The 144,179-nt window shown below is 46.7% G+C and overlaps 1 protein-coding gene across 1 annotated transcript; it reads right to left on the reverse strand.

The window, feature by feature from the left end:
* Positions 1–19,676: 19,676 nt before the first annotated feature.
* On the reverse strand, positions 19,677–89,210 carry CD2 (CD2 molecule). The gene is made up of 7 exons (XM_088447796.1): positions 89,089–89,210; positions 87,585–87,640; positions 55,326–55,625; positions 49,186–49,431; positions 48,838–48,954; positions 46,300–46,662; positions 19,677–20,642 (listed from the first exon to the last, which is right to left on the reverse strand). The coding sequence occupies exons 1-6, from the start codon at positions 89,208–89,210 to the stop codon at positions 46,310–46,312; spliced, it is 1,194 nt and encodes a 397-aa protein (XP_088303922.1). The 3' UTR covers positions 19,677–20,642; positions 46,300–46,309.
* Between the last annotated feature and the right edge of the window lie 54,969 nt (positions 89,211–144,179).

Below are 144,179 nucleotides of genomic sequence, written 5' to 3' on the forward strand. Positions count from 1 at the left end.
GGAAAGTGACAGCCCCTGCCACTGAAGTGTTTGCTTTGTTTGTTGAAATTTGCAATTGTTTTTTTAATATATAGCATAAGGGTGGGTAGGGGGCCCAAATACATTTCCTTTATGCACCACCTTTCATTATGGGCTTTGCCAAAATTGTGTGTTTTTGAGAGGCAGTGTATATTACTGTACTTACTGAGTTGCGACTTTTACGGCACTGTGCGGCCTTGAGGGCTGGGATTCTGTCCAAATATGATGATGTGGCCTTCAGGGTTGGGATGCGGCCATGAGGGCTGTGGTGCGATCTTGACGGCCGCAGGCAAGCGCTGCAGGTGATGGTAGCATGAGTGCCTATGGTTAGCGAGGGGTGAATGTTGCCACACCAAAGTAAATGCCACGGGTGCGGTGAGGCCGTAGGCTGAGGATGACAGTAGGATGGTATGGATGGCCAAGGATACAAATAAGGCAGTCTTAGGACACCAACTGGCAGGATACCGGCAGACAGAGACTCCGACAGGCTGACAGGAACCAGGATTCACACAGGAGGTGTAAACTATCACCGGCAGCTTGGCGCCGATCCAGACAGACCAAAGAAAGATCTTCCACTAATAAGCTGAGGGTGCACAGATTGATTGATGACTGACAGCTGGGACACTGCACGTCTATCCGACAGAACCAGCAGCAAGAGGACATGGCAAGAAGGTAACGTGCCGCGATACCGGCTTGTAACAATTATATTAAAATAAAGCAAAATTCTGACCGCATGAAGACAAGGTTACAAGTCTCCATACTAATATCACCAGTATGCTCCCGCAACTTATTCATTACCAATTTCTATTGTCCTGAGGCCTGTCACATTTGGGTGCTTGTTTTTTTTATATTTTTGTTCCATGTTTCCAAGTTACTTTTCCTTTAATCAATGCTTCCCCTAATACTTAGTACTCCACCTACAATCACGGAATCGCTATCCCGGCAGAGGAGGAAATCCTGATCGTCAAAGGTAAGTATTGTCTAACCTAATTCTACCCCCTAACCCTAACTCTCCCTTAGGGGTGCCTAACCCTAACTTTCCCCCCCAGTGCCTAACCCTAATCCCCCCTCTAAGTGCCTAAACCTAACCCCCCCTTCCCCACCACCTAAACCTAAGTATCCCGGGGGGGGGTGCCTAACCCTAAGTCCCCCCTGGGGGTGCCTAACTCTAACCCCCCTTCCACTAGCCTAAACCTAACCTCCTGGGGCGGTGCCTAACCCTATGTCCCCCCGGGAACCCTAAACCTAACCCCCCACCCCCCGTGGCTATCCGCACTAGGCGCCCGGCGTCCCTTCGATGCCGGGCGCCGGTCTCCCGGCATCGGTAAAATGACAGGCATTTAGATTTACACGCCTGTCATTTAACCGTCACCGGGATTAAGCAGGCGGGAATCGGCTGTCGGGATTAGGTCCGCTGGCTTCCCGACTGCATACCCCAATCACTTGTATTGGCCTGAGACCTCAGATTTCCAGTTTGGAGAAGTTAGTAATTAACGTAATTATCATCAATTTGTACTTTCCATAATTATCCACAATCAGAGAAGTGTTCTTGTTATACTGTATATTATATTTTTTTCTACTAGGCTTCTACTTTTAGGCTATTACTTCATTAATGAAATCATTGCATTAATCTGCCCTCCTGTCTGCCACTACAGTGCCACTATGTTTCCTAGATGTGCTATATTCCATTACACTGCCCTCCTGTCAGCCACTACAGTGCCACAATGTTTCGTAGATGTGCTATATTCTATTACACTGCCCTCCTGTCTGCCACTGCAGTGCCGCTATGCTTCCTAGATGTGCTATATTCTATTACACTGCCATCCGGTCTGCCACTGCAGTGCCACTATGTTTCCTAGATGTGCTATATTCTATTACACTGCCCTCCTGTCTGCCACTGCAGTGTCGCTATGATTCCTAGATGTGCCCTCCTGTCTGCCACTGCAGTGCCACTATTCTTCCTAGATGTGCTATATTCTATTACACTGCCCTCCTGTCTGCCACTGCAGTGCCACTATGTTTCCTAGATGTGCTACATTCTGTTACACTGCCCTCCTGTCTGCCACTGTAGTGTCACTATGTTTCCTAGAAGTGCTATATTCTATTACACTGCCCTCCTGTCTGCCACTGCAGTGTCGCTATGCTTCCTAGATGTGCTATATTCTGTTACACTGCCCTCCTGTCTGCCACTGCAGTGCCACTATGTTTCCTAGATGTGCTACATTCTGTTACACTGCCCTCCTGTCTGCCACTGCAGTGCCACTATGCTTCCTAGATGTGCTACATTCTGTTACACTGCCCTCCTGTCTGCCACTGCAGTGCTACTATGTTCCTAGATGTGCTACATTCTGTTACACTGCCCTCCTGTCTGCCACTGCAGTGCCAATATGCTTCCTAGATGTGCTACATTCTATTACACTGCCCTCCTGTCTGCCACTGCAGTGTCGCTATGCTTCCTAGATGTGCTATATTCTATTACACTGCCCTCCTGTCTGCCACTGCAGTGCCACTATGCTTCCTAGATGTGCTATATTGTATTACACTGCCCTCCTGTCTGCCACTGCAGTGCCACTATGTTTCCTAGATGTGCTACATTCTGTAACACTGCCCACCTGTCTGCCACTGCAGTGCCACTATGTTTCCTAGATGTGCTACATTCTGTTACACTGCCCACCTGTCTGCCACTGCAGTGCCACTATGCTTCCTAGATGTGCTACATTCTGTTACACTGCCCTCCTGTCTGCCACTGCAGTGCTACTATGTTCCTAGATGTGCTACATTCTGTTACACTGCCCTCCTGTCTGCCACTGCAGTGCCACTATTCTTCCTAGATGTGCTACATTCTATTACACTGCCCTCCTGTCTGCCACTGCAGTGTCGCTATGCTTCCTAGATGTGCTATATTCTATTACACTGCCCTCCTGTCTGCCACTGCAGTGTCACTATGCTTCCTAGATGTGCTATATTCTATTACACTGCCCTCCTGTCTGCCACTGCAGTGCCACTATGCTTCCTAGATGTGCTATATTCTATTACACTGCCCTTCTGTCTGCCACTGCAGTGCCACTATGTTTCCTAGATGTGCTATATTCTGTTGCACTGCCCTCCTGTCTACCACTGCAGTGCTACTATGTTCCTAGATGTGCTATATTCTGTTACACTGCCCTCCTGTCTGCCACTGCAGTGCTACTTTGTTCCTAGATGTGCTATATTCTATTACACTGCCCTCCTGTCTGCCACTGCAGTGCCACTATGCTTCCTAGATGTGCTACATTCTGTTACACTGCCCTCCTGTCTGCCACTGCAGTGCTACTATGTTCCTAGATGTGCTATATTCTGATACACTGCCCTCCTGTCTGCCACTGCAGTGCCACTATGCTTCCTAGATGTGCTACATTCTGTTACACTGCCGTCCTGTCTGCCACTGCAGTGCTACTATGTTCCTAGATGTGCTATATTCTGTTACACTGCCCTCCTGTCTGCCACTGCAGTGCCACTATGCTTCCTAGATGTGCTACATTCTATTACACTGCCATCCTGTCTGCCACTGCAGTGCCACTATGCTTCCTAGATGTGCTATATTCTGTTACACTGCCCTCCTGTCTGCCACTGCAGTGCCACTATGCTTCCTAGATGTGCTATATTCTATTACACTGCCCTCCTGTCTGCCACTGCAGTGCCACTATGTTTCCTAGATGTGCTACATTCTGTTACACTGCCCTCCTGTCTGCCACTGCAGTGTCACTATGTTTCCTAGATATGCTATATTCTATTACACTGCCCTCCTGTCTGCCACTGCAGTGTCGCTATGCTTCCTAGATGTGCTATATTCTATTACACTGCCCTCCTGTCTGCCACTGCAGTGTCGCTATGCTTCCTAGATGTGCTATATTCTATTACACTGCCCTCCTGTCTGCCACTGCAGTGCCACTATGATTCCTAAATGTGCTACATTCTGTTACACTGCCCTCCTGTCTGCCACTGCAGTGCCACTATGCTTCCTAGATGTGCTACATTCTGTTACACTGCCCTCCTGTCTGCCACTGCAGTGCTACTATGTTCCTAGATGTGCTACATTCTGTTACACTGCCCTCCTGTCTGCCACTGCAGTGCCACTATTCTTCCTAGATGTGCTACATTCTATTACACTGCCCTCCTGTCTGCCACTGCAGTGTCGCTATGCTTCCTAGATGTGCTATATTCTATTACACTGCCCTCCTGTCTGCCACTGCAGTGTCGCTATGCTTCCTAGATGTGCTATATTCTATTACACTGCCCTCCTGTCTGCCACTGCAGTGCCACTATGCTTCCTAGATGTGCTATATTCTATTACACTGCCCTCCTGTCTGCCACTGCAGTGCCACTATGTTTCCTAGATGTGCTACATTCTGTTACACTGCCCTCCTGTCTGCCACTGCAGTGCTACTATGTTCCTAGATGTGCTATATTCTATTACACTGCCCTCCTGTCTGCCACTGCAGTGTCACTATGCTTCCTAGATGTGCTATATTCTATTACACTGCCCTCCTGTCTGCCACTGCAGTGCCACTATGCTTCCTAGATGTGCTATATTCTATTACACTGCCCTTCTGTCTGCCACTGCAGTGCCACTATGTTTCCTAGATGTGCTATATTCTGTTGCACTGCCCTCCTGTCTACCACTGCAGTGCTACTATGTTCCTAGATGTGCTATATTCTGTTACACTGCCCTCCTGTCTGCCACTGCAGTGCCACTATGCTTCCTAGATGTGCTACATTCTATTACACTGCCATCCTGTCTGCCACTGCAGTGCCACTATGCTTCCTAGATGTGCTATATTCTGTTACACTGCCCTCCTTTCTGCCACTGCAGTGCCACTATGCTTCCTAGATGTGCTACATTCTGTTACACTGCCCTCCTGTCTGCCACTGCAGTGCCACTATGCTTCCTAGATGTGCTATATTCTATTACAGTGCCCTCCTGTTTACCACTGCAGTGCCACTATGCTTCCTAGATGTGCTACATTCTGTTACACTGCCCTCCTGTCTGCCACTGCAGTGCTACTATGTTCCTAGATGTGCTATATTCTGTTGCACTGCCCTCCTGTGTGCCACTGCAGTGCTACTTTGTTCCTAGATGTGCTATATTCTATTACACTGCCCTCCTGTCTGCCACTGCAGTGCCACTATGCTTCCTAGATGTGCTACATTCTGTTACACTGCCCTCCTGTCTGCCACTGCAGTGCTACTATGTTCCTAGATGTGCTATATTCTGATACACTGCCCTCCTGTCTGCCACTGCAGTGCCACTATGCTTCCTAGATGTGCTACATTCTGTTACACTGCCCTCCTGTCTGCCACTGCAGTGCTACTATGTTCCTAGATGTGCTATATTCTGTTACACTGCCCTCCTGTCTGCCACTGCAGTGCCACTATGCTTCCTAGATGTGCTACATTCTATTACACTGCCATCCTGTCTGCCACTGCAGTGCCACTATGCTTCCTAGATGTGCTATATTCTGTTACACTGCCCTCCTGTCTGCCACTGCAGTGCCACTATGCTTCCTAGATGTGCTATATTCTATTACACTGCCCTCCTGTCTGCCACTGCAGTGCCACTATGTTTCCTAGATGTGCTACATTCTGTTACACTGCCCTCCTGTCTGCCACTGCAGTGTCACTATGTTTCCTAGATATGCTATATTCTATTACACTGCCCTCCTGTCTGCCACTGCAGTGTCGCTATGCTTCCTAGATGTGCTATATTCTATTACACTGCCCTCCTGTCTGCCACTGCAGTGTCGCTATGCTTCCTAGATGTGCTATATTCTATTACACTGCCCTCCTGTCTGCCACTGCAGTACCACTATGTTTCCTAGATGTGCTACATTCTGTTACACTGCCCTCCTGTCTGCCACTGCAGTGCCACTATGCTTCCTAGATGTGCTACATTCTGTTACACTGCCCTCCTGTCTGCCACTGCAGTGTTACTATGTTCCTGGATGTGCTACATTCTGTTACACTGCGCTCCTGTCTGCCACTGCAGTGCCACTATGCTTCCTAGATGTGCTACATTCTATTACACTGCCCTCCTGTCTGCCACTGCAGTGTCGCTATGCTTCCTAGATGTGCTATATTCTATTACACTGCCCTCCTGTCTGCCACTGCAGTGTCGCTATGCTTCCTAGATGTGCTATATTCTATTACACTGCCCTCTTGTCTGCCACTGCAGTGTCGCTATGCTTCCTAGATGTGCTATATTCTATTACACTGCCCTCCTGTCTGCCACTGCAGTGCCACTATGTTTCCTAGATGTGCTATATTCTGTTGCACTGCCCTCCTGTCTGCCACTGCAGTGCTACTATGTTCCTAGATGTGCTATATTCTGTTACACTGCCCTCCTGTCTGCCACTGCAGTGCCACTATGCTTCCTAGATGTGCTACATTCTATTACACTGCCATCCTGTCTGCCACTGCAGTGCCACTATGCTTCCTAGATGTGCTATATTCTGTTACACTGCCCTCCTGTCTGCCACTGCAGTGCCACTATGCTTCCTAGATGTGCTACATTCTGTTACACTGCCCTCCTGTCTGCCACAGCAGTGCCACTATGCTTCCTAGGTGTGCTATATTCTATTACACTGCCCTGCTGTTTGCCACTGCAGTGCCACTATGCTTCCTAGATGTGCTACATTCTGTTACACTGCCCTCCTGTCTGCCACTGCAGTGCCACTATGCTTCCTAGATGTGCTATATTCTGTTGCACTGCCCTCCTGTGTGCCACTGCAGTGCTACTATGTTCCTAGATGTGCTATATTCTATTACACTGCCCTCCTGTCTGCCACTGCAGTGCCACTATGCTTCCTAGATGTGCTATATTCTATTACACTGCCCTCCTGTCTGCCACTGCAGTGCTACTATGTTCCTAGATGTGCTTCATTCTGTTACACTGCCCTCCTGTCTGCCACTGCAGTGCTACTATGTTCCTAGATGTGCTATATTCTGTTACACTGCCCTCCTGTCTGCCACTGCAGTGCCACTATGCTTCCTAGATGTGCTACATTCTATTACACTGCCATCCTGTCTGCCACTGCAGTGCCACTATGCTTCCTAAATGTGCTATATTCTGTTACACTGCCCTCCTGTCTGCCACTGCAGTGCCACTATGCTTCCTAGATGTGCTATAATCTATTACACTGCCCTCCTGTCTGCCACTGCAGTGCCGCTATGTTTCCTAGATGTGCTATATTCTATTACACTGCCCTCCTGTCTGCCACTGCAGTGCCGCTATGCTTCCTAGATCTGCTATATTCTATTACACTGCCCTCCTGTCTGCCACTGCAGTGCCACTGTGTTTCCTAGATGTGCTATATTCTATTACACTGCCCTCCTGTCTGCCACTGCAGTGCTACTATGTTCCTAGATGTGCTACATTCTATTACACTGCCCTCCTGTCTGCCACTGCAGTGCCACTATGCTTCCTAGTTGTGCTATATTCTATTACACTGCCCTCCTGTCTGTCACTGCAGTGCCACTATGTTTCCTAGATGTGCTATATTCTGTTACACTGCCCTCCTGTCTGCCACTGCAGTGCCACTATGCTTCCTAGATGTGCTATAATCTATTACACTGCCCTCCTGTCTGCCACTGCAGTGCCGCTATGTTTCCTAGATGTGCTATATTCTATTACACTGCCCTCATGTCTGCCACTGCAGTGCCGCTATGCTTCCTAGATCTGCTATATTCTATTACACTGCCCTCCTGTCTGCCACTGCAGTGCCACTATGTTTTCTAGATGTTCTATATTCTATTACACTCCCCTCCTGTCTGCCACTGCAGTGCCACTGTGTTTCCTAGATGTGCTATATTCTATTACACTGCCCTCCTGTCTGCCACTGCAGTGCTACTATGTTCCTAGATGTGCTACATTCTATTACACTGCCCTCCTGTCTGCCACTGCAGTGCCACTATGCTTCCTAGTTGTGCTATATTCTATTACACTGCCCTCCTGTCTGTCACTGCAGTGCCACTATGTTTCCTAGATGTGCTATATTCTGTTACACTGCCCTCCTGTCTGCCACTGCAGTGCCACTATGTTTCCTAGATGTGCTATATTCTATTACACTGCCCTCCTGTCTGCCACTGCAGTGCCGCTATGCTTCCTAGATGTGCTATATTCTATTACACTGCCATCCTGTCTGCCACTGCAGTGCCACTATTTTTCCCAGATGCGCTATATTCTATTACACTGCCATCCTGTCTGCCACTGCAGTGCCACTATGTTTTCTAGATGTGCTATATTCTATTACACTGCCCTCCTGTCTGCCACTGCAGTGCTACTATGTTCCTAGATGTGCTACATTCTATTACACTGCCCTCCTGTCTGCCACTGCAGTGCCGCTATGCTTCCTAGATATACTATATTCTGTTACACTGTCGTGTGTCTTTGCCACTGCTCTGTCACTTAGTGTAGCCAGTCAGCTCGCTGTAGCCTTTGGTCAATATGGGTGAAAACAATATTGTGAGCTGTGAGGTGGTCAAAATTGTCTGGAAATTAATGTTATTAATACTGTAGGAACAAATAATGGTCCAAATTACATGATTTTTGCTGTTTTATTAATTTTTAAAGAAATCCAAAACCAAAACATGGGGGTCTGTGCACGGAACATAGTTAATTTTCCGTCACCTGGGATGGCTGCCATCAGAATCCCGACGTCAGCATCCCGACCCGGGACTAAAGATAGACATCGAAATCCTGACGCCTATCTTTAGCCCGACGACGAAATCCCAACTGCCGGCATCCAAACGAAGGTAAGTGAGGCCCTGTAAGCTGTTAGCTGTGGGGGGGGGGGGGGTTAGTTTTAGGGACCCCAGGGGGATATTAGGTTTAGGCACCCCCCTTGAAAAGGGTTAGGCTGCGGGGAAGAAGAGTTAGGCTCAGGCACCCCCTGGTGGAGGTTAGAGTTGGGCACCCACCGGGAAGGGTTGGGTTTAGGGTGAGGGAAGGGGGGTGTTAGGGTTAGGCACCCCCCAAGAGAGGTTAGGGTTAGGCACCACTAAAGGAAGGTTATGGTTAAAGGGTGGAGCGGGGTAGGGTTAGCCTAATTACCACCCCTGTTGGCATCTTCATCCTTCAGGCTTCCGGCATCGGGATATGAACCGGCTGCTGTTCAGCCACTGGGACTTCATACCCATTCCCTGCACATATGTCTACTTTTTTTATAGCATAATTAAAAATTTGAGTATTAGAAGATTATCTAGTCCCCGATGCACTGCCTTTTATGAATCTAGGAGAAGATTCACCTTTGACTTAAGGCAATAGTGCTGAGGATTATATGAAGTGATGGGAACAATGGAGAATATAGTCCTTGTCAGGAGTGAGGCTGGTAGCCCAATTGTAGCCTTGAGGTTGTGGTCCGGTGGCCCAGTTGCAGCCTTGAGGACTGATGTTACTTGGTAAGGTTGTGGTCTAGTGGTCTAGCCTTGACTTTGCTACCTACTTTACATCTAAAATGATTCAATACGTTAGGACATCATATCCAACCAGTCCCCCAGCGCTCCACCTCCTCCTTTCCCAGATCACCCCTCCCCATCAACTTTACCAACTCTAACATCCTTCTCCCCTGTATCTGGAGAGGAAGTCATGGCCCTCATTCGGTACTCCCCCCCCTTCCACCTCCCCCCTTGATCCTATCCCCTCCCGCCTCCTCCGCTTCCTCTCTCTCTTTGCCTGTTCCCATCTTGCTGACCTCATTAACCTCTCCCTCTCATCAGGCACTGTTCCTTCTGCATTCAAGCATGCCCTTGTCTCCCCCATTCTTAAAAAATCTACCCTTGATCCTAACCTTCTTTCTAACTACCGACCCATCTCTCTCCTCCCCTTTGCCTCCAAACTCCTTGAGTGGATTGTCTACAACCACCTTACCACTTTTCTTTCCTCCCACTCCCTCCTTGACCCTTTTCAGTCTGGCTTCCGTTCTCTCCACTCCACTGATAATGCCCTCATGAAAGTCAGCAATGACCTCCTTGCTGCCAAATCACAAGACCACTACTCTCTTCTCATTCTCCTTGATCTCTCTGCTTCTTTTGACACTGTGTACCACCCTCTCCTGCTGCATATCCTTCACTCCCTTGGTCTATGTGAAACTGCCCTCTCCTGGCTGTTGTCTTACCTCTCTGACCGATCTTTATCAGTTTCCTTTCATGACTCCTCTTCCCCCCCACAGCCTCTTACAGTAGGAATTCCCCAAGGTTCTGTTCTTGGACCTCTCCTTTTCTCCCTCTATACTTCCCTCTAGGTGAACTCATCAGCTCTTTTGACCTCCATTATCATCTCTATGCTGATGATACTCAAATCTACCTTTCCTCCCCTGATCTCTTCCCCTCTCTTCTGACTCGTATCTCCAACTGTCTCTCTGCTGTCTCTTCCTGGATGTCCCAGTGATTTCTTAAGCTTAATATGTCTAAGACAGAGCTGATCGTCTTCCCACCCTCCCACATCACCTCACTTCCCACTATTTCTTTATCAATTGATGGAATAACTATCTCATCTAGTCCCAAGGTGCGCTGTCTTGGAGTTATCCTGGACTCATCCCTCTCCTTCAAACCACATATCCAGAACCTCTCACAGTCCAGTCGCTTCCATCTCAAAAATATTTCTAAGATCAGACCCTATCTCACCCAGGATACTACTAAAAATTCCAAAACCAGCACCGAACTCTGTCTAGCGGGGGGATAATGCCACAGCCAGGGAAAACCTTTCACTGGTTTCCCCGGCCAAAGCATTATCTCTGACCGCTAGTCAGTCCAGGCTGGGGATCCCTGGGGAGTTGGGTACCCCCCCAATAAAGGGGTACCCCTCTCCAGGGCACCCCAGGCCTAGACTGATAGCCCGGGGCTATCCCCGGCACCCTAGGGCAGTGGGTGCCGGGTTGATAGTGTTAGTGTAAAGTGTAAAATTAAAGTTTCCATATTGTCTTTAGTTGTAGAACCACAAGTACCAGCAAGCCTCCCCTGCATGCTGGTATTTGGAGAACCACAAATACCAGCATGCGGGGCATTATGGGCCCGCTGGCACTTGTAGTTCCACAACTAAAGAAATACGTAAATAAACAAACATACACCGTGAAAGTAAAATTTTAATTAAACATACATGCACACTCACACTCACACATACTCACCTAGTATCCGAAGTAATCCATAGGGGTACGTGAAAAAAAATCCATACTCACCTCTCCTATGCGTAGATCGCGTCCACTTCTCCAAGTAGGCAATCCATGGGTAAAAATAAAAAAACGCAAAAAAACCCTGATCCATGCGGACACAGCAAAGGTATGTGTGAACACATACCTTTGCTCCGCGTAAATGACCGGGGCACACATGTGCCCCGTCATTGAAGAGGCCGCCAGCTAATCAGGGAGCATCTCCATCGGAGCAGCTTCCTGATTAGCTGAATGCGGCCAGCCTGTGTCTCCCATAGACTTCAATGGTGAGAAATCCCCATTGAAGTCTATGGTGGGAACCGCTACATCGTAACCGCAAGGTTACCTCAGGTTAATCTTGCGGTTACATCACTGATACAATGTCGCGACATTGTATCATTGATGTAACCACAAGCTTAACCTCAATTAAGCTTGCAGTTACGATGTAGCGGCTCCCTGCATAGACTTCTATGGGGAATTCTCACCATTGAAGTCTATGGGAGACACAGGCTGGCCGCATTCAGCTAATCAGGGAGCTGCTCCGATGGAGATGCTCCCTGATTGGCTGGCGGCCTCTTCAATGACGGGGCACATGTGTGCCCCGGTCATTTACGCGGAGCAAAGGTATGTGTACACACATACCTTTGCTCAGTCCGCATGGATCGGGTTTTTTTCGGTTTGTTGTTTTAACCCCTGGAATGCCTACTTGGACAAGAGGATGCGATCTATGCATAGGAGAGGTGAGTATGGATTTTTTTTCAGGTACCCCTATGGATACTAGGTGAGTATCTGTGAGTGTGAGTGTGCATGTATGTTTTATTAAAATGTTACATTCACGGTGTATGATTGTTTAATTACGTATTTCTTTAGTTGTGGAACTACAAGTGCCAGCGGGCCCGTAATGCCCCGCATGCTGGTATTAGTGGTGCTCCAAATACCAGCATGCGGGGGAGGCTTGCTGGTACTTGTGGTTCTACAACAAAAGACAATATTTTACCCTTAATTTAACACACAACACTAACACTATCAACCCGGCACCCACTGCCCTAGGGTGCCGGGGATAGCCCCGGGCTATCAGTCTAGGCCTGGGGTGCCCTGGAGAGGGGGGCCCCACTATTGGGGGGGTACCCAACTCCCCAGGGATCCCTGGCATGGACTGACTAGCAGTCAGGGATAATGCTTTGGCCGGGGAAACCGGTGAAAGGTTTTCTCTGGCTGTGGCATTATCCCCCCGCTAGAAAGAGGTCGGTGCTGGTTCTGGAATTTTCAGGGGACCCCTACTCGTTTTGTCCCCTGATTTTCCAGAACCAGGACCAGCTCAACAAAGCCCTGTGTTGGTTCTTAATATACAGGAGCCCCCTATGCATTTTGGCCCCTGTATTTTTAGAACCAGAACAGGCTTTATAAAGCCTGGGGCTGGTTATGCTTTTGAGGAGGGGGTGCACGTAATTTTTTTTATAATTTAAAACCTTTTACGTTAGTACACACAGAAACATGTACATATCTCATGGATATGTGCATGTTTCTGTGTTAATCTGACCTGCTCAGGATGTACTCGCTAGCCTGAAGCAGGTCTATTATATGGGGACTTTTGGTTCTCTTTTTTTTGCGAGTCTGAAACAGACCCTATTACTATTACATTGGGCGAGTTGATTGTTTTCAATGTGAAAACATCTGGATGCGAGTTTGAGAATGGAGAGTTTTAGTAACTCTGAAAAATGCGAGTTTTAGTGAACAGACCCCGATTACATTGGAGAGTTGTGAAAAATTGCGAGTTTAGCACCAAACTTGCAATTTACCAAAACTGACACCCTATTACATTTGGCCCCATATATTGTTTATACAATGTAAGCTTAGTCATTCTATTTGATTTAAATACTTTAATTTAACATGTTCTGAATAAGAAGCTGGAGCTGGAATAATAAGTGAAGAAGAAGCTAACATCAGCCTCGTGAGTGCAGGGGGAAAGTATTATATGGGCTGAGCACTCACTGACTGCTTATGATAAAGCCCACTGATACTTTAGTCTCTGGGCAGCAGATACAGATAAGTAAAATCCCTGGACACGTTAGTCACTGCACACACTGGGGTAAATTTACTAAGAATCGAGTTTGGTCGCGTTTTTTAGTTTATAAACTCACTTTGCTTCACCAACACTCGGGTGAGTTTTCCCTTTTAAAACTCGCAAATTTATGAAGAAGTGAGTTTTCCGATGGTGAAGCAGAATGAGCTTTTCCCCAAAATTGTGAGTTTAGATGAGATTACTTACCCGAGATTGCAGTGTTTTCTCTCTGCAAAACTCACCCAGGCAAGCAGCCTGCACATAGCAGTGAGACATAGCAGCCTGCACATAGCAGTGAGACATAGCAACCTGCACATAGCAGTGAGACATAGCAGCCTGCACATAGCAGTGAGACAAAGCAGCCTGCACATAGCAGTGAGACATAGCAGTGAGATATAGCAGTGAGACATAGCAGCCTGCACATAGCAGTGAGACATAGCAGCCTGCACATAGCAGTGAGACATAGCAGCCTGCACATAGCAGTGAGACATAGCAGTGAGACACATCAGTGAGATATAGCAGTGAGACATAGCAGCCTGCACATAGCAGTGAGACATAGCAGCCTGCACATAGCAGTGAGACATAGCAGCCTCACCATAGCAGTGAGACATAGCAGTGAGACATAGCAGCCTGCACATAGCAGTGAGACATAGCAACCTGCACATAGCAGTGAGACATAGCAGCCTGCACATAGCAGTGAGACATAGCAGCCTGCACATAGCAGTGAGACATAGCAGTGAGACACATCAGTGAGATATAGCAGTGAGACATAGCAGCCTGCACATAGCAGTGAGACATAGCAGCCTGCACATAGCAGTGAGACATAGCAGTGAGACACATCAGTGAGATATAGCAGTGAGACATAGCAGCCTGCACATAGCAGTGAGACATAGCAGCCTGCACATAGCAGTGAGACATAGCAGCCTGCACATAGCAGTGAGACATAGCAGTGAGACACATCAGTGAGATATAGCAGTGAGACATAGCAGCCTGCACATAGCAGTGAGACATAGCAGCCTGCACATAGCAGTGAGACATAGCAGCCTGCACATAGCAGTGAGACATAGCAGTGAGACACATCAGTGAGATATAGCAGTGAGACATAGCAGCCTGCACATAGCAGTGAGACATAGCAGCCTGCACATAGCAGTGAGACATAGCAGCCTGCACATAGCAGTGAGACATAGCAGCCAGCACATAGCAGTGAGACATAGCAGCCTGCACATAGCAGTGAGACATAGCAGCCTGCACATAGCAGTGAGACATATCAGTGAGACATATCAGTGAGACATATCAGTGAGATACAGCAGTGAGACATAGCAGTGAGACATAGCAGTGAGACACATCAGTGAGACATATCAGTGAGACACATCAGTGAGACATATCAGTGAGACATAGCAGTGAGACATAGCAGTGCAACATATCAGTGAGACATAGCAGTGAGACACATCAGTGAGACATAGCACTGAGACATAGCAGTGAGACATAGCAGCCTGCACATAGCAGTGAGACATAGCAGTGAGACACATCAGTGAGATATAGCAGTGAGACATAGCAGCCAGCACATAGCAGTGAGACATAGCAGCCTGCACATAGCAGTGAGACATAGCAGTGAGACATAGCAGCCAGCACATAGCAGTGAGACATAGCAGCCTGCACATAGCAGTGAGACATAGCAGCCTGCACATATCAGTGAGACATAGCAGTGAGACACATCAGTGAGACATATCAGTGAGACATAGCAGTGAGACACATCAGTGAGACACATCAGTGAGACATAGCAGTGAGACATATCAGTAAGACATAGCAGTGAGACATATCAGTAAGACATATCAGTGAGATATAGCAGTGAGACACATCAGTGAGACACATCAGTGAGACATAGCAGTGAGACATAGCAGTGAGACACATCAGTGAGACATATCAGTGAGACACATAAGTGAGACATAGCAGTGAGATATATCAGTGAGACACAGCAGTGACACACATCAGTGAGATATAGCAGTGAGACATATCAGTGAGACATATCAGTGAGACACATCAGTGAGACATAGCAGTGAGACACATCAGTGAGACATATCAGTGAGATATAGCAGTGAGACCCATCAGTGAGACATAGCAGTGAGACACATCAGTGAGACATATCAGTGAGATATAGCAGTGAGACCCATCAGTGAGACATATTAGTGAGACACAGCAGTGAGACACATCAGTGAGACACAGCAGTGAGACACAGCAGTGAGACATATCAGTGAGACATATCAGTGAGATATATCAGTGAGACACAGCAGTGAGACACATCAGTGAGACATAGCAGTGAGACATAGCAGTGAGACAAATCAGTGAGATATATCAGTGAGACACAGCAGTGAGACATAGCAGTGAGACACATCAGTGAGACATAGCAGTGAGACATCTCAGTGAGACACAGCAGTGAGACACATCAGTGAGACACATCAGTGAGATATAGCAGTGAGACACATCAGTGAGACACAGCAGTGAGACACAGCAGTGAGACATAGCAGTGAGACATAGCAGTGAGACATAGCAGTGAGACATAGCAGTGAGACACAGCAGTGAGACACATCAGTGAGACACATCAGTGAGACACAGCAGTGAGACACATCAGTGAGACACATCAGTGAGATATAGCAGTGAGACATATCACTGAGACATATCAGTGAGACAATTCAGAGAGATATATCACTGAGACATATCAGTGAGACACATCAGTGAGACATAGCAGTGAGACACATCAGTGAGACATATCAGTGAGACACAGCTGTGAGACATATCAGTGAGACACAGCAGTGAGACATAGCAGTGAGACACATCAGTGAGACACATCAGTGAGACACAGCAGTGAGACACATCAGTGAGACATATCAGTGAGACATAGCAGTGAGACACATCAGTGAGACATATCAGTGAGACACAGCAGTGAGACATATCAGTGAGACACATCAGTGAGACACAGCAGTGAGACATATCAGTGAGACACATCAGTGAGATATAGCAGTGAGACATATCAGTGAGACATACCAGTGAGATATATCAGTGAGACATAGCAGTGAGACATAGCAGTGAGACATATCAGTGAGACATATTAGTGATACATATCAGTGAGACATATCAGTGAGACACATCAGTGAGAAATAGCAGTGAGACACATCAGTGAGATATAGCAGTGAGACACATCAGTGAGACATATCAGTGAGACACATCAGTGAGACATAGCAGTGAGACACATCAGTGAGACATATCAGTGAGACACATAAGTGAGACACAGCAGTGAGACATATCAGTGAGACACAGCAGTGAGACATATCAGTGAGACATATCAGTGAGACACAGCTGTGAGACATTTCAGTGAGACACAGCAGTGAGACATAGCAGTGAGACACATCAGTGAGACACATCAGTGAGACATATCAGTGAGACATATCAGTGAGACACAGCAGTGAGACATATCAGTGAGACACATCAGTGAGACACAGCAGTGAGACATATCAGTGAGACACATCAGTGAGATATAGCAGTGAGACATACCAGTGAGATATATCAGTGAGACATAGCAGTGAGACATATCAGTGAGACACATCAGTGAGACACATCAGTGAGACACAGCAGTGAGACATATCAGTGAGACACAGCAGTGAGACATATCAGTGAGACACATAAGTGAGACATATCAGTGAGACATATCAGTGAGACATATCAGTGAGATATATCAGTGAGACACAGCAGTGAGACACATCGGTGAGACACATCAGTGAGACATAGCAGTGAGACATAGCAGTGAGACATATCAGTGAGACATATCAGTGAGATATTGCAGTGAGACACATCAGTGAGACACATCAGTGAGACACATCAGTGAGACATATCAGTGAGACATATCAGTGAGACATATCAGTGAGACTTATCAGTGAGATATAGCAGTGAGATATAGCAGTGAGACACATCAGTGAGACACATCAGCGAGACACATCAGCGAGACACAGCAGCGAGACACAGCAGCGAGACACAGGAGTGAGACATATCAGTGAGATATATCAGTGAGATATATCAGTGAGACATAGCAGTGAGACATAGCAGTGAGACATAGCAGTGAGACATATCAGTGAGATATATCAGTGAGACATAGCAGTGAGACATATCAGTGAGACATAGCAGTGAGACATATCAGTGAGACACATCAGCGAGACACATCAGCGAGACACATCAGTGAGACACATCAGTGAGACATATCAGTGAGACATAGCAGTGAGACATAGCAGTGAGACATATCAGCCAGGACATATCAGTGAGATTTATCAGTAAGATATGTGTAAGCTGCTTGTGTGGTCTACCTGTAAAAAAACTAGTTAAATGCTTTTTAAAAAAATATTGATGTATGGTCCCCCCTCAAAGTCCTAACCAGCCCCGGACTTGCCAGCCAGTCCTGGTTCCTAAAATTATGGGGAACAAAATGTGTAGGGTTCCACCATAATTAATAACCAGCACATGGCAGTCCTGGTTTTAATTATAGGGGGAAAAAAAATTGCATATGGGTCCCCATATAATTAAAACCAGCACCGGATCCAAAACGGCCAGGCTGTAATGCCACAGTCCGGAGACCCTATTACCAGGGCTCCGTGGCCAAAGCATTATCAGCCCAAGCCACTCAGGCCAAGCCGGGGATCTCAGGGGTGGTGGGGACCCCACAAAAAAAGGGGTCTCCCCTCTCCCGAACCCCAGGCATGGCCTGAAGCCCGGGGCTCTTCCCCGCACCCCTGGGCTGTGTGTATGGGGGTAATAAAGTGAAGAATAGATGTAAACTATTGTATTTTACAGTGGGACTACAGGTGCCAGTATGCCTGCCCTTTGGCACTTGTGGAACTACAAGTGCCAGCAGGGGCTGGCACCCGTACCCTCACTCTAAAATAAATAGTTAAAAAAAGACATAACACACACACCGTGACAAGTAATAGTTTATTACATACACCTACCCACTCACACATACTTACCTGCTGCCAGGTGATCACGTCCCCTTCTCCAAGTAGAATCCCGTTTGGAGTACCTGTAATTAAGATCCTATAGTCACCTCCTCCATCGCGCTGGTCTCTGTAGCATCCAGGGGGGTCATTGCAAAACAAACAAACCAGATACTCAAACCATTTACTAAGGTTAGCGCTGCATGTGTGTGTGACCACCTACAGCGCTAACCTGCTCCCGACTGATCAGTGAGTCAGGAGCCGGCGGCCAGAGCGGACGCTGATTGGCTCCAGCTTCTGACAGTTCCCACGTGGGCTGGTCAGCGAGTCAGGAGCCAATCACTTTGTCTTTAGTAAATTTGCGAGATGAAAAACATGCCTAACATGCAAACGCACCCAAACTCGGAGCTTAGTAAATTTACCCCACTGTGTCTGACCGATCAGCCGATGCTTCAGCTTATCTCACAGTGTGGGTGTAATCCATTACCGACCTCTCTGCTGTCTTCACTCCTAAGCTCCCGCTGTAGCTGTGGCTGTAATGCTGCTTCCCCAGCTCTCTGCACTGCTATCACACAGTCACGGATTCCATCACTTACCACACCTGCACCTTCAGAGGTGAGATGGGGGAGGGTGGGGGGGTGATGAAAATTAGCTGAATACAGTAAGGGTGTGTTCATGTAATTTTAATTTTTTCTTACTATATTAACACTTATTAATTATCTTTAAATCCTTGGTCCTTGGCTGGAGTTTTTTGGGGTGCCCTGCGCCTCGGACGTGAACCCCTGAATGTTAGGGACGCGGTATAGAGGAGCCTTGACGGTGGCCCAGCCCTTAATCATATTTGCAAATGTATGTAACTAATATCTCTGAATTTCTATTATCATGTAGGATTCAAGTATTTCTGCTGATATTGCTGCAGTGTGCTGGAGGGACTATCCCTTTTCTTCTGTGGTTCAGTGTAAACCCCGCTCATTACAAGCACCTGTGCTATATCATTAAGCTGATGTGAGTGACCACCATACTTTTTATTTGCAGTTTTGAGAGGCATGAAGGGAGCCAGCATTGGGAGGTTGTGCTGGTCCTTATAGTGCCATTTGGAGGTTTCTGGGGTACCTCCAAGGTGAGTCAGCTCTTGGCTTATATATATATATTATGTATACTGTATATGTGCTGTTATTATGCAGTACATTAATATGTAATTATATGACCCAGAGTGGGTGCTACAATTAGGTAGCATTAATTATTTTGGGGTGAGCGTTTGGGCGTGGGGCCCCCGGGGTTGCTCTGGCTGGGCCTTTTTCAGGGCATCACCACTTAACTCACATAGATATTTTTTCATCACCTTTTTATTTGTTAGTTTATTATTCATGTAATCTTAATTATTTCTTACTATATTAACACTTATTGATTACCTTTACACATCTATACTTTACACTTCACTATCATCTTTTTTCCCTTTGATGCCCTGGGGATGGTCCTTGGCTGGGTTCTTTTGGGGTGCCCTGCGCCTCAGACGTGAACCCCTGAATGTTAGGGACGCTGGCATAGAGGAGCCTTGACGCTGGCCCGGCGCTTATTCATATATTTGCAAATGTATGTAACTAATATCTCTGAATTTCTATTATCATGTAGGGGTCAAATATTTTTGCTGATATTGTTGCAGTGTGCTGGAGGGAATATCCCTTTTCTTCTGTGGCTCAGTGTACACCCCGCCCTTTACAAGCACCTGTGTAATGTCATTAAGCTGATGTGAGCGACCACTTTATATTTTTTATTGTGTTCATGCAATTGCCCGCCTGGCACAGATGCATAGACACCTGATGAAGATGTATATTTCAGGAAAGACAGGGACAGGTGCATATGGAGGATGGTGATGATGTGATTGGGCTGTAATTGGCTGGTTGTGAAGACTCTGCAGATGCTGATTGGTGCGGTCACTATTGCTCAGGTATACTGTATATTATACTTTGTGGATGTGTTGAAGCAAAAATATTTTCTTGTATGAGATAGGGAGACGTTGATGCCTAATAATAAATGTATATTTTACTAATGTAACAGATGTCTATAAACATGGGCATAAGTACATGAGACGTGTGCCTGGCATAAATTGGGCATTTACACTACAGGTGCCACCCTCTACATATCTTGAGATATTTGCACTTTTGCATCCAACTCTTCATAAGCCCCATTGTGACACGTATGTAAAACATTATATATACTAAGTAGATATATTCAAAATAATACACAATATACAGATGTCCATGTGACACACACGGAGGATGATCCCTCTTTTCCTGTGCATCGGGCTGGCTGAGGGTTGTCACATAGGTCTGGGGGAAATAACTGGTCAGTCCGAGTCTGTGAGGTCAGGAATTGATGGAATTCCCCGAATGGACACAAGATTTCCTGTGTGACAAAAAGATACAGTTATATATAATACCATAAAAGACAAACACCTCACAAACCAATATCAGTGTGACACCCGCGTGTCTTCTGCTTCCCCCGAGAGAGGACATTTATGTGATAGATTATATTTATACATTATACTGTATCAGACTCCTCCTGTCATTAAGCAATGAGAGCACCGCAGGACAGCTTAGGCTCTATAAATGTATTCTTAGTAAGTAAAACTATAGACTATGGGTTCTCTGCAATCCTGCTAGTTACACTAGGGGGTAAATTTACTAAGAATCCAGATTGATCGAGATGTCAATCTTGGGTGATTTAAGGGTTGATTTTCATCTCGCAAATTTACTAAAGGTAAAGTCGGGTGAGAGAGAGAGAGATTTCTCTCTTCTCACTCGTAAAACTAGGGGGAGATAGCTAACTCGAATATACTCTCCATCGGGCAAATCGGAAGTACTTTCACCTAAAATATACATCTCCCAGGTGAGATGACAGCAAACTCTCTGCCCAAATCACTTTTCTAACTCTCCATCTCCTGAGCTGCGAGTTAGCCTGAAACATACACAAATCATTGTGATTTGTGTATGATTCTGCATTTAATTAGTTAAAAATGGGTTAAATTAATTTTTTAAAAATAACGTGAGGTCCCCCCCCAAAAGCATAACCAGCCGCAGACTTGTCAGCCTGTCCTGGTACCTGAAATTATTTGGAACAAAACGAGTAGGGTTCCATTTTAATTTAGGCACCAGCACCAGGCTGGTAAATATAGGGGGAAAAAAATGCATATGGGTCCCCCTATATTTAAAACCAGCACCAGAACCAAAATGACCAGGGTGTAATGCCACAGCCCGGAGACCCTATTACCGAGTCTTCATGGCCAAAGCATTATCACCCCAAACAGCTCAGGCCAAGCTGAGGATCTCAGGGGAGCTGGGGACCCCCCAAGAAGGGGCCCCCCCTCTCCCGAAACCCCAGGCTTGGTCTGAAGCCCAGGGCTCTTCCACACAACCATGGGCTGTGGGTACGGGGGTAATAAAGTGTAAAATAGATGTAAACTATTGTATTTTACAGTAGAACTACAGGTGCCAGCATGCCTACCATTTGGCACTTGTGGAACTACAAGTGCCAGCAGACGGCTGGCACCCGTACCCCCATTATAAAATAAGTAGTTAAATAAAGACATGACACACACTCCGTATTTAATAAAAGTTTAATACACACATACCTCAATCACACATACTTACCTTCTGCCAGATGTTTCTGTCCTCTGCTCCAAGTAGAAATCCGTGTGTATGGCCCTGCAACAAAGATCCTATACTCACCTGATCCTCGCACTGGTCTCCATAGGATCCCAGGGGGGTCTTGGCAAAACAATCACATGCTTACCCGAAACCAAACGGGCTGGTATTGGTATGTGTCTAGTCACACATACAGTACCAATACTACGTGAATGCCAGCTGCCTGGACGTCACGGGGATTCCCACGTCCCGCCAGCCAATCAGAGGCCACTTCATGTATTGCGGCCTCTCATTGGTTGGAACCCACGTGTGCACAACTAACCGTACGCATGCGTGGTTTGGAAACATCGGATACGTACGACCAAGCGGCCGCTTACGACCGACTCTGAATGAGGTCCTATGTCCCTGATTCAGAGGCGCTCGCTCTGAATCAGGGTGGGACTTTTTTTTTTTTAACCCCTGCCTCCAGGTTGCTCGCTAAGCTGTGGGTGACCACCCACAGCTTTAGCGGGTGGCCTGGCGATGGTCACAATTATCGCAAACCATTGGGCTTGCGACAAGACCCTTTTGGTAGGGTCTCGTCCACCGCAAGCCCCAGTGAACTTCCTGCTCTGATAGAGCAGGAAGTTCACTACTAATATCACATGTGATGTCAGTAGGGCCACCCACAAATGGCAGGTGTTCCTTCGGGAACTCCTCCGTTTGTGCAGCCACCCCCCCGACCTACCTACAAAACGGGGCGAGCTGTCGATCAACATCGACAGCCGCCCCATCTTGTAGCAAGCCCCGGAGCGAGTGCACACTGCCCGGCCATCTACCCACTTGCTCGCGAGCGGGTCTGAACCAGTCCCTATGTCAGCATGGAAGAATTTGACCTTATGAATAAAGTTTTGCATTAACTAATTTTGTACTCTGTGGAGCAAATAAGTGACTTAAATAAAAAGTCTGCTAAAGAGAAACGTTTACATGAGCAAATTGTTTTTAACGAGGATAATTCACTCTAACTTATCAGCATCATTGATGAGACTGAAAAAAAGAGCATGAAAATAATGTGCTTTTTGCAAAGAAAGAGTTAAGGTGCCTACACACTGGCCCTGATTCAGAGCCGGACGCTCTTTCAGAGCGCTCGCTCTGAATCAAGGCGTTTTTTTTTAATTGGAGCTGGCCTCCTGGCCTTTCAACTAAGCTGTGGGTGACCACCCACAGTTTTTATGAGCGGCCAGGTGATGGTCTCGACCATCGCAACCATCGGGTTTGTGACGAGACCCTTGTGGTAGGGTCTTGTCTGCCGCAAGCCCCAGTGAGCTTCCGGCTCTAATAGAGCCGGAAGCTCACCACTGACATCACTCATGATGTCAGTGGGGCCGCCCCCAAACGGCAGGTATTGCTTCGGGAACATGATGCGATCTCGTGTACAATTTCCCTTGAACTCTCCCCCGGCAGCTTCCCGGCAGTCCTGGACAAGATTTGGTGGTAAAAAGTGTCCAATGTAACAAACGATCTATCGTGCCTCCTATTTCCAGTGCATCGTGTATAATGGGGCCCATCCATCAGCAATGGATTGCCGTGATCCCAACATGTTGGATTTTCCCGATTTGACGATCGCGATTAAAAAATTATCACGATCGTCAAATCGGGGACATTTAACATGTAATATTTCAGCGATTCTGCGATGGATCACTGAACATCGATGTTGGTCGGCCGGCGTTTCCAACCGGCAGATAGCCATTTCCAATCGCGTCGCAGGATCGTGGAAATACCGGTCAGATGTATGGGCACCTTAACATTGTCAGATCTTGCCTGCAGCACGGCAGATCTGAAGATACGATGTACGACCTGCGGGGATGCGTATTGGCATCGTGATCTGATTTGGACATATTGTACACGATTTGTCGTCACGATGCATCGAAATCGGGCAAATCGTGTAAAATATCGCCAAGTGTGTAGGCACCTTAAGACACTGTTAAATTGCACCAAAATTGTGAACTCCTTCAACAGGAAATGGAAGCATTAAAAGAATGTATACAGCGGTATCAAAGTGACACCGTGCGCGCTCAAGAACAAGAGGCAGATTTCTGATATAACTGAACAAAAGTTGGGACTTGTTAAACTATATATGGAGAGCAATCTCCTGCAGACTCAGAACAAGGGCCGTATCAATTAGCCGTGAAAAGTCGGAATCCGCGAAAAAGTACTGCGACTTTTCGCCAGTCGGAAACTTTTTGCCGTATTCAATTGCAAACACTTTTCGCCTACGCGAAAATTGCAATGGATTAGGTGAAAAAGATTCGCCTCTGAATAGGTGGAGAAAAAAAGTGCAGAATCGCTAGTTTGGGGTGCAAAGGTGGGGAAACCAATCAGCACCCTTAGGACAGCCCCCAAAAGGATAACTGCATAAAAAAACCTAAAGTGAGGAACACCCCAAAAAAGCACTTTGAAAATGTTGGCGAAAAAGTGCAAAGTGGAGGTACAAGCTTTTAAAGTAGCGAAATAGACTTTTGGGGGTCTGCAAGTAGGGGTCAGGTGTTTTTTTGATTGCAGGTGCATTTTTTTAAACTACACTTTATCGACTTTAATCCATGCTTGCCCCCATTTTCATGTACCCCAAATGTGACAGGACTGCTTATTTTCACCATAAAAACTGCTTAATGCAATTTTTCACCACTAATTAGAAGAATTTGACACCCCTTAAGTACCCCGAATAGCTTTATTAGGGCTAATCAGGGCGATGTACATTGATCCCCAATGTTAGTCTTTTAGGGGGTGTCAGGCTGATTTCCTCAATTCTGACAGCACTTGTCGCCTAGTTTGCTTTCGCCAGGTTGCATTTTCGAGTGTTTTGGAATTGAATACGGTGAAGAGCGGGGGCGCGCACGAAAAGTTTTTGTGGCTAAAATACGCGATGTCAGCAAAAAATACGGCATATAAATAAGTATCACGGGTGGAAACTGATTGTAATACCGCCCCAAGATGGAAAGCGGGGATACTTTGCCATTGCAGACGCTGCTCAGGGGAACGGAGATGGAAAGCGTGGATACCTTGCCATTGCAGATGCTGCTCAGGGGAAAGGAGATGGAAAGTGGGGATACTTTGCCATTGCAGATGCTGCTCAGGGGAACGGAGATGGAAAGCGGGGAAACTTTGCAATTGCAGATGCTGCTGAGGGGAATGGAGATGGAAAGCGGGGATACTTTGCCATTGCAGACGCTGCTCAGGGGAAAGGAGATGGAAAGCGGGGATACTTTGCCATTGCAGACGCTGCTCAGGGGAAAGGAGATGGAAAGCGGGGATACTTTGCCATTGCAGATGCTGCTCAGGGGAACGGAGATGGAAAGTGGGGATACTTTGCCATTGCAGATGCTGCTGAGGGGAACGGAGATGGAAAGCGGGGATACTTTGCCATTGCAGATGCTGCTCAGGGGAACGGAGATGGAAAGCGGGGATACTTTGCCATTGCAGATGCTACTAAGGGGATCGGAAATGGAAAGCGGGGATACTTTGCCACTGCAGACGCAGCTCAGGGGAACGGAGATGGAAAGCGGGGATACTTTGCCACTGCAGATGCTGCTGAGGGGAATGGAGATGGAAAGCAGGGATACTTTGCCATTGCAGATGCTGCTCAGGGGAACGGAGATGGAAAGCGGGGATACTTTGCCACTGCAGATGCTGCTGAGGGGAATGGAGATGAAAAGCGGGGATACTTTGCCATTGCAGATGCTGCTGAGGGGAACGGAGATGGAAAGCGGGGATACTTTGTCATTGCAGATGTTGCTGAGGGGAATGGAGATGGAAAGCGGGGATACTTTGCCATTGCAGACGCTGCTCAGGGGAACGGAGATGGAAAGCGGGGATATTTTGCCATTGCAGACGCTGCTGAGGGGAACGCAGATGAAAAGCAGGGATACTTTGTCATTGCAGATGCTGCTGAGGGGAATGGAGATGGAAAGCGGGGGTACTTTGCCATTGCAGATGCTACTGAGGGGAACGGAGATGGAAAGCGGTGATACTTTGCCATTGCAGATGCTGCTCAGGGGAACGGAGATGGAAAGCGGGGATACTTTGCCACTGCAGATGCTGATGAGGAGAATGGAGATGGAAAGCGGGGATACTTTGCCATTGCAGACGCTGTTCAGGGGAACGGAGATGGAAAGCGGGGATACTTTGCCACTGCAGATGCTGCTGAGGGGAATGGAGATGGAAAGCGGGGATACTTTGCCATTGCAGATGCTGCTGAGGGGAACAGAGATGGAAAGCGGGGATACTTTGCCATTGCAGATGAAACTAAGGGGAACGGAGATGGAAAGCGGGGATACTTTGTCATTGCAGATGCTGCTGAGGGGAACGGAGATGGAAAGTGGGGATACTTTGGCATTGCAGATGCTGCTCAGGGGAACGGAGATGGAAAGTGGTGATACTTTGTCATTGCAGACGCTGCTGAGGGGAACGGAGATGGAAAGCGGGGATACTTTGCCATTGCAGATGCTGCTCAGGGGAACGGAGATGGAAAGCGGGGATACTTTGCCATTGCAGATGCTGCTCAGGGGAACGGAGATGGAAAGCGGGGATACTTTGCCATTGCTGATGCTACTAAGGGGATCGGAAATGGAAAGCGGGGATACTTTGTCACTGCAGACGCTGCTAAGGGGAACGGAGATGGAAAGCGGTGATACTTTGCCATTGCAGATGCTGCTAAGGGGAACGGAGATGGAAAGTGGGGATACTTTGTCATTGCTGAAGCTGCTAAGGGGAAGGGAGATGGAAAGCGGTGATACTTTGCCATTGCAGATGCTGCTCAGGGGCATGGAGATGGAAAGCGGGGATACTTTGCCATTGCAGATGCTGCTAAGGGAAACGGAGAAGGAAAGCGGGGATACTTTGCCATTGCAGATGCTGCTAAGGGGAACGGAGATGGAAAGTGGGGATACTTTGCCATTGCAGATGCTACTAAGGGGAATGGAGATGGAAAGCGGGGATACTTTGCCATTGCAGATGCTACTAAGGGGAACAGAGATGGAAAGCGGGGATACTTTGCCATTGCAGATGCTGCTAAGGTGAACGGAGATGGAAAGCGGGGATACTTTGTCATTGCAGATGCTGCTGAGGGGAACGGAGATGGAAAGCGGGGATACTTTGTCATTGCAGCTGCTGCTCAGGGGAACAGAGATGGAAAGCGGGGATACTTTGTCATTGCAGATGCTTCTGAGGGGAACGGAGATGGAAAGCGGGGATACTTTGCCACTGCAGATGCTGCTGAGGGGAACTCAGAAGGAAAGCGGCGATACTTTGCCCTTGCAGATGCTGCTGAGGGGAATGGAGATGGAAAGCGGGGATACTTTGCCATTGCAGATGCTGCTCAGGGGAACAGAGATGGAAAGCGGGGATACTTTGCCATTGCAGACGCTGCTGAGGGGAAAGGAGATGGAAAGCGGGGATACTTTGCGATTGCAGATGCTGCTCAGGGGAACGGAGATGGAAATTGGGGATACTTTGCTATTGCAGACGCTACTAAGGGGAACGGAGATGGAAATTGGGGATACTTTGCTATTGCAGACACTACTAAGGGGAACGGAGATGGAAATTGGGGATACTTTGCTATTGCAGACACTACTAAGGGGAACGGAGATGGAAATTGGGGATACCTTGCTATTGCAGATGCTGCTGAGGGGAACGGAGATGGAAAGTGGGGATACTTTGTCATTGCAGATGCTGCTCAGGGGAACGGAGATGGAAAGCGGGGATACTTTGCCATTGCAGATGCTGCTCAGGGGAACGGAGATGGAAAGCGGGGATACTTTGTCATTGCAGATGCTGCTGAGGGGAATGGAGATGGAAAGTGGGGATACTTTGCCATTGCAGACGCTGCTCAGGGGAACGGAGATGGAAAGCGGGGATACTTTGCCAATGCAGACGCTGCTAAGGGGAATGCAGATGGAAAGCGGGGATACTTTGACATTGCAGATGCTGCTGAGGGGAATGGAGATGGAAAGCGGGGGTACTTTGCCATTGCAGATGCTGCTGAGGGGAACGGAGATGGAAAGCGGGGATACTTTGTCATTTCAGATGTTGCTGAGGGGAATGGAGATGGAAAGCGGGGATACTTTGCCATTGCAGACGCTGCTCAGGGGAACGGAGATGGAAAGCGGGGATACTTTGCCATTGCAGACGCTGCTGAGGGGAACGCAGATGGAAAGCGGGGATACTTTGTCATTGCAGATGCTGCTGAGGGGAATGGAGATGGAAAGCGGGGGTACTTTGCCATTGCAGATGCTGCTCAGGGGATTGGAGATGGAAAGCGGGGATACTTTGCCATTGCAGATGCTGCTCAGGGGAACGGAGATGGAAAGCGGGGATACTTTGCCATTGCAGATGCTGCTCAGGGGAACGGAGATGGAAAGCGGGGATACTTTGCCACTGCAGACGCTGCTCAGGGGAACGGAGATGGAAAGCGGGGATACTTTGCCACTGCAGATGCTGCTGAGGGGAAAGGAGATGGAAAGCGGGGATACTTTGCCATTGCAGACGCTGCACAGGGGAACGGAGATGGAAAGCGGGGATACTTTGCCACTGCAGATGCTGCTGAGGGGAATGGAGATGGAAAGCGGGGATACTTTGCCATTGCAGATGCTGCTGAGGGGAACGGAGATGGAAAGTGGGGATACTTTGTCATTGCAGACGCTGCTGAGGGGAATGGAAATGAAAAGCGGGGATACTTTGCCATTGCAGATGCTGCTCAGGGGAACGGAGATGGAAAGCGGTGATACTTTGCCATTGCAGATGCTGCTAAGGGGAACGGAGATGGAAAGTGGGGATACTTTGTCATTGCTGAAGCTGCTAAGGGGAAGGGAGATGGAAAGCGGTGATACTTTGCCATTGCAGATGCTGCTCAGGGGCATGGAGATGGAAAGCGGGGATACTTTGCCATTGCAGATGCTGCTAAGGGAAACGGAGAAGGAAAGCGGGGATACTTTGCCATTGCAGATGCTGCTAAGGGGAACGGAGATGGAAAGTGGGGATACTTTGCCATTGCAGATGCTACTAAGGGGAATGGAGATGGAAAGCGGGGATACTTTGCCATTGCAGATGCTACTAAGGGGAACAGAGATGGAAAGCGGGGATACTTTGCCATTGCAGATGCTGCTAAGGTGAACGGAGATGGAAAGCGGGGATACTTTGTCATTGCAGATGCTGCTGAGGGGAACGGAGATGGAAAGCGGGGATACTTTGTCATTGCAGCTGCTGCTCAGGGGAACAGAGATGGAAAGCGGGGATACTTTGTCATTGCAGATGCTGCTGAGGGGAACGGAGATGGAAAGCGGGGATACTTTGCCACTGCAGATGCTGCTGAGGGGAACTCAGAAGGAAAGCGGCGATACTTTGCCCTTGCAGATGCTGCTGAGGGGAATGGAGATGGAAAGCGGGGATACTTTGCCATTGCAGATGCTGCTCAGGGGAACAGAGATGGAAAGCGGGGATACTTTGCCATTGCAGACGCTGCTGAGGGGAAAGGAGATGGAAAGCGGGGATACTTTGCGATTGCAGATGCTGCTCAGGGGAACGGAGATGGAAATTGGGGATACTTTGCTATTGCAGACGCTACTAAGGGGAACGGAGATGGAAATTGGGGATACTTTGCTATTGCAGACACTACTAAGGGGAACGGAGATGGAAATTGGGGATACTTTGCTATTGCAGACACTACTAAGGGGAACGGAGATGGAAATTGGGGATACCTTGCTATTGCAGATGCTGCTGAGGGGAACGGAGATGGAAAGTGGGGATACTTTGTCATTGCAGATGCTGCTCAGGGGAACGGAGATGGAAAGCGGGGATACTTTGCCATTGCAGATGCTGCTCAGGGGAACGGAGATGGAAAGCGGGGATACTTTGTCATTGCAGATGCTGCTGAGGGGAATGGAGATGGAAAGTGGGGATACTTTGCCATTGCAGACGCTGCTCAGGGGAACGGAGATGGAAAGCGGGGATACTTTGCCAATGCAGACGCTGCTAAGGGGAATGCAGATGGAAAGCGGGGATACTTTGACATTGCAGATGCTGCTGAGGGGAATGGAGATGGAAAGCGGGGGTACTTTGCCATTGCAGATGCTGCTGAGGGGAACGGAGATGGAAAGCGGGGATACTTTGTCATTTCAGATGTTGCTGAGGGGAATGGAGATGGAAAGCGGGGATACTTTGCCATTGCAGACGCTGCTCAGGGGAACGGAGATGGAAAGCGGGGATACTTTGCCATTGCAGACGCTGCTGAGGGGAACGCAGATGGAAAGCGGGGATACTTTGTCATTGCAGATGCTGCTGAGGGGAATGGAGATGGAAAGCGGGGGTACTTTGCCATTGCAGATGCTGCTCAGGGGATTGGAGATGGAAAGCGGGGATACTTTGCCATTGCAGATGCTGCTCAGGGGAACGGAGATGGAAAGCGGGGATACTTTGCCATTGCAGATGCTGCTCAGGGGAACGGAGATGGAAAGCGGGGATACTTTGCCACTGCAGACGCTGCTCAGGGGAACGGAGATGGAAAGCGGGGATACTTTGCCACTGCAGATGCTGCTGAGGGGAAAGGAGATGGAAAGCGGGGATACTTTGCCATTGCAGACGCTGCACAGGGGAACGGAGATGGAAAGCGGGGATACTTTGCCACTGCAGATGCTGCTGAGGGGAATGGAGATGGAAAGCGGGGATACTTTGCCATTGCAGATGCTGCTGAGGGGAACGGAGATGGAAAGTGGGGATACTTTGTCATTGCAGACGCTGCTGAGGGGAATGGAAATGAAAAGCGGGGATACTTTGCCATTGCAGATGCTGCTCAGGGGAACGGAGATGGAAAGCGGGGATACTTTGCCATTGCAGACGCTGCTCAGGGGAACGGAGATGGAAAGCGGGGATACTTTGCCACTGCAGACGCTGCTCAGGGGAATGTAGATGGAAAGCGGGGATACTTTGCCACTGCAGATGCTGCTGAAGGGAATGGAGATGGAAAGCGGGGATACTTTGCCATTGCAGACGCTGCTCAGGGGAACAGAGATGGAAAGCGGCGATACTTTGCCACTGCAGATGCTGCTGAGGGGAATGGAGATGGAAAGCGGGGATACTTTGCCATTGCAGACGCTGCTCAGGGGAATGGAGATGGAAAGCGGGGATACTTTGCCACTGCAGATGCTGCTGAGGGGAATGGAGATGGAAAGCGAGGATTCTTTGCCATTGCAGATGCTGCTGAGGGGAACGGAGATGGAAAGTGGGGATACTTTGTCATTGCAGATGTTGCTGAGGGGAATGGAGATGGAAAGCGGGGATACTTTGCCATTGCAGACGCTGCTCAGGGGAACGGAGATGGAAAGCGGGGATATTTTGCCATTGCAGACGCTGCTGAGGGGAATGCAGATGAAAAGCAGGGATACTTTGTCATTGCAGATGCTGCTGAGGGGAATGGAGATGGAAAGCGGGGGTACTTTGCCATTGCAGATGCTACTGAGGGGAACGGAGATGGAAAGCGGGGATACTTTGCCATTGCAGATGCTGCTCAGGGGAACGGAGATGGAAAGCGGGGATACTTTGCCACTGCAGATGCTGCTGGGGAGAATGGAGATGGAAAGCGGGGATACTTTGCCATTGCAGACGCTGCTCAGGGGAACGGAGATGGAAAGCGGGGATACTTTGCCACTGCAGATGCTGCTGAGGGGAATGGAGATGGAAAGCGGGGATACTTTGCCATTGCAGATGCTGCTGAGGGGAACGGAGATGGAAAGCGGGGATACTTTGTCATTGCAGACGCTGCTGAGGGGAATGGAAATGGAAAGCGGGGATACTTTGCCATTGCAGATGCTGCTGAGGGGAACGGAGATGGAAAGCGGGGATACTTTGCCATTGCAGATGCTGCTGAGGGGAACGGAGATGGAAAGCGGAGATACTTTGCCATTGCAGATGTTGCTGAGGGGAATGGAGATGGAAAGCGGGGATACTTTGTCATTGTAGACGCTGCTGAGGGGAACAGAGATGGAAAGCAGGGATACTTTGCCATTGCAGATGCTACAAAGGGGAACGGAGTTGGAAAGCGGGATTACTTTGTCATTGCAGATGCTGCTCACGGGAACGGAGATGGAAAGCGGGGATACTTTGCCATTGCAGACGCTGCTGAGGGGAACAGAGATGGAAAGCGGGGATACTTTGCCATTGCAGATGCTACTAAGGGGAACGGAGATGGAAAGCGGGGATACTTTGTCATTGCAGATGCTGCTGAGGGGAACGGAGATGGAAAGTGGGGATACTTTGGCATTGCAGATGCTGCTCAGGGGAACGGAGATGGAAAGCGTTGATACTTTGTCATTGCAGACGCTGCTGAGGGGAACGGAGATGGAAAGCGGGGATACTTTGCCATTGCAGATGCTGCTCAGGGGAACGGAGATGGAAAGCGGGGATACTTTGCCATTGCAGATGCTGCTCAGGGGAACGGAGATGGAAAGCGGGGATACTTTGCCATTGCAGATGCTACTAAGGGGATCGGAAATGGAAAGCGGGGATACTTTGTCACTGCAGACGCTGCTAAGGGGAACGGAGATGGAAAGCGGGGATACTTTGCCATTGCAGATTCTGCTAAGGGGAACGGAGATGGAAAGCGGGGATACTTTGTCATTGCAGAAGCTGCTAAGGGGAAGGGAGATGGAAAGCGGGGATACTTTGCCATTGCAGATGCTGCTCAGGGGAATGGAGATGGAAAGCGGGGATACTTTGCCATTGCAGATGCTGCTCAGGGAAACGGAGATGGAAAGCGGGGATACTTTGCCATTGCAGATGCTGCTAAGGGGAACGGAGATGGAAAGTGGGGATACTTTGCCATTGCAGATGCTACTAAGGGGAATGGAGATGGAAAGCGGGGATACTTTGCCATTGCAGATGCTACTAAGGGGAACAGAGATGGAAAGCGGGGATACTTTGCCATTGCAGATGCTGCTAAGGTGAACGGAGATGGAAAGCGGGGATACTTTGTCATTGCAGATGCTGCTGAGGGGAACGGAGATGGAAAGCGGGGATACTTTGTCATTGCAGCTGCTGCTCAGGGGAACAGAGATGGAAAGCGGGGATACTTTGTCATTGCAGATGCTGCTGAGGGGAACGGAGATGGAAAGCGGGGATACTTTGCCACTGCAGATGCTGCTGAGGGGAACGGAGATGGAAAGCGGCGATACTTTGCCATTGCAGATGCTGCTGAGGGGAATGGAGATGGAAAGCGGGGATACTTTGCCATTGCAGATGCTGCTCAGGGGAACAGAGATGGAAAGCGGGGATACTTTGCCATTGCAGACGCTGCTGAGGGGAAAGGAGATGGAAAGCGGGGATACTTTGCGATTGCAGATGCTGCTCAGGGGAACGGAGATGGAAATTGGGGATACTTTGCTATTGCAGACGCTACTAAGGGGAATGGAGATGGAAATTGGGGATACTTTGCTATTGCAGACACTACTAAGGGGAACGGAGATGGAAATTGGGGATACTTTGCTATTGCAGACACTACTAAGGGGAACGGAGATGGAAATTGGGGATACTTTGCTATTGCAGATGCTGCTGAGGGGAACGGAGATGGAAAGCGGGGATACTTTGCCATTGCAGATGCTGCTGAGGGGAATGGAGATGGAAAGTGGGGATACTTTGCCATTGCAGACGCTGCTCAGGGGAACGGAGATGGAAAGCGGGGATACTTTGCCATTGCAGACGCTGCTCAGGGGAATGCAGATGGAAAGCGGGGATACTTTGACATTGCAGATGCTGCTGAGGGGAATGGAGATGGAAAGCGGGGGTACTTTGCCATTGCAGATGCTGCTGAGGGGAACGGAGATGGAAAGCGGGGATACTTTGCCATTGCAGATGCTGCTCAGGGGAACGGAGATGGAAAGCGGGGATACTTTGCCATTGCAGACGCTGCTCAGGGGAACGGATATGGAAAGCGGGGATACTTTGCCATTGCAGACGCTGCTCAGGGGAACGGAGATGGAAAGCGGGGATACTTTGCCACTGCAGACGCTGGTCAGGGGAATGGAGATGGAAAGCGGGGATACTTTGCCACTGCAGATGCTGCTGAAGGGAATGGAGATGGAAAGCGGGGATACTTTGCCATTGCAGACGCTGCTCAGGGGAACAGAGATGGAAAGCGGCGATACTTTGCCACTGCAGATGCTGCTGAGGGGAATGGAGATGGAAAGCGGGGATACTTTGTCATTTCAGATGTTGCTGAGGGGAATGGAGATGGAAAGTGGGGATACTTTGCCATTGCAGACGCTGCTCAGGGGAACGGAGATGGAAAGTGGGGATACTTTGCCATTGCAGACGCTGCTCAGGGGAACGGAGATGGAAAGCGGGGATACTTTGCCATTGCAGATGCTGCTCAGGGGAACGGAGATGGAAAGCGGGGATACTTTGCCATTGCAGACGCTGCTCAGGGGAATGGAGATGGAAAGCGGGGATACTTTGCCACTGCAGACGCTGCTCAGGGGAACGCAGATGGAAAGCGGGGATACTTTGCCATTGCAGACGCTGCTCAGGGGAACGGAGATGGAAAGCGGGGATACTTTGCCATTGCAGACGCTGCTGAGGGGAACAGATGGAAAGCGGGGATACTTTGTCATTGCAGATGCTGCTCAGGGGAACGGAGATGGAAAGCCGGGATACTTTGTCATTGCAGATGCTGCTGAGGGGAGCGGAGATGGAAAGTGGGGATAGTTTGGCATTGCAGATGCTGCTCAGGGAAACGGAGATGGAAAGCGGGGATACTTTGTCATTGCAGATGCTGCTGAGGGGAACAGAGATGGAAAGCGGGGATACTTTGCCATTGCAGATGCTGCTCAGGGGAACGGATATGGAAAGCGGGGATTCTTTGCCATTGCAGATGCTGCTCAGGGGAACGGAGATGGAATGCGGGGATACTTTGCCATTGCAGATGCTACTAAGGGGATCGGAGATGGAAAGAGGGGATACTTTGTCAACTGCAGACGCTGCTAAGGGGAATAGAGATGGAAAGCGGGGATACTTTGCCATTGCAGATGCTGCTAAGGGGAACGGAGATGGAAAGCGGGGATACTTTGTCATTGCTGAAGCTGCTAAGGGGAAGGGAGATGGAAAGCGGGGATACTTTGCCATTGCAGATGCTACTAAGGGGAACGGAGATGGAAAGCGGGGATACTTTGTCATTGCAGATGCTGCTAAGGGGAACAAAGATGGAAAGCGGGGATACTTTGTCATTGCAGATGCTGCTGAGGGGAACGGAGATGGAAAGCAGGGATACTTTGTCATTGCAGATGCTGCTCAGGGGAATGGAGATGGAAAGCGGGGATACTTTGCCATTGCAGATGCTGCTCAGGGGAACAGAGTTGGAAAGCGGGGATACTTTGCCATTGCAGACGCTGCTGAGGGGAATGGAGATGAAAAGCGGGGATACTTTGCCATTGCAGACGCTGCTCAGGGGAACGGAGATGGAAATTGGGGATACTTTGCTATTGCAGACACTACTAATGGGAAAGGAGATGGAAATTGGGGATACTTTGCTATTGCTGACACTACTAAGGGGAACGGAGATGGAAATTGGGGATACTTTGCTATTGCAGATACTACTAAGGGGAACGGAGATGGAAAGTGGGGATACTTTGTCATTGCAGATGCTGCTCAGGGGAAAGGAGATGGAAAGTGGGGATACTTTGCCATTGCAGATGCTGCTCAGGGGAACTGAGATGGAAAGTGGGGATACTTTGCCATTGCAGATGCTACTAACGCTACTAAGGGGAATGGAGATGGAAAGCGGGGATTCTTTGCCATTGCAGATGCTGCTGAGGGGAATGGAGATGGAAAGATGGGATACTTTGCCATTGCAGACGCTGCTCAGGGGAACGGAGATGGAAAGCGGGGATACTTTGCCATTGCAGACGCTGCTGAGGGGAACGCAGATGGAAAGCGGGGATACTTTGTCATTGCAGATGCTGCTGAGGGGAATGGAGATAGAAAGCGGGGGTACTTTGCCATTGCAGATGCTGCTGAGGGGAACGGAGATGGAAAGCAGGGATACTTTGCCATTGCAGATGTTGCTGAGGGGAATGGAGATGGAAAGCGGGGATACTTTGTCATTGCAGACGCTGCTGAGGGGAACAGAGATGGAAAGCGGGGATACTTTGCCATTGCAGATGCTACAAAGGGGAACGGAGATGGAAAGCGGGGATACTTTGTCATTGCAGATGCTGCTCAGGGGAACGGAGATGGAAAGCGGGGATAATTTGACATTGCAGACGCTGCTGAGGGGAACAGAGATGGAAAGCGGGGATACTTTGCAATTGCAGATGCTACTAAGGGGAACGGAGATCGAAAGCGGGGATACTTTGTCATTGCAGATGCTGCTGAGGGGAACGGAGATGGAAAGTGGGGATACTTTGGCATTGCAGATGCTGCTCTGGGGAACGGAGATGGAAAGCGGTGATACTTTGTCATTGCAGACGCTGCTGAGGGGAACGGAGATGGAAAGCGGGGATACTTTGCCATTTCAGATGCTGCTCAGGGGAACGGAGATGGAAAGCGGGGATACTTTGCCATTGCAGATGCTGCTCAGGGGAACGGAGATGGAAAGCGGGGATACTTTGCCATTGCAGATGCTACTAAGGGGATCGGAAATGGAAAGCGGGGATACTTTGTCACTGCAGACGCTGCTAAGGGGAACGGAGATGGAAAGCGGGGATACTTTGCCATTGCAGATGCTGCTAAGGGGAACGGAGATGGAAAGCGGGGATACTTTGTCATGGCAGAAGCTGCTAAGGGGAAGGGAGATGGAAAGCGGGGATACTTTGCCATTGCAGATGCTGCTCAGGGGAATGGAGATGGAAAGCGGGGATACTTTGCCATTGCAGATGCTGCTCAGGGAAACGGAGATGGAAAGCGGGGATACTTTGCCATTGCAGATGCTGCTAAGGGGAACGGAGATGGAAAGTGAGGATACTTTGCCATTGCAGATGCTACTAAGGGGAATGGAGATGGAAAGCGGGGATACTTTGCCATTGCAGATGCTACTAAGGGGAACAGAGATGTAAAGCGGGGATACTTTGCCATTGCAGATGCTGCTAAGGTGAACGGAGATGGAAAGCGGGGATACTTTGTCATTGCAGATGCTGCTGAGGGGAACGGAGATGGAAAGCGGGGATACTTTGTCATTGCAGCTGCTGCTCAGGGGAACAGAGATGGATAGCGGGGATACTTTTTCATTGCAGATGCTGCTGAGGGGAACGGAGATGGAAAGTGGGGATACTTTGCCACTGCAGATGCTGCTGAGGGGGACGGAGATGGAAAGCGGAGATACTTTGCCATTGCAGATGCTGCTGAGGGGATTAGAGATGGAATGCGGGGATACTTTGCCATTGCAGATGCTGCTCAGGGGAACAGAGATGGAAAGCGGGGATACTTTGCCATTGCAGACGCTGCTGAGGGGAAAGGAGATGGAAAGCGGGGATACTTTGCGATTGCAGATGCTGCTCAGGGGAACGGAGATGGAAATTGGGGATACTTTGCTATTGCAGATGCTACTAAGGGGAACGGAGATGGAAATTGGGGATACTTTGCTATTGCAGACACTACTAAGGGGAACGGAGATGGAAATTGGGGATACTTTGCTATTGCAGACACTACTAAGGGGAACGGAGATGGAAATTGGGGATACTTTGCTATTGCAGATGCTGCTGAGGGGAACGGAGATGGAAAGTGGGGATACTTTGTCATTGCAGATGCTGCTCAGGGGAACGGAGATGGAAAGCGGGGATACTTTGCCATTGCAGATGCTGCTTAGGGGAACGGAGATGGAAATCGGGGATACTTTGTCATTGCAGATGCTGCTGAGGGGAATGGAGATGGAAAGTGGGGATACTTAGCCATTGCAGACGCTGCTCAGGGGAACGGAGATGGAAAGCGGGGATACTTTGCCATTGCAGACGCTGCTCAGGGGAATGCAGATGGAAAGCGGGGATACTTTGACATTGCAGATGCTGCTGAGGGGAATGGAGATGGAAAGCGGGGGTACTTTGCCATTGCAGATGCTGCTGAGGGGAACGGAGATGGAATGCGGGGATACTTTGCCATTGCAGATGCTTCTTAGGGGAACGGAGATGGAAAGCGGGGATACTTTGCCATTGCAGATGCTGCTCAGGGGAATGGAGATGGAAAGCGGGGATACTTTGCCATTGCAGACGCTGCTCAGGGGAACGGAGATGGAAAGCGGGGATACTTTGCCAATGCAGACGCTGCTCAGGGGAATGGAGATGGAAAGCAGGGATACTTTGCCACTGCAGATGCTGCTGAAGGGAATGGAGATGGAAAGCAGGGATACTTTGCCATTGCAGACGCTGCTCAGGGGAACAGAGATGGAAAGCGGCAATACTTTGCCACTGCAGATGCTGCTGAGGGGAATGGAGATGGAAATCGGGGATACTTTGCCATTGCAGATGCTGCTGAGGGGAACGGAGATGGAAAGCGGGGATACTTTGTCATTTGAGATGTTGCTGAGGGCAAAGGAGATGGAAAGCGGGGATACTTTGCCATTGCAGACGCTGCTCAGGGGAACGGAGATGGAAAGCGGGGATACTTTGCCATTGCAGACGCTGCTGAGGGGAACGCAGATGGAAAGCGGGGATACTTTGTCATTGCAGATGCTGCTCAGCGGAATGGAGATGGAAAGCGGGGGTACTTTGCAATTGCAGATGCTGCTCAGGGGAACGGAGATGGAAAGCGGGGATACTTTGCCATTGCAGATGCTGCTCAGGGGAACGGAGATGGAAAGTGGGGATACTTTGCCATTGCAGATGCTGCTATGGGGAACGGAGATGGAAAGCGGGGATACTTTGCCATTGCAGACGCTGCTCAGGGGAACGGAGATGGAAAGCGGGGATACTTTGCCATTGCAGATGCTGCTCAGGGGAACGGAGATGGAAAGCGGGGATACTTTGCCATTGCAGACGCTGCTGAGGGGAAAGGAGATGGAAAGCGGGGATACTTTGCGATTGCAGATGCTGCTCAGGGGAACGGAGATGGAAATTGGGGATACTTTGCTATTGCAGATGCTACTAAGGGGAACGGAGATGGAAATTGGGGATACTTTGCTATTGCAGACACTACTAAGGGGAACGGAGATGGAAATTGGGGATACTTTGCTATTGCAGACACTACTAAGGGGAACGGAGATGGAAATTGGGGATACTTTGCTATTGCAGATGCTGCTGAGGGGAACGGAGATGGAAAGTGGGGATACTTTGTCATTGCAGATGCTGCTCAGGGGAACGGAGATGGAAAGCGGGGATACTTTGCCATTGCAGATGCTGCTTAGGGGAACGGAGATGGAAATCGGGGATACTTTGTCATTGCAGATGCTGCTGAGGGGAATGGAGATGGAAAGTGGGGATACTTAGCCATTGCAGATGCTGCTCAGGGGAACGGAGATGGAAAGCGGGGATACTTTGCCATTGCAGACGCTGCTCAGGGGAATGCAGATGGAAAGCGGGGATACTTTGACATTGCAGATGCTGCTGAGGGGAATGGAGATGGAAAGCGGGGGTACTTTGCCATTGCAGATGCTGCTGAGGGGAACGGAGATGGAATGCGGGGATACTTTGCCATTGTAGATGCTGCTTAGGGGAACGGAGATGGAAAGCGGGGATACTTTGCCATTGCAGATGCTGCTCAGGGGAACGGAGATGGAAAGCGGGGATACTTTGCCATTGCAGACGCTGCTCAGGGGAACGGAGATGGAAAGCGGGGATACTTTGCCAATGCAGACGCTGCTCAGGGGAATGGAGATGGAAAGCAGGGATACTTTGCCACTGCAGATGCTGCTGAAGGGAATGGAGATGGAAAGCAGGGATACTTTGCCATTGCAGATGCTGCTCAGGGGAACAGAGATGGAAAGCGGTGATACTTTGCCACTGCAGATGCTGCTGAGGGGAATGGAGAGGGAAATCGGGGATACTTTGCCATTGCAGATGCTGCTGAGGGGAACGGAGATGGAAAGCGGGGATACTTTGTCATTTCAGATGTTGCTGAGGGCAAAGGAGATGGAAAGCGGGGATACTTTGCCATTGCAGACGCTGCTCAGGGGAACGGAGATGGAAAGCGGGGATACTTTGCCATTGCAGACGCTGCTGAGGGGAACGCAGATGGAAAGCGGGGATACTTTATCATTGCAGATGCTGCTCAGCGGAATGGAGATGGAAAGCGGGGGTACTTTGCAATTGCAGATGCTGCTCAGGGGAACGGAGATGGAAAGCGGGGATACTTTGCCATTGCAGATGCTGCTCAGGGGAACGGAGATGGAAAGCGGGGATACTTTGCCATTGCAGATGCTGCTATGGGGAACGGAGATGGAAAGCGGGGATACCTTGCCATTGCAGACGCTGCTCAGGGGAACGGAGATGGAAATCGGGGATACTTTGCCACTGCAGACGCTGCTCAGGGGAACGGAGATGGAAAGCGGGGATACTTTGCCACTGCAGATGCTGCTGAGGGGAAAGGAGATGGAAAGCGGGGATACTTTGCCATTGCAGACGCTGCTCAGGGGAACGGAGATGGAAAGCGGGGATACTTTGTCATTGCAGACGCTGCTGAGGGGAATGGAAATGAAAAGCGGGGATACTTTGCCATTGCAGATGCTGCTGAGGGGAATGGAGATGGAAAGCGGGGATACTTTGCCATTGCAGATGCTGCTAAGGGGAACGGAGATGGAAAGCGGAGATACTTTGCCATTGCAGATGTTGCTGAGGGGAATGGAGATGGAAAGCGGGGATACTTTGCCAGCAGATGCTACTAAGGGGAACGGAGATGGAAAGCGGGGATACTTTGTCATTGCAGATGCTGCTCAGGGGAACGGAGATGGAAAGCGGGGATACTTTGCCATTGCAGACGCTGCTCAGGGGAACGGAGATGGAAAGCGGGGATACTTTGCCATTGCAGATGCTACTGAGGGGAATGGAGATGGAAAGCGGGGATACTTTGTCATTGCAGATGCTGCTCAGGGGAACGGAAATGGAAAGTGGGGATACTTTGCCATTGCAGACGCTGCTGAGGGGAACAGATGGAAAGCGGGGATACTTTGCCATTGCAGATGCTACTAAGGGGAACGGAGATGGAAAGCCGGGATACTTTGTCATTGCAGATGCTGCTGAGGGGAGCGGAGATGGAAAGTTGGGATTCTTTGGCATTGCAGATGCTGCTCAGGGAAACGGAGATGGAAAGCGGGGATACTTTGTCATTGCAGACGCTGCTGAGGGGAACGGAGATGGAAAGCGGGGATACTTTGCCATTGCAGATGCTGCTCAGGGGAACGGAGATGGAAAGCGGGGATACTTTGCCATTGCAGATGCTGCTCAGGGGAACGGAGATGGAAAGCGGGGATACTTTGCCATTGCAGATGCTACTAAGGGGATCGGAGATGGAAAGCGGGGATACTTTGTCAACTGCAGACGCTGCTAAGGGGAATAGAGATGGAAAGCGGGGATACTTTGCCATTGCAGATGCTGCTAAGGGGAACGGAGATGGAAAGCGGGGATACTTTGTCATTGCAGAAGCTGCTAAGGGGAAGGGAGATGGAAAGCGGGGATACTTTGCCATTGCAGATGCTGCTCAGGGGAATGGAGATGGAAAGTGGGGATACTTTGCCTTTGCAGATGCTGCTCAGGGGAACGGAGATGGAAAGCGGGGATACTTTGCCATTGCAGATGCTGCTAAGGGGAACGGAGATGGAAAGCGGGGACACTTTGCCATTGCAGATGCTACTAAGGGGAATGGAGATGGAAAGCGGGGATACTTTGCCATTGCAGATGCTACTAAGGGGATCGGAGATGGAAAGCGGGGATACTTTGTCATTGCAGATGCTGCTAAGGGGAACGGAGATGGAAAGCGGGGATACTTTGTCATTGCAGATGCTGCTGAGGGGAACGGAGATGGAAAGCAGGGATACTTTGTAATTGCAGATGCTGCTCAGGGGAACAGAGATGGAAAGCGGGGATACTTTGTCATTGCAGATGCTGCTGAGGGGAACGGAGATGGAAAGCGGGGATACTTTGCCACTGCAGATGCTGCTGAGGGGAACGGAGATGGAAAGCGGTGATACTTTGCCATTGCAGATGCTGCTGAGGGGAATGGAGATGGAAAGCGGGGATACTTTGCCATTGCAGATGCTGCTAATGGGAACAGAGTTGGAAAGCGGGGATACTTTGCCATTGCAGACGCTGCTGAGGGGAATGGAGATGAAAAGCGGGGATACTTTGCCATTGCAGATGCTGCTCAGGGGAACGGAGATGGAAATTGGGGATACTTTGCTATTGCAGACACTACTAAGGGGAACGGAGATGGAAATTGGGGATACTTTGCTATTGCTGACACTACTAAGGGGAACGGAGATGGAAATTGGGGATACTTTGCTATTGCAGATACTACTAAGGGGAACGGAGATGGAAAGTGGGGATACTTTGTCATTGCAGATGCTGCTCAGGGGAAAGGAGATGGAAAGTGGGGATACTTTGCCATTGCAGATGCTGCTCAGGGGAACTGAGATGGAAAGCGGGGATACTTTGCCATTGCAGACGCTACTAACGCTACTAAGGGGAATGGAGATGGAAAGCGGGGATTCTTTGCCATTGCAGATGCTGCTGAGGGGAATGGAGATGGAAAGATGGGATACTTTGCCATTGCAGACGCTGCTCAGGGGAACGGAGATGGAAAGCGGGGATACTTTGCCATTGCAGACGCTGCTGAGGGGAACGCAGATGGAAAGCGGGGATACTTTGTCATTGCAGATGCTGCTGAGGGGAATGGAGATGGAAAGCGGGGGTACTTTGCCATTGCAGATGCTGCTGAGGGGATCGGAGATGGAAAGCGGGGATACTTTGCCATTGCAGATGCTTCTAACGCTACTAAGGGGAATGGAGATGGAAAGCGGGGATACTTTGCCATTGCAGATGCTGCTCAGGGGAACAGAGATGGAAATTGGGGATACTTTGCTATTGCAGACGCTACTAAGGGGAACGGAGATGGAAAGCGGGGATAATTTGTCATTGCAGATGCTACTAAGGGGAACGGAGATGGAAATTGGGGATACTTTGCTATTGCAGACGCTACTAAGGGGAATGGAGATCATTCACGGAGCTAAGCAATATTAGCTGCCACTATTTGTACTACAGTATATACACTATCAAAGGAAATACAGCTTCTAATCCCTTTCACCTCGGGTAATACTGCCTGATATCTGACAGGTGCTATATATAGTTGGAGTCCGTAGCACCACCTATGCTGTATTGTATTTTTGAACAGTCCATGTAATCCGGTGGTTTGGATAGGAGAGACCCAATGGAGTAAAAGATGACTACCCCTGGGTTATTATAATCCTTCATACAAGATTGTTAGCGTGCTGGACTCTTAATTATCAATGTGATTTCAGGCTTCTATACAGACAGTTTATATGTGATTTTTTATTTTACTTCAATCCATTTAAAACTGGAATACAGGTAACTTTGTGTCCAATCAGAAGGTGATGGAATATTGTTTGATATAATGTTACTTTTCGAGTGGTAATTTCCATCAAACTGCTACGTAGTATTTATGATTTTTCCTGCTGGTTTATATGTGTTTATGTATTTTTCATTTTTTTATACATTTTTAATGTGATCACTTCTGACTGAGACATAACAGTGCAGTATCATTTTCCAGTGGAAGCAAAAACTTTCAGGAAGTTCATATTATAATTTGCCAAAATTCACAAACTAAAGATGAATATCATTACGCAAATTTACTAAAATCCTGCAAATATTATTTGACAAATCGGCCCTTAAATGTGAAGAGTTGTGGAGTATTGTGGAGTATTGTGGAGTATTGTGCTCCTGTACATGAAATAGTGTATATACTGTAGTACAACAAAATTAATTTGTGAGAAAATGGTGATAAATCAGCACTGTGTGAATTCCATTAAAGGAAGGTCCCACAAGCCAACACAGCAGAGAAGCAGCCATCAGTTGTGACTAAATGAAATATCGCAGAGGAACACGAGGCTGAGGAGAGGAAAAGACTTCTGTGAAAGTTAATCATAGAACTTTGGATAGGGCTCTATTTACTACAATCTGAATTTGTAATGCAGATTATAGTGTGATATTACCGACTGAATTTGCATCACTGGGATTTACTAAAAATCCCTTGCAGGGACAGAGCTTTTGCTAAAGCTCTGTCCCTGCGAATGCCCTCCGCGGCCTTATCATTGTATTTTCACAAAAAATACTGTGACACGTGCCCGTGCATGCGCCAACCAGCCACTGCTAAGCTCTGCCCCCCACCAGAATGTCCCGCCCCTGTGACCCCCCCTCACTTAATTGCACTTACCTTACTGAGAGAGGGCCCTGGCCTCATGGGGAAGGGCCAGGGAAGAGATAGGGGAGGCCAGGAGATGCTGGGGATAAATAGGGACATAATATAGTGCACCTGAGAGAGGGCCATGGCCTCATGGGGAAGGGCCAGGGAAGAGATAGGGGAGACCAGGAGATGCTGGGGATAAATAGGGACATAATATAGTGCACCTGAGAGAGGGCCATGGCCTCATGGGGAAGGGCCAGGGAAGAGATAGGGGAGGCCAGGAGATGCTGGGGATAAATAGGGACATAATATAGTGCACCTGAGAGAGGGCCATGGCCTCATGGGGAAGGGCCAGGGAAGAGATAGGGGAGACCAGGAGATGCTGGGGATAAATAGGGACATAATATAGTGCACCTGAGAGAGGGCCATGGCCTCATGGGGAAGGACCAGGGAAGAGATAGGGGAGGCCAGGAGATGCTGGGGATAAATAGGGACATAATATAGTGCACCTGAGAGAGGGCCATGGCCTCATGGGGAAGGACCAGGGAAGAGATAGGGGAGGCCAGGTGATGCTGGGGATAAATAGGGACATAATATAGTGCACCTGAGAGGGCCATGGCCTCATGGGGAAGGGCTAGGGAAGAGATAGGGGAGGCCAGGAGATGCTGGGGATAAATAGGGACATAATATAGTGCACCTGAGAGAGGGCCATGGCCTCATGGGGAAGGGCCAGGGAAGAGATAGGAGAGGCCAGGAGATGCTGGGGATAAATAGGGACATAATATAGTGCACCTGAGAGAGGGCCATGGCCTCATGGGGAAGGACCAGGGAAGAGATAGGGGAGGCCAGGAGATGCTGGGGATAAATAGGGACATAATATAGTGCACCTGAGAGAGGGCCATGGCCTCATGGGGAAGGACCAGGGAAGAGATAGGGGAGGCCAGGTGATGCTGGGGATAAATAGGGACATAATATAGTGCACCTGAGAGGGCCATGGCCTCATGGGGAAGGGCTAGGGAAGAGATAGGGGAGGCCAGGAGATGCTGGGGATAAATAGGGACATAATATAGTGCACCTGAGAGAGGGCCATGGCCTCATGGGGAAGGGCCAGGGAAGAGATAGGAGAGGCCAGGAGATGCTGGGGATAAATAGGGACATAATATAGTGCACCTGAGAGAGGGCCATGGCCTCATGGGGAAGGGCTAGGGAAGAGATAGGGGAGGCCAGGAGATGCTGGGGATGAAATAAGAGGAAGCTACAAGCAAGAATAATACTAAACAGAAATTTGACAGGCCCAAACAGCGCCCCCTGATCTGTGGTGCCCTGTGCACTACCCTAGCTACAGCCCTGGAGTGAGGATACAACACGGCAGCTTTGGTGCACAGTAACGCACAGCGTAGATTGTGAATTATAACCCAGCAAAGATTTCTGGGGAAAGGACAATCTTTATCCTCCAGGAAGAGGCAGTACCAGGGGCACATATCGGAGCAGGCAATGCTGCACATGGGTGCAAAAAATGAAAATAATAATAATAAAAAACATGATGACCCCCAATTCTCAGCCAGCACTAGCAGGTGACCCCAAAATCAGCTGGAAAACTAATGTGGGGTCTCCTCTGATTTTAGTGTAACCAGCAATTTGCCAGCCCAGGTTGATGAAACTATAGAGGGGAGACTTGCATCATGGGAGTCCTCCCACCATGGGTCCACCCGGTCCTAGGTCATGGTACCAGGGTTGGGTTCTCTAAATCTCACTGACAGCTGAATGAATATTACTGGTTGGTAATCGGGAGGCTACGTGGCATTGGCATGTAAGAGAAACATCCCATGTGAGAGCAGCCACAGTTGTGACCAATCCTGAGTCATGCGTATACAAAGCGTACGCCAATCTCAGTAGATGCCATTACTCATGCCTGGAGGGCTATATGTGTACAACTCAGAATACAAGTGGGTAGCCGCATGGGACTAACAATCGCTGTGTGGCATCCGGAATTGCGACCGCGTTATGTGTGACTCAGAATCAGGCCCTTCTTTCTACATCACAATTCATTGAGAAATAAATACCTGTTTTTGGTTAGGGGGTTTTCCGGTGTTGCTGAGGTTCCTTCGACTTGGTGCGTGGTTGGGGTCTCGGGGCTTGATCATTTGGGTGATTTGCTGGTAGGGCAGGTTTGGTGGGTTGAGGAGTCAGCATTTCATGATGCCCAGGCGGCTTCTCCGTCTGCTCCTGTGGTTGTGGGCGTCTTTGGTTGGAGTTCTTCCCTTTCCTGACCGTTGGCTTTGATGGCCCCTGCTGTCTGTGCGGGGTTGGAGGATGCTGGTTGGGTCTATGTTCCGGCACATTTATGGGCTGGCCGGAAGGTTTCGGTAATGGACGCTGCTGCAGGTTCTGCTGAGTTCTGTCACAGCTGAGCATTGGGTCTTGCTCTGCAGGGACAACATAGTATATAGTCACTACAGTATAAAGGAAGACAGCTCATTAATGCAAATTCCAGGAATCATTTATTGTGATAACCAAACTTCTGAAGTGCATCTCAGATGTGTCAATCAGAGTGACTCCTGTGATTAATCAGAATTTCCAAAAATTCCAGCCCTTTTTGTAGTGGCCCCATTGAGATGTCTTTGATAGCTTTGTATTACAGCAACTGTCACTCACAGGATGTCTCCTATAGGATTGGGTATGAAATCACTGGTGCCTAATCCTAACCCTCCCACTAGTGCCTAACCCTAACCCCGTACCCTAACCCACCCCCTAGTGCCTAACCCCGTACCCCAGTGCCTAACCCTCCCCCTAGTGCCTAACCCTAACCCCGTACCCTAACCCTCCCCCTAGTGCCTAGCCCTAACCCCATACCCTAGTTCCTAACCCTAACTCCATACCCTAACCCTCCCCCTAGTGCCTAACCCTAACCCCGAACCCTAACCCTCCCCCTAGTGCCTAGCCCTAACCCTGTACCCTAGTCCCTAACCCTAACTCCGTACCCTATCCCTCCCCCTAGTGCCTAACCTTAACCCCGTACCCTAACCATAACCCTCCCCCTAGTGCCTAACCCCGTACCCTAGCCCTCCCCCTAGTGCCTAACCCTAACACCGTATCCTAACCCTCCCTCTAGTGCCTAACCCAAACTCCGTACCCTAACCCTCCCCCTAGTGCCTAACCCCATACCCTAACCTTCCCCCTAGTGCCTAACCCTAACTGTACCCTAACCCTCCCCCTAGTGCCTAACCCTAACTCCGTACCCTAACCATAACCCTCAACCTAGTGCCTAACCCTAACCCCGTACCCTAACCCTCCCCCTAGTGCCTAACCCTAACTTCGTATCCTAACCCTCCCCCTAGTGCCTAACCCTAACTCCGTACCCTGCCAATCCCCCCTAATACCCCGATACTTACCTACGGGATGCCGGCGGTCGGGATACTGGTGCCGGGATCTTGACCAGTTGGGATTTTGGTGCCGGTATTTATACCGTCAGCATCCCCGCCTATATCCTCTGTATATTTATTTATTACCAGTTATTTACATAGCACCCACATATTCTGCAGTGCTGTACAGAGGTTATATCAGTCATTCACATCAGTCCCTGTCCCAGTGGAGCTTACACTCTATGGGGTCTAGTTACTAAGCAGTGATAGGAGACAGAGTGACAAGTGATAAGGTACCAGCCAATCAGCTCCCAACTGTCATTTATCAAACACAGCCCGTGAGATGGCAGTTGGGAGCTGATTGGCTGGTACCTTATCACTTTCTTATCACTTTTCACTCTGTCTCCTAACACTGCTTAGTAACTAGACCCCTATATTCCCTATCACACACTAGAGTTACTTTTTGTTAGGAGCCAATTAACCTACCAGTATATTTTTGGAGTGTGGGAGGAAAGTAGAACACCTGGAGGAAACCCACCCAAACATGGAAAGAACATACAAATTCCACATACTAAAGGCCGTGATGGGAATCATACCCATGACCTCACTGCTCTGAGGAAGTAATGCTGACCACTACACCATCTGTGCGGCCCATATATGCCTCACACCCTTCTGGTAATAACACATATATTTAAGGCGCCACACATATGTTGTTTGTGAGGCACTGGAAACCTTTGGATATCAATTTGTAGAACTACAAGCCCAAGCATGCCACATGCCAACTTTGCTTTATAAGAAAGGTGACAATGAAAAGTTGCATGGTTTGGATGTTTCTAATATTTGGAATTTCTGTTGGGCAGGGACAGACTGGGGGCAAGAAGTAGCCCCGACAATTTGCAGTGTGGGCGTGTCTGTGCATTGGAAAAATGGGCGTGGCCATGCATCATGACATGGGCCACGGATCACCGGGTGTGCCTTCAGGCAGCTGGGCTGACCCATCAAGGACGGGATTCAGTAATGTCAGAAAATGCGATCAAACCCCCAAAAATGCCATTTTGGGGGTTTCACCACATTTCTCATATGCACCAAGCATGGATGCGGTGGATAAGGCCATCTTTAGATGGCGTTGTGCAATAGAAGCCTATGGGCGTGTACTTTTGATGTCCCCCTGTAGGGGCCCACAGTACGGTAACCTGTATAAAGTCTGGACTGGAGGACCAGGTGTGGAGTTGAGCTTACCAGGTCTTCTGTCATGTCTGCACGGCCTCTGCTTCACTAAGTAAATGACCAGAATGAGGAAGATGAGGAAGGCGACGCAGCCTCCGGTGATGCTCAGGATGAGGTAAATGTCCCACTCTGGAGAATAACGGAGACTGAGAGTCAGAGACGGCATCTGGGGTTTATGGCGCAGTAAAAAGTCTTCTGCTAAATTATTATTCTGTTTCGTGCTGTTTGGAATTATAGATAAATAATGAATATTTGTTTTATAAACACAGCATATAAAATAACGTATGTTGTGGTTTTCAGGTCTGTACAAATGCATTATATTATAATTACATTAATATTACATATGAAGATTATTCTCACCCTTTGGGCAGTTGATCTCCTCAGTCTGTTGTTGTTCGCTGACCGTGTTTCTGGCGACACAGCGCACGGTTCCAGGCTGCTCCTTAATGTTTATAGGAACTGAATGTGATTTTCCTTTAAGTTCACCCTTTGTTTTGTTATTCCATAAAATGATTACGTTTGTTTCTGTACCCGCTGAAATGGAGCATTGAACATCTACGGTCTTCTCTGTGCATTTGTATATGATTGTTGGCCTGTCCACTGGATCTGCAAACGAAGACAATATACACTCAGAAGCCTCGTTATTAGATACACCTGCTTGTTAGTGTATATATCTAATCTGCCAGTAATGTGGCTCAATGCATCAAACATGCAGACATGGTCAAATGGTTCAGTTGTTGTTTATACCAAGCACCAGAACGAAGAAAAGTGATCTGAGGGAATTTGACTGTGGAGCGATTGTTGTTGCAGAGTGGGGGGTGGGGTTCAAGAATATTGAAAAGTGCTGATCTCCTGGAATTTACACCCAGAGCAGATTTTACAGAGAATTATTGGCAGACATTGCAATGGTAAGAGGCAGCAGTGTGCAATGGAGGTTAGTCCACACGGCAGGTCAACTTAACCAGGTGTTGGTTTATTAACTGGATAAAAGCAAAAAGCAGGATAACTCAGGGTTAACAGTAATATACAGCAGGGGACAGGATGCAGCTATTTCCAGTTGCAACAAGGAGCATTTAAGGTTATGCTGGTATCTGTAGTGATAATACCCCTCCCTGCCTCTCTGCTTGCAGAGACTGCCTCATGGAGGTTTTGGCTTCCCATCAGCAGCCAGGAAGAACAAGCAGCGTCTGATAACACTAACTGGCACAGACTCACAAGTGACCATCACTGCCGGTATCCGGTGTATGCACCAGGAGAGCCAAGTCTGGTGGGAGGATCTCACTTCCCCGGAGGTGTACGAATGAGCCACACAATCAGGCTCCAGCAGCCCATGCTCAGCTGCCAATGAGTATCTGCATTTACACTCCGAGTTATACAGCGGCCGAGTCTCAGGCTGGTAATAGATTTTCAACCATACTAACAACAGTAAGTATATAGAGAAACCAGCACTTCAACACAATAGTGAGAAAGCCAATACGCTGAGGTAGTCACACACCTCAAAAGAGTCATATGTATAAAAAGCACTTGGGATCGTACACACCCTCTGGGGTGTGATCACCTGAATCACCCAAATATAAATATTAAAAAATCCTTTTACTCAAAGGATTCACTTCATATAGAGTTCAGTATTTCCCACTTTATTCTCCACCTTCATTAAGGGTATTCACTGCCACCGATTAAACTGGAGGTTTTAAAGTTAAAATCCCATATAAATGATATCAAGAATACTCTGTCCAAATGGAAGGAACTAGCATGGCAAGAAACTTATATATTGGCCTCGGCAGATGTGATGAGACGCTACACAGTGATTGACCATTCAATGGGTGCAGAGGGGCTAAAACACTTCCTTGAGATTAGCAATTTGGAGAATAAGAAAATGTTATTAATATTAGAAGGTATTACATTTATTTTAAACAATAATTTATTCTGGTATAATGGGAGTTTTATCAGCAAAAAACAGGCACGGCTATGGGTACACGTTTCGCCCCCTCATATGCGAATCTGTTCATGGTTCTATGGGAGCAGCTTAATATATGGAATAATAACACATTTAAAGAATATAAAATTATGGCTCCACTTTGATATTGTGTTTGTGTGGGAAGGAAATTAAACAGATGTAATTATCTTCTATGAAACACTAAATAATAATAATATAATAATAATAATAATAATAATTTTAATATTAAGCTAGTTTACAATATTAGTAAGGTGGAGGTCAATTTCTTGGACCTTACTATCTATGTTGAAGAAGGGTAGATGAAAACAAAAACATTCTATAAGCCCACGGACAGTAACTCTTATATATCAACCAAAAGTAATCATCATCCGATAAAAAATGTGCCCAAAGGCCAGAGAAGAAGAATCTGATGGAACTGCACCAATGTGGGAATCTCTGAGACACAAGCCCAGGATCTCAAGCAGAAGTTTGTATTTAAAGGCTATAGAGAGGGAACTATAACTGATCACATTATTAAAGCCAAAAATACAAGTAAAGAAAGCCCTATTGGTTCCAAAAACTAAAAAGGAGGAGGAAGAAATACCATTATCCTTTATAACATCATATAATAGCCAATTTCCAGAAGTGGCAAATGTGGTGACAAAACACTGACTTCTAATATTAAGGGATCCTATATTAAAACCAATTATTTCTCAGAAGCCCAAATTTATATATAGGAAGGCCCCTAATGTGAGGGGGAAATTGGTAAAGGGCGCTATTCCACTAAAGAGATCGAATAGAATAAAAACAGTGGGTTTCAATAGGTGCAGGCTGTGCGTGATGTGTGGTAGCCATGGGACACAACCCAGTAAGGTGGAGGGATTTAATTCCACAGTTTCAAACAAATCATATGAGATTACTGAGTTCATTACATGTAATACAAAGAATTGTATTTAATGGAGTGTGAGTGCGGCCTTCAATATATAGGCTGCACCTCGAGACGACTGAAAGAACGGTGGGCAGAACACCTCTGTAATAATAAGAATTGTCATAACAAAAGTTGTAGATCTTTAAGAAAAGTTATAGGTATTATATTGGTACAGAGCAGCTGGCAGAAGAAAAATATTAACTAGTTTTTAGCACAAACAGAAATGACATATGGATGGATATACTGTATGAAATGGGCTCGTTGGTACCAAGGGATTAAATATTGAGTTTGAATTTAAATAGTTTTTATGTATTTTATAGATGATTGAAACCTTTCTTATCCTTTCTTCTCTTCTTTTATATATTAATTGTTTGAATTGTTTTATACATAATGGATTTTTGAATATTTATTTTTGGGTGATTCAGGTGATCACACCCCGTAGGGTGAGCCACAATCGCAAGTACTATTTATATATACTAACAACAGTGTCAAATAAAATAGCTACTACAAAAAGTTGCTTGTACAGTCTATAGATATCATGTAAGCAGCGTGTGAGCCTGTCAGACAGCGATCAATTATCCAGTTCACAAAGCAGCATGAGCGTAAAATGGTTAATATGGAAATCTTATGATAAATCCTTTGGCTCACCAAGCAAATATTTAACCCTCTAATTGCTTTTACACCTAAGAAACCTGCATAGATTATGCTAATCTGTGCAGTGCTTTTCCCAAACCCGCCTGCCACAGGCAGATCTATTGCATGGAGGAGGTTACCGTCGATTTCCCGTTGGTTTTTGGTCGGTTGTAAAATCGCCCTTTAGTAATTCTGCAGATCCTATTCTTCTCTATGTTAGAAAAATCGATTGTTGGTCCGATGTTCTAAAGCAGGGGTTCCCAACCACGGTCCTCAAGGCACACTAACAGTCCAGGATTTAAGGATAGCCATACTTGAGCACAGGTGACTTAATTAGTACCTCAGTTATTTTGATTTAATCATCTGTGCTTTAGCATGGATAACACAAAAACCAGGACTGTTAGTGTACCTTGAGGACCGAGGTTGGGAACCAATGTTCTAAAGTGTTGATGTCAGGATTTTGGTCATTTTGCCATCTGTTGTGACTTTAGTAAATGGACGGTTTGCAAAACTGACCAAAACCCCCAAAAACATCCTTTAGTAAATAAACAACAAAATGTATATTAGGTACGCTCTTCAATCAGAAAATATATACTAGTTATCAAACTGGCAGCGCTGCCAGCAGGATCTGCTACCTGCTAAAAAAGGGGTAATACAAAAATATAGGTAGAGCGCTTGTCTGAATAACCACACAGATATAAAAAAATGTAAATGATTTAATATCACTGTTGTAAAATGCGGTACAAAATAACAATCAAATATACATACAACAATATAGTGCAATAATCTGTTCAAGCTCTAGATAGGAATAGTTACCTAGACCCTTTCCATATAATAAACTAATGGATCAATTCAACATGGACAGAAATCCATGGAAGGTGTTCACACTTGTACGTAGCCAAAAGGGTTAATAGATGTGTGTAATCCAAGTGGCCGCCACATGTAGACACACATCTATAGATGTATAAATAACGCCAGGTATGACGGTCACTGCCGCCGGCATAGATTTTCATCCTTAAATACTGTATTTCATTTGGCAGCTATAGCGTACATTCAGGCATATAGGAATAATTCTGAGATTTAAAACATACTCACTGGCAGATGTCACATAGGGAATTGCTTACAACCGCTCGTCAGCGGGAGTAAGCTGGTTACAGCTCTGCCACTCAATACGGTATAGCAGCCAGACTTGGTAGAGCTAACGGTCAGGATCCATCAGTGGGAGTAAGCTGGTTACAGCTCCGCCACTCAATACGGTATAGCAGCCAGACTTGGTAGAGCTAACGGTAAGGATCCGTCAGCGGGAGTAAGCTGGTTACAGCTCCGCCACTCAATACGGTATAGCAGCCAGACATGGTAGAGCTAACGGTCAGGATCCGTCAGCGGGAGTAAGCTGGTTACAGCTCCACCACTCAATACGGTATAGCAGCCAGACTTGGTAGAGCTAACGGTCAGGATCGGTCAGCGGGAGTAAGCTGGTTACAGCTCCGCCACTCAATACGGTATAGCAGCCAGACTTGGTAGAGCTAACGGTCAGGATCCATCAGTGGGCGTAAGCTGGTTACAGCTCCGCCACTCAATAAGGTATAGCAGCCAGACTTGGTAGAGCTAACGGTCAGGATCCGTCAGCGGGAGTAAGCTGGTAACAGCTCCGCCACTCAATACGGTATAGCAGCCAGACTTGGTAGAGCTAACGGTCAGGATCCATCAGCGGGAGTAAGCTGGTTACAGCTCTGCCACTCAATACGGTATAGCAGCCAGACTTGGTAGAGCTAACGGTCAGGATCCGTCAGCGGGAGTAAGCTGGTAACAGCTCCGCCACTCAATACGGTATAGCAGCCAGACTTGGTAGAGCTAACGGTCAGGATCCGTCAGCGGGAGCAAGCTGGTAACAGCTCCGCCACTCAATACGGTATAGCAGCCAGACTTGGTAGAGCTAACGGTCAGGATCCGTCAGTGGGAGTAAGCTGGTAACAGCTCCGCCACTCAATACGGTATAGCAGCCAGACTTGGTAGAGCTAACGGTCAGGATCCATCAGTGGGAGTAAGCTGGTTAAAGCTCCACCACTCAATACGGTATAGCAGCCAGACTTGGTAGAGCTAATGGTCAGGATCCGTCAGCGGGAGTAAGCTGGTTACAGCTCCGCCACTCAATACGGTATAGCAGCCAGACTTGGTAGAGCTAACGGTCAGGATCCGTCAGCGGGAGCAAGCTGGTAACAGCTCCGCCACTCAATACGGTATAGCAGCCAGACTTGGTAGAGCTAACGGTCAGGATCCGTCAGCGGGAGTAAGCTGGTTACAGCTCCGCCACTCAATACGGTATAGCAGCCAGACTTGGTAGAGCTAACGGTCAGGATCCGTCAGCGGGAGTAAGCTGGTAACAGCTCCACCGTCTGATGTGGTGCAACAGGCGATCTGTGCAGTGAGCAGCACACTCCCAGGTAGTACACCGGCGTCTCCAATTCAGAGGCGCACGCTGTTGGTGCATCCTACTAGGACCCCCCATCAACAGCGGCGCTAATCCGATGCTGTGTGTATTAAGACGCAGCATCATTTGCACTGGTGAACATTGCACCATTCCTAGAGGCACAGAATCTGTCTGAATATGGCAGCTGGGGTCAGTGCAACTGCGGCAAACAATGCAGTCACTAACCGTAACACTCCTGCCTGGCTAGCCATCCCCCATTACCAAACAGAAATGCCCACCGAAATTGCTCTGTGTCTCCTGGTGCTGACCAATAGGGCGCATGCGCAACGTGACTCGGACATACGTGCAAACTTGAAACATTGTCCATTTGCGTCCGACACTTCATCCACCTCTGAATCAGACCGATAACATGACAACATCATCCTTATTACAGCACATTTCTGGAACCCAGCCCCTCCTGTACACTTAGCACCGTGCAATAAGTTGGTGCTATGTACATAGTAGATAACATATAACTGTATCACACATAAGTATAATTATAATATAACAATATACACTTATGTATTACTCACCTTCCACCTCCACTCGTATATTTCCCGTGCACTTCTTTGTCCCAGTAATGGTGTCATGAGCTGACACATTATAGATGCCTGTCTTTGCCTTCTGCATCAGCAGAGAGCCATCGTCCTGGAACTCACACCCACACTGGTCGATAATATCAAATACCAACTTTTTCCTTTTTGCAAGAGGAATATTAGAATTGTTTGTCCACTTCACTTCGTCTGTGCGTGATAGGCGACAGCCGGAGATGTTAAGGAGCACCGGCGTGTCCACAGCTGCATGGATGACTGATTCCTTCAGTGTAACCAAACCTACAAAGAACAGAAGACTATTGTCAAAATTCAGTACATGTAGTAGTGTGTATATATATATATATATATAATTAGGGATGTGCGCTAACCCTCATGTTTTGGTTTTCATGTTTTGGTTTTGGATCTGGATTTTTTCTTAAAAAAAAAAAAAACAGCTAAAATCACAGAAAATGGGCATTTTTTGTTCCTACAGTATTAATAACCTCAATGACATTTATTTCCACTCATTTCCAGTCAATTTTGACCACCTCACAGCTCACAATACTGATTTTTTCATCTAGCTAAAGGGCCAAAAGGTTGCATGCAGCTTGCTGGCTCAAAACTAATTGATAGAATTATTAATAGAGTTGAGGACTGTGCAAAGATAATGGTTTGGATACTCTTGAGGATTGAAGAATTGATAGTTTATAGTTGGTGCAGCCCCTGGCTGTAAAATTGATAATAAATGAATTAAAAAACAATTCATTGGTGCAGCCACTGACTGTAAAATTGATAATAAATACATTTTAAAAACAATTCATTGGTGCAGCCCCTGGCTATAAAATTGATAATATATTAATTTAAAAACAAATCATTGGTTCCTAAACCAACCATAACATTAATTTAAAATGTCAGGCAGCAATGCCCCAACCAGCACATAATGGAAAGCAAAAAGGTGCAAGATGGAATAGTCCTTGGGCCCTCCCACCCACTTTTATGTTGTATACGAAACAGGACATTCACAGTTTAACAAACCAATCGTTTCAGCGACAAGGACCGCCAATTGTGGCTGAAATGATTGGTTTGTTTGGATCCCCATAAAACAAGCTGCCAATGTGCATTGGACATGGAAATGAAAATGATCCCATTCACAAACTGGCTTTACATTACAGGACGACACACTAGAACCAGAGCAGATCCCATTCATCCTCCAGGGCATAGAATACATACTCACACACAATTACTTTTGGTTTGACAGGGACTTCCTCCTGCAGAGGACCAGGACCGCTATGGGGGCCAAGTTCGTGCCCAGTTATGCCAACCTGTTCATGAGCAGATGGGAGGACTCCCACATATGGACGGGTCATGGCTGGGATGTGAACTTGGTCCTATGGACCAGATACATAGACGATGTCCTCTGCATCTCGAAGGGTTCCCTACACACACTCCTCGACTTTATCCAACACATCAACAACAACAACAGGAACCTCAAGTTCATGACCAACTACAGCCAATCCTCCATTAACTTTCTTGACCTAGAAATATACATCGACAATCACCAGATACACAGCAACACCTTCCAAATACCCGTAGATGTCAACTGTTACATTAGTCTCCAGCAGTGGTCATCACCCCTCCTGGCTCTACAACATCCCCACAGGACGGTTCAAGCGCATCAGACTCTACTGCACAAAACTCACGGACTATCAAGAACAAGCAATGGCACTGAAACAACAATTCATGGACAAAGCATACAAACCACACACCTTAGAAGCCACACTCACCCAAATAGGACAAGAAGATAGGAAACCTCTTTTAGAATACAAACAACAACCACAAAACATCACGTCCCCTTCATCACACAATTCAACACTCAGGCAACTCAAATAAAAAGAATAATCAACAAACACTGCGACTTACTAAAGGAAAATGCACAACTCACAGATATCCTACCCAACAAACCCAGAGTGATCTATCGCAAGGCCCCCAACATCCACAACAAGCTCGTTTTCAATCACATCCCCTCCAATCCAGACACAAAATACTCTAGACAACTCCAAACTCACAGCGGGTTTCTTCCATTGTGGCACATGCACCAACTGTGTCACACTGAAATACAGAAACACCACACCCACCACAGCATTCTCATCCACACAGACAGGCAACACATACAAAATCAAGAAACACATTTCATGTAATACCAACAACGTAATATACCTCATACAATGCCCATGCAATCAACAATACATAGGTAGGACGATCAGACCACTGAAAACCAGAATTGCTGAACACCTGAGAAACATCACCAAACAAACAGAGAACCACAGCATGCCCATACACTACAAAGAATACCACAACAGCAATACACAAGGCACCAGCTTCATAGGGATCAAACATATGCAAAAAAACTTGAGAGGTGGAGACCACACCAGAATCCTCAACAAAGAGGAACTTAGATGGATATTCACGCTCAAAACCCTGACACCCAGAGGACTCAACATTGACAATGAAGTCAAATCCATCATCACGAAATAACCTTTTCAAACCCCCACATACATATACACCCCCTTTCCCCCCCAGCTTCCACCCCACAAGTGCACATCCTGCACACACCCCACCATCTACACAACCCATTTCAACCCACCACTCTACCACATCACCCATCCATATCCAACCAACCCCCTCCCCCCACTCCCTTCAATAACACTAGGCACACACACATCCCACCACACCTTCACCCCTCGCAACACCCCCCATCATGCAGACTCCCCATCCCAGCCCCCACATCCACACACCCACCAGCATACGTACATCCACCCACCTCTCCTATCACACCCATACCCACTAGCATGACCCACCCTGTAACCCCAGGCCCTCATACCCACACTACATGACAACCAGAGACACCGCATGCATCAACAGTAACCTGGTCCAATTCTAAACACACACCCACAGACATCTGATCAGTACCTGATTCCCAATGCCACAGACCACAGCTTTCATTAGCCACGTCCTCAGTCCCCCCATCCTCACTACTAACCATAGCTACACCACAACACACTCTCCCTCATGACCATTGCACCACACCCATACAACCTCCCCTTCTCCCCGTACACACATCCAACAGCCCGTTCCACACACATCCATGACAGGTACTCCCATTCTCAGGGCCGGCCCTAGCCAATTTGGTGCCCTATAAGATAATCCTACCATGAATTTTAAAGTGGGTACACACCTGACAGATATATCTGCAGATTATGGTTGTTCATACACACTGAACAACCATCATCTGGGGCCCGATGGGCTGCCGTCACAGAGCGACCCCATCCCCGCCGGTCACTGCAGCAAGTGTAAGGGTGATCGGCTGAACGCCCGTACACATGGCACGATGAACAGATATATCTGCCAGCGGCTGTGCTGCACAGCTGACGCGACATGTCTGTGAACAACGTTGTTCACAGACACATGTGTACGGGACATGTTCGGCATCTCAGCGGAGGAGATACGAAGATTATATTATATATATATATATATATAAAACAGCAAGTGGTAGGGCACTCAAGAAATACGGTTCTTCTGCCGGGTGCCTTCCTAAATGCAGATATTCACATAGCAGTTCTTCCCCATAATAGAAGCAGGCGGCACTCCATCGGACATAATTAATAAAGTAGTGCATCTTTTAGTCAGCCAATGTCTCAACGGCTTCGTCATCAGGGTGTTCTACCTTAGCAACGGGTCCCGGTTGCTAAGGTAAAACTTCTACTCAGACGGGATCCGACTGCGTCCCTAGTTACCGCCCCATAATGCCCCTGTCTACCTCATGTTGCTGTGTGACGTCACTGACCTGCAGCACCTGGCACCCGGAGGAGTAAAAATGGAGAAGAACTGCTATGTATATGTGTATATATATATATATATATTTCCTGCGTGACCCTGTGGGCCAGTCCAACCCTGGACATGCTTATTAGGATGTTATCTCTGAAATAGTCCTCCACCATTCTGTGAATGGAGACCGTATCACACATAGTCACGGTAGAAGACATGTCACTAGTACGCAGTTCTCTCAGGCCCGACCAGATGTAATTTTTTGGTGAAAGATCTGCATGACCAGCAGGCATTCTGTAAGGAAAATTGAGTTTTTTCCTGGCAGCTGTTGAAACTGAAGGAGGAGATGATGGCGTTTCACATGCAGCTGCAGCTGACAATTTTTTTTACCAACAGCTCTTTGCATAGTTTTAGATTTCGGTCTGTTGGAAAAAAACTCACAATGTAGGACTTAAACCTAGGATCCAGAATGGTCACCAAAATATATTTTTCAGATTTCAATAGATTGATGACTCTTGGATCCTGGTGAAGTGAATCAAGGACTTGATCCACTAGTTCGACATACCTTGCGCAATCGCTCCATTTCAGTTCCTCCTTCAGTTTCTCCAGCTGTTATTGCAAAAGTCTGATGAGGGGAATGACCTGACTCAAGCTGGCAGTGTCTGAACTAACTTCACATGTGGCAAGTACAAAGGGTTTGAGAACCTTGCACAACACAGAAATTATTCTCCACTGCTCTTGAGTAAGGTGCATAATATGCTTTTGCCCTGACAAAGGGATGGGAGAGTCCCGAAACGTTGGTGGTATGTGGATACAATGTAACTTAAACTAAAAGACTTTTTTCACTAAATCTCCGAGTGCTGCAGCTTGTTTGTGTTGGACACATATATATATATATATATATATATATATATATATACAGAGAAAATAATCGGCACTCACCAAATATATGAAAAAAGACTCATTTATAAATGCAAAAGCAGGTTTTTGAAATACCCATTGCAGCAAGATACAAAAGGTTCAGTCCAGTCGACGTTTCGATCCCTATCCAGGATCTTTATCAAGACCACAGTGACCATGCAACAACAATTTCTGATGAACAACCAAGTGCAGGATATATCATAAAAATATCATACAAACTTGGCACTCACATGCTTTTCAAACTGCAACTCCTTTGAACATAGGGAATGTTGGTTCCAAAATATTGCAATAATTTGTTAAGCTGACCACCGCTTCATGGTCATTCCCATCTGGCCAGTCCCTACACTGATTCTCAGATAAATGAACTGGATCTGCCACCTTTGGCTCAAGCTTGCATACATTTTAAACATGATACTGGGTCCTGCCTTAAAGAGACAGGACCGCACCCAGTTAATAAGCACCTGGAAAAAGAAAAAAGTTTGTCTTACATTTGAAAAACAGGGTGCCCTAGCAAGTGTGACCACAAAATTTAAATAAACGACAGGCTTAATCCACGGCACTCAACCATCTGGGGGTGCCCTTGGCATGTGACCACACCATCTACATAAGATATATCATACAAACTCGGCACTCACATGGTTTTCATACTGCAACATGTTCAAAGGAGTTGCAGTTTAAAAAGCATATGAGTGCCGAGTTTGTATGATATATCTTATGTAGATGGTGTGGTCACATGCCAAGGGCACCCCAGATGGTCGAGTGCCGTGGATTAAGCCTGTGTATATATATATATATATACATACATACATACATACATACATACAAGATAACGGCAGCACTCCAAAGGGATTTTCCACACAGCGATCAGCAGCACAAAAGGTTTATTTTGTGCTGCTGATCGCTGTGTGGAAAATCCCTTTGGAGTGCTGCCGTTATCTTGTATGTATATATATATATATATATATATATATTTCAGATCTCAGAATGAGGCCAAACTTTATATTTGTTCGTAAAATAGATCTGAACTTGGCAAAAAGATCCTAAGTAAAATCAAACCACTCAACTCTATACAGTATATATTAGAGATGTTAGATGACCCCATTGTTTTGGTTATGCATTTTTTTTTATATAATAACAGCTAAAATCATTTATTCATTAATTTGGGCCTGTTTTATTCCCACAGTTTGATTAACCTCAATAACATTAATTTCCAGTAAATTTTGACCACAAGGCAACTTACAATATTGTTTCTATTAATACTGGCTTATGGCTGCAGCGAGCTGTCTGGCTAAACTAAGCGACAGAGCAGCAGCACAAACATATTACATCCTATGATGCTGCGTTGTCTGTCATTGATATCAGTAAATTAGCAGCTAATCCACAGTAAAAGGTAACTAAAATTAGGCTAATTTGCTGTAATTGATAATTTAGTGTTTGTGGATACTAAATCGGGATTATTCCAACTGTTTCATCTAAAATGAGTGACATAAAAATTATAGTTGCTAATGTAATGCAAAGCCCATAATGAAAAGTGGTCCACAATGAAACTATCCATGGGCCCTCTCACCTGCACTTATGTTGTATATTATAAAAGGCCATGCACAGTTTAACAAACCAAGCACTTCAGCAACAGGGAGTGCCACTATTGTGTCTGAAATGCTTGGTCTGTTTGGGTTCATACAAAACAAGCTAACAATGTGCTTAAGATGGCAAACAGTGTTACTAATCATCTCTACAGTTCGAAGATGTCATTATCTCTATACTTTGTTATAATTGGTGGCAAAGGTTTTCCTTATAAAATTTGTAGTTAATTTTGATCAACATCAGTTTTTTCACATTTTGTGGGAGTAGCCTCCTATGCTGTTTGTTCACAAGGTTGCCAGCTGTCTAAACACTCTCTCTGAGTACAAACTGGAGAGTGGGCAGCTTAAGTAAAGCAAAGCTAGTTTGTACAAGGGGCTCCAAATTGTCAGTTTTTCCTCTCAGTATTCAAAGATCCTCCTCCATTCTATTGATGCTTGGTGTATCAGATTGAGTCACTGTAGAGGTGCCAATAACTTTGGACAAGAATTCTAAGCTTGACCAGATGTCATAATGTTGTTTCACTCTGGTGTGCTGAGTTGACTCATCCTCATCTCCAGTGGGTCTCTTGGAGCAGGTCATTTTTTTTTTGTGGCAGCAGAATTTGCAGCAGCAACTGAAACAGGAAATGTTCTGTCATGTGCCACTTGACCTGACAACTTGCTCGCAAGGAGCTCTTTGCATCCTATGTAAAGAAAGCCATTACATAGAACTTAAACCTGGGATCAAGCAAGGTTGCCACAATGTAGTGATCTAATTGCAAGATGTTGCAAACCCTTTGGTCCTGTTGAAGGAAATATAGAACTTGATCTACAAGTCCAAAATACTTAGTTTCATCTCCTCCTTCAGTTTCTCTAGCTTCTTTTCTAGTAGTTTAACTGACTTAGGCTGTCAGCATCTGAACTCACTTCATTGGTTATTATATCAAATTGTTTCAGTATCTTGCATAAAATGGAGATTATTCCCCACTGTGCTGGAGTAAAGCCTTTTGTTTCAGTTGGTTTTTATATGCGATCGCTTAATGCCAAAAATGGCCTGACAATTTTTTGGCTGCAGTCAGCATCTCCTCCTCATTTTGAAAAAAAAAAAATTCAGAACCAGCAAGTTTATTATGTGCACAAAACATGGTACGTGTTCAAATTCACCCAGTTGTAATGCTCGTATAATGTTACTTGCATTATCGGAAATTACAAATCCTGTGGAGAGTCTTAGCAGGGTAAGCCATTTTGCTATCACATCCCTGAATTTTCAAACAGGTTGACACCAGTATGCCTCTTAGTGAAGAAGGTGATACAGAGAGTATCCTACCTGTGAATGAGCATGCATTTTATGTTAGATGCTGCTGCTGAAGGCGATACACCCACCCAGTGGGCTGTCACAGTCATATAATCTTTACTTTGCCTAGATCCACTTGTCCACATTTGAGGTTAAGTAGGCAGTGGGTACAATGGCATTTTCTAGGCCAATAACTACTTTTTTTTAATTTCCCGGTACAGGTGAGGAAATGCTATTCTAGTGGAATTGAATCGAGATGGAATTTGGCATTGGGTACTAGAATCTCAATTAACTGTCTAAAATCATGCATGTATGGTGGATTTTAGATGAAGATCTAAAGCTAGCATAGCCATCATGGCTTGAGTGATCTGCTGTGCAACTGAATGACAGTTTCATACATGCTTCCTTTAGGAAAGGATTGTTTTACAGTCAATTGTTGTTTGTAACTACTTCTTGGTCCTCTTCTGGGATGAAGATTCACCCTGAGCAGCAGCCTTACCATGCATGGATTCTTCTGGGAAATCCTGGATAGGAAAGGAGTCAGTTAGCCTTTGCACATTGGATGCAGGAAGAATATCTGCAATCATTAATGAGGAGATTGATGATGAAGGTGGTGGCAATGGAGATTGCATGTGCTGGGATCTATTAATGCCTCTGCTAGCTGATGCTGGACTGCTTGTTATTAGTTTAGAGAATTGTTGAGATTTTCCCAAATAATTTGTAAAAATGAAGAGGTTCTTAGATGGTTAATGTCCCTACCTTTACTTACTTTAGCTACACAAATAATACAGATTTCTTGATTTGTTGTCAGGATTTGGGTAGAAATAATTCCACACAAAAGAGACGGCTTTTTGGTCTTATTGCCAGGCATGACAATGGCCTTATAATCATGGGAAAGAACTTCTGCCACTGGTGGCTGACTTACTTTGACCCAAATAACATTCTCCTCTTGAATTTTATCAACTTATTTTTGCCCAACATATTCATCATCCACATCCCCATTAGCATAATATACACAAATATTCCCCTCATCCTGTTGCACTTCCACAGTAGCATCCTCAATTTATATGTCACCATCATTACTTTTACTGCTACTCATCTTCACATTTAAAGAGGGTGCAGAAATGGTGGAAGGTGGCTTCTCTAAGATTACAGTGTCAGAAATGTCAGACTCACACATAGCACTCGTGGACACACTTAGATTCTCCTCAATGATTTATAAAGTTTATGAACATACAGTTTGTTCTTTAGCCTTAGTGATTTCTTTGTGCCTGACTCAGTAAGGATCGTAACTGCAAAGCTGCACTCAGGCAGCTTTGCAATTGCGATTCTTGCAGATATGGCAATGCACAGGAGGCATCACGCCCCCTGCGCATAACTTAACCAAGCTGCATTGTTCAACACAGCATCGGTTAATCTGTGTTCCATTGGACGGCTGCGGTGACCCATAGGGTCTTGCAGCCAGCCGCCACAGTTTAGACGAAGAGGCCTGGAAATCTCCATCAGAGGACAGAGATCCTGGCCTCTTCCCTCCCCCCAACAGTGGCAACATGCCTGCATTTCGCGTAACAGAGGCTGTCACCGCCCCCTCCCTGCCCACAAATGGCAGCAGACTGTCAATCACTGACAGTCTGTTGCCATTCTGTGAGCGAGGTCACAGGACCCATTCTGCACACTCGCAGAATGAGTCCTGTGCATGCGCATGCGCAGATTCCTGAACTTCGGGATTCTGCGTTCAGCAGTGCACTAGCGTGCATTGCTGAATAAGGCCCTCAGAGTGAGAATGTGTTGCATGTGAGGTTACAGAAGATGCCTGACTGTGTTTGTCCTTGACTTCTGCAATAGGCCTTCCAGGGCATGAAACAGCAGTAGCAGGACCACCACTCACAAATAAAGGCTATGGTCTGAGCCTTTTCTTGCCACTACATGTGGTGTATGGAGTTTTTCTGCAGTAAATTTTCCTGTTATTGGTAGAGGTGATTTTTTTTAACATTCTAAACATATAACATTATAAACATAAACCTCATGTCCATGTTCTACCTTTAGTATGTTGAAGTACTATCATGATTGCCAGCAGCCGCAGCACAAGTACTGGGTTGCTGCTCCTGCTCTTTTATTGAATGATCCATGATTATTTTTGACACCAGCCAAGAAATTATTTATATATACTTGAGAATTGTTTTAGGGTGCAGATTAAGGGTGGGATACCACCACAAACAGAACAGTAATACATGCTGCATCACTCATCTGAACTGAACACAAGAAACTGAGGTATGTGACATTGGGAAGAGGAGAAATAAAGGAAAAAACCAAACACTTGACACTCAGCATGTGCAGTGTGCAAAAATGACTAGATGTATATAAATATAATTTTTAGGGACAAATCTACTTTTAGGAACTGTTTATGAACTATGGAGAGAAAAAATGTTTTCACCTGAAGTCCAAAATGACTGTGTATATATATATATATATTAAGCAGAGAAGTAGTCGTATATGGCGCTAGTCCTTGATAATGTCACTTAGAGTCTTATAAGAAAACAAGTGATGCAGCACTCCCCAGATCTTCAGGGTGGCAGCTCCGTCTCCCAAAAGCTGTCGTTCAAACAGTTAAAACCTATAAAATAAAAAGTGGAGAAGGAGCACCTCCTAGGGCAATAACATTTGACCTTTTTTGGACCCTTCACCAATTTCAATCACCTATGTGGTGGAGGTGTACCTTTGACAGTGGAATAATCCACAATTATATCAGCATAAGAGAATCACTGTTCATTCAGCGTTCTTCCTTCCTCATCCACATAAGGAGACCCAGTCTTATACAATCCAGTCTCAGCAATGTATGCAATTAGGATAAAGAGAAAAGGACCATAGTGTAGTATTTTACACAAACAGTTTAATCACACATAAACAGAAATAAAGTAAAATGCCCATACAATATGAAAGGTAAAACAAGCTTATCTGCAGATGATCACATCACAGGTGCCCCGGGCAGTAATTCGCAACTGAAACCTCAACGCATTTCGTCCATCAATAAATCATAGGACTTCATCAGGAGGATAAACAAGATCATAACAAACACCCTTATATACCCTAAGTAATCATTTAATACATGGGCGTGTGTACCGCCAATTCCGCAATTAGGATTGCGTTCCAAAGACCGGAAGTGAACCGGAAGTGCGTTCCACTTAACCTGAAATAGATACTCCATAATCCACTCATAGGTCCCAAAAGTACTTTTAATGGCCCTTCTTAGAAGCGGATGTCCCTCTCAGAGCTTACCGGCATGCCAGATAAGCAGATAGGGTCACAGTGCCCCCCGCACCAGCAGCCGCGTGTAGCTCCAGCGGGCTCCACTTATATCACAACGGCGGCCATTTTCTAGTAGCGCATCCTCTAGTAACCCTTCTAGTGGAGGCTGGCGCCATTTTGCCTTAGTCTCTATACACTTATAGGTCAGTGATTAGTCATGGTAGTCGCAAACATCGCCTATCAAATGGATAAATAATTAGCATATAAATATAACAATAAGACCAATATCGGATCATCATAAATCTATATAAAAAATATATAATGGAATGGATACTAAAGAGCCTCTAAAAAATATAAAATCAATTCTAAAAACATAGACTAAAAAGATAAATAGAATAAATGCATTAAAAATATAGTGATGATAATACCTAATAGCTCAGTCTAAAGATGGGGCAATTTCATAATTATCGTTCAAACCATTGGGAGCCATAGTATTAAGACAATAAATCCAGAACATCTCACGTCTAGATAATTTATTATCCAAATTGCCACCTCGTTCTCCCATCTTGATGTGATCTATGGCTTTAAATCTAAAGCCATTCAATTCAGAATTGTGAAACTGCTTAAAGTGCCTCGGTACACTATGATTTTCCAATTTATTTTTGATACTATGTACATGTTCCTGTATACGCATTTTTAAGGGACGTTTCGTTTTGCCAATATATTTCAGTCCACAAGGACACTCTAGCATATAGATTACCCACGTTGTTATACAGTTCATATACTCGTAGATTGGAAAACTTTTTGAATTATCAAAATTCATAAAACATTTGTTCTGCGGATGAATGTATTTACACATAATACAGTGGCCACATTTAAAAAAGCCTTTTCTTTGGATCTCCCAATTATTCTCATTTCTTTGAGTTTTCACCTTTAGTTGACTAGGAGCCAATATGCTTTTCAAATTCTTGGATTTTTTAAAAATAATTCTTGGTCTATCAGGTAGAACTGTATTAAGTACAGTATCCATTTTCAAGATATCCCAATGTTTGGTCAGGGTTTTCCGTATCCTTTTCTCCTCTTTGTTAAATGTAGTAATAAAGAGGACTTCGTTCTCATTACTTATTTTCTTTTCTTTATATTTTAATAACTCAGATCTATTTTTATTTTTTACTCTTATTTTAGAATCATTCAACAGGTTGTCAGGATACCCCCTATCCTTGAACCTATCCGAGTACAGTTTAAGTTGTTCCTCACAGATATTTTGTTCACTGCAATTATGTTTAATCCTGCAGAATTGTGAGAATGGTATATTTGTTTTCCATTTATCCACATGACCACTTTTAAAATGTATATAGGAGTTAGTGTCCACAGTTTTGATGTAGTTTTTTGTTTGGATGATATTATTATTACTCATTAAATCTAAATCTAAATATTCGACCTGATGGTCATCAAATTTAAATGTAAAAGATACATTTTAAGTATTAACACTAATAAAATCCATAAAATCATCAAATTCAGATCTAGAACCTTTCCAAACAATTAAAATATCGTCTATATAACGTTGATATAAGACAATGTTATTACTAAATGCATTGCTCTCATAAATAAATGCGTTCTCCCAGCTCCCCATGTGCAAATTGGCAAAACTAGGTGCAAAAACAGTCCCCATCGCTGTTCCACATATCTGTAGGTAAAAATCACTTAAAAATGTAAAATAATTGTGTTTCAATATAAAATCCATTAAAATACAAATAAAATTCTTATGTGATTCGCTTAGCATGGGATCTATAAGTAAAAATTCTTTACATGATTCTATTCCCTTAGCATGATCTATAGACGTATACAATGATTGGACATCAATAGTTACCCAGTGATAATCCTCCTTCCAAATTAATTTCTCTAAAATTTGTAAAATAGCTGTAGTATCTTTAGTATATGACCTCAATGCGCAAACATATTTCTTCAGAAATATTTCTACATACTCTGAAATATGTGCTGTTAGGGAGTTTATGCCTGCTACAATTGGTCTCCCAGGAGGGTTTTCCAGGCGCTTATGGATTTTAGGGAGGAAATAAAAAATTGGTATCACTGGGTTATTCTCAATCAAATATTGGAATTCATCCTTCCTAATGATGTCCTGTCTCAATGCATCTACCAAAATGATCCTAAGTTTTTCCACAAATCCTTCAGTGGGATCTGTCTCCAACTTTTTATAGGAAACAGCATCATTTAACAGTCTAAGACCTTCAATTTCATAATCTTTCCTATTCATGATGACCAGTCCTCCCCCCTTATCAGCTTGTTTGAGGAATAGCTCATCATTGTTTTTTAACTTTAAAAAGTATTAAAATAGCGTTTTTTTCAAAGTTAGTTAGATTATCTTTAATACCTATTTTCTGGGTGGTAACATTAGTATCACATAATTCTTTTTTCACCATTTCGTAAAACATCTCAATCTGGCTACTTTTAGATTCTAACGGGTAGTATTTTGAAGGTGGTTTTAATCCTGACTTGGAGTGATTTGTCACACTGGTCGTTTCTGTGGGCTCTTTTTTTAGGAAATGTCTTCATAAAGTTAATTTCCTAATAAATTTATTTAGGTCAATAAATAATTGGAAATTGTTAGACTGAGCTGTGGGGGCAAACGTCAAACCTTTGTGTAAAATGAAATCTCAGCCTCAGATAGTTGATAGGATGAAAGGTTAAAAATACCTTTTTCCTTAAGGTCTGTTGCTCCATTTAATTGAGTAGATTTCTTCTTTTTTTGTACTCGCTTAAGGCCCCCCCCTTCCTCCTCATCGTCTACCAACCTTATTTTTAATGGTGATGATCTTCTCACCTGTTCTTGACATCCCATAATTCCCAATGGTCTCCCTCTCATATCTGAGGCCATTGGGGATAAAAAATCAGACTCACTATTAGATCCCAGTCTATTAAGTGTGGAATAACAATTATGATTCACAAAACTCACTCTTTTAGGGGTTGGGAATCTTTTAGGGGTAGGTCTAGATTTGTAATGTAGCCAGATCGAGATGTTTTACGAAATGGTGAAAAAAGAATTATGTGATACTAATGTTACCACCCAGAAAATAGGTATGAAAGATAATCTAACTAACTTTGAAAAAAATGCTATTAAAAAGTTAAAAAACAATGATGAGCTAGTCCTCAAACAAGCTGATAAGGGGGGAGGACTGATCATCATTAATAGGAAAGATTATGAAATTGAAGGTCTTAGACTGTTAAATGATGCTGTTTCCTATAAAAAGTTGGAGACAGATCTCACTGAAGGATTTGTGGAAAAACTTAGGATCATTTTGGTAGATGCATTGAGACAGGACATCTTTAGGAAGGATGAATTCCAATATTTGATTGAGAATAACCCAGTGATACCAATTTTTTATTTCCTCCCTAAATCCATAAGCACCTGGAAAACCCTCCTGGGAGACCAATTGTAGCAGGCATAAACTCCCTACCAGCACATATTTCAGAGTATGTAGAAATATTTCTGAAGAAATATGTTTGCGCATTGAGGTCATATACTAAAGATACTACAGCTATTTTACAAATTTTAGAGAAATTAATTTGGAAGGAGGATTATCACTGGGTAACTATTGATATCCAATCATTGTATACGTCTATAGATCATGCTAAGGGAATAGAATCATGTAAAGAATTTTTACTTATAGATCCCATGCTAAGCGAATCACATAAGAATTTTATTTGTATTTTAATGGATATTATATTGAAACACAATTATTTTAAATTTTTAAGTGATTTTTACCTACAGATATGTGGAACAGCGATGGGGACTGTTTTTGCACCTAGTTTTGCCAATTTGCACATGGGGAGCTGGGAGAACGCATTTATTTATGAGAGCAATGCATTTAGTAATAACATTGTCTTATATCAACGTTATATAGATGATATTTTAATTTTTTGGAAAGGTTCTAGATCTGAATTTGATGATTTTATGGATTTTATTAGTGTTAATACTTATAATTTATCTTTTACATTTAAATTTGATGACCATCAGGTCGAATATTTAGATTTAGTTTTAATGAGTAATAATAATATCATCCAAACAAAAAACTACATCAAAACTGTGGACACTAACTCCTATGTACATTTTAAAAGTGGTCATGTGGATAAATGGAAAACAAATATACCATTCTCAAAATTTTGCAGGATTAAACATAATTGCAGTGAACAAAATATCTGTGAGGAACAACTTAAACTGTACTCGGATAGGTTCAAGGATAGGGGGTATCCTGACAACCTGTTGAATGATTCTAAAATAAGAGTAAAAAATAAAAATAGATCTGAATTATTAAATTATAAAGAAAAGAAAATAAGTAATGAGAACGAATTCCTCTTTATTACTACATTTAACAAAGAGGAGAAAAGGATACGGAAAACCCTGACCAAACATTGGGATATCTTGAAAATGGATACTGTACTTAATACAGTTCTACCTGATAGACCAAGAATTATTTTTAAAAAATCCAAGAATTTGAAAAGCATATTGGCTCCTAGTCAACTAAAGGTGAAAACTCAAAGAAATGAGAATAATTGGGAGATCCAAAGAAAAGGCTTTTTTAAATGTGGCCACTGTATTATGTGTAAATACATTCATCCGCAGAACAAATGTTTTATGAATTTTGATAATTCAAAAAGTTTTCCAATCTACGAGTATATGAACTGTATAACAATGTGGGTAATCTATATGCTAGAGTGTCCTTGTGGACTGAAATATATTGGCAAAACGAAACGTCCCTTAAAAATGCGTATACAGGAACATGTACGTAGTATCAAAAATAAATTGGAAAATCATAGTGTACCGAGGCACTTTAAGCATTTTCACAATTCTGAATTGAATGGCTTTAGATTTAAAGCCATAGAACATGTAAAGATGGGAGAACGAGGTGGCAATTTGGATAATAAATTATCTAGACGTGAGATGTTCTGGATTTATTGTCTTAATACTATGGCTCCCAATGGTTTGAACGATAATTATGAAATTGCCCCATTTTTAGACTGAGCTATTAGGTATTATCATCACTATATTTTTAATGCATTTATTCTATTTATCTTTTTAGTCTATGTTTTTAGAATTGATTTTATATTTTTTAGAGGCTCTTTAGTATCCATTCCATTATATATTTTCTATATAGATTTATGATGATCCGATATTGGTCTTATTGTTATATTTATATGCTAATTATTTATCCATTTGATAGGCGATGTTTGCGACTACCATGACTAATCACTGACCTATAAGTGTATAGAGACTAAGGCAAAATGGCGCCAGCCTCCACTAGAAGGGTTACTAGAGGATGCGCTACTAGAAAATGGCCGCCATTGTGATATAAGTGGAGCCCGCTGGAGCTACACGCGGCTGCTGGTGCGGGGGCACTGTGACCCTATCTGCTTATTTGGCATGCCGGTAAGCTCTGAGAGGGACATCCGCTTCTAAGAAGGGCCCTTTAAAGTACTTTTGGGACCTATGAGTGGATTATGGAGTATCTATTTCTGGTTAAGTGGAACGCACTTCCGGTTCACTTCCGGTCTTTGGAACGCAATCCTAATTGCGGAATTGGCGGTACACACGCCCATGTATTAAATGATTACTTAGGGTATATAAGGGTGTTTGTTATGATCTTGTTTATCCTCCTGATGAAGTCCTATGAATTATTGATGGACGAAACGCGTTGATGTTTCAGTTGCGAATTACTGCCCGGGGCACCTGTGATGTGATCATCTGCAGATAAGCTTGTTTTACCTTTCATATTGTACAGGCATTTTACTTTATTTCTGTTTATGTGTGATTAAACTGTTTGTGTAAAATACTACACTATGGTCCTTTTCTCTTTATCCTAATTGCATACATTGCTGAGACTGGATTGTATAAGACTGGGTCTCCTTATGTGGATGAGGAAGGAAGAACGCTGAATGAACAGTGATTCTCTTATGCTGATATAATTGTGGATTATTCCACTGTCAAAGGTACACCTCCACCACATAGGTGATTGAAATTGGTGAAGGGTCCAAAAAAGGTCAAATGTTATTGCACTAGGAGGCGCTCCTTCTCCACTTTTTGTTTTATATATATATATATATGTATATATAAACATATATATATATATAATGCACACCCAGAATGCAAAGTTATATATGTATGTATATATCAATGTGTATATATATATATATATATATAACTGTAACAAATGGATGGCACTCTCATGGAATTGAACTGTGTGTCCGGGTGCCCTCTGTGAAGGGTATAATTCCTTCCAATACAGCCAGAAGTATTCAGCGGCACTCCAAATAAATCACCGGTAAATGTGCAGGTATAATCAACGTTTCGATGCTTTAATGCATCGTTTTCAAGATCAACAAACAAATACAAAAAACAGTCACTTACATAGACCCAGCACCACACCATGTGTACAGCCACAGCATCCGGGTTCCGTCTCCAGGCGCCACAACGTGACGTCACATGCGCGACCCGTTGCCAAGGCAACAATTAATGTGTTTAAAAACAATAAGCAGAACATCGGAGGAACATTATACATTATATCGTCATTGCGTGTGTAGTATACCTGATACACATATTGAGCTGACATCCAGATCATAAACAAATTGAATAATCATAATGTAATGCAGATCCTATATCCCAGCAATCGATCAATCGATCTCATAATCATAAATCAATGTCTCGTCCGCACAAAATCTACTTAAGTGAAAAGGGGCAGATGTCATACATAAGTAGTTTACAAACACTAATGGTAAGGGAATCCGGACAGACATCCAAAATCACCCTAAACAGGGAGCCCATATTCGCTGACAGTGCTCATAAAAAACTGTGTAGTCCTAAACTTTCATTCAAACCACCAGGACAAATTGTCCCCAGTATATATATCCACTGTGACTCACACTGTAGTAATTTTTGCGATCTATTACCCCCATGGCTTGAGGACGGGATATGATCAATTATGATGTATCTGAGTGTGGCTAGATTGTGGCCGGCCTCAGCAAAAGGCCAGCCACAAAGTGGCTAGATGTATATAAATATAATTTTTTGGGATAAAGAAAAACTGGCACAGCCAACGCTCATAGGAGGGGCAGGGGTGTAACACCACTAGCAGCTCTTAAGAGGAAGTATCCCTACTTCCTTAATTTGTGAAATAAACTGTAAAAAAGGCGCTCCGTGGTGTTTAAGGGAGATATAGTGGCCTAACACCTTAAATTAAATGTTCAAAAAACCTGTAATTATATATAAGAACAGTCACATTGGGAGTAATGAGAAGCTGGTATGCAAAAACTGGAGGCCGGGTGTTCAGGACTCAAGTCCCTGGAGGCACGGAGAGTGTTTGATATTTAGGAGTCAGTATATATAACGATATAAAGGTCAATATCCAGGTGGGCAAGAACTGTCGGCCGGGTATTGATCTTATAAATAAATGATTAAATCAGTTGGGCAAAAACTGTTGGCCGAATCTTGCAAAATAACAGACGTGCTTTGTCCAGGCTGACTGAACTGAATGGTCTGACAGCGGGTGGCAGGCTCAGTCAGCATATAAGGCCACCCACTGATACTTGCATACAGCATCTGCAGACGCATATACGTGCAGGACCAGCAGACATCATGATCAGGTAAGCAATCATTCCTTACCCATAACACTGCATTCTAGTGTACCTGTCACTCTGATACTGCGTTCCTTTTCTGAGGTATTGCGAGCAGTGGAGAAGGAGGCCATTTCTATCCAAATCCTGGACAAAGCACGTCTGTTATTTTGCAAGATTCGGCCAACAGTTTTTGCCCAACTGATTTAATCATTTATTTATAAGATCAATACCCGGCCGACAGTTCTTGCCCACCTGGATATTGACCTTTATATCGTTATATATACTGACTCCTAAGTACCAAACACTCTCCTTGCCTCCAGGGACTTGAGTCCTGAACACCCGGCCTCAAGTTTTTGCATACCAGCTTCTCATTACTCCCAATGTGACTGTTCTTATATATAATTACAGGTTTTTTGAACATTTAATTTAAGGTGTTAGGCCACTATATAATTTTTTGGGGACAAATATACTTTTAGGGCCTGTTTATAGACTATGGAAACAAAAAAAAAGTTTTTTTTCAGAATTTGCACAGGCTCAACTCCAAATGACTATATGTATATAAATATATATGTACAATACTGTATATACATGTATTGCACACTTCAAACACAGTTATATATGTATGCATATATAAATACACAGATATATATATCTCAAGATCTATTTTGCAGGAAAATTCATCTATATGTTAAGCACTAATCAGGCAGCTTTTATTCACTCATGAAGTTGTAGTATACATGTTAATCCAGTAGATGGCGCACCAATACAAATGCTACATATCATAGAGTCGCTGCTCATGTCACTTGAAACCTTTCAGTGTTTCTGTAGGTTAAGTAGCGTTTACTTGGCTTGCTCACAAGTAAGTAGCCCCAAGTATCTTTTTGTGTTAATCCCTGAAAGAAAAACTGCAAATATTGTTTATAAAGACATTTTCTGGTCAATATCTACAATATAAAATATACATCACAATACTACTGTCTTTGTAAAATTAGTTATGCTGAACAATAACAAACCCACGCGAGCGAAGCTGCGGGAAACGCTAGCTCCTTATAATACCAATATACTGTATACTACAAGAACCCCTGTATGACATTTTATATACCTTCTAAACCCCCAGGTGTTATTGTGTCATGACCTCTGGCTCTATTTATTGTTTTATATTAATATGCTTGTTAGGGTCAAATGTGGGGATTTCCGCAAGACCGACATGCTGAGATCATTATTAATCTCAGGGATTTTCTTGTACCATATAAATTTACCTAAAGAGATCTACCTATGAAACATATCTATCTATAGACTCTGCATTATATGCATTATGTCCAGGCATTGAAAATAAAGAACTTCTCAGCGGGGATGGTCATGCAGCAACCACCAGAGTAAGTCCCTGTCTGTCAAAACATACTGTTCCTTAATTGATTCATAATGGATGAGCCCATGGCAGACTCTTTAGCCTGGCACAATATAGACAGGGTATAACAAGGAACTTCCCGTAACCTAGCAACCACCTGAGGAAGTTCCTGATTGGTAAAATGCACATTGCCTCTGACTTCATGTCTGACTTCTCAGCTGGACACATTATCATAGAAAGTATCTGTGACCGGACGCCTTTTGACTAGGCCGGCCCTGGTCAAGGGTTAGCGCTTTCGGAATCCCAATCACCGTCAGCGACCGCCTGTCACTGACTCCGCCCACTGCACCGTGGGCATGTAACGATGCTGTCACCACCAAACTCTACCATCGGCGTTTGGAACTGCTTTTTACGTTACCCTCAGGCTCCTACCTCGGCACCTGGAACCGCTTCTGCTGCGTATGCGTTTGACTAGCTGCGGCCACACCCCCTGATTGGTGTCGACTGATTCCTCCTGATCCCTCGCAAAGGACCAGATCTGCACAGTGGCTTGGCAGAGGGCTTGAACTTGGAGACACTTAGCTCTTACCTAGAACAGCCAGAGAACGGAATAGCGTTTGGCGTAATTCTGATGGTCGCAGGATTGAGATACAACTGAAGTCAGGCAAGATGTTTATTACTCAGAGTCTTGAAGAAGATTCGTCCTTCCGGATGAAGGGGTACATTACATACAAGAAATCTTATCAAGCAGTTATTCCCCTCAAAGAAGTTACAGGGTTGTACAACATACAGGGCTCACAGGGCCCCTTTTTATATAATTTTTACACACAATATCACAGGGGGGTAAATCCGCCCTGGGTTCGACTCAACCAATCAGGCTGTCTCACATAATATAATTTAACAACATATAACTTTTCACAGGAAATAGTAAATGACATTCATCCTTCCCAATGGAAGTATCTATCAGTTTGGCATTTCCAACCTTAAAACATTCAGTGACCTCCAAAAGGTTATGAAAAACAAACAAATTGTCTTTTCAAAGGAAGTTCTGTAACTGAAGTGTTTGGCTATATGACACCATTCACACCATCACACAGAGAACTTCCAGCCAGAGTTCACTGACCACAACAGGTCTTCCTATTCATCAGTCCTCCTGCTAGGAAATCACAATCAGCATCTAGTTATTGCAGTCACAAGCTTGTCATGTGTTATACAGGCATATTCAAGAAGTGCATTTTCTATTAAATATACTCTGTTTCATGCACTAGTGCATTGCAGATCAGCTGCAGTGCATTACAGTAATACATATATACTTTAATAGAGATTATTATAAACGTGTGCAGTGCGCTTTTACACTGTCCTGTGTCCTGGGACTTTAACTGTTTCAGCGCTGGTCGCAGTGGGAGCTGGCTCTCTCTGTCTCCCAGTGTGCAGCCACACACTCTACCTGCACTCCCCCAGTGCAGCCACACTCTACCTACACTCCCCCAGTTCAGCCACACTCTACCTACACTCCCCCAGTGCAGCCACACTCTACCCACACTTCCCCAGTGCAGCCACACTCTACCCACACTCCCCCAGTTCAGCCACACTCTACCCACACTCCCCCAGTGCAGCCACACTCTACCTACACTCCCCCAGTGCAGCCACACTCTACCTACACTCCCCCAGTGCAGACACACTATACCCACACTCCCCCAGTGCAGACACACTCTACCCACACTCCCCCAGTGCAGCCACACTCTACCTACACTCCCCCAGTGCAGCCACACTCTACCTACACTCCCCCAGTGCAGCCACACTCTACCTACACTCCCCCAGTGCAGCCACACTCTACCCACACTCCCCCAGTGCAGCCACACTCTACCTACACTCCCCCAGTGCAGCCACACTCTACCCACACTCCCCCAGTGCAGCCACACTCTACCCACACTCCCCCAGTGCAGCCACACTCTACCTACACTCCCCCAGTGCAGCCACACTCTACCCACACTCCCCCAGTGCAGCCACACTCTACCTACACTCCCCCAGTGCAGCCACACTCTACCTACACTCCCCCAGTGCAGCCACGCTTTACCTACACTCCCCCAGTGCAGCCACACTCTACCCACACTCCCCCAGTGCAGCCACACTCTACCTACACTCCCCCAGTGCAGCCACACTCTACCTACACTCCCCCAGTGCAGCCACACTCTACCTACACTCCCCCAGTGCAGCCACACTCTACCTACACTCCCCCAGTGCAGCCACACTCTACCTACACTCCCCCAGTGCAGCCACACTCTACCCACACTCCCCCAGTGCAGCCACACTCTACCCACACTCCCCCAGTGCAGCCACACTCTACCTACACTCCCCCAGTGCAGCCACACTCTACCTACACTCCCCCAGTGCAGCCACACTCTACCTACACTCCCCCAGTGCAGCCACACTCTACCCACACTCCCCCAGTGCAGCCACACTCTACCTACACTCCCCCAGTGCAGCCACACTCTACCCACACTCCCCCAGTGCAGCCACACTCTACCCACACTCCCCCAGTGCAGCCACACTCTACCTACACTCCCCCAGTGCAGCCACACTCTACCCACACTCCCCCAGTGCAGCCACACTCTACCTACACTCCCCCAGTGCAGCCACACTCTACCTACACTCCCCCAGTGCAGCCACGCTTTACCTACACTCCCCCAGTGCAGCCACACTCTACCCACACTCCCCCAGTGCAGCCACACTCTACCTACACTCCCCCAGTGCAGCCACACTCTACCTACACTCCCCCAGTGCAGCCACACTCTACCTACACTCCCCCAGTGCAGCCACACTCTACCTACACTCCCCCAGTGCAGCCACACTCTACCTACACTCCCCCAGTGCAGCCACACTCTACCTACACTCCCCCAGTGCAGCCACACTCTACCCACACTCCCCCAGTGCAGCCACACTCTACCCACACTCCCCCAGTGCAGCCACACTCTACCCACACTCCCCCAGTGCAGCCACACTCTACCCACACTCCCCCAGTGCAGCCACACTCTACCTACACTCCCCCAGTGCAGTGGATCCTGGCCGTGACATATAAAACATTAAAAGCACACTTATTAACACTCAGCACATAGCGCAGAGTATACATTTACAATGGGCGCCTGGCGCCTTTTTGTCCTTTTAAAAATGGTGCTGCAGCACGGGGGTTAACCCCTTGAGTGCCGCGGCCGCCATTATACATGTGGGGCTGGCCTCCGGCCACAGTATCCAAGGGAGGAATTATAACCATGGAAGGTGGCTAGGGGCAGGCTTCATGCTGATTGGCCTGCAGGCCCAGTCACCTGCCAACCACTAAACAAGAATAATGATTGGTTCAAAAACATGCCTGTCATTTTACCACTCTTACAGACTTATCGGATATAAGGAGGACACAATACATCACTATGGGCGAGGTGAGCAAGCCACAATTTGGCAAAACGCATGTATGGCGGTGTTGTTCTGGTCTGTGCATGGACCAGACCACTACACTTCTCCTGATATTTATGTATTTGTATTTTTTTTAACTGATCATGCACCTGTATTGACTGGGCACTGGTGCTTTCTATATGTTCTTATACCTGGTGCTTAATTGTTTGAAGTTTGTATTCATATAAAATATTGGGACTAATTTATAATCCTGCTTTCTGTTATTTACCTTTACTGTTTTCACTCATTTACAACTACTGTAATTGGACTTTTATTGTGGGACTCAGGGGGTCATTCAGACCCGGTCGTTAGCGCCGATGCGCTCGGACCGGGTCAAAGGCCCCCCACAGAGCATGCGCACGACAGCACCGGCGCCGTCGTGCGCATGCGTGAGACCAGCTACGACCAACAGCGCCGGTCGTAGCGGGTCTCGATCCAAAGGGGGCGAGCTGTCAATGTTGATTGACAGCTCGCCCCGTTTGGAAGGCGGGCCGGGGGGGTGGCAGCCCAAACGGAGGCATTCCCATGGGAACGCCTGGCGTTTGGGGGAGGCCCCACTGACATCACTAGTGATGTCAGTGGAGAGCTTCCGGCTCAGACAGAGCCGAAAGCTCTCCGGGGCTTACGACAAGGGAGACCCCACCCTAGGGTCTCATCGTAAGCCCCGATGCAAATTGTGTCTTCAGTTGAGCATCTCTGCACCAAGGACTATAATTGCCATCTCACGGTTAGTCCTCATTTTACTGTATGCAAAGGAATTACATTAAACCATCTAAATTCCAACTCTCTCCTGGTCCTGGTGTCTCTGCATCTCAACCCAGTTCGGGTCCACCCCTTCCAATACCTCGAGCCATGACAGTATCTTTCTGAATACAACTTCAAAGTAGACACCAGCTGTGTAGTATACCCAAATATCTTCCATCCAAGTGTAATATACCTTACTCACTTAGCACCAGGAGATTCACATGCATATCAAGATATCTTTACAGCAGAAAAATCTCCAAAACAAGGGGCTGCGTACCCTACTCACAAAGCAGACGTATATAGATCTCTAATAATAATATTCAGGAATCCACCATATAGTTATCACATTGTAAATATGTAGTAAACACAATCTATTCCATTAAATCCATAAAAACAATTCTTATAAAATCCAGAATAACAAGCGCTGATCTCTAAGCAGTAGAGGTTTAAAGTGCATACAGATGGTATAATATAGTTGTCCGGATTAACTATACGGTCACTAAAATACCTTCAAAAGTTCAGTGATTCAGCAGGTCTAGTCCTTTAAAAAACACTTTCCCCCACAGCCAATGCGTTTCAAACAGGCCCTTTTTCAAGGCATCAGTGGGTAAAGTGCTAATCAGTCTCCTTTATACCACTGGCCACCAGTCAAAACTCAAGGCGGAACCGGAAGTGCTTTACATATACAATAAAACATACGTTACTTTTACAACATACCCTTCTACCAAGTAAAAGTCTTCTCTAGGGGGACACCACCTCCGGGATTGGTAGCCTGGCACAAACCCTAAAAATAAGTATCCAGGAGGTCCCGCGATCTCCCTGCATCGTAGCTACACTGCTGGAACTTCATGCATCCCACCAGTGGAACGCAAATCGGAGCATGGTAGGTAGCCGGAAGATTAGCAGGAGGCTTGTGCGGTCCACTTAGTGGAATGCAATGGCAAACAGGTACAGAGATTCCAGGTGCATAAAAAAGGGGAAAACGTCCCCAATCTATATGTTCAAATAAGCGCTTACATAAGAAATAAAATATATAATAATACAAACATCTTAAAATCTCCGCTAATAAATATCATAAAGAAAAAAACTTCAAAGGAACCATTTTAACTCAAAATTGGCGTTCAAGCCTCCCGGTGTTATTGTTTTTAATTTGAATATCCACTGCGTCTCCGCCCCAAGATTTCCCTCAATGTCCCTATCTCTCCAATTGGACCTTATATTTTGTATCCCTATGAATCTAATTAAATAATCACTGCAGAGCAATTATGAGATATTCTAACATGTTCAGACAAAGTATAAGTATTTACCCCTTGTTTGCAATTGCTGAGATGCTCTGCAAGTTGAGTTTTTAGGGACCTAGATGTGCGTACTATGTATATTAGACCACACTTGCAATAAATATATGACGTTGGTCGTATGACAGGTAATAAATCCATTTATCTTATATTCTTCTCCTTTTGCCTTGAAGCTGGTGGTTTTAGTATATGATGCTGGGATTGTTCTGCAGGCACTACAGTCACCGCACCTATAAAACCCTTTTGTTTGTATAAGGTTAGGGGTCTCATATGGTAGTGCGCTGTATTGGGAGAGCAAAATGGCTACTGACAGCCATTTTCATTCATGGTTCTTATGTGTGTATCAGACATGAGGTGGTGTATCAGGCATGAAATGGTACAAGAATGTGGAAAGTAGACAAGCCATAAATCCTTTAGGTGTTGTCTTTTGCGATGTACGGCTGCATTAAGTTTTTAGAAAGTCCTTATCAGTAGTTAACCAATAGAGTAGTTTGAAGTAGGTTTATACCCATATTAGTAAGAGTTAGCTGGGTATAACAAGTAGGATGCTATATAAACATAGACAAAGGAGATTCCAGCAGTCTGCCCTATGCCTGGATCAGTATGTAGCTGGTGGCCAGGAAATTATTCGTTCCAGCTCTATTCTGAGAGACCGAGGCTCCTGGATCGTGTAACCATTTTATATTCCGAAGCTAAGTAACTATTATTCTTTTGTATCTTGTTATTTGTTGTAATAAAGTGCATCTTTTTTCAAGATACTGGTTTATGTGGTTAATTAACCTTCTGTATCCAAGAACCTTATTTTGTTCCACCGGGAACATGCGCTTTTGACCAAATTATCTTTTAGACGTGCTGCCCTACAATATATGAGGACCGGTTTACTTGGAATAACGTCTTTCAAAATAGGATCTTTTAAAAGTATGTTCCAATTTTTCCTTTTAACTTTTGTACTTATTTTTCCTATTTTAGCACCTTTTAAAATATCTTTCCTATTCATAGAAATTACTTCCTTTCCTACCTTTTCTATATATTCTGGGTTATATCCCTTGGATGTGAAATGTTTTCCCCATTTCCAATATTTGCATTCTAGAGTTACATTCTTTACTACAATTCCTTTTTAACCTAAAAAAATGGCTTTTGGGTATTCCATTTAACCAGTTCAGGTGATGATTGCTGCCTTTTGAAATATAGCTATTGGAATCTGTGGGCTTGCTGTACCCTTTTGCATGAAGCACCTTGTTTTCAATATATAAGGTTAGATCTAGAAAATTTACTGTAATCTGACTTAACTCATAGGTAAGGATAAAGGGCCTGATTCAGAGCCGTTCGCTATTTGCGGTCGTTCGTTCAAAAACAAGGGGTGGCTATTCAAATGATCCGTTCGCAAATTGCAGTCTGTTCACACCTCTAAGTCTGAACGAGCGAGCAAAACATACGCTCGTTTATTTGTTAAAAACGCCCCCTGGCCGCTCGCACCATACGTCATGTCCGCTATTTATTAGATTAATCGAGTACATCGACCAGCGTATGAACTGCTCGCTATTCTTGTGGTTGGTTTTTGCTACCACAATTTTGCGAACAGTTCTGGCTTAAAAAAACCCCAGTGACGTGGTCAATGACGCTGCTGTTTTAAATATACACACCCATAAAACGCCCGTTTTGACCTTTAAGCACGCCTGCGTTCTGATTTCCACTCCCCGTTTTCAAGCACCTTCCCCTGTTACCACCCACATACGCCTCATCCTGTCACTCAAATTAGCAGGCACTCGCTATTTTGCGAGCACATGAATTTCGGCCGCACTGACTGGTTCGCGCATGCGTATAACGATCCGTACGCATGCGCAGATGTGCGAACATCGCTCGGAACGAGCGTACTGCTGCTAGCGAGCGGCTCTGAATGAGGGCCAATATTCATATTATTACTATTCAACCTTTCACAAAAGAGTTTTAGTCATTTTTCTGATCCCCTCCAAATGAAAATAATATCATAAATAATTATTGTTTAAAATGTAATTAACTCCATCAAGGATACATTTCTCATTCCTTATGACATATCTGTTTGCATTAAAAACCATTTCAATGCCTCTAGTCCATCTTTATGCTCTATTACTGTGTACAAAGATGTAACATCAGCGGTTTTTAAATATGTGTCTTCAGTTACCTACATATACTCCAATTTGTTAATAATATCTAAAGTATCTTTTATATACCACTTGGTATTCTTTACTGTGTCAATTAATTACCAGATTTAAGGCCTGATTCAGAAGTGTATACAGTGATGATGTTGCACAGCATGCGTCCAAAAGGTTTGCGCTTGGAGGCGCAGGGAGATTGAAATTCAGTGGACATTCCTGGGAGGTAACAGGGGGGGGGTGACCAGACAGAGATGGCGTGTTGTGGGCATGTTGCTGACAGCAGCTGCATCTAAAGACACAGTGGCCATGACACAGGATGCCAAGTTTTGATGTAGCACTCGATGGTGCAGCAATGGTTCCTCTAATGATGCACTGAGATGGATTAGCACTGCTGTCTCTGACACGGGCCCCCTCCTCTCTGCCCGGAGGCCGGCAGTGCACTGAGCTGTGCGCAGCCAGCACCGGAATTATAGACTCTGGGCACTAGATGCCCAGAGTCTATAGAGTATTTGCGCAGGTCACTGGGAAAATGGCCGTGGCGGCCAATTTCCAGTTGTCTTTACAGCGCTGGACCCCCGCGCCGACGTGGGACTCCAGAGAGGTAAGTAATACTATGGGTGCAGGGTGTGTGGTGTGGGGCCCCCTGCTCCCATTATAGATATGCCCCTGCACCCAGGGAAAGCTTATAATATTGCAGCCGTGACTCCTGCAACAGACCCAAGAACAGATGCAGCAGCGTCCACTTCTTAATCAGACCATTAATGTTTAATTGGCAGTAAACCCAAAACTCACTGGTTGTCAGATAGAACCATATCTGGGCATCTGGGAACAGTTACACCCTTCTCTGCAACGCCAACTGACCACCCGTAGGGATACTCACATGTTTCTAGCATTTCAGAGATGCAGAAGACTCACCTGGCGAGAATTGTAGATTATACATGAAGATTAGAGGAGATTCCAAGGTGGAGATATGACGCTCCATCCTGAAAGATTAACAGCACCAACGTGAGGGAAATGGTTTAATGGGAAGCTGATGGGAATGATGGGTTCCATGGGATAACAACTATCAGGATCTGAAATACATCCCTTTCTATTACTGACCACTGCTAAGCATTGGCCCGATCCTGGTACAATACATCTATGTAAGTGCACTGCACAGTTAGAGTTAAAAAAGTTGGGCAAATGAAGACGTCCCTGAGCTTTACATCTGAATAATATATCCGTAGCGGCTCTCGCTCTCCAACCGACCCAGGCAAAGTCACCGATTATTCTATGGAGTTCCATAATAAATATGGCAGAGAAAAAAATTGGAAGGGTTTGTAAGACATATAGAATTATTATCAGGGTGCTCATTTTGATTACGCTCATCCTGCCATCTCAGCATTAAAGGTGCCCAGATTTCATTTTTGTAGTGTCTGGGTCAAAATAAGGTTTGTATAGCTGCTCGGTGTGTTTGGTCAGCACCAAAGGACGCTCTGGGTGCTCTGAGTGCAGCAGCGATTCTGGCTGCAGGATGCATTATAGACACCCTACTAGCCAGATGCAGGGGCCATTGGGCAGCGACAGTGCCGCTCACAGGGCTCTGCGCTCCGGGCTATGTCACTGCTCGCACACCCCCAGTTACGACCCTGATCAGAATATCATCGGAGAGTGAAATTCCAGAAAGCAGGCTTTCCATGACATGCCAGAAATTTCTGGAGTGAGTCAAATTCCAAACTAGAATTTATACGTTACACAAAACACAACCCTGGAGTGTTATATAGGTTTATGCATCACCAGTGACTTTATTACACAAACTGTAGCCAATATTCATGGTCAAGGTCACCTTCTTTCCTGGCTGTAAGTAGTTGTAGACCAGTGTGACCGGATGACTTCGCTCCACCAGGCCATCACAGAATTGTGTCAACTGAATTACAATATAGGGTGGCAACTCAGCCCTGAGCGGCCTTACTTCACTGCTCACCGCCTGTTACTGACTCCACCTGCCAACACCAGACTCCTACAGTACATCGGCACCTAGAACCGCTTACTTCTGGGTGTGTATGTGCGCTGCTATAACACCTCCTGGTTAGTGTCAGCTAATTCCCACTCATCCCTCACAATGGACTTGTCTGCACTGAGTAGCTGGCAGAGGGTTTCAGCCAGACATGCTGAAATCGGGGTGTGTGGCCGGCTGTTGTGGGTGGAGTGGGGGCGTGGCCATGTGCTCGTGCAATTTTGGCCCCGACCCTGCTACACAGTACCGATAATCGTGGCATTGTGAAGCAGGGGGCGGGGCCAAAATGACACGATTCCGCATGAATCACATCACAGGCCCCCCCGCTTCTGGGGATTCTCACTCATCGCGGGGGGTCAGCAGCTTGCCTTCCCGGGAGGCCGGGAGTGGCATCTGATTTTCGGGAGGCTCCCGACCAAATCGGGAGGGTAGGCAAGTATGGTTTCAGCTTGAAAACACTGGGCTCAATCCAGAACAGCCGGATAACTGAGTAGCACTTTGCACTATTCTGGTGGTCACAGGTAGTTTACATGAAAATGGCAAGAGTTTAATGCCCTCAGTGCCGTTATCGCCATCTTGACCACATGGGCTGGCCACAACCAGGTATATTTACCAAATATTGTTATTTCTCCATCCTTCCAAAGCACAGAAACAATTGTTATAAGCCACCGTCTTTCCATATGTAGCTCGAGAACATCTTGGGCAATGAAGCATTCTCAGTCTTTGGTCATAGAGCACATGGACCTCTTCTTGCTCTCACATTTGTGAGCCCAATTGTAGTGATTCTGGGCATCCATTGTGAACTATCAAGGTGCGCAGGGCTGGCCTAGAGTAAAGTGTCTGATTCAGATCTGGACACAGCTGCTGTGTGTAAATATTTAAATGCCGCAGGAGGGGGCTGAAGGATATAGACTAGAGATGTGCGCCAACCCTCGTGTTTTGGGTTTGGTTTTGGATCTGGATCTTCCCTGGTTTTGGATCTGAATCTGGTTTTGGATTTTTTTACTTGGTGTTTTGGTTTTGGTTTTGGATCTGAATTTTTTCTTAAAATATCATAAAAACAGCTAAAATCACATAAAATGGGCCTGTTTTTGTTCCTACAGTATTAACCTCAATAACATTTATTTCCAGTAATTTTGACCACCTCACAATATAATTTTTTTCATCTAGTTAAAGCCAAAAGGTTGCATCCAGCTAGCTGGCTGACTAAGCTTAGTGACACAGTGGGCGGCACTAACATGTGACAGTTCAGCTTCCAAGTTCCAAAACGGATACTGGGCCTGATTTAGAGCCGGACGCTCTGACCAGAGTGCTCGCTCTGAATCAGGGCCCTCCTACCTAAACTTGGAGCGGCCTCCTGGCCGCTCGCATAGGTGGGTGACCACCCACAGCATATGCGAGCAGCCATAAAGATGGTCACGATGGTCTTGACCATCGGGCTTGCGACGAGACCCTGCGCTAGGGTCAACATCGACAGCATGCCCCCTTTGGTGCAAGACCCGGAGCGACGGCTTTCCCGTCGCTAGCCGTGTCTCGCGCATGCGCACGATGGAGCAGCCTCCATCATGCGCATGCGCACTAGGGCACCATCGACCCGCTTGCGAGCGCTCAGCGCTCGCGAGAGGGTCTGAATCAGGCCCACAGTGTGTTATACAGTGTGGGTTGGATACACCAATAGTGCACTTACTGTGACAGCAGTGTCGGCAGAGCGGGGTTGCTGACAGTATCCTCAGTATATGGAATGGCAGTGCTGTGGTGCTGGCAGTGTCCTCATTGAAGGGTACCACTGATGTCAGCAGTGTCTTCAGTGCAGGTTTGCTGGCTGTGTCGGCAGTGAGAAGGTTGCTGATGGTGTCCTCAGTACATGGAATGGCAGTGTGGGAGTGCTGGCAGTGTCCTCAGTGAATGGTACCAACGATCTCAGCAGTGCGGGGGTGTCAGCAGTGTCTTCAGTGCAGGTTTGCTGACTGTGTCAGCAGTGCGGGGGTTGCTGTCGGTGTCCTCAGTACATGGAATGGCAGTGTGGGAGTGCTGGCAGTGTCCTCAGTGCAGGATACCAGCGGTGTTGGCAGAGCGGGGGTGCCAGCGGTGTCCTCAGTATATGGAATGGCAGTGTGGGAGTGCTGGCAGTGTCCTCAGTGCAGGGTACTGGCGGTGTCGGCAGAGCGGGGGTGCCAGCAGTGTCCTCAGTGCAGGTTTGCTGACTGTGTTGGCAGTGCAGGGGTGTTCTCAATGCAGGGTGCCAGTGGTGTCGGCAGCATGGGGGAGCTAGTAGTGTCAGCAGCAGGGCTGCCTGCGGAGTCAGCAGTGGGGGTGCTGACAGATGGTGCGTCGGCAGCAGGGGTGCCAGCAGCGGGGGTGCCAGCAGCAGGTGTGTCGGCAGTGGGGGTGCTGGCCACGGGAACCAGCGCCATCTGCTTTTTAGCCTGCATTCAATGGGCTTAATGCTGATTGGCTGAGAGCTGTGACAGACGGCTCTGTCAGCCAATCAGCGCTTTGTCCATTGAAGGCAAAGGGATTTTGAAAAATGGCCGCTAGAGGCAAAACCTTGAGATCCAACAGAGAATTGCAAAATTTTGCCTTGAGTAGGGATCCGGGGCAGAAGGAGAGATCTGAGGGGCACCTCGGATCTCCCCGGATCCCTGAAGTTCGGATGGGTCCGGTTCTCAGGGAACCGGACCCGCTCATCTCTAATATAGACACTTCCTGACAGAAACGCAAATACGAGTGCTGCACAACATCTGATCGGCCGCGATGGTTGTAGGCAACTTCAGGTCATTTCAGAAAGCCAAAGGCTACTCAGAATTGCCGACTTACCTGCGTTATTGAGGCCAGGAAACTTGCATCTTCCAAAGCAGATACTGGCATCGGCACTCACAGAAAACAAGGTCAGCACGCCCCCATTCCCAGGAACTTCAGCCGGCACCACCTCCTCCCCGCCCCAAACGGCCACAGCAGGTCAATCAGGCTGCGGCTAAGATAGGACTGCGAGCGTCACCACAGGCCTCATTCAGCACATGCGCAGTGCACCAACCATCAGATTACTATGGAAGCCAAAGGGTTAATGTACTAACTTCAATCCGGTCTTAAGCACAAAGAAAATACACTCACAAGGCTGGGAAGGGGGTTACAGAACTGCGGGGTTAGCACAGGGTTAATAGAGTTGTTGTGCGGTGATGAGACCACGGTTGGCTGGCTGATTGCAGTTAGGAGGAAGAGTTAGCCAGGAAGGGGTACTTAGGTTGGGGGTGGGGTTAGCGCTGGTCTCTTCCTCCACCCCCCCTCCCCCCTCCCAATCCCACATTCAGCAGGTTCCGTGTGTTTTGGTGTCTGTGTGTCTGTGCTGTGTGGTGTCTTATTCTGTCACAGGGGTATAGTTACTAAAGTGCAGGTTATTAGAAGCATACTTGCCTACTTTTGAAAACTAGTTTCAGGGAGATTAAAGTCAATGCTGTCGAGGGGGTGTACTATGCTCCGCCCAAAGGGCGTGTCTAGCTTCACCCATGGGTGCGTCCTGCAGTGGCAGTCCACTGGCACTAGCCCTATGCGCGCGGTTCTGCGTCTGAGTCCGAAACTACCCCTGCAAGACTCCCACTACACTCCAATAACATGTGAACCAAGCGTTCACCTATGGTAACTAAATATTGGTGGTGGCTGGAGAATGTATGTTGAGGTACAGAAATTAAGATGATAAACGGTACCATATACATAACTATAGGACATGAGTATGAGACAGCACATATATGAGTATAGGAAAGCACATACATGACTATATAGGACATGACTATGAAACAGCACATATGACTATAGGACAGCATATACATGACTATGGAAAAGTACTAACATGACTACAGGACAATACATACACGAGTATAGGATAGTCCATTCATGACTATAGACCACTACATACATGACTGAGGACATGACTATACCACAGTACATGCATGCCTATAGGACAGTACAGACATGACTAGAGCACAGCATATAAATGACTAAAGGACAGTACATATTTAGTCCTCTATATTATAGAACACACACATAGTACATATTTAGTCCTCTATATTATAGAACACACACATAGTACATATTTAGTCCTCTATATTATAGAACACACACATAGGACATTTCCCCACACCACTTCCCACTGACCACACCCTCGCCAACTTGTGCAGTCCATTCCTGGCTAGCAGCCGAAGCCCAGACTTCCCGACCATAGACTGAATGACCGCCGAGGCAGCCAATGAGAGAAGGACCAGCTGTCACACCACGCACCCTGCTCTCATGGACCCCGGGAACTGCGGAGCGCTAGGAGCTGGCTCACCCACCTGCTGGAAGTGCGGCCACCTTAACATGAGCCATGTCCGCCTCCGCCGCGGGTGGGGGAAGAGGCCGGTGTGACCGGAGCTGCAGACCTGGCAGGGAGTCCCCGACTGCCTGCCCCATTCCCCGGCTACTGCTCCCTTGTGACTGGAGGAGGAGCTGCATGGGCAGAACTGCTGCCTGCAGTGCATGCGCAGTCCGGATTCCGATAGAGAAATGAGAAATCCGGGGGATTTATTTCATTTTCCGGGGTAGCGGGAGACTCTACAATGAACCGGGAGTCTCCCGCAGGAAGCGGGAGGGTAGGCAACTATGATTAGAAGTGGAGATGTTGCCCATAGCAACCAACCAGAGTCTACTTACCATTTATCTAGCACCTTCTAGAAGATAATAGCTAGAATCTGATTGGTTGCTATCGGCAACATCTCCACTTCTACCGTGTTTCCCCGATAATAAGACACTGTCTTATTTTTTTTTTTGTTAAAAAAAAACCATAGGGCTTATTTTCGGGGTAGGTCTTATATTAGTTAATATTGACAGCAGTGCCCCTTATGCAGGCCCCCCCTTATGCAGGCCCCCCTTGTAGAAGTGCCCCTTATGCAGGCCCCCCCAGTAGCAGTGTCCCTTATTGCAGTGCACTTACCTGACTCGCCGCCATCCGGGATGTCGTTCTCACCTGCGCGCTGACTGGATCTAACATGATCCAGCAGGCGCAGCCGCACAGGATCCTCAGCGCGCGGGTGACATCATGACGTCACCCGCGCACTGCATGACTGGGAACGCTGGTCTCTGCAGCGTTCCCAGCTCAAAATGAGTTCAGGTAGGTCTTATTATCGGGGTAGGTCTTATTATCGGGGAAACACGGTAACAACCTGCACTTTAGTAAATACAGTATACCCCTTGGAGTCTCCACTTTATCCACTTTGGGGCTCTATTCAGCAATGAAATATTGACTTGAATAACGCGGAAACGATCGTTTCCACATTTTTTAAGTATTTTCACTATTCAGCAAAGGGTTAATAGCTCTTGCAGAGTATTGCACTGTCGGGAGCAGGCCATTGCTCCCTGTAGTGCTTTTAAGTTTTTGCTCTTCAGCAAGCAAATAAAAATGATAATGCTGCATAATCCTTACTGTATATAACGGCAGCTCAGACAGGCGTTATATGAGGAAAACCTCAATTATCAGAAAAACTGCAGTTACAGCTTTCACCGCTGCCCAGCTATGCAGAGCAATGGTTTAACAGTGATCTCCCCAACTTCCCCCCACCAGCGGGACACTGCAGCCTGCGGCTGGGACAGCAGAACAGTGCCGCTGGAATTGGGAAAGTTGTGAAGTACTGTATGAAAATATGCTAATGAATGTAATCACATGGCAACCGCAGCACTGTACCATACCGACCATCATACCGCCCATCACTGTATAAAGCCGCCCATCACTGTATAAAGCCGCCCATCACTGTATAAAGCCACCGTCACTGTCTAAAGCTGCCCATCACTGTATAAAGCCGCCCATCACTGTATAAAGCCCCCCATCACTGTATAAAGCCCCCCATCACTGTATAAAGCCACCGTCACTGTATAAAGCTGCCCATCACTGTATAAAGCCCCCCATCACTGTATAAAGCCGCCCGTCACTGTATAAAGCCACCCATCACTGTATAAAGCAGCCCGTCACTGTATAAAGCCGCCCGTCACTGTATAAAGCCGCCCGTCACTGTATTAAGCCGCCCGTCACTGTATAAAGCCGCCCGTCACTGTATAAAGCAGCCCGTCACTGTATAAAGCAGCCCGTCACTGTATAAAGCCTCCCATCACTGTATAAAGCCTCCCATCACTGTATAAAGCCGCCCATCACTGTATAAAGCCACCCATCACTGTATAAAGCCGCCCATCACTGTATAAAGCCACCCATCACTGTATAAATCCACCCATCACTGTATAAAGCCACCCATCACTGTATAAAGCCGCCCATCACTGTATAAAGCAGCCCATCACTGTATAAAGCCGCCCATCACTGTATAAAGCCGCCCGTCACTGTATAAAGCAGCCCGTCACTGTATAAATCTGCCCATCACTGTATAAAGCCTCCCATCACTGTATAAAGCCTCCCATCACTGTATAAAGCCGCTCATCACTGTATAAATCCGCCCATCACTGTATAAAGCCACCCATCACTGTATAAAGCCTCCCATCACTGTATAAAGCCACCCATCACTGTATAAAGCAGCCCATCACTGTATAAAGCCGCCCATCACTGTATAAAGCCGCCCGTCACTGTATAAAGCAGCCCGTCACTGTATAAATCTGCCCATCACTGTATAAAGCCACCCATCACTGTATAAAGCCTCCCATCACTGTATAAAGCCGCTCATCACTGTATAAATCCGCCCATCACTGTATAAAGCCACCCATCACTGTATAAAGCCTCCCATCACTGTATAAAGCCTCCCATCACTGTATAAAGCCGCCGATCACTGTATAAAGCCGCCCATCACTGTATAAAGCCTCCCATCACTGTATAAAGCCGCCCATCACTGTATAAAGCCTCCCATCATTGTATAAAGCCGCCCATCACTGTACAAAGCCTCCCATCACTGTATAAAGCAGCTCATCACTGTATAAAGCCGCCCATCACTGTATAAAGCCTCCCATCACTGTATAAAGCCTCCCATCACTGTATAAAGCAGCCCATCACTGTATAAAGCCTCCCATCATTGTATAAAGCCACCCATCACTGTATAAAGCCTCCCATCATTGTATAAAGCCGCCCATCACTGTATAAAGCCTCCCATCACTGAATAAAGCAGCCCATCACTGTATAAAGCTGCCCATCACTGTATAAATCCACCCATCACTGTATAAAGCCTCCCATCACTGTATAAAGCCTCCCATCATTGTATAAAGCCGCCCATCACTGTATAAAGCCGCCCATCACTGTATAAACCTCCCATCACTGTATAAAGCAGCCCATCACTGTATAAAGCCGCCCATCACTGTATAAAGCCTCCCATCACTGTATAAAGCAGCCCATCACTGTATAAAGCAGCCCATCACTGTATAAAGCCTCCCATCACTGTATAAAGCCGCCCATCACTGTTAGAGCAGGAAGCTATCTGGGGCTTGCGGGAGATGAGAACCGACCCCAAGGGTCTCGATGCAAGCCCCAAAGGTCGCGATGGTCTCGACCATCGTGACCATCACCTGGTCACTCGCTAAAGCTGTGGGTTGTCACCCACAGCTTAGCAAGCGGCCAGGAGGCCGGATTTTAAAGAAGAAGTGGCCACCCTCATTCAGAGCGAGCGCTCGCATTTTGCAGGCGGCTCTGAATGAGGTCCCGGGTGTGCCGCTGCACCCGGTGCCAGTGACCTCCAGCCCGGCGCTGCAGGTAGGCTCTAAGCCGGATGCCCGCTGAGATGTTATTACCAGCGGGTGCCCGGCTCCTTCCCTGCAACACCGCCTTAGCGCCGCGTGAACTCCAGCTTCCGGCTCTCCCCATGCGCACTATGGGAGAGACGTCATGACGTCTCTCCCAAGGTTCCAAGGAGCAGCCGGGCGGACAGGACGGCGGCTGATGCAGGAGCAGTGATTAAGGTAAGTGTTTTTTTTTTTTTCTTGTACAAGCAGCACTACAGGGGCATAACTATGGGGGCATTGCTACAGGGGCATAACTATGGGGGCACTGCTACAAGGGCATAACTATGGGGGCACTGCTACAGGGGCATAACTATGGGGGCACTGCTACAGGAGCATTATATGGGGGAACTGCTACTGGGGCATTATATGGGGGCACTGCTACAGGGGCATAACTATGGGGGTGCTGCTACAGGGGCATAACTATGGGGGCACTGCTACAGGGGCATAACTATGGGGGCACTGCTACAGGGGCATAACTGTGGGAGCACTGCTACAGGGGCATAACTATGGGGGCACTGCTACAGGGGCATAACAATGGGGGCACTACTACAGGGGCATAACTATGGGGGCACTACTACAGGGGCATAACTATGGGGGCACTGCTACAGGGGCATAACTATGGGGGCACTGCTACAGGGGCATAACTATGGGAGCACTGCTACAGGGACATAACTATGGGGGCACTGCTACAGGGACATAACTATGGGGGCACTGCTACAGGGGCATAACTATGGGAGCACTGCTACAGGGACATAACTATGGGGGCACTGCTACAGTGGCATAACTATGAGGGCACTGCTACAGGGGCATAACTATGGGGTCACTGCTACAGGGGCATAACTATGGGGTCACTGCTACAGGGGCATAACTATGGGAGCACTGTTACAGGGGCATAACTATGGGGTCACAGCTACAGGGGTATAACTATGGGGGCACTGCTACAGGGGCATAATTATGGGGGCACAGCTACAGGGGCATAACTATGGGGGCACTGCTAGAGGGGCATAACTTTGTGGCACTGCTACAGGGGCATAACTATGGGGCACTGCTACAGGGGCATAATTATGGGGGTACAGCTACAGGGGCATAACTATGGGGGCACTGCTACAGGGGCATAACTATGTGGCACTGCTACAGGGGCATAACTATGTGGCACTGCTACAGGGGCATAATTATGGGGGCACAGCTACAGGGGCATAACTATGGGGGCACTGCTACAGGGGCATAACTATGGGAGCACTGCTACAGGGGCATAAGTATGTGGCACTGCTACAGGGACATAACTATGGGGGCACTGCTATAGGGGCATAACTATGGGAGCACTGCTACAGGGGCTTAAGTATGTGGCACTGCTACAGGGACATAACTATGGGGGCACTGCTACAGGGACATAACTATGGGGGCACTGCTACTGGAGCATAACTATGGGGGCACTACTACAGGGGCATAACTATGGGGGCACTGCTACAGGGCATAACAATGGGGGCACAGCTACAGGGGCATAACTATGGGGTAACTGCTACAGGGGCATAACTATGGGGGCACTGCTACAGGCCATAACTATGGGGGCACTACAGGGGTATAACTATGGGGCCACTGCTACAGGGGCATAATTATGGGGGCTCTGCTACAGGGGCATAACTATGGGGGCACTGCTACAGGGGCATAACTATGGGGGCACTGCTACAGGGGCATAACTATGTGGCACTGCTACATGGACATAACTATGTGGCACTGCTACAGGGGCATAACTATGGGGGCACTGCTACAGGGGCATAACTATGGGGGCGCTGCTACAGGGGCATAACTATGAGGGCACTGCTACAGGGACATAACTATGGGGGCGCTGCTACAGGGACATAACTATGGGGGCACTACTACAGGGGCATAACTATGGGGGCACTGCTACAGGGGCATAACTATGGGGGCACTGCTACAGGGGCATAACTATGGGGGCACTGCTACAGGGGCATAACTATGGGGGCGCTGCTACAGGGGCATAACTATGAGGGCACTGCTACAGGGACATAACTATGGGGGCGCTGCTACAGGGACATAACTATGGGGGCACTACTACAGGGGCATAACTATGGGGGCACTGCTACAGGGGCATAACTATGGGGGCACTGCTACAGGGGCATAACTATGGGGGCGCTGCTACAGGGACATAACTATGGGGGCGCTGCTACAGGGACATAACTATGGGGGCGCTGCTACAGGGGCATAACTATGGGGGCACTGCTACAGGGGCATAACTATGGGAGCACTGCTACAGGGGCATAACTATGGGGGCACTGCTACAGGGGCATAACTATGGGGGCACTACTACAGGGCATAACTATGGGGGCACTACAGGGGCATAACTATGGGGGCACTGCTACAGGGGCATAACTATGGGGGCACTGCTACAGGGGCTTAACTATGGGGGCACTGCTACAGGGGCATAACTATGGGGGCACTGCTACAGGGGCATAACTATGGGGGCACTGCTACAGGGGCATAACTATGGGGGCACTGCTACAGGGACATAACTATGGGGGCACTGCTACAGGGGCTTAACTATGGGGGCACTGCTACAGGGGCATAACTATGGGGGCACTGCTACAGGGGCATAACTATGGGGGCACTGCTACAGGGGCATAACTATGGGGGCACTGCTACAGGGGCATTTAATGGGGGCACTACTACAGGGGCATTATGTGGGGGCACTACTACAGGGGTATTATATGGGGGTACTACTACAGGCGCATTATATGTGGGCACTGCTACAGGGGCATTTAATGGGGGCACTACTTCAGGGGCATTATATGGGGGCACTACTACAGGGGAATTATATGGGGGCACTACTACAGGGGCATTAAATGGGGGCCCTGCTACAGGGGCCCTATATGGGGCACTTCTACTGGGACATTATATGGGGGCACCACTACAGGGGCAATATATGGGGGCACTACTACAGGGGCATTATATGGGGGCACTACTACAGGGGCATAACTATGGGGACACTACTACAGGGGCATTATATGGGGCACTACTACAGGGGCACTATATGGGGGCACTACTACAGGGGCATTATATGGGGGCACTACTACAGGGGCACTATATGTGGGCACTACTACAGGGACATTATATGGGGGCACTACTACAGGGGCACTATATGGGGGCACTACCACAGGGGCATTATATGGGGGCACTACTACAGGGGCACTATATGGGGGCACTACCACAGGGGCATTATATGGGGGCACTACTACAGAGGCATTATATGGGGGTTCTACTATAGGATTTCTTTCCTTTCAAATCAAGGGGGTAACGTCGGCGTAGCTAATTATATTTTGGGGTAAAAGGTAAAAAAGTTCCCTGACCCCTGACCTATTCCCTCCCCAGATTCATAGCAGCTTGTGCACCCTGGGTAATAAGTGCTGAGATGCTTATTTTATTATTTCACTGATCTCTTCTTGTTTCTGGAACTAGTTAAACTCATAAGGATTCAAATTTGCACCAAATAAAAAGGTGCGGATCACGTGCGGCTGAGTAACCTCAGAGAATAAGCGCGTATACGCTTGTGATGGGATCTGTAGGAGATTTAATAGTAACATCCTACGCAAACTGCTTACTATAATTCATAACTCTTCCTGTTACTTTTGAAACTAATTTGTGATGTCGGGGAACATGGGCAGAGCGGTGATGGCTGCATGACCTTAAATGTCCGTCACCGAGGCGCGTTCAGAGTCAGAGGCTGGCCTGCAGGAAACATAGCGTACAGGGACCTACAGCTCATCAGCAGCACAGGAAGGCTGAGGTGGATGGATTGATGACTGTTTCCAACCTCAGCATCTGCGACTTGTCGCCCACATCGCCCCACACTGCGCTGACACACCAATCCGCAGCTGTGCTCTCTGAGCGGGCTCCAGTGACCTACTTCACACATTGCACGTCTGACTGATGACACAGCTTAGCTCAGGCAGCTCACTGGCTGTAATACAGGGACCTCTCTGCTTACTATAGCAGTGTGTATTTTTTATTTATTTATTACCAGTTTAGACCAGAACCGCGACTCAGATCTGTACGGATCTCATCAAAAGATCAGAACCGAGACTTAGATCTGTATGGATATCCTCAGGAGATCAAATCTGCAACTCAGATCTGTCCGGATCTCCTCAAGAGACCAGAACCGCTATTTGGATCTGTCCGGATCTACTCAGGAGACCAAATCTGCTACTTGGATCTGTCTGGATCTACTCAGGAGACCAGAACCGCTACTCAGATCTGTCCAGATCTCCTCAGGAGATCAGAACTGCGACTTGGATCTGTCTGGGTCTCCAGAACCACGACTCTGATCTGTCCAGATTCACAAAATTTGGGTATATTCAGATTTCAGTAACCGCACATCTCTAATGTTGATAATATATTATATTTTCTAATCGCTTTTAATTTTAGGCTCATACAATATACAGAATACCACTCCACCAACGCTTGTTAGATCACAGTAGTTATAGGAATTCCTTCGGTTCCATATTTAGTATTCTTCACCTCACCGATAGGGTGTATAACATAATCGGAAAAAAGAAAAGAAATTATAGTGTAAAGCTGTATGGCACAATACACATTACAATAAAAAGCAAAAAACATCACAATAAAAAAGGCAGACATCTATGCCTGTATCCATGGATGGTTAAGATAATGGCCAATTACCGGCTGTAGGAGAGAACTGTAGGTTCTAATGGCCTCAATTCTCCTCCGCATGTACCAGATTCATCCACATTAATCGCCATTCAAGATATCACAGTCCCGTGAGCACCCACATGTTCTGACCCTCTCTGGATCTCTCTCAAGGTCAGCTCCTAGTATGAATGTCCCAACTCCAAATACCAGCCATATATCCCCCAGGCCTATAGTATCCGGGATTGTCTCAGTGACAGCCAATCTGTCGGAGTTTATAGACTATTACCCCCTTTGGTTCTTTATAATAAATCTCATTTAAAGGACACCAAGGGTGTTCTGAAACTCCTAGAAGGAATTAAATGGCGGGAAGATATGTAGTGGCCGACGTGCGGTCGCTATACATGATCATAAACCATCAGGAGGGGGTCAAAGTAGTAAACAGCTTCCTACAAGAAAGTACTTTAGACAAAAATCAGCAAAATTTTATTTCAGAAGCAGTACTGTTTATTTAACAGAATAATTATTGCTCCTTTAAGGAAGATTGCTACATGCAGATGATCGGGAACACAATGGGCACCAGGTTTGGTCCGAGCTATGCCAATATATTCATGGGTAGTTGGGAGAAGGAATATATTTGGAGTGAACATCACTTTGGAGCGAGCCTGGCCTCCTGGTCTTGGTATATAGACGACGTGCTTTTCTTCTGGCAGGGAGGAGAGGATTCCCTGAGGGAATTCTGTATGTATCTAAATGGTAACACTTTAAACATTGATTTCTCTTTTACTAGTAGTAGGGAATCCATAAATTTTTGGGTTATTTATGTGGAAGATCAAAAAATCCATACGAAAAACTTCACAAAATCTACTGATTCTCTAAGCTACATTACTGCGGACAGCTGCTATCATCCAAACTGGCTGCAGTCTATAAAAAAAATTAAAATAAATTGCACAAAGGATGATGTGTATCAGAGTCTGGCTAAAGAAATTCATTCGAAGTTTATACCCTGCAGATACAAAAAGGATCTAGTTGATGAAGCAGCTGAAAGAGTAAAAAAACTGCAAAGAGGAAGTTTATTAGAATCAGAGGCGATAGGGAAGCAAAACAAAAGATTCAAAGGGTTTTGTATGGACTTTTGTGACTACCTTTAATAATATAAAGTTATCGAAAGATCAATTGAGAAACATTGGGGAATCCTAGAAAAGGACCCAGTATTAAGTGAATACTTACCTGTCAAACCCAAATGTATTTACAGGAGGGCCCCAAATGTAAGTAATAGTTTGGTATGGAGCACACTTCCTCCAGGAGAGAAGTCTGCAGGTTTCAAATCAAAAGGGTTCTACTAATGTATGTCATGTACAGCTTGTACAGAAACGAAAATGAAAGATCAGACCAAAACCAGTGAAGTTAAGATAAATGGGAATGTATTTGTAATTAAAGAGTTTATCACATGTGCAACAAAAAATTGAGTCTACGCAATGGAATATAAATGCAATCTGTTTTATGTAGGGAGAACTTCCAGACCACTTAAGATGCGACTTGGAGAGCACCATAGGAACATAAAAAAAGGCCTGGAATCCCATGCTCTCATTGGTCATTGGCTTCATAAAGATCTAGTGCGCCAACTGGCCAAAGCAGAGATGAGAACAATATATGATTTAGGAACCTTGCAACCTGGAGGCCTTAACATAGATTTTGAGGTTAAATGGTTTTTTATAAAAATATATGGTTTTAAATTATGTTTTTTACTTGTTTTAGAGATTTATTAATATGAGACCCCCAATTTATTGATAAACCCCAGCAAAGGTATGATATACCTCCCGAAAGTAAGAATCACAACATGAAGTAAACCAATGCTGTAATGTACGATCGTGGTACCAATGAGACATGAGAACAATCAGCGCCTGCCGGCTTCATAACAACCGGCGCTGCTGCTGTGAGAATACTCTGTGTCCAGTGTCAGGTAATCGGAATCTACCCAGAAGTGAGAGGACGGCCGTTTCTGAACTCACTATAGTAACCACCAGCATAAACAAGCGGCCCACATGATCAGGAGATGGAGTAAGAGAATTGGGGTTTCTATGGCAACAGGGGTGTATTGGTGGAAGCCTGGCAGACAGGATCACTGACTTTTAGGAGTGATGATGTATATGGATCAGATGGGCCGGGACCAATCAAGGTTTAGCCAGGAGGATATATGCCTGGTATTTGGAGTTGGGACATTCACACTATGAGCTGACCTCGAGAAAGACCCAGGGAGGGTCGGAACGTGTGGGTGCTCACGGGACTGTGCTATCGTGGACGGCGATTGATGTGGATGAATCCGGTATATGTGGAGGGGAATTGAGGCCAGGAGAACCCTTGCTGTAGCCGGGGATTGACCCTTGAGAATACAGGCTTATAAGAACTGACCATTACCCGTTCTCTCCTACAGCCGGTAATTACCCATTATCTTAACCGTCCATGGATACAGACTAAGATATGGATATCTGCCTTTTTTATTGTGACAGTCTTAGCTTTTTATTGTAATATATGTGTATTGTGCCATACAGCTTTACACTATGTATCAAATTTCTTTCCTTTTTTCCGGTAATATCTAACATCATTGAGGTGTGTTATACACCCTGTCAGGTGAAGAATACTATTGTCACAGCTAACTCAGGGAGATCTCCTACTGGGGAGCTGAAAGCTGAAGTCCCGGGTTGTGGAAGGAATCGGAGGTGAGGGGCCTGGATGTATGTCCTCCTCATCCACAAGTATCGGATGTTGATGAGACCTGACCAAAGTGACCCCTCCGAGCGGGATATGGGTTTAAGCTGCACCCAGCAAGCAGGTTACGGCTCTTTGGTCAGGTATCCGATACAGGTGGGAAATGGAGGTAGATAACACCGATGAGGCCCAGGAGAATGTACCTCTGAAAGAGGCACTAGCAAGGATTTTGTACGCGGGCAAGGTATCAGACACACTGCTGGCACAGGAGAGTGACACTGTGGTTGTACTCGGAGGATGTACTGAGTACACGGGCAAGGTATCCAGGCACACCACTGGCACAGGAGAGTGACACTGTGGTTGTAGTTGGAGGATGTACAGAGCAGGCGGGCAAGATATCCAGGCACACCGCTGGCACAGGAGAGTGACACTGTAGTTGCACTCGGAGGATGTACAGAGTATGTGGGCAAGGTATCCAGTCGCGCCACTGGCACAGGAGAGTGACACTGTGGTTGTACTTGGAGGATGTACTGAGTACGTGGGCAAGGTGTCCAGGCACACCTCTGGCACAGGAGAGTGACACTGTGGTTGCACTCGGAGGATGTACAGAGTATGTGGGCAAGGTATCCAGTCGCTCCACTGGCACAGGAGAGTGACACTGTGGTTGTACTTGGAGGATGTACTGAGTACACGGGTAAGGTATCCAGGCACACCACTGGCACAGGAGAGTGACACTGTGGTTGTAGTTGGAGGATGTACAGAGCAGGCGGGAAAGGTATTGGACACACCACTGGCACAGGAGAGTGACACTGTGGTTGCACTCGGAGGATGTACTGAGTACGCAGGCAAGGTATCCAGTCACACCGCTGGCACAGGAGAGTGACACTGTGGTTGTACTCGGAGGATGTACAGAGTATGTGGGCAAGGCATCCAGGTGCACAGCTGGTACAGGAGAGTGACACTGTGGTTATATTAGGAGGATGTACTGAGTACACGGGCAAGGTATCCAGTCACACCGCTGGCACAGGGGAGTGACACTGTGGTTATATTAGGAGGATGTACTTAGTACACGGGCAAGGTATCCAGTCGCACCACTGGCGCAGGAGAGTGACTAAAGATGACTTGTGAGTAATCAGCAAGGGATCCTGGAACGAAGAGACGGCAAGCAAACACTAGTAGTGATACCATTGTACAGGCAACTTCCTGCTGTCTGGAGCCTAGTTATATACCCTAAGGTAGCAGTTCATTGGAGGACAGCGTCAGCTGACAACCACCACGCTACCATTGGGTAAAGGGTAATCAGGTGTTGAAGACTGTCATGGCTGCGTCCATGATGGCAACCGCAGCAACCAAGACACGGAGCAGCTCATGGATGTCTACATGGTCCCTAGGCATAATCCTTAGCGCATCACTCGCTGCTGCACCTGATGTCTGACCGCTCGAGAGGTCAGGGGAAGCCAGCACTGGGATGAGTAGCGGATGATCCTAGGCCACAACCTGACAACTATATATGGAACCAAAGGAATTACAGCAACTACTGTGATCTAATAAGCGCTGGTGGAGTGGTATTCTGTATATTGTATGTGCATTGCTTGTGGTGGAGGTGGGAATAGCCTCGGTAAGAATTTCTGCACTACTGGCTGCTGTGCGCACTGTGTGGTATTTCTATTTTGTGGTGTATTTTAATTTTAGGCTATTTGTTCTTTATTAATGAAAACATTCTATAGGGTCATGTTAAATTTAGACATTATGAACATATCATCATTTTAACCATGTCAACATATTGGTTGTCACCCTAAAGTCCATGTCGACATTCTGACCGTATCCCATCACAGGGGAGGATCAGGGTTTCTCTGCCCCCGAAAGTAGGGGATCGCGGAGTCAGATGATTTTCGGATCAGCTGTCTCCACACAGGAGCAATGTTGAAATGCTCCACTGAAATTGTATCCACCGTGCGAGTTGGACACCTAATTACCGGCCCCTGATAATTAACATGATGGATGGACCCCACATGTGTAAATGTATAATTTGTTTGAACCATTTATTGTGTATTGTTTGTGTATATAATTGTACTTTACCTTGTACAGCATTACTGATACTTGGTGGCGCCACATAAATAAACGATAATAATCCTAATAATGGATGAAATTGCCTATTACAGAGTATAAATAATTTGTGCCATAATATATCACCGTCCAGCAATGTATTACACAGGAAGCAGCGAGAACAGGAGGGCTTCACAAATATTACACAGCGCTGTACATGGAGGGGTTCATGACACAAATACGTAATATAGAACAACATGAAGCAGAAGGGAAAGATCGCCGTGACCACAGGAGCTTGCAATCTAATATGTGTGGTATGTAAGAAAAGGGATAACAAGCTGGTGGTGAGGAGAGAGTGTTTGTAGTAACGTTCGGCAGAAACATTATCATTCACCAATGAGAATGCTGCTGGCTGGTGTTTCTGTGCTGCCGGTGGTGGTAGGGGGCGCAAAGACTATGGACAAAGATTCAGACAACTTGACCGACCATCACCATTTCCATTTACCGAGGCTCTTCTGGTTCTGGAGAAGGCAGCCCCACTAATGCCGCACACGCACTGACGTATAATTGTGGTGACAGCTTTATTTGTGTCACCATGTGACCTGTTCTGTGATTACAGACTCTGGTACAGTGACTGCATTTCTTATAATACCTGCCGCACATCACCTGACTCTTCCCTGCCACACATCACCTGACTCTTCCCTGCCGCACATCAGCTGACTCTTCCCTGCCGCACATCACCTGGCTCTTCCCTGCCTCACCTTACCTGGCTCTTCCCTGCCGCACCTCACCTGGCTCTTCCCTGCCGCACCTCACCTGGCTCTTCCCTGCCGCACCTCACCTGGCTCTTCCCTGCCGCACATCACCTGACTCTTCCCTGCCGCACCTCACCTGGCTCTTCTCTGCCGCACATCACCTGGCTCTTCCCTGCCGCACCTCACCTGGCTCTTTCCTGCGCTGACACACACCTATGCAATATTGTGATGTGGAATAAATGTGATTGTCATTAACAGCGTCTGAAGTGAGGAATTTGAAGAGACCGGCCAGGGGCTGCATAGGCCCCCTGAGGCTTTAGGGAAATGGATAATGTCAAAGTAATTTTGCTTTTTATAACACTCCTGTTACCAGCTGGGAAGCAAATGTTAGGCCACATACACAGAAAAAAAATCTGCTTTTATTATTTTGTCACCCTCTTCAACAAGGGACAGAGAAATCAGCCAGAGGATCTCGCCTGTCACAGAGAAGACCGGAGTTATCCTGGTCTCTGGAATACCTCTGCCCGCTGTGTTTGAGCCATGATGGGAAATAACTGTGATGACAGTGTCACATGTGTGAGATGTACTCCAGCGGGTGGAGGGGTGAATATGGGGTGAATATGCCCTCACTGTGATAAAAATTATCTTTCTAATCGCCCCCTTATAGATCCACCACTAGACAGCTCTCTCACCAGATAGAGTGCATCCTGCAGGATCCAGACATTTTTTGGGGTGCCCTGTCCCCATGTTTAAGTAAAAAACACGTTATAGCGCATAAGTGCAAACACTGAAACTGGATTTGTGCCATATAGCAAAATAATATAGATCAGAAAAACAGCAGAGCAGCTGGCAGTACAAGGGCCACCTAACCACTTACAGTAACACTCTACAGGCTGCACAGTATAACAATACATACATATAACATTATACTATTTAAACAGCTTTTAGCAGTGTGGTGTCATTCTTCAGGGGCCACAGGGGCCACAGGGGCTGACTGACTACTTTTATCCTGGAGGCAAACAAAAGCACGTGACCTTATATATGCTGGCACGGTGCAGCAGACGATTGGGTGTGACAGAAAGTGTGAGTCTGGTTTACAGAGCCAATGAAATACATGAAAAGTATTATGTAAAAGATCTATACTCGAATAAAACACCTACCAGCCCCATATAACAACTAGACACTTTACTAGTGACCTCTATACAATACACAGAGCATTCTTATGACCATTATACAATATATGGAGCATTACGGTGACCTCTATACAATACAGAAAACATTATAGTGACCGCCATACAATACAGACAGCATTCTAGTGACTAATTTAAGTTGTGTCCTCTTACTGTGCTCCTAATTTACAATGCACAGAGGACAGCATTCTATTGTGATACATTAATCCTCATATGAACCAGTAGAGAGACATTTGCATTAAAAAATCAAAGAAAATGTTAAGAAAAATTATAAAAAGTTTTCTGCAGTGTGTAATATGATCATATAATCATTCTTAACAATCTTTGGCATCAGAACAGAGACATCTTTCAAAGTCAAGGAAATATATAAAGGCAGAGGTGGGGAATTAACATATTTTTGTAAACTGTCTGGAGCCGCACACAAAATATTTTGAATTTACAATCTCTATCAATAAAATTTGAATCATATTTACTGTACGAACCGTTTGGTATATTTTCCACCCAAATTTACTACCGTGCTGTAAAACAAATGAAGTTATTATGTGTACACTTATAGCAGCTGTAATTTCAGTGAATATCTCTGACTGTCTTCTGGCGATGCTGTATACTGATTGGAACCTGTATACAGAGATATTTTTACTGATGATGATGCTTCTGTATAAAATAACCAGCCTCAATGTCCATCCAGCAGTTGAGCACTAGAGTTGAGGAGATGCCCCATCCCCTCAGAGCTCTCAGTGAGTGCTAGGGACAGATGACTCACATGCATTGAAGCAAGGAGCAGCCACAACAGGCCACAGGATTACCCAAATCACAGCCTGTTCCCAGTACAGGACCATGTCTATTGCTGTGGGTAAAACCCACCCCCATTGGGACCCCATCGGCAGTGTAGGAACCACCATGTCCCAGTCTTCTATAATCCCACATCACAGCTGCCAATATTCTTCTCGCAGTGGTGGCTGTTACGAGCCCAAGCACATAAGCACTGTGTTAGGATCTGGGTTTGTTGTGGACCCGGGGTGGTAATAGGAGCAGACACCTGAACAGATTTAAATTGAAAAGTGGTTTTTTTAATGGGTGAACTTGCAGACATGTACACTGATAAAAAATAAAGTCCAGAATATTAAGAGGATGGTGATGATTAGAAATTGTAGTGAAGTAAGAATAAATAATGTCCGGGTAGTGGCAAAAGTAATAAAAAGTCTTTGTAACCCTAAAGGTCACTGCGAGGCTGCAGACAGGATAACAGTTACTGATTGATACTGGTGAGATGAAATCCAGAGAGGTTATAGAGTAATTGGATTAGTAGCAGCTGATGAATTGAATGGAGAGTTGTACTGAGATGGCTCAGTGGAGAATCAGAGAGCTAGGTAAATGGAGGCAGTGTAGGTACAGGGTTAACTGCACACTCAGGTCCTTTGGCAGGGAAAGGGTAGATAGAAGGTGTAAGATGGTTACAGCAGGAGACTGGGAGCAGGCAGGACAATGTAGGCTGCTGGGAAGCTGGGATTTAGCAAAAGCACAGGTGAGCACTCAGACAGACAGATTTTCAGGAGCACAGGAACCCTCTCACAGAATGCGCTGTGAAACAATGGCAACTATGGGGAGCTCTGAACTCCCTTAAGTACTCAGTGCAGAATCGTGATAGGTCAGAGATAGCATGTGACATGCCAGGACTGGAGCAGCTAAGTCACATGACCAGAGGCAAGATGGCGGCGCCCATACCAGAGCAGAATGGAAACATCACCAGGCCTACCCCGGCTAGAATGACACAGTGCCCACAGAACACTTTGCACAGCCAATGCCCGCCGCCAGACACCAGCCGCTCTGCCGGAAGGACCACGCCACAGTGCCCTCACAGGAAATACCCGTCATCCCCTATGCCAAGAATTCCTGGTCATGATGCACTGTCTAACATTGAAGACAGGAAAATCCCGGGAGCTGACACATCAGTATAGGCTGCTACTGCCATTTTATTACCTGTGGTTCATGGATGCAGAGGCCAATGCATTCTTGATTAGTCACGATTCCAGCACTAGGCTTGGAAGCATTCTGGAAATGGGCTGGGGGAGGTACAGAGTGACAGGTTGAGACATCGGAAGAGAAGACAGAAAAAGGGGTAGAGACTGTCCTCCTACCTCTCTGACCAATCCTTCTCTGTCTTCTCTCATGACTCCCCCCACATCCTCTGCTTCCTCTGACAGTAGGTGTCCCCTAAGGTTCTGTTCTTGAACCTCACTTATTCTCTCTATATGTCCTCTTTGACTCCTCCTTCTCCTTCGAACCATACATCCAGAACATCTCATAGTCCTGCCATTTCCAACTCAAAAATATCTCAGGATTAGTTCCTTTCTCATCCTGAATGCAACTAAGACCGTCAAACATATACTGATCATCTCCAGACTGGACTACTAGAACCTCCCCTTATCTGGCCTCCCCGATTCCCACCTATTGCCGCTACAATCTGTCCTCAATGCTGCTGCCAAGCTCATTTTCCTCTCTAAATGCACTACATCTACCTCCCCTCTCCTACAAGCCCTACACTGGCTCTACTTCCCCTTCTGAAATCTATTTAAACTTCTCACACTCACTTGCAAAACCCTCCCCCAATCCTCTCCTATTTACTTTGCTGGCCTCATCTTCCTTCACACTCCAGCCTGCCCACAACGCTCCACCAGTAACGCCACCTCTCCTCCCAGCTGATCACTTTCTCCTACTCCCATCTCCAAGATTTTCCCTGTGCTGCTCCTCACCTCTGGGACCCTTTCCCTCTTCCTATCAGTCTCTCCACCTCTCTACAAAATTTCAAATGGGCTCTCAAGACCCACTTCTTCATCAAGGCCTTCCAGCTCTCATCCTTATCTGCTGCTCCATGCTCCTTCCTTCCTGTCTACCCCATGTCTGTCACCCCTGTCTGTCTGCCCCTCCCCTTCAGACTATAAGAACTCATGAGCAGGGCCCTCTACTCTCATGTACTTTTCCTTCCCTCACTTCTACCACCATTTCCTCCCCACTGCCTACAATGGCAAGAACAAACCATGGGTTCTGCCGCCCTGCTGCTTATTTGAGAATTATGGGCCTGATTCAGTAAGGATCGTAATTGCAATCTCCACTCAGGCAGCTTTGCAATTGCTATTCTTGCAGATATGGCAATGCACAGGAGGCATCATGCATTACTTAACCGAGCTGCATTGTTCAACACAGCATTGGTTCATCTGCGTGCCATTGGCCAGCTGCAGTGACCCATAGGGTCTTGCAGCCAGCCGCCGCAGTTTAGACGAAGAGGCCAGGAAATCTCCATCAGCCGACAGAGATCCTGGCTTCTTCCACCACCCCAACGGTGGTGACACACCTTCATTTCAGGGTACAGAGGCTGTCGCCACCCCCTCCCTGCCCCCAAGTGGCAGCAGACTGTCAATCATTGGTGCAAACGGGATCTCAGACCTGTTCTGCACATGTGCAGAATGGGTCTGGCGCCTGCGCAGATTCCCAAACACCGGGAATCTGCGTTCAGCAGTGCACTAGCGTGTAACGCTGAATTAGGCCCTATGACCACTGATGCAGCCATGGTTATAAATGATGTCCATGTCCTGCAATGTTGTGTACTGGGAGTCACTTGTGTTCCTGTTTTTGTTCACACTGTTTTTGTACTTTGTAGGTGCTGCGTACCCCTTGTAGGACCATATAAATAAAGGATAATAATGAATTTACCTACGAACGGGATTCCGGCTGTTGATTTCCCGACATCAGTTGAGATGCCGACACCAGAATCCCAACAGGCGGCATCCCGATCGTAAGTATAGCAGGCTGGGATAGCTGTTAGCTAACCTGGGGGGGGAGGGTTAGGTTTAGGCACCACAGGGTATTAGGGTCAGGCTGTGAGGACTGGGAGGTTAGGGTTAGGCATCCCCGGGGGGTGGGTTAGGTATAGGCACCACCGGGGGGGTTAGGCACTCAAAGGGGAGGGTTAGGTTTAGGAACTAACCAGTGTGCGGGATAGGGTGGGTTAGGACGCAGGAGGGGAGGGTTAGGAAGTGAAGGGGGGAGGGTGAGGATACTTAAATAGCCCCTGTCGGGATTCTTATCATTTTAACAGCCGGCATCCCGACCTCCGGTCTCCCATACCCAACCTTAATAATAGTAATAATAACTGCTTAGTATTCGGTAGCTCGGCAATGGAAGTAGGAGTCTGACTAACTGGATGGTGAACTGATTACTGAGTCTCCTACAGCTCCTCACACCTGCAGTGCTGCTGCTGCATCCTCTTCCTGACTTAGGGATTGCCTTCGACCATTGATGCTTAACCATCGATAGTTAACCACCAATAGCAGATGGTTTTGCTATTGATGGTGATGATCCAATGGTTCTTCGCCATCGATGACACAGAACACTGCAATGTTCTTTTTTTCTAAGAGAGCAGGGATGACCACTGGTGGGTAAAACCATTGATTACTCCTCATACCATTGAGTTTAACCACCAATGGTAGCATCAATGGGTAACCTACAGATGGCCATCCCTATGCTGACTGCTGAGGGGAGGCAGAGCTTGTATTTTGATTGGTCGCCTCTGCTGCAGTGCTTGTGAATGAGTGAGTAATGATCCCAAATACACTGTGTGTAGTAGAAAATGTCACTCAAGAGTTGAGCAATCAGAGAAAAGGGCAGTTCTACCTTACAGATATGGAAGCAGGCAGTGAATACAACTAGCCTGAGCAACAATATGCAGCATTTTCTTTTTGCCTGCACCCTGCAGTGCTAGACATGTTTTCCATGAAGTCAACTAACTGTCCTGAGATCGGGATTGGTGCAGCTCTGCTTAGTGCCCGACCTTACTGACTGCTCACACAGTCCTGACTGGCTGCATAACTAATCAACCAGGTGGCCCATAGCATTCATGATATGTAAAAGAAAAATGGGAAAGGGAGCGCAATAAGAATTCATATATATTTATTAAAATAGTATTCTTTGTCTGAATTAGGGGTTAGCAACCCCTTAGGTGAGCTGCATATAGGTTCATTTTTCATATACCACAGCGCCCGGTAAAACCTTTTCCTTTGTATACATTCATGATTTGTCCCTTGTTAGTGGGTGGTCCTGTGCACACCAGGGCCTCCCTGTAGTTTTGTGTATGCCCCATCATAGTGCAGAATGGGACTATTACAACTATCGTAGTGAAGAATATGGCTATTACAACCTTCATAGTGCAAACTGGAACCATTTCAGCTATAATGGTGCAGAAAGAGACAATTACACACATCATAGTGCTGAATAGGCACATTACACCCATCATAGTACAGCAGGGAATCATACACCCATCATAGTACAGCAGGGAACCATTACACCCATCATAGTGCAGCAGGGAACCATTACACCCATCATAGTGCAGCAGGGAACCATTACACCCATTATAGTGCAGCAGGGAACCATTACACCAATCATAGTACAGCACAGAACCATTACACCCATCATAGTGCAGCAGGGACCATTACACCCATCATAGTGCAGCATAGAACCATTACACCCATCATAGTGCAGCAGGGAACCATTACACCCATCATAGTGCAGCAGGGAACCATTACACCCATCATAGTACAGCAGGGAACCATTACACCCATCATAGTGCAGCAGGGAACCATTACACCCATCATAGTGCAGCAGGGAATCATTACACCCATCATAGTGCAGCAGGGAACCATTACACCCATCATAGTGCAGCAGGGAATCATTACACCCATCATAGTGCAGCAGGGAACCATTACACCCATCATAGTGCAGCAGGGAATCATACACCCATCATAGTACAGCAGGGAATCATACACCCATCATAGTACAGCAGGGAACCATTACACCCATCATAGTGCAGCAGGGAACCATTACACCCATCATAGTGCAGCAGGGAACCATTACACCCATCATAGTACAGCAGGGAACCATTACACCCATCATAGTACAGCAGGGAACCATTACACCCATCATAGTGCAGCAGGGAACCAATACACTCATCATAGTGCAGCAGGGAACCATTACACCCATCATAGTGCAGCAGGGAACCATTATAACCATCATAGTGCAGAAGGGAACCATTACACCCATCATAGTGCAGCAGGGAACCATTACACCCATCATAGTACAGCAGGGAACCATTACATCCATCATAGTACAGCAGGGAACCATTACACCCATCATAGTGCAGCAGGGAACCATTACACCCATCATAGTGCAGCAGGGAACCATTACATCCATCATAGTAGAGCAGGGAACCATTACACCCATCATAGTGCAGCAGGAAACCATTACACCCATCATAGTGCAGCAGGGAACCATTACACCCATCATAGTACAGCAGGGAACCAATACACCCATCATAGTGCAGCAGGGAACCATTACACCCATCATAGTGCAGCAGGGAACCATTACACCCATCATAGTACAGCAGGGAACCATTATACCCATCATAGTGCAGCAGGGAACCTTTACACCCATCATAGTGCAGCAGGGAATAATACACCCATCATAGTACAGCAGGGACCATTACACCCATCAGAGTGCAGCAGGGAACCATTACACCCATCATAGTGCAGCAGGAAACCATTACACCCATCATAGTACAGCAAGGAACCATTAAACCCATCATAGTGCAGCAGGGAACCTTTACACCCATCATAGTGCAGCAGGGAACCATTACACCCATCATAGTGCAGCAGGGAACCATTACACCCATCATAGTGCAGCAGGGAACCATTACACCCATCATAGTGCAGCAGGGAACCATTACACCCATCATAGAGCAGCAGGGAACCATTACACCCATCATAGTGCAGCAGGGAACCATTACACCCATCATAGTGCAGCAGGGAACCATTACACCCATCATAGTACAGCAGGGAACCATTATACCCATCATAGTGCAGCAGGGAACCTTTACACCCATCATAGTGCAGCAGGGAATAATACACCCATCATAGTACAGCAGGGACCATTACACTCATCAGAGTGCAGCAGGGAACCATTACACCCATCATAGTGCAGCAGGAAACCATTACACCCATCATAGTACAGCAGGGAACCATTAAACCCATCATAGTGCAGCAGGGAACCTTTACACCCATCATAGTGCAGCAGGGAACCATTACACCCATCATAGTGCAGCAGGGAACCATTACACCCATCATAGTGCAGCAGGGAACCATTACACCCATCATAGTGCAGCAGGGAATCATTACACCCATCATAGTGGAGCAGGGAACCATTACACCCATCATAGTGCAGCAGGGAACCATTACACCCATCATAGTGCAGCAGGGAACCATTACACCCATCATAGTCCAGCAGGAAACCATTACACCCATCATAGTGCAGCAGGGAACTATTACACCCATCATAGTGCAGCAGGGAACCATTACACCCATCATAGTGCAGCAGGGAACCATTACACCCATCATTGTGCAGCAGGGAACCATTACACCCATCATAGTGCAGCAGGGAACCATTACACCCATCATAGTACAGCAGGGAACCATTATACCCATCATAGTGCAGCAGGGAACCTTTACACCCATCATAGTGCAGCAGGGAATAATACACCCATCATAGTACAGCAGGGACCATTACACCCATCAGAGTGCAGCAGGGAACCATTACACCCATCATAGTGCAGCAGGAAACCATTACACCCATCATAGTGCAGCAGGGAACAATTAAACCCATCATAGTGCAGCAGGGAACCTTTACACCCATCATAGTGCAGCAGGGAACCATTACACCCATCATAGTGCAGCAGGGAACCATTACACCCATCATAGTGCAGCAGGGAACCATTACACCCATCATAGTGCAGCAGGGAATCATTACACCCATCATAGTGGAGCAGCGAACCATTACACCCATCATAGTGCAGCAGGGAACCATTACACCCATCATAGTGCAGCAGGGAACCATTACACCCATCATAGTGCAGCAGGGAACAATTACACCCATCATAGTGCAGCAGGGAACCGTTACACCCATCATAGTGCAGCAGGGAACTATTACACCTATCATAGTGAAGAATATGGCTATTACAACCTTCATAGTGCAAACTGGAACCACTTCAGCTATAATGGTGCAGAACGAGACAATTACACCCATCATAGAGCAGCAGGGAACCATTACACCCATCATAGTACAGGAGGGAACCATTACACCCATCATAGTACAGCAGGGAACCATTACACCCATCATAGTACAGCAGGGAACCATTAAACTCATCATAGTACAGCAGGGAACCATTACACCCATCATAGTGCAGCAGGGAACCATTACACCCATCATAGTGCAGCAGGGAACCATTACACCCATCATAGTGCAGCAGGGAACCATTACACCCATCATAGTGCAGCAGGGAACCATTACACCCATCATAGTGCAGCAGGGAACCATTACACCCATCATAGTGCAGCAGGGAACCATTACAGCCATCATAGTGCAGCAGGGAACCATTGCACCCATCATAGTACAGCAGGGAACCATTACACCCATCACAGTGCAGCAGGGAACCATTACACCCATCATAGTGCAGCAGGGAACTATTACACCTATCATAGTGAAGAATATGGCTATAACAACCTTCATAGAGCAAACTGGAACCATTTCAGCTATAATGGTGCAGAACGAGACAATTACACACATCATAGTGCTGAATAGGAACATTACACCCATCATAGTACAGCAGGGAACCATTAGACTCACTATAGTGTAGCAGGGAACCATTACACCTATAGTGGCGGAGCATGAGACCATTACACCCATCATAGTGCAGCAGGGAATCATACACCCATCATAGTGCAGCGGGGAACCATTACACCCATCATAGTACAGTAGGGAACCATTACACCCATCATAGTGCAGCAGGGAACCATTACACACATCATAGTGCAGCAGGGAATCATACACCCATCATAGTGCAGCCAGGAATAATACACCCATCATAGTACAGCAGGGACCATTACACCCATCAGAGTGCAGCAGGGAACCATTACACCCATCAAAGTGCAGCAGGAAACCATTACACCCATCATAGTGCAGCAGGGAACCATTAAACCCATCATAGTGCAGCAGGGAACCTTTACACCCATCATAGTGCAGCAGGGAACCATTACACCCATCATAGTGCAGCAGGGAACCATTACACCCATCATAGTGCAGCAGGGAATCATTACACCCATCATAGTGGAGCAGCGAACCATTACACCCATCATAGTGCAGCAGGGAACCATTACACCCATCATAGTGCAGCAGGGAACCATTACACCCATCATAGTGCAGCAGGGAACCATTACACCCATCATAGTGCAGCAGGGAACCGTTACACCCATCATAGTGCAGCAGGGAACTATTACACATATCATAGTGAAGAATATGGCTATTACAACCTTCATAGTGCAAACTGGAACCACTTCAGCTATAATGGTGCAGAACGAGACAATTACACAAATCATAGAGCAGCAGGGAACCATTACACCCATCATAGTACAGGAGGGAACCATTACACCCATCATAGTACAGCAGGGAACCATTATACCCATCATAGTACAGCAGGGAACCATTAAACCCATCATAGTACAGCAGGGAACCATTACACCCATCATAGTGCAGCAGGGAACCATTACACCCATCATAGTGCAGCAGGGAACCATTACACCCATCATAGTGCAGCAGGGAACCATTACACCCATCATAGTGCAGCAGGGAACCATTACACCCATCATAGTGCAGCAGGGAACCATTACACCCATCATAGTGCAGCAGGGAACCATTACAGCCATCATAGTGCAGCAGGGAACCATTACAGCCATCATAGTGCAGCAGGGAACCATTGCACCCATCATAGTACAGCAGGAAACCATTACACCCATCATAGTGCAGCAGGGAACCATTACACCCATCATAGTGCAGCAGGGAACTATTACACCTATCATAGTGAAGAATATGGCTATAACAACCTTCATAGAGCAAACTGGAACCATTTCAGCTATAATGGTGCAGAACGAGACAATTACACACATCATAGTGCTGAATAGGAACATTACACCCATCATAGTACAGCAGGGAACCATTAGACTCACTTTAGTGTAGCAGGGAACCATTACACCTATAGTGGCAGAGCATGAGACCATTACACCCATCATAGTGCAGCAGGGAATCATACACCCATCATAGTGCAGCGGGGAACCATTACACCCATCATAGTACAGTAGGGAACCATTACACCCATCATAGTGCAGCAGGGAACCATTACACACATCATAGTGCAGCAGGGAATCATACACCCATCATAGTACAGCAGGGACCATTACACCCATCATAGTGCAGCAGGGACCATTACACCCATCATAGTGCAGCAGGGAACCATTACACCCATCATAGTGCAGCAGGGAACCATTACACCCATCATAGTGCAGTAGGGAACCATTACACCCATCATAGTACAGCAGGGAACCATTACACTCATCATAGTACAGCAGGGACCATTACACCCATCATAGTGCAGCAGGGAACTATTACACCCATCATAGTGCAGCAGGGAACCATTACACCCATCATAGTGCAGCAGGGAACCATTACACCCATCATAGTGCAGCAGGGAACCATTACACCCATCATAGTGCAGCAGGAAACCATTACACCCATCATAGTACAGCAGGGAACCATTATACCCATCATAGTGCAGCAGGGAACCTTTACACCCATCATAGTGCAGCAGGGAATAATACACCCATCATAGTACAGCAGGGACCATTACACCCATCAGAGTGCAGCAGGGAACCATTACACCCATCATAGTGCAGCAGGAAACCATTACACCCATCATAGTACAGCAGGGAACCATTAAACCCATCATAGTGCAACAGGGAACCTTTACACCCATCATAGTGCAGCAGGGAACCATTACACCCATCATAGTGCAGCAGGGAACCATTACACCCATCATAGTGCAGCAGGGAACCATTACACCCATCATAGTGCAGCAGGGAATCGTTACACCCATCATAGTGGAACAGGGAACCATTACACCCATCATAGTGCAGCAGGGAAACATTACACCCATCATAGTGCAGCAGGGGACCATTACACCCATCATAGTACAGCCGGAAACCATTACACCCATCATAGTGCAGCAGGGAACCATGACACCCATCATAGTGCAGCAGGGAACCATTACACCCATCATAGTGCAGCAGGGAACCATTACACCCATCATTGTGCAGCAGGGAACCATTACACCCATCATAGTGCAGCAGGGAACCATTACACCCATCATAGTACAGCAGGGAACCATTATACCCATCATAGTGCAGTAGGGAACCTTTACACCCATCATAGTGCAGCAGGAAATAATACACCCATCATAGTACAGCAAGGACCATTACACCCATCAGAGTGCAGCAGGAAACCATTACACCCATCATAGTACAGCAGGGAACGATTAAACCCATCATAGTGCAGCAGGGAGCCTTTACACCCATCATAGTGCAGCAGGGAACCATTACACCCATCATAGTGCAGCAGGGAACCATTACACCCATCATAGTGCAGCAGGGAACAATTACTCCCATCATAGTGCAGCAGGGAATCATTACACCCATCATAGTGCAGCAGGGACCATTACACCCATCATAGTGCAGCAGGGAACCGTTACACCCATCATAGTGCAGAATGGAACTATTACATAGTGAAGAATATCGCTATTACAACCTTCATAGTGCAAACTGGAACCATTTCAGCTATAATGGTGCATAACGAGACAATTACACCCATCATAGAGCAGCAGGGAACCATTACACCCATCATAGTACAGGAGGGAACCATTACACCCATCATAGTACAGCAGGGAACCATTACACCCATCATATTACAGCAGGGAACCATTAAACCCATCATAGTGCAGCAGGGAACCATTACACCCATCATAGTGCAGCAGGGAACCATTACATCCATCATAGTGCAGCAGGGAACCATTACACCCATCATAGTACAGCAAGGACCATTACACCCATCAGAGTGCAGCAGGAAACCATTACACCCATCATAGTACAGCAGGGAACGATTAAACCCATCATAGTGCAGCAGGGAGCCTTTACACCCATCATAGTGCAGCAGGGAACCATTACACCCATCATAGTGCAGCAGGGAACCATTACACCCATCATAGTGCAGCAGGGAACAATTACACCCATCATAGTGCAGCAGGGAATCATTACACCCATCATAGTGCAGCAGGGACCATTACACCCATCATAGTGCAGCAGGGAACCGTTACACCCATCATAGTGCAGAATGGAACTATTACATAGTGAAGAATATCGCTATTACAACCTTCATAGTGCAAACTGGAACGATTTCAGCTATAATTGTGCATAACGAGACAATTACACCCATCATAGAGCAGCAGGGAACCATTACACCCATCATAGTACAGGAGGGGACCATTACACCCATCATAGTACAGCAGGGAACCATTACACCCATCATATTACAGCAGGGAACCATTAAACCCATCATAGTGCAGCAGGGAACCATTACACCCATCATAGTGCAGCAGGGAACCATTACATCCATCATAGTGCAGCAGGGAACCATTACACCCATCATAGTGCAGCAGGGAACCATTACACCCATCATAGTGCAGCAGGGAACCATTACACCCATCATAGTGCAGCAGGGAACCATTACACCCATCATAGTGCAGCAGGGAACCATTACACCCATCATAGTGCAGCAGGGAACCATTACACCCATCATAGTGCAGCAGGGAACCTTTACAGCCATCATAGTGCAGCAGGGAACCATTACAGCCATCATAGTGCAGCAGGGAACCATAACAACCATCATAGTGCAGCAGGGAACCTTTACAGCCATCATAGTGCAGCAGGGAACCATTGCACCCATCATAGTACAGCAGGGAACCATTACACCCATCATAGTGCAGCAGGGTACCATTACACCCATTATGGTGCAGCAGGGACCATTACACCCATCATAGTGCAGCAGGGAACCATTACACCCATCATAGTGCAGCAGGGAACTATTACACCTATCATAGTGAAGAATATGGCTATAACAACCTTCATAGAGCAAACTGGAACCATTTCAGCTATAATGGTGCAGAACGAGACAATTACACACATCATAGTGCTGAATAGGAACATTACACCCATCATAGTACTGCAGGGAACCATTAGACTCACTATAGTGTAGAATGGAACCATTACACCTATAGAGGAGGAGCATGAGACCATTACACCCATCATAGTGCAGCAGGGAATCATACACCCATCATAGTGCAGCGGGGAGCCATTACACCCATCATAGTACAGTAGGGAACCATTACACCCATCATAGTGCAGCAGGGAACCATTACACCCATCATAGTGCAGCAGGGAATCATACACCCATCATAGTACAGCAGGGACCATTACACCCATCATAGTGCAGCAGGGACCATTACACCCATCATAGTGCAGCAGGGAACCATTACACCCATCATAGTGCAGCAGGGAACCATTACACCCATCATAGTGCAGCAGGAAACCATTACACCCATCATAGTGCAGCAGGGAACCATTACACTCATCATAGTACAGCAGGGACCATTACACCCATCATAGTGCAGCAGGGAACATTACACCCATCATAGTGCAGCAGGGAACCATTACACCCATCATAGTGCAGCAGGGAACCATTACACCCATCATAGTGCAGCAGGGAACCATTACACCCATCATAGTGCAGCAGGGAACCATTACACCCATCATAGTGCAGCAGGAAAACATTACACCCATCATAATACAGCAGGGAACCATTAAACCCATCATAGTGCAGCAGGGAACCATTACACCCATCATAGTGCAGCAGGGAACCATTACAGCCATCAGAGTGCAGCAGGGAACCATTACAGCCATCATAGTGCAGCAGGGAACCATTACAGCCATCATAGTGCAGCAGGGAACCATTACACCCATCATAGTACAGCAGGGAACCATTACACCCATCATAGTGCAGCAGGGAACCATTTCACCCATCATAGTGCAGCAGGGAACCATTACACCCATCATAGTGCAGCAGGGAACCATTACACCCATCATAGTACAGCAGGGAACCATTACACCCATCATAGTACAGCAGGGAACCATTACACCCATCATAGTGCAGCAGGGACCATTACACCCATCATAGTGCAGCAGGGAACCATTACACCCATCATAGTCCAGCAGGGAACCATTACACCCATCATAGTGCAGCAGGGAACCAATACACCCATCATAGTGCAGCAGGGAACCATTAAACCCATCATAGTGCAGCAGGGAACCATTACACCCATCATAGTGCAGCAGGAAACCATTACACCCATCATAGTGCAGCAGGAAACCATTACACCCATCATAGTGCAGCAGGGAACCATTACACCCATCGTAGTGCAGCTGGGAACCATTACACCCATCGTAGTGCAGCAGGGAACCATTACACCCATCATAGTGCAGCAGGGAACCATTACACCCATCATAGTACAGCAGGGAACCATTACACCCATCATAGTACAGCAGAGAACCATTACATCCTTCATAGTGCAGCAGGGAACCACTACACCCATCATAGTGCAGCAGGAACCATTAGACCCATCATAGTGCAGCAGGGAACCATTAAACCCATCATAGTGCAGCAGGGAACCAATACACCCATCATAGTGCAGTAGGGAACCATTACACCCATCATAGTACAGCAGCGAACCATTACACCCATCATAGTATAGGAGGGAACCATTACACCCATCATAGTGCAGCAGGAAACCATTACACCCATCATAGTGCAGCAGGGAACCATTAAACCCATCATAGTGCAGCAGGGAACCATTACACCCATCATAGTGCAGCAGGATACCATTACACCCATCATAGTGCAGCAGGGAACCATTAAACCCATCATAGTGCAGCAGGGAACCATATTACCCATCATAGTGCAGCAGGGAATCTTACACCCATCATAGTACAGCAGGGACCATTACACCCATCATAGTGCAGCAGGGACCATTACCCCCATCATAGTGCAGCAGGGACCATTACACCCATCATAGTGCAGCAGGGAACCATTACACCCATCATAGTGCAGCAGGGAACCATTACAACAATCATAGTGCAGAAGGGAACCATTACACCCATCATAGTGCAGCAGGGAACCATTACACCCATCATAGTGCAGCAGGGAACCATTACACCCATCATATTGCAGCAGGGAACCATTACATCCATCATAGTACAGCAGGGAACCATTACACCCATCATAGTGCAGCAGGGAACCATTACACCCATCATAGTGCAGAAGGGAACCATTATATCCATCATAGTAGAGCAGGGAACCATTAAACCCATCATAGTGCAGCAGGGAACCATTACACCCATCATAGTGCAGCAGGGAACCATTACACCCATCATAGTACAGCAGGGAACCATTACACCCATCATAGTGCAGCAGGGAACCATTACACCCATCATAGTGCAGCAGGGAACCATTACACCCATCATAGTGCAGCAGGGAACCATTACACCCATCATAGTGCAGCAGGGAACCAATACACTCATCATAGTGCAGCAGGGAACCATTACACCCATCATAGTGCAGCAGGGAACCATTATACCCATCATAGTGCAGCAGGGAACCATTACACCCATTATAGTGCAGCAGGGAACCATTACACCAATCATAGTACAGCACAGAACCATTACACCCATCATAGTGCAGCAGGGACCATTACACCCATCATAGTGCAGCAGGGACCATTACACCCATCATAGTGCAGCAGGGAACCATTACACACATCATAGTGCAGCAGGGAACCATTACACCCATCATAGTGCAGCAGGGAACCATTACACCCATCATAGTGCAGCAGGGAACCAATACACCCATCATAGTGCAGCAGGGAACCATTACACCCATCATAGTGCAGCAGGGAATCATTACACCCATCATAGTGCAGCAGGGAACCATTACACCCATCATAGTGCAGCAGGGAATCATTACACCCATCATAGTGCAGCAGGGAACCATTACACCCATCATAGTGCAGCAGGGAATCATACACCCATCATAGTGCAGCAGGGAATCATACACCCATCTTAGTACAACAGGGAACCATTACACCCATCATAGTGCAGCAGGGAACCATTACACCCATCATAGTGCAGCAGGGAATCATACACCCATCATAGTACAGCAGGGAACCATTACACCCATCATAGTACAGCAGGGAACCATTACACCCATCATAGTGCAGCAGGGAACCAATACACTCATCATAGTGCAGCAGGGAACCATTACACCCATCATAGTGCAGCAGGGAACCATTATACCCATCATAGTGCAGAAGGGAACCATTACACCCATCATAGTGCAGCAGGGAACTATTACACCTATCATAGTGAAGAATATGGCTATAACAACCTTCATAGAGCAAACTGGAACCATTTCAGCTATAATGGTGCAGAACGAGACAATTACACACATCATAGTGCTGAATAGGAAAATTACACCCATCATAGTACTGCAGGGAACCATTAGACTCACTATAGTGTAGAATGGAACCATTACACCTATAGAGGAGGAGCATGAGACCATTACACCCATCATAGTGCAGCAGGGAATCATACACCCATCATAGTGCAGCGGGGAGCCATTACACCCATCATAGTACAGTAGGGAACCATTACACCCATCATAGTGCAGCAGGGAACCATTACACCCATCATAGTGCAGCAGGGAATCATACACCCATCATAGTACAGCAGGGACCATTACACCCATCATAGTGCAGCAGGGACCATTACACCCATCATAGTGCAGCAGGGAACCATTACACCCATCATAGTGCAGCAGGGAACCATTACACCCATCATAGTGCAGCAGGGAACCATTACACCCATCATAGTGCAGCAGGGAACCATTACACTCATCATAGTACAGCAGGGACCATTACACCCATCATAGTGCAGCAGGGAACCATTACACCCATCATAGTGCAGCAGGGAACCATTACACCCATCATAGTGCAGCAGGGAACCATTACACCCATCATAGTGCAGCAGGGAACCATTACACCCATCATAGTGCAGCAGGAAAACATTACACCCATCATAATACAGCAGGGAACCATTAAACCCATCATAGTGCAGCAGGGAACCATTACACCCATCATAGTGCAGCAGGGAACCATTACAGCCATCAGAGTGCAGCAGGGAACCATTACAGCCATCAGAGTGCAGCAGGGAACCATTACAGCCATCATAGTGCAGCAGGGAACCATTACAGCCATCATAGTGCAGCAGGGAACCATTACACCCATCATAGTACAGCAGGGATCCATTACACCCATCATAGTGCAGCAGGGAACCATTACACCCATCATAGTGCAGCAGGGAACCATTACACCCATCATAGTGCAGCAGGGAACCATTACACCCATCATAGTGCAGCAGGGAACCATTACACCCATCATAGTATAGCAGGGAACCATTACACCCATCATAGTGCAGCAGGGACCATTACACCCATCATAGTGCAGCAGGGAACCATTACACCCATCATAGTCCAGCAGGGAACCATTACACCCATCATAGTGCAGCAGGGAACCAATACACCCATCATAGTGCAGCAGGGAACCATTAAACCCATCATAGTGCAGCAGGGAACCATTACACCCATCATAGTGCAGCAGGAAACCATTACACCCATCATAGTGCAGCAGGGAACCATTACACCCATCATAGTGCAGCAGGGAACCAATAAACCCATCATAGTGCAGCAGGGAACCATTACACCCATCATAGTGCAGCAGGGAACCATTACACCCATCGTAGTGCAGCAGGGAACCATTAAACCCATCGTAGTGCAGCTGGGAACCATTACACCCATCGTAGTGCAGCAGGGAACCATTACACCCATCGTAGTGCAGCAGGGAACCATTACACCCATCATAGTACAGCAGGGAACCATTACACCCATCATAGTACAGCAGAGAACCATTACACCCTTCATAGTGCAGCAGGGAACCATTACACCCATCATAGTGCAGCAGGAACCATTAGACCCATCATAGTGCAGCAGGGAACCAATACACCCATCATAGTGCAGTAGGGAACCATTACACCCATCATAGTACAGCAGAGAACCTTTACACCCATCATAGTACAGGAGGGAACCATTACACCCATCATAGTGCAGCAGGAAACCATTACACCCATCATAGTGCAGCATTGAACCATTAAACCCATCATAGTGCAGCAGGGAACCATTACACACATCATAGTGCAGCAGGATACCATTACACCCATCATAGTGCAGCAGGGAACCATTAAACCCATCATAGTGCAGCAGGGAACCATATTACCCATCATAGTGCAGCAGGGAATCATACACCCATCATAGTACAGCAGGGACCATTACACCCATCATAGTGCAGCAGGGACCATTACACCCATCATAGTGCAGCAGGGAACCATTACACCCATCATAGTGCAGCAGGGAACCATTACACCCATCATAGTGCAGAAGGGAACCATTACACCCATCATAGTGCAGCAGGGAACCATTACACCCATCATAGTGCAGCAGGGAACCATTACACCCATCATATTGCAGCAGGGAACCATTACATCCATCATAGTACAGCAGGGAACCATTACACCCATCATAGTGCAGCAGGGAACCATTACACCCATCATAGTGCAGAAGGGAACCATTATATCCATCATAGTAGAGCAGGGAACCATTACACCCATCATAGTGCAGCAGGGAACCATTACACCCATCATAGTGCAGCAGGGAACCATTACACCCATCATAGTACAGCAGGGAACCATTACACCCATCATAGTGCAGCAGGGAACCATTACACCCATCATAGTGCAGCAGGGAACCATTACACCCATCATAGTGCAGCAGGGAACCATTACACCCATCATAGTGCAGCAGGGAACCAATACACTCATCATAATGCAGCAGGGAACCATTACACCCATCATAGTGCAGCAGGGAACCATTACACCCATCATAGTGCAGCAGGGAATCATTACACCCATCATAGTGCAGCAGGGAACCATTACACCCATCATAGTGCAGCAGGGAATCATACACCCATCATAGTACAGCAGGGAATCATACACCCATCATAGTACAGCAGGGAACCATTACACCCATCATAGTGCAGCAGGGAACCATTACACCCATCATAGTGCAGCAGGGAATCATACACCCATCATAGTACAGCAGGGAATCATACACCCATCATAGTGCAGCAGGGAATCATACACCCATCATAGTACAACAGGGAACCATTACACCCATCATAGTGCAGCAGGGAACCATTACACCCATCATAGTGCAGCAGGGAATCATACACCCATCATAGTACAGCAGGGAACCATTACACCCATCATAGTACAGCAGGGAACCATTACACCCATCATAGTGCAGCAGGGAACCAATACACTCATCATAGTGCAGCAGGGAACCATTACACCCATCATAGTGCAGCAGGGAACCATTATACCCATCATAGTGCAGAAGGGAACCATTACACCCATCATAGTGCAGCAGGGAACTATTACACCTATCATAGTGAAGAATATGGCTATAACAACCTTCATAGAGCAAACTGGAACCATTTCAGCTATAATGGTGCAGAACGAGACAATTACACACATCATAGTGCTGAATAGAAAAATTACACCCATCATAGTACTGCAGGGAACCATTAAACTCACTATAGTGTAGAATGGAACTATTACACCTATAGAGGAGGAGCATGAGACCATTACACCCATCATAGTGCAGCAGGGAATCATACACCCATCATAGTGCAGCGGGGAGCCATTACACCCATCATAGTACAGTAGGGAACCATTACACCCATCATAGTGCAGCAGGGAACCATTACACCCATCATAGTGCAGCAGGGAATCATACACCCATCATAGTACAGCAGGGACCATTACACCCATCATAGTGCAGCAGGGACCATTACACCCATCATAGTGCAGCAGGGAACCATTACACCCATCATAGTGCAGCAGGGAACCATTACACCCATCATAGTGCAGCAGGGAACCATTACACCCATCATAGTGCAGCAGGAACCATTAGACCCATCATAGTGCAGCAGGGAACCAATACACCCATCATAGTGCAGTAGGGAACCATTACACCCATCATAGTACAGCAGAGAACCTTTACACCCATCATAGTACAGGAGGGAACCATTACACCCATCATAGTGCAGCAGGAAACCATTACACCCATCATAGTGCAGCATTGAACCATTAAACCCATCATAGTGCAGCAGGGAACCATTACACACATCATAGTGCAGCAGGATACCATTACACCCATCATAGTGCAGCAGGGAACCATTAAACCCATCATAGTGCAGCAGGGAACCATATTACCCATCATAGTGCAGCAGGGAATCATACACCCATCATAGTACAGCAGGGACCATTACACCCATCATAGTGCAGCAGGGACCATTACACCCATCATAGTGCAGCAGGGAACCATTACACCCATCATAGTGCAGCAGGGAACCATTACACCCATCATAGTGCAGAAGGGAACCATTACACCCATCATAGTGCAGCAGGGAACCATTACACCCATCATAGTGCAGCAGGGAACCATTACACCCATCATATTGCAGCAGGGAACCATTACATCCATCATAGTACAGCAGGGAACCATTACACCCATCATAGTGCAGCAGGGAACCATTACACCCATCATAGTGCAGAAGGGAACCATTATATCCATCATAGTAGAGCAGGGAACCATTACACCCATCATAGTGCAGCAGGGAACCATTACACCCATCATAGTGCAGCAGGGAACCATTACACCCATCATAGTACAGCAGGGAACCATTACACCCATCATAGTGCAGCAGGGAACCATTACACCCATCATAGTGCAGCAGGGAACCATTACACCCATCATAGTGCAGCAGGGAACCATTACACCCATCATAGTGCAGCAGGGAACCAATACACTCATCATAATGCAGCAGGGAACCATTACACCCATCATAGTGCAGCAGGGAACCATTACACCCATCATAGTGCAGCAGGGAATCATTACACCCATCATAGTGCAGCAGGGAACCATTACACCCATCATAGTGCAGCAGGGAATCATACACCCATCATAGTACAGCAGGGAATCATACACCCATCATAGTACAGCAGGGAACCATTACACCCATCATAGTGCAGCAGGGAACCATTACACCCATCATAGTGCAGCAGGGAATCATACACCCATCATAGTACAGCAGGGAATCATACACCCATCATAGTGCAGCAGGGAATCATACACCCATCATAGTACAACAGGGAACCATTACACCCATCATAGTGCAGCAGGGAACCATTACACCCATCATAGTGCAGCAGGGAATCATACACCCATCATAGTACAGCAGGGAACCATTACACCCATCATAGTACAGCAGGGAACCATTACACCCATCATAGTGCAGCAGGGAACCAATACACTCATCATAGTGCAGCAGGGAACCATTACACCCATCATAGTGCAGCAGGGAACCATTATACCCATCATAGTGCAGAAGGGAACCATTACACCCATCATAGTGCAGCAGGGAACTATTACACCTATCATAGTGAAGAATATGGCTATAACAACCTTCATAGAGCAAACTGGAACCATTTCAGCTATAATGGTGCAGAACGAGACAATTACACACATCATAGTGCTGAATAGAAAAATTACACCCATCATAGTACTGCAGGGAACCATTAAACTCACTATAGTGTAGAATGGAACTATTACACCTATAGAGGAGGAGCATGAGACCATTACACCCATCATAGTGCAGCAGGGAATCATACACCCATCATAGTGCAGCGGGGAGCCATTACACCCATCATAGTACAGTAGGGAACCATTACACCCATCATAGTGCAGCAGGGAACCATTACACCCATCATAGTGCAGCAGGGAATCATACACCCATCATAGTACAGCAGGGACCATTACACCCATCATAGTGCAGCAGGGACCATTACACCCATCATAGTGCAGCAGGGAACCATTACACCCATCATAGTGCAGCAGGGAACCATTACACCCATCATAGTGCAGCAGGGAACCATTACACCCATCATAGTGCAGCAGGGAACCATTACACTCATCATAGTAGAGCAGGGACCATTACACCCATCATAGTGCAGCAGGGACCATTACACCCATCATAGTGCAGCAGGGAACCATTACACCCATCATAGTGCAGCAGGGAACCATTACACCCATCATAGTGCAGCAGGGAACCATTACACCCATCATAGTGCAGCAGGAAAACATTACACCCATCATAATACAGCAGGGAACCATTAAACCCATCATAGTGCAGCAGGGAACCATTACACCCATCATAGTGCAGCAGGGAACCATTACAGCCATCAGAGTGCAGCAGGGAACCATTACAGCCATCATAGTGCAGCAGGGAACCATTACAGCCATCATAGTGCAGCAGGGAACCATTACACCCATCATAGTACAGCAGGGAACCATTACACCCATCATAGTGCAGCAGGGAACCATTACACCCATCATAGTGCAGCAGGGAACCATTACACCCATCATAGTGCAGCAGGGAACCATTACACCCATCATAGTGCAGCAGGGAACCATTACACCCATCATAGTACAGCAGGGAACCATTACACCCATCATAGTGCAGCAGGGACCATTACACCCATCATAGTGCAGCAGGGAACCATTACACCCATCATAGTCCAGCAGGGAACCATTACACCCATCATAGTGCAGCAGGGAACCAATACACCCATCATAGTGCAGCAGGGAACCATTAAACCCATCATAGTGCAGCAGGGAACCATTACACCCATCATAGTGCAGCAGGAAACCATTACACCCATCATAGTGCAGCAGGGAACCATTACACCCATCATAGTGCAGCAGGGAACCAATAAACCCATCATAGTGCAGCAGGGAACCATTACACCCATCATAGTGCAGCAGGGAACCATTACACTCATCGTAGTGCAGCAGGGAACCATTACACCCATCGTAGTGCAGCTGGGAACCATTACACCCATCGTAGTGCAGCAGGGAACCATTACACCCATCGTAGTGCAGCAGGGAACCATTACACCCATCATAGTACAGCAGGGAACCATTACACCCATCATAGTACAGCAGAGAACCATTACACCCTTCATAGTGCAGCAGGGAACCATTACACCCATCATAGTGCAGCAGGAACTATTAGACCCATCATAGTGCAGCAGGGAACCAATACACCCATCATAGTGCAGTAGGGAACCATTACACCCATCATAGTACAGCAGAGAACCTTTACACCCATCATAGTACAGGAGGGAACCATTACACCCATCATAGTGCAGCAGGAAACCATTACACCCATCATAGTGCAGCATTGAACCATTAAACCCATCATAGTGCAGCAGGGAACCATTACACCCATCATAGTGCAGCAGGATACCATTACACCCATCATAGTGCAGCAGGGAACCATTAAACCCATCATAGTGCAGCAGGGAACCATATTACCCATCATAGTGCAGCAGGGAATCATACACCCATCATAGTACAGCAGGGACCATTACACCCATCATAGTGCAGCAGGGACCATTACACCCATCATAGTGCAGCAGGGACCATTACACCCATCATAGTGCAGCAGGGAACCATTACACCCATCATAGTGCAGCAGGGAACCATTACACCCATCATAGTGCAGAAGGGAACCATTACACCCATCATAGTGCAGCAGGGAACCAATAAACCCATCATAGTGCAGCAGGGAACCATTACACCCATCATAGTGCAGCAGGGAACCATTACACTCATCGTAGTGCAGCAGGGAACCATTACACCCATCGTAGTGCAGCTGGGAACCATTACACCCATCGTAGTGCAGCAGGGAACCATTACACCCATCGTAGTGCAGCAGGGAACCATTACACCCATCATAGTACAGCAGGGAACCATTACACCCATCATAGTACAGCAGAGAACCATTACACCCTTCATAGTGCAGCAGGGAACCATTACACCCATCATAGTGCAGCAGGAACTATTAGACCCATCATAGTGCAGCAGGGAACCAATACACCCATCATAGTGCAGTAGGGAACCATTACACCCATCATAGTACAGCAGAGAACCTTTACACCCATCATAGTACAGGAGGGAACCATTACACCCATCATAGTGCAGCAGGAAACCATTACACCCATCATAGTGCAGCATTGAACCATTAAACCCATCATAGTGCAGCAGGGAACCATTACACCCATCATAGTGCAGCAGGATACCATTACACCCATCATAGTGCAGCAGGGAACCATTAAACCCATCATAGTGCAGCAGGGAACCATATTACCCATCATAGTGCAGCAGGGAATCATACACCCATCATAGTACAGCAGGGACCATTACACCCATCATAGTGCAGCAGGGACCATTACACCCATCATAGTGCAGCAGGGACCATTACACCCATCATAGTGCAGCAGGGAACCATTACACCCATCATAGTGCAGCAGGGAACCATTACACCCATCATAGTGCAGAAGGGAACCATTACACCCATCATAGTGCAGCAGGGAACCATTACACCCATCATAGTGCAGCAGGGAACCATTACACCCATCATATTGCAGCAGGGAACCATTACATCCATCATAGTACAGCAGGGAACCATTACACCCATCATAGTGCAGCAGGGAACCATTACACCCATCATAGTGCAGAAGGGAACCATTATATCCATCATAGTAGAGCAGGGAACCATTAAACCCATCATAGTGCAGCAGGGAACCATTACACCCATCATAGTGCAGCAGGGAACCATTACACCCATCATAGTACAGCAGGGAACCATTACACCCATCATAGTGCAGCAGGGTACCATTACACCCATCATAGTGCAGCAGGGAACCATTACACCCATCATAGTGCAGCAGGGAACCATTACACCCATCATAGTGCAGCAGGGAACCAATACACTCATCATAGTGCAGCAGGGAACCATTACACCCATCATAGTGCAGCAGGGAACCATTACACCCATCATAGTGCAGCAGGGAATCATTACACCCATCATAGTGCAGCAGGGAACCATATTACCCATCATAGTGCAGCAGGGAATCATACACCCATCATAGTACAGCAGGGACCATTACACCCATCATAGTGCAGCAGGGACCATTACACCCATCATAGTGCAGCAGGGAACCATTACACCCATCATAGTGCAGCAGGGAACCATTACACCCATCATAGTGCAGAAGGGAACCATTACACCCATCATAGTGCAGCAGGGAACCATTACACCCATCATAGTGCAGCAGGGAACCATTACACCCATCATATTGCAGCAGGGAACCATTACATCCATCATAGTACAGCAGGGAACCATTACACCCATCATAGTGCAGCAGGGAACCATTACACCCATCATAGTGCAGAAGGGAACCATTATATCCATTATAGTAGAGCAGGGAACCATTAAACCCATCATAGTGCAGCAGGGAACCATTACACCCATCATAGTGCAGCAGGGAACCATTACACCCATCATAGTACAGCAGGGAACCATTACACCCATCATAGTGCAGCAGGGAACCATTACACCCATCATAGTGCAGCAGGGAACCATTACACCCATCATAGTGCAGCAGGGAACCATTACACCCATCATAGTGCAGCAGGGAACCAATACACTCATCATAGTGCAGCAGGGAACCATTACACCCATCATAGTGCAGCAGGGAACCATTACACCCATCATAGTGCAGCAGGGAATCATTACACCCATCAAAGTGCAGCAGGGAACCATTACACCCATCATAGTGCAGCAGGGAATCATACACCCATCATAGTACAGCAGGGAATCATACACCCATCATAGTACAGCAGGGAACCATTACACCCATCATAGTGCAGCAGGGAACCATTACACCCATCATAGTGCAGCAGGGAATCATACACCCATCATAGTACAGCAGGGAATCATACACCCATCATAGTGCAGCAGGGAATCATACACCCATCATAGTACAACAGGGAACCATTACACCCATCATAGTGCAGCAGGGAACCATTACACCCATCATAGTGCAGCAGGGAATCATACACCCATCATAGTACAGCAGGGAACCATTACACCCATCATAGTACAGCAGGGAACCATTACACCCATCATAGTGCAGCAGGGAACCAATACACTCATCATAGTGCAGCAGGGAACTATTACACCCATCATAGTGCAGCAGGGAACCATTATACCCATCATAGTGCAGAAGGGAACCATTACACCCATCATAGTGCAGCAGGGAACTATTACACCTATCATAGTGAAGAATATGGCTATAACAACCTTCATAGAGCAAACTGGAACCATTTCAGCTATAATGGTGCAGAACGAGACAATTACACACATCATAGTGCTGAATAGGAAAATTACACCCATCATAGTACTGCAGGGAACCATTAGACTCACTATAGTGTAGAATGGAACCATTACACCTATAGAGGAGGAGCATGAGACCATTACACCCATCATAGTGCAGCAGGGAATCATACACCCATCATAGTGCAGCGGGGAGCCATTACACCCATCATAGTACAGTAGGGAACCATTACACCCATCATAGTGCAGCAGGGAACCATTACACCCATCATAGTGCAGCAGGGAATCATACACCCATCATAGTACAGCAGGGACCATTACACCCATCATAGTGCAGCAGGGACCATTACACCCATCATAGTGCAGCAGGGAACCATTACACCCATCATAGTGCAGCAGGGAACCATTACACCCATCATAGTGCAGCAGGGAACCATTACACCCATCATAGTGCAGCAGGGAACCATTACACTCATCATAGTACAGCAGGGACCATTACACCCATCATAGTGCAGCAGGGACCATTACACCCATCATAGTGCAGCAGGGAACCATTACACCCATCATAGTGCAGCAGGGAACCATTACACCCATCATAGTGCAGCAGGGAACCATTACACCCATCATAGTGCAGCAGGAAAACATTACACCCATCATAATACAGCAGGGAACCATTAAACCCATCATAGTGCAGCAGGGAACCATTACACCCATCATAGTGCAGCAGGGAACCATTACAGCCATCAGAGTGCAGCAGGGAACCATTACAGCCATCATAGTGCAGCAGGGAACCATTACAGCCATCATAGTGCAGCAGGGAACCATTACACCCATCATAGTACAGCAGGGAAACATTACACCCATCATAGTGCAGCAGGGAACCATTACACCCATCATAGTGCAGCAGGGAACCATTACACCCATCATAGTGCAGCAGGGAACCATTACACCCATCATAGTGCAGCAGGGAACCATTACACCCATCATAGTACAGCAGGGAACCATTACACCCATCATAGTGCAGCAGGGACCATTACACCCATCATAGTGCAGCAGGGAACCATTACACCCATCATAGTCCAGCAGGGAACCATTACACCCATCATAGTGCAGCAGGGAACCAATACACCCATCATAGTGCAGCAGGGAACCATTAAACCCATCATAGTGCAGCAGGGAACCATTACACCCATCATAGTGCAGCAGGAAACCATTACACCCATCATAGTGCAGCAGGGAACCATTACACCCATCATAGTGCAGCAGGGAACCAATAAACCCATCATAGTGCAGCAGGGAACCATTACACCCATCATAGTGCAGCAGGGAACCATTACACTCATCGTAGTGCAGCAGGGAACCATTACACCCATCGTAGTGCAGCTGGGAACCATTACACCCATCGTAGTGCAGCAGGGAACCATTACACCCATCATAGTACAGCAGGGAACCATTACACCCATCATAGTACAGCAGAGAACCATTACACCCTTCATAGTGCAGCAGGGAACCATTACACCCATCATAGTGCAGCAGGAACTATTAGACCCATCATAGTGCAGCAGGGAACCAATACACCCATCATAGTGCAGTAGGGAACCATTACACCCATCATAGTACAGCAGAGAACCTTTACACCCATCATAGTACAGGAGGGAACCATTACACCCATCATAGTGCAGCAGGAAACCATTACACCCATCATAGTGCAGCATTGAACCATTAAACCCATCATAGTGCAGCAGGGAACCATTACACCCATCATAGTGCAGCAGGATACCATTACACCCATCATAGTGCAGCAGGGAACCATTAAACCCATCATAGTGCAGCAGGGAACCATATTACCCATCATAGTGCAGCAGGGAATCATACACCCATCATAGTACAGCAGGGACCATTACACCCATCATAGTGCAGCAGGGACCATTACACCCATCATAGTGCAGCAGGGACCATTACACCCATCATAGTGCAGCAGGGAACCATTACACCCATCATAGTGCAGCAGGGAACCATTACACCCATCATAGTGCAGAAGGGAACCATTACACCCATCATAGTGCAGCAGGGAACCATTACACCCATCATAGTGCAGCAGGGAACCATTACACCCATCATATTGCAGCAGGGAACCATTACATCCATCATAGTACAGCAGGGAACCATTACACCCATCATAGTGCAGCAGGGAACCATTACACCCATCATAGTGCAGAAGGGAACCATTATATCCATCATAGTAGAGCAGGGAACCATTAAACCCATCATAGTGCAGCAGGGAACCATTACACCCATCATAGTGCAGCAGGGAACCATTACACCCATCATAGTACAGCAGGGAACCATTACACCCATCATAGTGCAGCAGGGTACCATTACACCCATCATAGTGCAGCAGGGAACCATTACACCCATCATAGTGCAGCAGGGAACCATTACACCCATCATAGTGCAGCAGGGAACCAATACACTCATCATAGTGCAGCAGGGAACCATTACACCCATCATAGTGCAGCAGGGAACCATTACACCCATCATAGTGCAGCAGGGAATCATTACACCCATCATAGTGCAGCAGGGAACCATATTACCCATCATAGTGCAGCAGGGAATCATACACCCATCATAGTACAGCAGGGACCATTACACCCATCATAGTGCAACAGGGACCATTACACCCATCATAGTGCAGCAGGGAACCATTACACCCATCATAGTGCAGCAGGGAACCATTACACCCATCATAGTGCAGAAGGGAACCATTACACCCATCATAGTGCAGCAGGGAACCATTACACCCATCATAGTGCAGCAGGGAACCATTACACCCATCATATTGCAGCAGGGAACCATTACATCCATCATAGTACAGCAGGGAACCATTACACCCATCATAGTGCAGCAGGGAACCATTACACCCATCATAGTGCAGAAGGGAACCATTATATCCATCATAGTAGAGCAGGGAACCATTAAACCCATCATAGTGCAGCAGGGAACCATTACACCCATCATAGTGCAGCAGGGAACCATTACACCCATCATAGTACAGCAGGGAACCATTACACCCATCATAGTGCAGCAGGGAACCATTACACCCATCATAGTGCAGCAGGGAACCATTACACCCATCATAGTGCAGCAGGGAACCATTACACCCATCATAGTGCAGCAGGGAACCAATACACTCATCATAGTGCAGCAGGGAACCATTACACCCATCATAGTGCAGCAGGGAACCATTACACCCATCATAGTGCAGCAGGGAATCATTACACCCATCATAGTGCAGCAGGGAACCATTACACCCATCATAGTGCAGCAGGGAATCATACACCCATCATAGTACAGCAGGGAATCATACACCCATCATAGTACAGCAGGGAACCATTACACCCATCATAGTGCAGCAGGGAACCATTACACCCATCATAGTGCAGCAGGGAATCATACACCCATCATAGTACAGCAGGGAATCATACACCCATCATAGTGCAGCAGGGAATCATACACCCATCATAGTACAACAGGGAACCATTACACCCATCATAGTGCAGCAGGGAACCATTACACCCATCATAGTGCAGCAGGGAATCATACACCCATCATAGTACAGCAGGGAACCATTACACCCATCATAGTACAGCAGGGAACCATTACACCCATCATAGTGCAGCAGGGAACCAATACACTCATCATAGTGCAGCAGGGAACTATTACACCCATCATAGTGCAGCAGGGAACCATTATACCCATCATAGTGCAGAAGGGAACCATTACACCCATCATAGTGCAGCAGGGAACTATTACACCTATCATAGTGAAGAATATGGCTATAACAACCTTCATAGAGCAAACTGGAACCATTTCAGCTATAATGGTGCAGAACGAGACAATTACACACATCATAGTGCTGAATAGGAAAATTACACCCATCATAGTACTGCAGGGAACCATTAGACTCACTATAGTGTAGAATGGAACCATTACACCTATAGAGGAGGAGCATGAGACCATTACACCCATCATAGTGCAGCAGGGAATCATACACCCATCATAGTGCAGCGGGGAGCCATTACACCCATCATAGTACAGTAGGGAACCATTACACCCATCATAGTGCAGCAGGGAACCATTACACCCATCATAGTGCAGCAGGGAATCATACACCCATCATAGTACAGCAGGGACCATTACACCCATCATAGTGCAGCAGGGACCATTACACCCATCATAGTGCAGCAGGGAACCATTACACCCATCATAGTGCAGCAGGGAACCATTACACCCATCATAGTGCAGCAGGGAACCATTACACCCATCATAGTGCAGCAGGGAACCATTACACTCATCATAGTACAGCAGGGACCATTACACCCATCATAGTGCAGCAGGGACCATTACACCCATCATAGTGCAGCAGGGAACCATTACACCCATCATAGTGCAGCAGGGAACCATTACACCCATCATAGTGCAGCAGGGAACCATTACACCCATCATAGTGCAGCAGGAAAACATTACACCCATCATAATACAGCAGGGAACCATTAAACCCATCATAGTGCAGCAGGGAACCATTACACCCATCATAGTGCAGCAGGGAACCATTACAGCCATCAGAGTGCAGCAGGGAACCATTACAGCCATCATAGTGCAGCAGGGAACCATTACAGCCATCATAGTGCAGCAGGGAACCATTACACCCATCATAGTACAGCATGGAACCATTACACCCATTATAGTGCAGCAGGGAACCATTACACCCATCATAGTGCAGCAGGGAACCATTACACCCATCATAGTGCAGCAGGGAACCATTACACCCATCATAGTGAAGCAGGGAACCATTACACCCATCATAGTACAGCAGGGAACCATTACACCCATCATAGTGCAGCAGGGACCATTACACCCATCATAGTGCAGCAGGGAACCATTACACCCATCATAGTCCAGCAGGGAACCATTACACCCATCATAGTGCAGCAGGGAACCAATACACCCATCATAGTGCAGCAGGGAACCATTAAACCCATCATAGTGCAGCAGGGAACCATTACACCCATCATAGTGCAGCAGGAAACCATTACACCCATCATAGTGCAGCAGGGAACCATTACACCCATCATAGTGCAGCAGGGAACCAATAAACCCATCATAGTGCAGCAGGGAACCATTACACCCATCATAGTGCAGCAGGGAACCATTACACTCATCGTAGTGCAGCAGGGAACCATTACACCCATCGTAGTGCAGCTGGGAACCATTACACCCATCGTAGTGCAGCAGGGAACCATTACACCCATCGTAGTGCAGCAGGGAACCATTACACCCAATATAGTACAGCAGGGAACCATTACACCCATCATAGTACAGCAGAGAACCATTACACCCTTCATAGTGCAGCAGGGAACCATTACACCCATCATAGTGCAGCAGGAACTATTAGACCCATCATAGTGCAGCAGGGAACCAATACACCCATCATAGTGCAGTAGGGAACCATTACACCCATCATAGTACAGCAGAGAACCTTTACACCCATCATAGTACAGGAGGGAACCATTACACCCATCATAGTGCAGCAGGAAACCATTACACCCATCATAGTGCAGCATTGAACCATTAAACCCATCATAGTGCAGCAGGGAACCATTACACCCATCATAGTGCAGCAGGATACCATTACACCCATCATAGTGCAGCAGGGAACCATTAAACCCATCATAGTGCAGCAGGGAACCATATTACCCATCATAGTGCAGCAGGGAATCATACACCCATCATAGTACAGCAGGGACCATTACACCCATCATAGTGCAGCAGGGACCATTACACCCATCATAGTGCAGCAGGGACCATTACACCCATCATAGTGCAGCAGGGAACCATTACACCCATCATAGTGCAGCAGGGAACCATTACACCCATCATAGTGCAGAAGGGAACCATTACACCCATCATAGTGCAGCAGGGAACCATTACACCCATCATAGTGCAGCAGGGAACCATTACACCCATCATATTGCAGCAGGGAACCATTACATCCATCATAGTACAGCAGGGAACCATTACACCCATCATAGTGCAGCAGGGAACCATTACACCCATCATAGTGCAGAAGGGAACCATTATATCCATCATAGTAGAGCAGGGAACCATTAAACCCATCATAGTGCAGCAGGGAACCATTACACCCATCATAGTGCAGCAGGGAACCATTACACCCATCATAGTACAGCAGGGAACCATTACACCCATCATAGTGCAGCAGGGTACCATTACACCCATCATAGTGCAGCAGGGAACCATTACACCCATCATAGTGCAGCAGGGAACCATTACACCCATCATAGTGCAGCAGGGAACCAATACACTCATCATAGTGCAGCAGGGAACCATTACACCCATCATAGTGCAGCAGGGAACCATTACACCCATCATAGTGCAGCAGGGAATCATTACACCCATCATAGTGCAGCAGGGAACCATTACACCCATCATAGTGCAGCAGGGAATCATACACCCATCATAGTACAGCAGGGAATCATACACCCATCATAGTACAGCAGGGAACCATTACACCCATCATAGTGCAGCAGGGAACCATTACACCCATCATAGTGCAGCAGGGAATCATACACCCATCATAGTGCAGCAGGGAACCATTACACCCATCATAGTACAGCAGGGAACCATTACACCCATCATAGTGCAGCAGGGAACCAATACACTCATCATAGTGCAGCAGGGAACCATTACACCCATCATAGTGCAGCAGGGAACCATTATACCCATCATAGTGCAGAAGGGAACCATTACACCCATCATAGTGCAGCAGGGAACCATTACACCCATCATAGTACAGCAGGGAACCATTACATCCATCATAGTACAGCAGGGAACCATTACACCCATCATAGTGCAGCAGGGAACCATTACACCCATCATAGTGCAGCAGGGAACCATTACATCCATCATAGTAGAGCAGGGAACCATTACACCCATCATAATGCAGCAGGAAACCATTACACCCATCATAGTGCAGCAGGGAACCATTACACCCATCATAGTGCAGCAGGGAACCATTACACCCATCATAGTGCAGCAGGGAACCATTACACCAATCATAGTGCAGCAGGGAACCATTACACCCATCATAGTGCTGCAGGGAACCATTACACCCATCATAGTACAGCAGGGAACCATTATACCCATCATAGTGCAGCAGGGAACCTTTACACCCATCATAGTGCAGCAGGGAATAATACACCCATCATAGTACAGCAGGGACCATTACAGCCATCAGAGTGCAGCAGGGAACCATTACACCCATCATAGTGCAGCAGGAAACCATTACACCCATCATAGTACAGCAAGGAACCATTAAACCCATCAGAGTGCAGCAGGGAACCTTTACACCCATCATAGTGCAGCAGGGAACCATTACACCCATCATAGTGCAGCAAGGAACCATTACACCCATCATAGTGCAGCAGGGAACCATTACACCCATCATAGTGCAGCAGGGAACCATTACACCCATCATAGAGCAGCAGGGAACCATTACACCCATCATAGTGCAGCAGGGAACCATTACACCCATCATAGTGCAGCAGGGAACCATTACACCCATCATAGTACAGCAGGGAACCATTATACCCATCATAGTGCAGCAGGGAACCTTTACACCCATCATAGTGCAGCAGGGAATTATACACCCATCATAGTACAGCAGGGACCATTACACCCATCAGAGTGCAGCAGGGAACCATTACACCCATCATAGTGCAGCAGGAAACCATTACACCCATCATAGTACAGCAGGGAACCATTAAACCCATCATAGTGCAGCAGGGAACCTTTACACCCATCATAGTGCAGCAGGGAACCATTACACCCATCATAGTGCAGAAGGGAACCATTACACCCATCATAGTGCAGCAGGGAACCATTACACCCATCATAGTGCAGCAGGGAATCATTACACCCATCATAGTGGAGCAGGGAACCATTACACCCATCATAGTGCAGCAGGGAACCATTACACCCATCATAGTGCAGCAGGGAACCATTACACCCATCATAGTCCAGCAGGAAACCATTACACCCATCATAGTGCAGCAGGGAACCATTACACCCATCATAGTACAGCAGGGAACCATTATACCCATCATAGTGCAGCAGGGAACCTTTACACCCATAATAGTGCAGCAGGGAATAATACACCCATCATAGTACAGCAGGGACTATTACACCCATCAGAGTGCAGCAGGGAACCATTACACCCATCATAGTGCAGCAGGAAACCATTACACCCATCATAGTGCAGCAGGGAACCATTAAACCCATCATAGTGCAGCAGGGAACCTTTACACCCATCATAGTGCAGCAGGGAACCATTACACCCATCATAGTGCAGCAGGGAACCATTACACCCATCATAGTGCAGCAGGGAACCATTACACCCATCATAGTGCAGCAGGGAATCATTACACCCATCAGAGTGGAGCAGCGAACCATTACACCCATCATAGTGCAGCAGGGAACCATTACACCCATCATAGTGCAGCAGGGAACCATTACACCCATCATAGTGCAGCAGGGAACCATTACACCCATCATAGTGCAGCAGGGAACCGTTACACCCATCATAGTGCAGCAGGGAACTATTACACCTATCATAGTGAAGAATATGGCTATTACAACCTTCATAGTGCAAACTGGAACCACTTCAGCTATAATGGTGCAGAACGAGACAATTACACCCATCATAGAGCAGCAGGGAACCATTACACCCATCATAGTACAGGAGGGAACCATTACACCCATCATAGTACAGCAGGGAACCATTACACCCATCATAGTACAGCAGGGAACCATTAAACCCATCATAGTACAGCAGGGAACCATTACACCCATCATAGTGCAGCAGGGAACCAATACACCCATCATAGTGCAGCAGGGAACCATTACACCCATCATAGTGCAGCAGGGAACCATTACACCCATCATAGTGCAGCAGGGAACCATTACACCCATCATAGTGCAGCAGGGAACCATTACACCCATCATAGTGCAGCAGGGAACCATTACACCCATCATAGTGCTGCAGGGAACCATTACACCCATCATAGTACAGCAGGGAACCATTATACCCATCATAGTGCAGCAGGGAACCTTTACACCCATCATAGTGCAGCAGGGAATAATACACCCATCATAGTACAGCAGGGACCATTACACCCATCAGAGTGCAGCAGGGAACCATTACACCCATCATAGTGCAGCAGGAAACCATTACACCCATCATAGTACAGCAAGGAACCATTAAACCCATCATAGTGCAGCAGGGAACCTTTACACCCATCATAGTGCAGCAGGGAACCATTACACCCATCATAGTGCAGCAGGGAACCATTACACCCATCATAGTGCAGCAGGGAACCATTACACCCATCATAGTGCAGCAGGGAACCATTACACCCATCATAGAACAGCAGGGACCATTACACCCATCAGAGTGCAGCAGGGAACCATTACACCCATCATAGTGCAGCAGGAAACCATTACACCCATCATAGTGCAGCAGGGAACCATTAAACCCATCATAGTGCAGCAGGGAACCTTTACACCCATCATAGTGCAGCAGGGAACCATTACACCCATCATAGTGCAGCAGGGAACCATTACACCCATCATAGTGCAGCAGGGAACCATTACACCCATCATAGTGCAGCAGGTTATAATTACACCCATCATAGTGGAGCAGCGAACCATTACACCCATCATAGTGCAGCAGGGAACCATTACACCCATCATAGTGCAGCAGGGAACCATTACACCCATCATAGTGCAGCAGGGAACCATTACACCCATCATAGTGCAGCAGGGAACCGTTACACCCATCATAGTGCAGCAGGGAACTATTACACCTATCATAGTGAAGAATATGGCTATTACAACCTTCATAGTGCAAACTGGAACCACTTCAGCTATAATGGTGCAGAACGAGACAATTACACCCATCATAGAGCAGCAGGGAACCATTACACCCATCATAGTACAGGAGGGAACCATTACACCCATCATAGTACAGCAGGGAACCATTACACCCATCATAGTACAGCAGGGAACCATTAAACCCATCATAGTACAGCAGGGAACCATTACACCCATCATAGTGCAGCAGGGAACCATTACACATATCATAGTGCAGCAGGGAACCATTACACCCATCATAGTGCAGCAGGGAACCATTACACCCATCATAGTGCAGCAGGGAACCATTACACCCATCATAGTGCAGCAGGGAACCATTACACCCATCATAGTGCAGCAGGGAACCATTACACCCATCATAGTGCAGCAGGGAACCATTACAGCCATCATAGTGCAGCAGGGAACCATTACAGCCATCATAGTGCAGCAGGGAACCATTGCACCCATCATAGTACAGCAGGGAACCATTACACCCATCACAGTGCAGCAGGGAACCATTACACCCATCATAGTGCAGCAGGGAACTATTACACCTATCATAGTGAAGAATATGGCTATAACAACCTTCATAGAGCAAACTGGAACCATTTCAGCTATAATGGTGCAGAACGAGACAATTACACACATCATAGTGCAGCAGGGAATCATACACCCATCATAGTACAGCAGGGAACCATTACACCCATCATAGTACAGCAGGGAACCATTACACCCATCATAGTGCAGCAGGGAACCAATACACTCATCATAGTGCAGCAGGGAACCATTACACCCATCATAGTGCAGCAGGGAACCATTATACCCATCATAGTGCAGAAGGGAACCATTACACCCATCATAGTGCAGCAGGGAACCATTACACCCATCATAGTACAGCAGGGAACCATTACATCCATCATAGTACAGCAGGGAACCATTACACCCATCATAGTGCAGCAGGGAACCATTACACCCATCATAGTGCAGCAGGGAACCATTACATCCATCATAGTAGAGCAGGGAACCATTACACCCATCATAGTGCAGCAGGAAACCATTACACCCATCATAGTGCAGCAGGGAAACATTACACCCATCATAATGCAGCAGGGAACCATTACACCCATCATAGTGCAGCAGGGAACCATTACACCAATCATAGTGCAGCAGGGAACCATTACACCCATCATAGTGCTGCAGGGAACCATTACACCCATCATAGTACAGCAGGGAACCATTATACCCATCATAGTGCAGCAGGGAACCTTTACACCCATCATAGTGCAGCAGGGAATAATACACCCATCATAGTACAGCAGGGACCATTACAGCCATCAGAGTGCAGCAGGGAACCATTACACCCATCATAGTGCAGCAGGAAACCATTACACCCATCATAGTACAGCAAGGAACCATTAAACCCATCAGAGTGCAGCAGGGAACCTTTACACCCATCATAGTGCAGCAGGGAACCATTACACCCATCATAGTGCAGCAAGGAACCATTACACCCATCATAGTGCAGCAGGGAACCATTACACCCATCATAGTGCAGCAGGGAACCATTACACCCATCATAGAGCAGCAGGGAACCATTACACCCATCATAGTGCAGCAGGGAACCATTACACCCATCATAGTGCAGCAGGGAACCATTACACCCATCATAGTACAGCAGGGAACCATTATACCCATCATAGTGCAGCAGGGAACCTTTACACCCATCATAGTGCAGCAGGGAATTATACACCCATCATAGTACAGCAGGGACCATTACACCCATCAGAGTGCAGCAGGGAACCATTACACCCATCATAGTGCAGCAGGAAACCATTACACCCATCATAGTACAGCAGGGAACCATTAAACCCATCATAGTGCAGCAGGGAACCTTTACACCCATCATAGTGCAGCAGGGAACCATTACACCCATCATAGTGCAGAAGGGAACCATTACACCCATCATAGTGCAGCAGGGAACCATTACACCCATCATAGTGCAGCAGGGAATCATTACACCCATCATAGTGGAGCAGGGAACCATTACACCCATCATAGTGCAGCAGGGAACCATTACACCCATCATAGTGCAGCAGGGAACCATTACACCCATCATAGTCGAGCAGGAAACCATTACACCCATCATAGTGCAGCAGGGAACCATTACACCCATCATAGTACAGCAGGGAACCATTATACCCATCATAGTGCAGCAGGGAACCTTTACACCCATAATAGTGCAGCAGGGAATAATACACCCATCATAGTACAGCAGGGACTATTACACCCATCAGAGTGCAGCAGGGAACCATTACACCCATCATAGTGCAGCAGGAAACCATTACACCCATCATAGTGCAGCAGGGAACCATTAAACCCATCATAGTGCAGCAGGGAACCTTTACACCCATCATAGTGCAGCAGGGAACCATTACACCCATCATAGTGCAGCAGGGAACCATTACACCCATCATAGTGCAGCAGGGAACCATTACACCCATCATAGTGCAGCAGGGAATCATTACACCCATCAGAGTGGAGCAGCGAACCATTACACCCATCATAGTGCAGCAGGGAACCATTACACCCATCATAGTGCAGCAGGGAACCATTACACCCATCATAGTGCAGCAGGGAACCATTACACCCATCATAGTGCAGCAGGGAACCGTTACACCCATCATAGTGCAGCAGGGAACTATTACACCTATCATAGTGAAGAATATGGCTATTACAACCTTCATAGTGCAAACTGGAACCACTTCAGCTATAATGGTGCAGAACGAGACAATTACACCCATCATAGAGCAGCAGGGAACCATTACACCCATCATAGTACAGGAGGGAACCATTACACCCATCATAGTACAGCAGGGAACCATTACACCCATCATAGTACAGCAGGGAACCATTAAACCCATCATAGTACAGCAGGGAACCATTACACCCATCATAGTGCAGCAGGGAACCATTACACCCATCATAGTGCAGCAGGGAACCATTACACCCATCATAGTGCAGCAGGGAACCATTACACCCATCATAGTGCAGCAGGGAACCATTACACCCATCATAGTGCAGCAGGGAACCATTACACCCATCATAGTGCTGCAGGGAACCATTACACCCATCATAGTACAGCAGGGAACCATTATACCCATCATAGTGCAGCAGGGAACCTTTACACCCATCATAGTGCAGCAGGGAATAATACACCCATCATAGTACAGCAGGGACCATTACACCCATCAGAGTGCAGCAGGGAACCATTACACCCATCATAGTGCAGCATGAAACCATTACACCCATCATAGTACAGCAAGGAACCATTAAACCCATCATAGTGCAGCAGGGAACCTTTACACCCATCATAGTGCAGCAGGGAACCATTACACCCATCATAGTGCAGCAGGGAACCATTACACCCATCATAGTGCAGCAGGGAACCATTACACCCATCATAGTGCAGCAGGGAACCATTACACCCATCATAGAGCAGCAGGGAACCATTACACCCATCATAGTGCAGCAGGGAACCATTACACCCATCATAGTGCAGCAGTGAACCATTACACCCATCATAGTACATCAGGGAACCATTATACCCATCATAGTGCAGCAGGGAACCTTTACACCCATCATAGTGCAGCAGGGAATAATACACCCATCATAGTACAGCAGGGACCATTACACCCATCAGAGTGCAGCAGGGAACCATTACACCCATCATAGTGCAGCAGGAAACCATTACACCCATCATAGTACAGCAGGGAACCTTTACACCCATCATAGTGCAGCAGGGAACCATTACACCCATCATAGTGCA

The sequence above is a fragment of the Taudactylus pleione genome, unplaced genomic scaffold (assembly GCF_031769625.1).
Source record: "Taudactylus pleione unplaced genomic scaffold, aTauple2 ptg000440l, whole genome shotgun sequence".
Taxonomy (NCBI): Eukaryota; Metazoa; Chordata; class Amphibia; order Anura; family Myobatrachidae; genus Taudactylus; species Taudactylus pleione.

Coding starts and splice junctions, on each gene's coding strand:
- CD2 (XM_088447796.1), bottom strand. CDS start 89,210: ATGGGGCAGGCAGTCGGGGACTCCCTGCCAGGTCTGCAGCTCCGGTCA. Junction 55,626..87,584: donor TCCTGGCCTCAATAACGCAG/GTAAGTCGGCAA, acceptor TGTTCTTTGTAG/GTTTGGTTACACTGAAGGAA. Junction 48,955..49,185: donor GGAGATCAACTGCCCAAAGG/GTGAGAATAATC, acceptor GTTATTCTCCAG/AGTGGGACATTTACCTCATC.